Here is a 144,179-nt window from a genome sequence, read left to right on the forward strand (position 1 = left end):
CTTATAGTATTTTAACTGCTTTTAAAGTATGTACTTTTTGTATATGTATTTTAAACAACTTATACTTTGCCATTGCCTTTATATGATATTAAGTTATCGCAATAAAGTATTTTGACTGACTGACTAGTAAAAGATAGGGCTGCCCACTGGCCAGGTTCTTGTTCCTGAGCCAGTACTGCTCCGAGTCCCTCTGGACTGGAGTCAACAAGTACTTCGGTTTTCTTGGCTGGGTCGAAATACGCGAGCGTGTCTTCTTCCAGGAGTGCATCCTTTAACCCTCTGGAATGCGTCTTCCTCCTTTTGGCTCTACTGGTACTTGGTATCTGTCCGGGTAAGAGCTCTCAGCGGTTCAGCCAGGGTTGCCAGGCTTGGGATGAATCTCCTGCAATAGGTAGCCATCCCTAGAAAGCTTCTTACTTCTGTAGGGGTAGTTGGAGCGGGGGCATTTTTGATGGCGTGTGACTTCCCCGGGTCCACCTGGATATCTTCTTGGTTGAACACATACCCAAAGAATTCCAGGGATGGTTGAAAGAACTGACAATTTTCGCTGTGAAGCTTCACCCCATGTTCGCTCAGGCATTTCAGTGTGCTGCGTAGATGCTTGTGGTGATGAGCTGCGGTTGCTGAATGAATCAGGATATCGTCGCTGACGTTTAGTACTCCTGGTAGGCTAGACAGCATCTCACGTATCGTGTTCTGGGACACCTTTGCCGCAGAGGATATCCCGAAATTTAGTCGCTTGTACAGTCTCAGTCCTAGGTGGGAGCTGAAGGTGGTGATGTAGCGGCTTTCTTCGGATAATGGCAGTTGGTGGTATCCTGATTTAAGTTGACTTTTGAAAACCACTTCTACCCGTTGACATCAGCAATGATATCGTCCATCGTTGGTGTGATGTGACACTCTCTCTTAATGGCTTTGTTAGGCAGCCTCATGTTGATACAGAGTCGTATCGCTCCTGGTTGCTTAGGTTTCTCTGCGATGACCATTGGGGACACCCAGCGTGTCGGTCCTGAGACCTTTTCGATCACGCCTTCTTCTTCCAGGCTCTCCAGTAAAGCAACTGGGGTGACTGTCTTGTCAATGTGTAACTTGATGGAGGTCACACTTTATGCAACTGAGCCCCTGGAAGAAATTCGGGGAATTGGTCAAGTAGTTCTCCCACCTGATGGGTTTGTATGTCTCTGGCAAAGGATACTAGGCCCAGGTCCTCTGTGGTATGACTGCTCAATAGGGTGTCCGCTTCTCTGTCGATCACGTGTATAGTTGCCGTGACTTTTAGGTGATCCGCTTTGATCGGGACTGATATTTTTTCTTTTAGCGGAAGGGAGGTGTTGGCTCCATATGCATAAATTCTGGTTTGTGATGTCGATATTGTTGGAGGCCCATTACATTCACCGATGTTTCAGTGTCGATGACTGCTTTTATCTCTGTGCCGGCGACCTGGATCATGCAGGTAGGCTGTGGCCGTCGGCGGCGCTTGAGTTCTCTTGCAAAGCATATCAGGTATACGTCTTCCTCGTCTTCATTCGACTATGTATCAATTGGCCCCTGGTATCTTTGGCTGGTCCTGGAAGTCTCCTCTGGTGGCGCTGTCTCCGCCACAGATAGTTGTAATACTGCCCGTGACAGAGGTCTACCGCCCGTGACAGAGGTCTGAAACCTCTGCGGTATCGGCCCCGGTTCTTCCCTTGGCACACCGTGGCAAAATGATTAGGTATCCTGCAGTTGGTGCAGGTCTTCCCCTGCGCAGGACGTGGCTCATGGCCGCAGTATCCGCATCGCGGTTTCAAGGCTTCAGGCTTCGGTTTTCGGGAAGACTCCATTCTTGGCTTTGTCTTGAGTGTGTCTGCCTGTTCTGTTTTGATTGCAACAGTCCGCCTTTGAGGTTTAGTGAGAGCCTGGTCCATTGTGTTTGCTCTGGAGGCCGACAGGTCGTGAGACCTCGCCAGTATCAGAATATCATCCAGCGCGATCTTTGGTTGGCGCAGGATAAGGCCTCTTAAGATCTTGTTACGGCATCCTTGGATGAGCTGGGCCCTGATTTCTTTCAGTTGATCATCTTCTGTACACGTGTTGGCAAGTTCACCTAATCAGGCGTAAAACGTGTCCATCCATTCCCCTTACCCCTGGCGGGCATGCCAAAGTTAAAAATGTTCAAAATCGGGGTTAAGCTGGGGATCAAAATGTGCGTCTAGAGCGGTGACTGCTGCGGTGTAGTCCGTCGCTGCCCCTGTGTTTGGTAAATGTTTGAAGAGCTTGAAGATCTCATCCCCAGCATAGTGTAGGAGCAAAGAGCATTTGATGGCTTTGTCAGTCTCACGGGTCGCACGAAATTGTTATTGAGGCGTTCAATCCAGATCTTCCACCTGGGGGACGCAGTTACTGGGTCCGCCTGCTTGCTGAATGGTGGCAGCACTCCTGAGGTCGCATGCTGGAAAGGAAAGTGGGCCGGTGCTGTAGCTTGTTGAACCAGTGCAGAGGCTTGCTCTTCGTCCTCCATGTTGGGGTGGTAGGCAGGTGAAATGGGCACTATGCGTCAGGCACTTGTACCCAAATGAGAGGTGGCACCAGTGTGGGACACAAATCCTTAGGGATCACTAGGGCAGGGAGTTCCTTCCCAACGCTGCACCCCTTATCTTGCTTCAGGGGGCGTGGCTTCCGTGCACTGCACACGTGGGAAACAGAAGGCTGGAAGCGCGTGAGAGTGCTACAGTCCTTTATTCAAAGCCCCTATATTGCATCAGGAGGCATGGTTTCTGCGCACTGTACACGTGGGAAACAGGAGGCCTGTAGGCGTGAGTGAGCGCTGGTGCCCAGAGATTAAGGACTGAACAGAGACAGGCATGGCGTGCGTGGCAGCGCGAGTGTGGGAGCTGCCGGGTGGCTTGAAATGCATGTGACAGTGCGAGGGCCCTTCAGAGAATCTTGCCATTCAGCAGTGGAGCGCACCTACCCACAAGACGGAGCACGCGTACCAGCGCGGTATGCAGCAGCTCCCGGAGCAGCGGTCCCAGCCTTCGATGATGGTGCTCGGCCACGGCAGGTGGAGCCAGCAGCCAGGTGGAGGGAGGGTCACAGCCCCCCTCGTCGCCAGTGCGATGCTGGCTGCACAGCTAGGTGTCAGGCCTGAAGCACAATCATGAGACGCTTGGGGACCAGCTTGAAATGACGACTCGACACACATGTACTCGTGTCGGAAGTACCGCCTCGAGCGCACCCTCCTTTTATTAACCCCCGCAGGCCACACCTGGCCTGCGGATAACGTGTGAGTGTGTTCCGGTGTGGACTCGTGGAAGCAGGACCCCTGACCACTACATCTTCCAAGTGCAACCCTTTAATGCTTGGCTTGATTATAGTTATTGTGAAAACACTACTGAATATACAATTGCTTATTTTTAGAAGGAATTGTTCCCTAACTCACTGCAATATTTTCAGTGTGCTCGCAATATGTAGCATTTGATTTATAAGATGTAAGAAAGTGTGAGATAAGATTTTCTTAAAGGGGACCCAGCTAAATTGTTTTACTTAAGGTGAAGTCAGGGGGATTTATAAAAACAACTAAAGATCACTGCTTAAAACATCCAGATTTAGAAGTGAAATTTGAAAGATTACATTTGCAAACTGTTCCAGTCTTTTAATTTCCTAGGGCTTCATTTCTGTTCTAATATTCTGAGACATTAATTTTTCTGTTTGTAAGGCTCTTGAATCATGTGTCAATTCAAAGATATAATTTCTCCATATGTGGGGACTTCTATTTCTCTCTCAATACCCCAAACCACAGAGACCATCCAGTCATTGAGCTTACAAGGTCTCCCCACTGTATCAATCCTTGAATGATCCAGGACTAGAGGTGACAAGTTGTCTATCAGATCAGCCACAAACTTGCTAGCCCATATGCCAACCAAAATGGCAGATGATAAGATTTGGATCTCTGTCCGAGTTCATCCACAAAACCTGTGGTGCCTCATAGGTGATCAACATTACCTGAGTCCATTCAATCTTAGAGGTTGATAGCTCTTCTTTAGCTACCAGACTTATGGGCCATCTAAGGCTAGAGGTGATGAGCTGTGTATCCCAGTCTCAGCTCATCCACAAAATGGATGCCATTGAGGAGACGATGGATTCTACAAATCCTATAAACCATGAAATACTAGAGGAGGCAAACTGCGTAATCCAGTGCCAATTCCATGAGCTCGCCCCTAGATGTGCAAGGCAATATGGAGACCCATGTCAATTGATTGATCATACCCTGCCAACCAATGCAGTCAAGCAGAACCCACGTCTCCTAATACTCTGGATTGCAGGAATTCCCAGTATTACCACATCGGATGTATGACGTTACAACGCATACTTTTACTCCGCATACCATTACAACGCGGTATTCACAACGCATACCACTACAACGCATAGCGCTTTGGGGTGCTGGATAGTGGTAAGTATAATTTACTATTCTAACTCCAGTCCCCGTGGACCCTAGGGAAGGTGTTGGATAGTAAATTAAACTTACCTCTTATCCTAGAGCGCCCCCCAGTGCTATGCGTTGTAATGGTATGCGTTGTAATGCCTGCGTTGTAGTGGTAGTGCGTTGTAAAAAATGCGTTGTAACAGGTGAATACCTACCACATCATTATGTACTGGACTCTTTGGTATGGGGACTGGGTACAGGAGTCAATATTTGTGTGCTCATTCTTGCATGTTTTTCTGCTTTCCTAAAGGCTTTCCCTGAGCACATTTTGCCAAATTTTACCTTAGAAAGTGTGCATGGAAAACACCAAGAGCATGATGTTCAGCACAATTTGTAATCACTGTTCAGTACGGCATTCCAATTACTGGCCAAATCAAGATTACCCTGTTCATCCTACTTCTATAGAGCGTCTTAGAGGTGATAGACTCAGGACCTCATTCCATGTTAGAATAAAATCCCAATTGGACTGGCCAAGAGGGAGACTTGCTGAATAAGGTTTAAAAGGGTCTCAGAAAAACAGCACCTCTTGATTTTTTTCTCACAGACATTTAACCAGAAAATTGGTAGAAAAAGTACAGGTCAAATGGTATGAAATGAGGAGTGCAAACACTTAAGAGTTTATGGAACTAATGCTTGCACCTAAAGGGTCGGAAACTGGCTGTGAGTTGTTTGTGGTCCAGTGCAGAGAGAACCTGGCTTGTCCGTTGGGTATAATTGTTCCTTTTGTAGCAGGATCAAAATTTACATATGACTGTGACTAATCTGAGGTGGCATGGTAGGAAACAAAATAATTAATGGGTTGGAATGCTACTGGAGCAATTTCCATTGGTTAACCTCTTAAGTGCTTCGAACGTTCGGTGGCCGACGGCACCACTACCTCAGGAGTGCTGCAGTCGGCCATTGAACGTTCGAACCTCATAGCTGCAATTGAACGTCCAGCACCTGAGCTGGACGTTCCATAGCCGTTATGAGGTTAAACAATTTGTTATTATTGATCATATCAGCATTTGAGTGTTTGATGTAAAGCACTGAGTGGCCAACAGCATGCCCAGCTGATGATCCCATGCTCACTGTGCTACTAAAACCAAGCTGCACGAGATTAAAGAGGCCCAAATTGGGTGAAACTGGTCTTGAATTGCTTGTTTTCTGGTTCGTAGAAGGCCTGGCTTGGCAATTTGGGCTCGACTGGTCCTATAAGACAAGAATCAAGACTGAGTTGAATATATATCTGGATCTTTTATGAGGTGGACCAGTGGGAAAAAATAAGGGCTGCAATCCCACCCCAAGCAATTTTTAGTGGCTACTTTATTGGCAAGCATTCTTCCCTTCACTTTTTGTGATTTTGCCGAAATGAGTAATTACCATAAAAACCAAGGGTCAGATGTACGACCCTTACAATCTGCGACTCGCAAATTGTAATTTACAACAGTGTCTCAGACACTGTTTGCGATTCCTAATGGGGTCGAAAAAAATTGCATTAATATTTATGAGGCAGCTGCAATTTGGAACCCGATTGGGAACGGCTAGCATTCCCAGGGATGGTGGCCTGCTGGGGTCAGCAGACCACCATGTCTGTGACTGCTTTTTAAATAAAGCATTTTTTTTAATGCAGACCGTTTTCCTTAAAGGAAAACGGGATACATTTCGAAAAGAAAAATGAAATGTTTCTGTTTCATTTTTTAAGAGTAAGCAGTGGTCTGCATTGATTCATAAAGTGGAAGGGGACCCTGGGGACCCCTTACCGTTTATGAGTGGCCTATCAACTACCAGAAGTAGGTGGTAAACTGCAAGTGTTTTGCGACCGCAATTATGGTCGCAAAAACAATTGTACATTGAAGTGAGAGTCGCTATTAGGAAGGGATGCCCTTGGCACACCCCTTCCTAATAGCGAGTTGCAAGCCCTATTTTGCGAGTCGGTAGTAGGGTACTGACTCTCAAAATAAGGTTTGTTCATGGGGTAGATCAATATTGCTGTCGCAAACGGGCCGATTTCCTGTTAGCAAAAAATGGTCGTACATCTGGCCCCAAATGTACAAATGTAGAAACAGAACAGGGATTCCTATAGAAATTCCCCATTTCTCAGGGTACAATTTGAATTGCCACAGAATTCCCACACCTCAAACTAACTGATCCTCCTGGTATCAGTACTTTCAACAGCGGGAATACTCTATTGTTATTCCATAGTACACTGGAAAGAAGGCCCCAGCATCAATCTTAAGGTAAAGTACGAATTTGTGCCACTCTATTAATGTGTGTTTTATATTTTATCACATGTGGTGATGGCCACTTGTCTAGATCATTTGAGAAGGACATATCTACTTTTTATAAATACTCTTTTCTTTCTTAAGACTTCAAATGTAATTTATGCTGTCTTTGCCAGTAGAATGGAGTGGATTCAATTAGACACAACTTCAGCTCAGCATCCATGCATCATTCTCCTTTCAGTCACTTCATGTCACTTCCCGCATTCTTTTTCACCTAAGATGTTCTTTTCTACAATCTTTAAAATTCATGTTTAAAAGATTTTCCTTTTTTTCCGACTGCTGCATGCAAATTAACTCGTCGCGAAACCTCTTGCTTCCTCGAGCGATGCGACCAAGCCAGCACTAATAGGGCACTTGGGACCAGGAGGTGATAGTTCATTCTACTGAAAAATATTGGCTTCACACAGTCTCCCTCGGAATCTTTCAAAAGGAACCGAGAGATAAACATAAAGAGAGAGATCAGACACCCTAAGATGTCAATAGAGCTTATATTGTCCTACATTTCCAAATAGCACAACTTTACCCCTGGGTCCACACCAGTGGCTACCTGAATCCTCACTTTAAGAGCTAAAGTGGGAGTTGCTACTGGAACTGATTACCTGATAATCTGGGTCCCATCAAACATTTAGTAGGCTTTTGCGCTCTTCTTTTTGACATTAAAAAGCTCATAAAATACTGTACGGGAATACAATGGCAGGGTTTACAGTTAGAGGTCAGGGACTGCTAAGTAAAGGAAGTTCAATGAAGGAGACACATTCTCAATATAAGGAAAAAATGAAAGCGAGAGCAACAAAAATAAAGCACAAATTTGAAAGAGAAATGAATGGGGGAAAAGGCCAGAACAGAAAGAATGAAGGAAGGAAGGTAGGAACTGCAGGAGGAGGGGGAGGAGGAAGGTAGAAAGCATGGGTGAAAGAAAGAAAGCTCTAGTGAAAGGAATGAAGGAAACATAAAAGGAAGGGAGAAAAGTTGAAAGGAAGGGTAAAAAGAACAAAGGAAGAAAGGGTGCAAGGATGAATAGCTATAAAGGTTAAATGATGAATAAAAGGGGGAAAAGGTTGACCCTTGAGAAAGGATGAAAGGAAGAGTGCATGGATGAATGAATTGAAGGGTGGATAACTGGGTATAAAAATGCAAGCAAAGGTGAAAGGATGACTGGATGGAAGAGTGAAAGGATGGATGGGTGGGTGGATGGTTCAGTGTGTGAATGGTATAGTCATTGAATGGCATGTTGAAAAAATGGATGGATGGACTGAATGGTTAGTGGATGGAAGGAATGGCGAAAGAAAAGATGAAAGGGCAGAAAGGAGAAAGTGGGAGGTAGATGAGAGTATAAATGGATTGGCAGGGAGATGTACGGAAGCAATTCTAGAAAGACGGTGCACGTAATTCACTCACAATGTGCCATTAACGGTTTGGTTCAAATGGGGGTGGGGGGGGGGTGGGATTAATTTCAAACACTCCCAGCCAAATGCTGTACAATTGTGAAACACAATTTCAGTTATTCTTTTGCTTAAACCATCTATTTGTTGTACTCAGAAGTTTCGCTTTTGAAAGAGAAACACAACACAACACAAACACAACAAAACAAATTAAGGGATTAATTTCAAACACTCCCAGCCAAATGCTGTACAATTGTGAAACACAATTTCAGTTATTCTTTTGCTTAAACCATCTATTTGTTGTACTCAGAAGTTTCGCTTTTGAAAGAGAAACACTCCCAGGGCAAGACAAAAAGATTTGGGTTTGGAATATAACCTTTAGTTGTACAATCAGACAGTAGAAATTGAAGAAACAACACTTTATTTAGGGCTGTAAAATGAAGAGCGTTTTTCATAAATTGGGGCAGAATTGAGAAAGGGGGCAGGGGCGATAAAGAGGGATTCGTTTTCCTACTTGTGTGTATTGAGTCGACGTTTTCTAAAGTACGGAAGAGTTCTCAAGAGGGATAACCATTTTCTGGAAATATGGGGGCATATTACCAAGCATAAGCGAAAAATATCGCTAAGCTTGGTTTGCGGCCAAAATATTATCATCGCCTATTTTTATCGCTTAGGAGCCTTGATATTATCAAGGTTTATCTCCTAAGCGATAAAAATCGGCCGAAATGCATGAATATCGCTGAAAAGTCAGCGATATTCAAGCATCATTGAGCAAATGATCTTAGCCATGTTATCCACCAACCATTGGATAACATGGCTAAGAACTGCTCTGGGCAGGCGTTAGCTTTTGGAGATAATCGCGCTTAGCGCGATTATTTCCAAAAGTTGGTAATAGGGGATAGCGGTGTTAGCGACTGTTTCCAGTCGCTAACATCTTGGCACGCCCTCTTTGCATGTCATTAGCGATAATTATCGCTGACATGTAAATTGGGCCCCTAAATGCCCGCTATCTCCTACTAGCTGTCGCTAACTAGTGTTAGCAACAGCTAGGTAATAGGGCGATGAAATTATCGCCGCTTTAGCTGGAACAATTCCTGCTAAAGCGGCGATATGGCCCTTATTAATATGCCCCATGGTGTGATCTCAAAAAAGTATATAGTCAACATAGTTTAAGCTAACAATGCAGGAAGTGTCAAGGAGGAAAACAGTAAGCAAATCTTGCAAAGTTCCTCTACTTAAAACAAGGCCTAGGCGAAATTAAAATTACAATTTTCGCCAGGCAAATTTGTAAAATTCCTTAATTGTGCTTCATGTAAAATTTACAAAAGTTTTCAAAATTATATATTCTGCTATTTTGTGGATTTTGTTTCAGTCGAGTGTATTGTTGAGTGAGTTAAAATAGATACCAGCAAACCACATGCCATACTGGTAAGTAGCTTTTCATGTAATTTTCATAAAATTTTCAAAATTCCATGAGAAAAAAAATGCACCCCCGAATCATATGGAAGCTCCAAGCAGGCCAGCTGGAACGGGGTTTTGGTAAAGTCAGCCCTTTCATTCTGCAACTGCCATCCAGGCTTCATTGTCCCACACTGTTGTTTTCATTGACATTGTGGATATTAATCACACACTAGTGTTTTACTACTCTCAACTGGATTTCCCATACCTCAGTATGTTAGTCTGCTTGCAGTTCACCTCTTCCAACCAGCTGCCCTCACCAAACTCCTGTTTGAACTGTTGAAAGTATGAATCTATATTTTTCCACCTCGCTCCTTTTTTGGGAGTTCTTAGCTGCCCGTAGACATCCATTTTTCATTTCCACCACTCCATCCATCCTTATATCTTCATCATTGCTTCTTCGTGGTTAAAGGCAGCAATTGCAAGCACTGCTGACATTTCTAGATATACTGGGCCTTGGTATGATTGGTAACAAATTTACTAAACAGCGCTAAGAGAAGTCGGATTTTCGGGAAACATATACAGGAAGTGGAAAGAGGATAGAGCTCAGATGAGAGTAGATTTTCCTTCCTCAAGACACCCAGGGATGGCAAAAGAGAAGAGCTGAAATTTCCGACAGCTGGCTGATTTCGTTCCTTGTAAAAAAATACTGTGAAGGAAAGTTACTAGGGGGGATGATGTGGATCAGCATCTGAAGATCTGCTGAATATACTGTGCTCCTGCAAAAAAATTCTTAAGGAATGGAAACAACTGTTGAAGCAACACTTCAACCAATGGGGGATTCGTACCAGGAGGCAAGCTCTGCTGGCATGCTTCGCACCCACTGATTCACAACTGGACTGCAGTGCAGTGAAGTATTTGAGACTGTGCGAAAGCAAAATGCCTGAATGCTGACACAAGGAACCTAGCCAGTAATTTCATGAGCAAACTTCCGGAGGCGCATTGAAGAGTCTCTCCATACATAATAAGAACTTTGTATTTGAAGCATGTGGTGGTCGGATAGCACAGCGCCTGAGGGCACGTTACATGGAGCTGCTAGTATTTTATTAAGGGTTGATTTGCCAAGGCCAGAAGGGCTTGCCAATGCCTGGCGGAAAGTCTCTTTACCTACTGGAATGCTCCCCGTAGCACTTGGACAGAGTTTAGATACTTTGTTGGTGAAGCTGCTTAGTTATAGAAATTTCTTAGCAGGTTTTTAAACAAGAATCATGAAGGAATGAGTTGTATATGCATATATTTGTTTTTATAAAAAATTTGTCATTTTGTAACGGTTTTAATTAAATATGGAAAAAAAATTATACCTAGGTATGATACGGCAAATTTGATGAAATTATTTCCCACCAAACCTTTCCGATTGCCAACTCGTTCTTTGAACCAATGACCCTGACTCAGACTTTCTTAGCCAAAGCCTCTCCGATCCTCCTTCGAAGACCTCCCCTTCACACCCAACAATCGATGTGGAACAAGAGAGGCATCAAAAGTATGTTGGATTTTAACAGTTCACTTTTAGACTCGTATACAAACATACATCCAGATGGGTGAACACATGAATATCACTCATGTAAGCCACTACAGCCTAGCCAGCAGTAAAAGCAGTTAGTGTGATGTTTCCTACAAAGCAGGAAAAGCTGTCAGTGGATGGACTTAGTTTTGTTTGAATAGTCTTTCTCCATATTTCACAATATGGTGTTTTGCAGAGCAGGGACAGTAAAGTTTAGCTCCCTGATGACAAGCTTTCATGCTTTCACACACATTTCTTCTCACTTCTTTTTTCTACTCCTACTGGACCTCTTTGCTGCATTTGATACTCTTGACCATCGTTTCATGAGGAACCGGCTCGAGGATATTGGTGAAGGCAGGTTTGTAGCTAAAAGGTCTGTGTCCTTCCTACAGGACACTCACAATCTGTTAGCCTTCCACATTTAATATGCCAAATCTATGGTACAGTATGGTGTTCCTTATCTCTTTTCATTATTTCCCCTTCTATTAAAGATTGATGTTAAACAATTGTCATGGTCATCATTCTTTAGCTCGCTTTGCCACCCCAGTTCAGACACAGCTAATTGCAAATCAATCTTGACCCTGTGCCCCACATTGCCAGTGGATTCAAGCTAACCTGGCTGATGAGGGCTGTTAGCCCGAAACCGGCCCCAGGATGCTTGCTTCCGGTCCAGGGAAGACTTGGCAATTTGGGCTGGACTGTTCCAATGAGGCACGGGGTCAGACTTGATCATGTCTGCACTGGGGTGGCGGAGTGAGCTAAAGAATGATGATGGATTAAACCCAGATCAGTTGATTGGGGGTGAATGCTTGCAATGTTCAACACTCCATACATCATCCCCTTTGGTTTTGCTTTGCTCGCCCTAAGTTGGCAGGGTATGCCCAGACGCGGGTCCCTTGCTCACTTTGCCACTGGATTCAAGATAGCCTGGCTGATGAGGGCTGTGAGCCCGAAACTAGTCCCAGGATGCTTGTTTCCGGTCCCGCAAAGACGTGGCTTGGCAGTTCGGACTGGAATGTACCCATGAGGCACAGGGTCAGACTGATTTGCATATGGCCATGTCTGACCTGGGCTGGCGGAGTGAGCTAAAGAATGATGATTGATTAAACCCAGATCAGTTGGCTGGGGGTGAGTGCTTGCAATGTTCAACACTCCGTCCATCATCCCCTTTGGTTTTGCTTCCCACATCATGGGTACACCAGTGGATGACTCCTGGGGTCAGGGCGAGCCGCATGGCAAACTGCCCCAACAGCTGGTGACAGGTACTCTGCTGCTCTGGGGTCAGTGTAGGAGAGAGGTTCACACCTTCCACTGACCCATCATGCCCCTTGGTAGACAGGAGGTCAGGGAGAGGTTCACTCTCCTCTTTCACCCCATCATCTGTCACTAATAGCATGCTTTCTTCAGTCCTCTCAAAGTGAGGTTTGAGGCATTTCACATGTATGACCCTCAAAGGGTTCCTGGCAGTCTACAAGTACATCAGATAGGTGACAGTACTCTTAGCTCCACCTCCTCAAAAGGCCCAGTCCATTTGTAAAATAGAAAATGCAAATCTATACTGGGTCAATGATCTATACTTTCTGGCCAGGTTGATACCAGGGTTTCATCTCGTTCTGGCTGGCCACTAGGTTCACCTGAGTGAGACTCCTGTACACGTAGTCTTTTTTCTAAACAGCAGCATTTAGCTAAATACATCCTGGGGAGTTTTCCTGGGAGCTGTATCCCAGCCCATTTTCACCAAACTGAGATGTCCTCTCACAGGGTACCATACAGTGGCTCGAAGGGACTGAACCTTAAGGACTTCTGTGGTACCTCCCTGTAAGCAAAGCAAAGGCTTAGTAAGAGGATGTCCTACGTACGCCTCATGGGTTCTGTCAGACCCTTGATCATGCCCTCCAAAGTTTGGTTGAATCTCACCACCAAATCCTTGCCTTGGGGGTGGTAAGGAGTTGTGAGCTTGTAGGATACACAACATTCCTCCCACAGGGATGTCTATGCTTGGATATGAAATTGCCCCCCCCCCCCCAGTCAGACACCCTCTCTCTGTACTCCACTTGGAAAAGATCCCCATCAACGCTTGGCCCACCACGGGAGCCGTTGTTGTCCTGAGAGGGATAGCTTCTGGGTATTGGGCGGCATGGCCACCATGACCAGGATGTACCTGTTGCCCATGGCTGTCTTGGGGTGCAGGGGCCCCACAATATCCAACTCCACCGTCTCAAAACGGGTGCCCACAACTGTAAAAGGTCAGAGAGGAACCTTACACTTCTCCTCCCACTCTTACCACTTGCCTGGCATGTTTGTCAAGACCTGCAATGGGTATCAAACTGCCTTTGCATTTGGGGCCAAAGGAAGTAGGTGACAATCATGTCAAGGGCCTTGTCCTGCCCCAAATGTCCTGCCAAATGTAGGTCATGAGCCAGATACAACACATGGGCTGACCCAGGCTCAGTGACCTCAGGCTCGCTGTAAAGGAGACCATTCTCCCAGTACATCCAGTGTGATCCAGACTGATCAGCAGCTGCCTGGTTGGCAGCCTGCTGCCACAAACCCTCTAGATAAGGACGTTCTCCCAGCTCCCTGCAGAACTCTTCCCTGGTGGGGCCCCTTTCTCACTGCCAATGGGTCAGCGCAAATAAGACCCCCAGATCAGCCACTCGTTCCCCTGTAGGTTCCGGTGTGCGCCCCTTGAGATAAGCCTCCTCCTGGACCATGGAAACTTTATGGGTGGGTTTCCCAAACCCTTTACCCTTCCTCTTGGCAGGAACCTGGGCCACTGTTTCATGCTCCAGGTCCTTCTGATCACCCTTTCTGGCTGCCATGGACCGAGGGGTCATGCATGCCCACTCTGGCAATCCAAAAATCTCAAAATTAGACCTGAACTCCACATCCTTCCACAGGACTGTTCCAGGACGTTACCTAGCAGACAATCTACAGGCATTGTAGGGCTCAAAACCACCCTCAAGGGACCTGATACCCCACCCCCTCAAAAGTGAACCTACACCATCTTACATTGGCACTCTGAGTTGTCTACAGCAACTACTTGGTGGAATGCACCAAGGACTACTTTCTCCTCAGATAACAGGTGACTCTGGACAGAGGTCACACTTGCTCCAGTATCTTAGAGAGCTTCTACTCTTTGCCCATTGATGGTCACCCAGGTGTTGTACTTCTTAGTGTTTGCCGGCACCTGGCTTCCCTGGACCTTCTCACTGCCCCCTAGTGAGACAAGGGCCATCTCTGAGGGATCCCACCCTCTCTGGGAACCCCTCCTGCCCAAGTGCTAAACTAGCCATTACCTTGGACTGCCCACAGGTATGTGGCTGTGTCCCCTTGGGGCATTTTGGATTTCCCTTCAGGTGACCCACCTGGTCACATGTATAGCACTTACGGGTTCCCATCTCTGCAGGTTTTCCAGAAGAGACCCATGTTTTTTTATCTCCTGGGGGGGCGGGAATCCTTACCCTGGTACTAGTTTGGGGCCCTCTCCAGAAACTCCTTTGCTTTACCCTTATCCCTCCCACTCTTCTGCTGGGGACCCTACCCACTTTTGGTAGAGTCTCCTCCATACACTTTCTTGTGGACCCTGGCATTCACCCAGTGGTCTGCCTTCATAGCAAGCTTCCTGAGGTCAGTCAGCTTACTATCTGTCAAATGCTGGGGCAGCTCTGCAAAAAATGAATTAGACAAGTGATCCCACACAATCAAATTGTACATCCCCTGAAAATATGTCACATTTCTGCCCTTCACCCAACCATCCAGTGGCCTGGAAAAAGAAGCACATTTGAACCATGGCTGGGAATCAGTTTTCTTACTGATTCCAAATTGATCCCTGTACTTTTCAGGAGTGACACCACACCAAGTGATAAGGGCCTCCTTAATATCAGTGTAGTTGAGGTTGTACCCCTTACCCAAAGCCAAAAATATGTCCCTCCCCTCCTCTGAGAAAGGAAGCCACAATCCAGCTCTCCAATTCTTTTCAGGGACCCCAATCATGTGAATAGATGCCTCATAGCTCTGAAACCACCTTCGTATGTCATCACTCTTCTTGTAATCCTTATCTACATTTTTAGGAATGTGTACTATCCTCTCTGAGTGCACTGAGGAACAGCTGCATTTATCTAAGCTGGACTTACTCCTCTGATCCTGCTTCTTTACTCTCAGCTCATGGTCCAACATCCTTGTTTTCTCTTCCATTGCCAGCTTGAATCTTTCCAGCTCTATTGCATCTCTCTTGACTTCCCACCTGTCCTCCAGCTCTTCTGGGGACAAGCTACTGCTGCCTAGCCTGGAGGATCCCTCACCTTCTAAAAGCATATCAACCCTTGAAATAGCTCCTCAGCCTCCACACTTAGATTTCCATTCTGCTCACTGGCCTGTCTAGCTGCTACCCAGGCCCTCCACATGTTTGTAGCTCCTCTCTCCTGGTGAGGCTTCTAATTTCGACTTTTAGGTTGTTGCAAATAGCCTTCAACTAATATACATTGTAGGTTTTCAACCTTTAATCCTCAAAGGCCACTTCTAGGGGTGCAACTGATGATGCTATTGACTCAAGCATGATTCAGTAAAAGGTTAAACTCAAAAACTACTGGCAAGATCAAAAATAGAACAAAAAGAAACAGTATGTGGTATGCAGTGGTCTGTGATATGGTAGTAGTGTACACCAATCACTGTAGGTTAAGTGCATGTGCAAGTCCTATCCTCACAGCTGACTACCAATGTTAGAAATTGTGGTCCTAGTTGGCAATGGTTTTTACCTTGAACAAGCAGGGACCCTTCCTTCTAGTCAGGGTAAGGGGGATAGACTTCTGAAGTAACCCCTGCTCACCCCCTTGTTAGATTGGCATGAGCACCTAGGCTTATCTCAGATGCAATGTGTTAAGCATTTTCACATAACTCACATCAATACAGTGAAAACAACACAAAAGGACGCCACACCAGTTTTAGGAAAATAGCTAATATTTGTCTGTGCAAAACAAGACCAAAATGATAAGAGTCCAGTATACTTATATTCAAGAATATCAATACTCAAAAATTGACTTTAGAAACAGTTCCTTAAAGTGGATAGCTCCGCCCGGGGCTACCATGACAGTGAGGACCTACAAATCCCACGGTTCTGGCTGACTGTGGCGGTGTGGCCCGGTGGCAGTGTTGGAAGACCCTTAAACAGTACCTTTTGTTAAGGCCAATCATGGTGGTGGGGGCCAGCTGTGGCGGGCTTCGTAGCTGCATTGTGAAGCGGAGCATTGCAGCGTATGGCACTGTCAGGGGGCGGTTCAGGCAGCGGCTCTTGGAGGTTGTCCAGCAGCATTGGTGAGACCAGGGCTGCGGTGTGAAGCAGAGCAATGCTTGTCGCGATGCTGGTGGTCATGGTGCAAGCAACAGCGTCTGTCAAGGATCTCAGGTTGATGGGGCTGGCGGGCCGAGACTGCGGTGTGAGGCTGGGCAGGGCGTTGTGTAAGTCAAACCCCCCTTACATCCATCTAGCATGAATACACATCCCCTGCTCCAGTCACACTGAACTCAGACGGGGACTACTAAAATATCAGAGGCACCCAGTATGGTTAAGCAAGAAAATGCCTCTTTTTAAAAGTGGCATTTTCAAACACACAATATAAAAAAATCATCTTTACTAAAAGATGTATCTTTAAATTCTGAGTTCAGAAAGACTAACCTCAATTCCTCTATCCTGGTCAGGACATGTAAGACACACCAATGCATGTCCTACCTTTCCGATATACTGCACCTTGTCCATGGGGGTACCTTGGGCCTACCTGAGGGGTGCCAGACATGTACGAAAAGTGAAGGTCGGCCTTGGCAAGTGGGTGCACTTTCCAGGTCAACAAGGCAGTAAAACTGCGTGCAGACACTGCAGTAGCAGGTGTGAGACAAATTTGAAAGTCTACTCGTTTGTGTGCCACAACCAGTGTTGCAAGCCCACTAGTAGCATTGGATTTACAGGCCCTGGGCACACAGAGTGCACTGTGCTACAGACTTACTAGTAAACCTAATGTCCCAATCATGGAAAGCCAATCATAACACAATTTACAGTAGGAGCACTTTAACTTTATGCTGAATAGCAGTGAAAACGTGCTCAGATACACTAAACCAGCAAAAACAAAGTCCAGCACACCATCAAAACCAAGGCAGAAAGCAAAAAGACAGTGGAAATATGCCAAATGATGTCAGGTCTAACAGGCTTCCAAAAATCTATTCAAGTATAGAACACTCAACACATTTCCAATTTACCTATGAGATAAAAATAAAACTATTAACCCTAGCACAGGTGCCAGTTAAAGAAGTAGCAAACTACTATAACCTCCTGATAGAATCTCCCAGTAATAAACAAATGATGACAAATTAAGTTCTGTAATGGACTATTGTGAAGATACTTGGTTTGGCAGACTGCACAGGGCCAAGCTACAGACTCGTATCATATACTATGGTGACATGTATTTGAGAGCACCATGGCTCAACAAGCCAACAAATTTAAAGAATTGTACAACACCTTCCAAGCCTCCTCAGGGCAAATCCACCCTACTCTCTATCAATTCCTAGAAATTTTACAAATAGGGCAAAGCTACCAGCAACTTAGAGTTGAACAATCTATTACTCAAATGAAATAAAAAGTTTTGAAACAGACAAAATAAATGTATGAAATCCTACAAAGCAAAGTACAAATATTTATTATGAACCAAGGCCTATTTTATCTAGAATCCATAGCAAGCACCTTCTCTAATAAAAGCAGTTTACCAACTAAAATAGAACTTTACCTACCAAAAACATCACAAATAAATGTATTTCTCAATATTATTTTAATTATGTTCACCATTGAGTCACAATGTTATATCTGATTATAATCTAAACATGGTCAAACTGAAAAGCAGAAATAATGAAAATATATAGTATTAAATAATTGAAACACATACATAATACCTACTTCCAACTAGCAATAATTAAATAAATAAAAAACATAACACTTATTAAGACATTACAATAACATAAACATCTTGTAAACAAATAAATGTTTCTCATCCATTAAAAATGAAACAAAATATAACTTAAATATTTGTCGCTGATGTCCTTGAACTGGAATGAATCCTCAATAGTTAAATTCACAGAACTAGTTAAAAAGACCCCCCAAAATGGATAAAAGAAAGACGAAAACAAATATATCCACATGGAAATGTCATACTTCTAAAAACCATTAAAACCTCCCAAAATTGAAATACAAATCCGCTCCTGCACAACCCTAAAATACAAGAAATAAAAAGTAATGTTGGGTAATATGTAACCAAGAACAACAACAAAGCTCTATTCGGCTTTTATAAAAAAAAACTATAAAAGACGAGTTTACAAATTATCCAAAAAACACCATAATTGTGGAACATCTGCCATGGATTACTCTCAATAAAATACACATGATTAAAAGTGCAAATAAATGCAGAGTAAAAGGGGATACTAAAATTACCTCGCGTCCAAACATGATCCACCCTCTACAATTAATCACAGCTGGATCTAAGCCTAACTGCTGACTTTTAAAAACTAAGAACATGAAATACAGCACTCCCTGAGTGCATTAACAAGAAAATGAAACCAGGACGCACTTGTCTAAAATTTACCTTTTTTTAAAAAGGGATAATGTAGGTATTCCTCAGTACCGCATAGTAACTACAAAACATTAAAAAGTGGAACATATCCTGTGGAGACTTGCTGTCGCAGCCAAAGGACAACAAAGTCTGACCTTTATTCCTCCCACGTGTGTTGTCAAGAAGAAGATGGAATAGATCAATTCGGAACCTGTTTAATGAAAAACGATCATAAGAGCTGGGAAGCCCTAGGAGATATGGTTCCGTAAATTAAACTGTTTTCAGAACGATAAATCAATATACATTGGGCTTCCTTAGTTCACGATCCTCCCTATGTGCCACCCGCTGTCTAAAAAAGGCCTCCTTAACTCAGGAAACAGTGGTTTCAATGCGGGTAATACCACGTGGGTAGGTTACAAGGCGGATGTTACATCGTCCGCGTTGGTACCATGCATGGCATTACATCGCAAGTCATTTGAACAACTTGCGTTAGATGGCGCGCAACACCAGGGAATGTGTTGGATTTTAAATCCAACACATTCCCTGCTGTTGCAGTAACTGGAGTAGGAATATTAATTTATACTATTGCTAAGTCCAGCGCGCCATCTAGTGCATGTCGTAGAAACGACTTGCGATGTAAAGCCATGCGTTGTTACCTACTGCGTGGTACCACTATGCGTTGTAAAGAGACATATTCCTTAACTCAGACCTGGTCCTTCCTTCTTATTGAATCCGAGTTGCTAAAGAGATCAGCTCTTCCTAAACTCCTGATGCCTTCCTGTACGTAATTAAGCCAGGGAATATAATAAGCATGGTCGAGGGCCATACAGTCCTTTAGACTCTCTGGGCCTCATTTATGAGGCTGTGCGTGACTTTTACGCCGCCGGTGCGTCATTTTTTGTGACGCACCAGTGGCGTAAAAAATGCGCCTTGTTGCGCCATATTTACAAAGTGACACATCTAGGTAGATGCGTCACTTTGTAAACCCCGGCGCCACATTACACCTGCGCCAGGTATAATCTATGCAAGGGGGGCGTATTGACACAAGGAAGGGTCGTAGAAGTGACGCAGTGAAATCTGTGGGATTTCACTGCGTCACTTTTAGGACACCGCTGCGTCAAAATATTGCGCCTGCCTCACAGCAGGCGTAAGACTGACGCAGGCCCTTTCACATGGGGCTTGCCCCATGTGAAAGGACTCACTGCTGGAGTTGCGTCCCTTTTGTGACATACTCCAGCAATGCGTCACTTTTGCGCCATACAGATACGTCAGAAATACTGACGTATCTGTAACTCCTTGTGACATGATGCGTCATATATTAAATATGACGCATCAGGAATGTCGCAAGGAGTGCGCACTGAGAAGTGACGCATCGCTGCTTTCACGCAGCAATGCATCCTTTCTCATAAATGAGGCCCTCTTTATTTAGAGCGGTCATATTGCCTAACCAAATTTTGATCCAGAAGGACAAGGGGCGGAAAGACAATCAGAAAGATAGACCATACCCAGCTCTTTGTGTACTGTGAAAGTGGTGGTGCCCTGTGGTTCATCTAAGAGCCATCTCAAGAAGTTATTTTCAGCTATTTGTAACTCGTCGTGAGCGATATAACCCCAGATTTCGCTACAGCGTGCAACCAGTGCAATGTACTTGGCTCTATAAAGCTGCAAGAGTGTTCCTATCGGTTTTCTGCCCAAACGGGCGGCAAAGTTAAAAATAGCAGCATTTGCCACCAAAACATTCCCCTTGCTTTCTACTTTTTAAGAGCCCCGAGTTTAAATTGGCATCCAGCGTCACCCCCAAGTAGGAGAAAGCACTAGTCTTTGGGACTGAAATCTAACCAACCATACTTCCTTTTGACATTTTTTTTAACATATAGAAACTCCTTCAATTCGACCAAAAACCTGTCAGAAAACACAAAATATCCACTAACACAAAACAAATACCCGATATGCATTTCAATTAAAATAACATTACTTATAATGTCACAATCATATACAACAGTGAAATAAAATATTATACTAAACAACACATAATATTGTAAGGCCTTCTGCACCACTTTTCTAAAATAATACAATCTAACATTAAGCCACTAAAAATAACAAAACACAAGGGAATACTAACTTTACTAACCCTAAAAGAATCCCACCTGCACCCAAATTCCCAAGAAGTAAATTTAAATTAGTTTACCTGATCCATAGATCAGCAACAGGGAGCGGCTACTGCCAGGAACCAGGATCAATGCAAAATAACCAGATTAGATTAAAAAACTAAAAATGTCCACTAAATGAAAAAGTCTACCTATCCATATACATGAATGGTTATCAATAAATAGACTTTCATATTTATTTATATTATGTTTAAATAAATTGTTAGAAAAGGCTGAAAATGTAAAATACAATCGTACCAAATATACCAACATGCTAAGATATAAATATATTGAAAAATACAAATAAAATTATTTTGTTAAATTATAGTTTTATTAACATATTAGCTATACATATGTTTACAAAAATGTTATAAAAATGTTAAGTTAAAAAAATGAAATGTATTTCTGAATTGTTTTACAAAATGTTTCCTTTTATAAGTAAAATGATAAACATGTAACTGAAATATAAATTCAAATGTATCAATATGTACTATGTTCACTGTGCTTAAGAATTGTTATAAAACAAATGTCTAATAAGAAATTAATAAAAATGCAATACCATTTGTAAACAAGTCTAATTACGTAAAAATAAATGTAATGTTAAAAAACAATGTGTAACAATTATTTCTAATAACACATCAAAGGGAGAGGTTACATTTACAATTTACACTCAACTCTAAGCTACAATGAGGAGGGTGTTGGATTTTAAAGGAGTTATATGTAATATTCATACTCCATGTTAAGCTACAATGGGGAATGTGTAGGTCTGTGAAGAGTTTACATTTTCTAATCCCACTCCAATTCAGCCTACATTGCGGAAGGTGTAAAACTAAAGATGTGATGGTAAAGGTGGTGAGTAGGCAGTGGCAGTGTCTACAGCCACTGTGCTCGGTGCTGGGGCAGTTTTTAAAATGGTTTTTTTCGGATGCATTTTCATTTTTAAACTTGCTGCTGGAATACTAGTGCACAGAGGCGCTCACGGGATAGCGTTTAAGGCTTCCCTGTTAAACGCGCTCTGACGGATTTGACTTGCAGGCTTACCTGAAAGACTCCGACGCCGAGGGCTGATCTCTTCCCTCCTTCATTCCCTGGTACGACGCGGTGGCTAGCACTGTTGCGCGGAGGGCGAGGAAGGTCGAGACTGCCACTTCCGGTGCGCGGGGGGCGGTTAGCGGTCTAGTGCTCCAGAGGCACTCACGCTGTGGGGATAAAAGGCACCGAAGGAGCCTGTCGCGTTGTGGTGAGTAGGCAGTGGCAGTGTCTACAGCCACTGTGCTCGGCGCTGGGGCAGTTTTTAAAATTGTTTTATTCGGATGCATTTTCATTTTTAAACTTGCTGCTGGAATATTAGTGCACAGAGGCGCTCATGGGATAGCGATTAAGGCTTTCCTGTTAAACACGCTCTGACAGGTTTGACTTGCTGGCTTACCTGAAAGACTCCGACGCCGAGGGCTGATCTCTTCCCTCCTTCCCGCCCTGGTCCGACGCGGTGGCTAGCACCGTTGCGCGGAGGGCGAGGAAGGTCGAGACTGCCACTTCCGGTGCGCGGGGGGCAGGTTAACGGTCTAGTGCTCCAGAGGCACTCACGCTGTGGGGACAAAAGGCGGAGGCAACCTCAGACGCACAGCGGATGAGCGCAGCAGGCGCGACGAAGGCGCGCCAAAGTCGAGCTTAAGTCAAGCCCGTCTGCACCCGTCCGCGGCCGGTTGCAGTCCAGGGCCATGCCCCCTGCTCCAAAGAAAGGTCATTTATGTTGGAGCAGAGACGACTTGCTCTCCCTCCGCAACTTATGCACTAGCAGATCTTGTCTGCATAGCGTATTAGTTGACGAGAGTACGGGTTGTAAACATTGCCAGTTTTCTTTTGACCGGTCTAAGCCGGCTAAGAAAGAACATCATAAGCTGGTTTGTGGTCTGCTAAATGTCCGGTCGCTGCGTTGGCATAGACTGGATATCCACAATCTCCTTAGTGATAAACGGTGGGATCTAGTCTTCCTTACGGAGACATGGTTGGACTGTGATTCTTCCCCAGAGGCCCTCGAAGCCATTCCAGAGGGCTATACCCTGATACGGCAAGACAGACCGAAAGGGAGAGGTGGTGGGATAGCCATTGTTGCCCGGCAAGGCTTACGCTGCCATTTTGAGCCGACGGCATAAATAATAGTGAGGCGGGTGAGTTTTCCATTCAGGTCAATGGGGGGTATAGTGTGAAGGGCCTCCTGATATACAGGCCTCCTGGCCCAGCTGCAGGATTCGTTGATAGCCTGGTCGAAGGCGTCACAGAGGTTGCCTTGCGCACGGATAAGCTCCTGGTGTTGGGTGATCTTAACCTACACCTGGACAACCCTGCGGATAAGATGGCCGGGGACCTTTGCAAAGCAATGAGTGCGCTTCAACTTGAGTTGATAGGCAAACTTCCCACCCACTCACGGGGCCATTTATTGGACCCAATCTTTGCCAATTGGGAACAAGTGGAGGCTGCTACTCCTCTGCCCATCCCCTGGTCAGATCACCACTTGGTACCCTTCTCGATCTACATCCCGGGAACTAGAATACCGGAACAGGTAGTATTACATCATCCAAGGCAGGGATGGGTCAACTTCTCCCAGAACAGATTTAATGAGGCACTTACGAGGGGGGGTGGCCCGGGGGGTGAGGATGTGGAGACAGCTAATAAGAACCTGAATAAGCGCATCATGGCTGCTCTAGACCAGGTTGCCCGCTCGCCCCGGTTAGATCAGAGGGACGTGCCTTGAAATCGGCATCTTGGTACACAGATGAGGTGCGAATGGCCAAGAGTGCATGTAAACGCGCAGAAAGACAGTGGAGATTAGACTATGCTGCTCAAACCAGGATGGACTATCTTGTAAGCAGGCGCAACTATCATAGACTAATCAGAAAGGCTAAAAAGCTGTATTTTGATACAAGGATCAAGGAGGCAGGAAATTCCTCAAAGGAACTGTTTCTAATTTATAAATCTCTCTCGGTCGGAAAGCCTGCAGCAGTCCCAGAGGAATTCTGTACGGTGGATAGCTGTAACCGAGTAGCAGAGTTTTTTGCTAATAAAGTGGCAACTATTTACTCAGCCTTTCCTAGTCAAGCCACCATAGCCTCCGAGATTGTAGAGGATTGTGGGGTAAGGGAGGGGCACCAGGTGTTAACTGTATTTGTCACCCCGCCTACTAAAAATCTCATTCAGATTTGTGGTTCGATAAAATCAGGCTCCCCTAAAGACCCTACCACCCCTAGGCGCCTGGTGGGCAGTTTGCCTACTTTGGAGCCGTACATTCGACATCTTCTGAATATCTCCTTTGGGACTCAATCTGTCCCTGAGGCATGGAATCGGGCAGTTGTCCTTCCGCTTCAAAAGAAGCCTAATATTAGTTATGATAGGCTGGACAATCTTCGCCCTATTTCTCTTTTGCCGTATATGGCAAAGGTTGCTGAAAAAAATGCGAACCTCCAGCTTATGAGCTTTGTAGCGGAAGCCTCCTTGCTCCATGACTCACAGTTTGGTTTCCGTCCGCGGCATTCGACTGAGTCAGCATTACTTATGGCAGTAGAATCCTTACGGCAGGGAGTGGATGAGGGCCAGACTATGGCTCTTATCCTCTTGGACCTAAGCGCAGCATTCGACACTGTAGCTCATTCCATCTTGCTACAGTGTCTGAATGATGGAGGAGTTTCAGGGGCTGCGCTTGGGTGGATTCGATCTTTCCTGACAGGCAGATGTTTCCAGGTCCGCCAGGGAGAATGTTATTCTAGGGAGATTGAGTTGGGCCAGGGCGTGCCGCAAGGCTCGTCCCTGACCCCGACCCTGTTCAATCTGTATGTCTCCCCGCTGGCGGCCATAGTTGAAAGCTATGGACTTCGTTTGGTGTCCTACGCCGACGACACGCAGCTGGTCATCTCCCTCTCGCGGGCACCCGGTCTGATGGCGGACAATTTCAGAGTGTGCATGCAAGAACTGGCAACCTCGATGTCCGCCAACTGCCTGAAACTTAATGGCACACGAAGGGAGATAGGTCCTTGGTGGGGCTGAGGGAGGGCTGGACCCTATATATTACAACACAACAAACTCTGCCCCCTCTCTTAATGACTTTACACTGGGGACCAAAAACACATTGACTTTGAATCTAGTCCTGTATGTTTATTTATACCTTTTCTTTAGCAATTATTTGAAATTTTTTGGCTGAAAAAGAATACAACATACAAAGTTATTGACAATTTGACTCAAACCAAAATTAACAAGATGACACTTACAAACTGTACGTAAAGAAAAATTCAAGTGTTACATCCAACAAACAATATACATAACAGTGCTAAACCATAAACATTACAATGCGACAATTTATATAAATACAGAACAGTTATCAAAAACAAATCAATCTATAAAGAGAGCCAGTTCAGTACAAGAGCAACAAAAGCGTGAGGCAATTATATTTTTGATAAACACTCAATGTTATAATTAGCTCTTGATGGGTTTGCCGACGTGTTTCAAGTTTGGGCCAAAGGTGTCCAAACTATCATCAGGGCTCTTGTTATTCTTCTGTTAGGATGTAGAAAAAACACGTTTTAATACAACCAAATGGCCTCTTCTAAAATGGTAGCACCGTTTGGATAGAATTAAAAGTACCTGAGTATTGTTATGAGGTTGGCCTGTGAAGGTTTCTATAGATGGACCAAATCCTTTATTCAGAACACAACCAGGAATACTTCAATGACAGCAGCAATCTGGGAAAAAAAGGTGTTGTCTGTATTTACAATGCGTGGTCTAGGGTGTAATATGCCACCCTGTCGATTTTTTTTTTTTAAACGAGGGATTTATTGAGAAATTTATACCTTAGGTTGAGCGGTCTTGTAACATAAGGAGGGGGCGGAGGGATATCTTTTCTTTAAATCCTGTGTGGAAAATACTCACCCATTTGTCATATCAAGGGATACTTAAATAAATAAACAGGTATTTATATAATCGACAAAGTTGTCGTACCGGTCACGTTCTTCAATGTGGTGTAGCTTTGTGGCCGTGGATGAATCTCCCCTGTGCCTGTGAGAGCAATGCACTAGTAAGTGTATGGTTGTTTAAAAATGCAGTTTTCACACATGAAAGTTTTGGTACGTGGAAGGCAATCTCGCACGTACCTTCGCTCTTGCTGAATGCAGCACCACCTCTCGCTCCCAGTCCACGGCCCCAGCCGGGGCTGTAGAAAGTCAAAGTCACTTTGTTTTATTTACTCGGCGCTTTGCAGTCACGGATCCGTCGTGATCTGAAAAAACGCGTAAGCGATTACTAACCGGGAGGCGCACAGGATGTAATAATCGAAACCGGCCGAAGCGGCCGTGTGTCTTGCTCACCTCCGTAAATCTTTAACTTGTGCTGCGTGAACACGATGCTTCTCGGTCGCTCGCTGATAGTCTAAGAGAGCGGCGGCCATTTCTACCATACTTAAGGGGACGACAAGGGTGGTGCAGTCGTCATCTGGCCCCGCGACAAATATGTCGCTGAAGGACTCAAACAAGTCAACAATACCACATGGTACCGATCTCTAAATGAGGACCCCACAAAACAGATCCAGGGTTTGATTACCGATGTCCTAACACAAGGGAAAGATGAAGGTTTTTTGGGCAGCAAAGAGTTTGAGTTTTTGAATAAAAAATTCCCTTGTATACCTGTACTGTACTTGCTCCCCAAAAGTCACAAAAACCTAGCCGAACCACCAGGGCGCCCGATTGTGTCGGGCGTTGACTCCTGCTTAGAGCCACTATCTAAGTATGTTGATTTCTTTTTAAAGCCCTTTTTGACGGAGGTCAAATCGTATCTCAGAGACACTACTGATTTCCTAACGAAGGTGGAGGGAACCGAGTTTGATTCATCCAAACACATCATGGCAACTATGGACGTCATGTCCCTTTATACACAAATTCCTCAGGAAGAGGCGTTAGAGGTCATCGAACTGTTCTTGAACAAAAGGGAAAGGCCACATAGGGTGCCCACTGCATTCATTCTCAAACTTGCAGCCATTGCCTTACAGAAGAATTATTTCACATTTAATGGCCAGTTTTATATGCAAATTAAGGGCACTGCCATGGGGTGTCCTTATGCCCCAGAAATGGCAGTGCTGTACATGGCGCAGTATGAGACTCTGTTTGTAGACAATAACAACCCATATAAGGATAACATCCTTCAATGGTGGAGATACATTGATGACGTCTGGCTCCTGTGGCAGGGGAGCCAGACCGAACTCTTAGCGTTCCATGATTGGATCAATAATAGACACTTTGATATCAAATTCTCTATTGAAACAAGCACCACAAAAATGACGTTTTTGGACGTCGAGGTTACTTGTGAGGAGGGCAAACTCAAAACATCTTTGTTCAAGAAACCTACCGACAAGAATACCATCCTCCACCACAAAAGCTATCACCCAAGAAGTCTTAAGGCTAATTTGCCATATGGACAAATGTTACGCATTCGAAGAAATTGCTCTGAATTAGGCGACTACGACCAACATGCACAGACATTTTGCGACGAAATGATCCATAGAGGATACCCATGTAAACTCTTGAAGAATTCATACAAGAGGGCGCGGTTCACTCCTCGTGAAACCTTATTGCAAACAAAGGAGAAAAAAGAATTGGACAGACTGGTATGCGTTACCACCTTTGGGCCTGATACCCATAAGCTTAGACAGGCAGTCCTCAAAAACTGGCATCTGTTAGAAGACCTAGAATGTTCCTTCCCACGCCCCATTTTCGCATATAAAAAGAACCGTAGTTTGGGCCAACAAATTGTGCGAGCAGACCTCCCGAAGTCCTCACCCAAACATGATCTTCGAGCACTATGGGACATGAAACCGGTAGAGGGACACCATAGGTGCGGGAATTGTGTTTCGTGTGGCAGTACTGTTGAAGGCACTGAGTTTCAACACCAAGGAATCAAATGGAAACACCTTGGGTTTTCAAATTGTAAAACCAAGAATGTCATTTACGCCCTCATCTGCCCTTGTTCTAGGATCTACATAGGTAAAACAAACCATCAGGTCAATCTCCGAATAGGACAGCATAGATCAAGGATCAAAAAGAAAATAGTAACAGCTCCGGTGGTAGAACATTTCATTGAGATGTCCCATAATGAGAATGACTTCAAGTGGACTGTTCTACACACAATGAGCCACGTACAGCGCCCTGCGGACATTGAAAAAATGCTACTAGAAAAAGAAGCTTATCTTATATTGAAATTCAATTGCACCATGACTGGCCTGAATAACATGTCCGAATTGTCAAGAATTTGAGACTTTGTGCCATACTGCTGTTTTGTCACTGTTAAGACGCCCCACTGGCCTTAGGAAGGACTTCACACGTCTGGTCCTGCTCTAAGACGAGATATTTATTTAGACGAGCACCTATGAGGCACTCTGTGCACTCACTATAATTCCATTTATTTGCAGTGTTAGATTCACCCAATGCAGATTGCCAAATATTTCACTTCTTCCCGTTTTGTCATTACTATTTTTGATTGTGCACCACAAATCCCAGAATGCATTTTCCCCCAAGCAGCGTCCCCTTAAGTATGGTAGAAATGGCCGCCGCTCTCTTAGACTATCAGCGAGCGACCGAGAAGCATCGTGTTCACGCAGCGCAAGTTAAAGATTTACGGAGGTGAGCAAGACACACGGCCGCTCCGGACGGTTTCGATTATTACATCCTGTGCGCCTCCCGGTTAGTAATCGCTTACGCGTTTTTTCAGATCACGACGGATCCGTGACTGCAAAGCGCCGAGTAAATAAAACAAAGTGACTTTGACTTTCTACAGCCATGGCTGGGGCCGTGGACTGGGGGTGAGAGGTGGTGCTGCATTCAGCAAGAGCGAAGGTACGTGCGAGATTGCGTTCCACGTACCAAAACTTTCATGTGTGAAAACTGCATTTTTAAACAACCATACACTTACTAGTGCATTGCTCTCACAGGCACAGGGGAGATTCATCCACGGCCACAAAGCTACACCACATTGAAGAACGTGACAGGTACGACAACTTTGTCGATTATATAAATACCTGTTTATTTATTTAAGTATCCCTTGATATGACAAATGGGTGCTTATTTTCCACACAGGATTTAAAGAAAAGATATCCCTCCGCCCCCTCCTTATGTTACAAGACCGCTCAACCTAAGGTATGAATTTCTCAATAAATCCCTCGTTTTTTTAAAAACAAATCGACAGGGTGGCATATTACACCCTAGACCACGCATTGTAAATACAGACAACACATTTTTTTCCCAGATTGGTGCTGTCATTGAAGTATTCCTGGTTGTGTCCTGAATAAAGGATTTGGTCCATCTATAGAAACCTTCACAGGCCAACCTCATAACAATACTCAGGTACTTTTAATTCTATCCAAACGGTGCTACCATTTTAGAAGAGGCCATTTGGTTGTATTAAAACGTGTTTTTTCTACATCCTAACAGAAGAATAACAAGAGCCCTGATGATAGTTTGGACACCTTTGGCCCAAACTTGAAACGCGTCGGCAAACCCATCAAGAGCTAATTATAACATTGAGTGTTTATCAAAAATATAATTGCCTCACGCTTTTGTTGCTCTTGTACTGAACTGGCTCTCTTTATAGATTGATTTGTTTTTGATAACTGTTCTGTATTTATATAAATTGTCGCATTGTAATGTTTATGGTTTAGCACTGTTATGTATATTGTTTGTTGGATGTAACACTTGAATTTTTCTTTACGTACAGTTTGTAAGTGTCATCTTGTTAATTTTGGTTTGAGTCAAATTGTCAATAACTTTGTATGTTGTATTCTTTTTCTGCCAAAAAATTTCAAATAATTGCTAAAGAAAAGGTATAAATAAACATACCGGACTAGATTCAAAGTCAATGTGTTTTTGGTCCCCAGTGTAAAGTCATTGAGAGAGGGGGCAGAGTTTGTTGTGTTGAAACTTAATGGCAGCAAGACCGAGGTGCTCGTGGTGGGGGGATGCCCATCTGTGTGGACGTCGGCGTGGTGGCCGCCCTGCCTAGGAGAGACGCCTGTTCCCTGCCAGGAAGTTAGGAATCTTGGGGTGTGGTTGGATGTTGACCTTGCCTTGGGCCCCCAGATTGGCCGTGTGGTGGGGACATGTTTCGGAGTTCTAAGAACTCTGAGAAAGGTCTTGGATTTCCTGCCCATTTCTGCTCGTCGGACCCTGGTGCATGCCTTAGTCACCTCACGCCTGGACTATGGCAATTTGTTGTATCTGGGGGCCACGGGAAAGGCTATCAATCGCCTACAGGTGCTACAAAATGCTGCTGCTCGCCTTATTTTGAGGCTTCCTAGGAGATCTTCCTCTAAGGCAGGACTCCAGGCCCTGCACTGGCTTCCTGTTAGGAGCAGGGTAGAATTCAGAGCCCTGGCCACGTGTCACCGCATCCTGGGTGGCAAAGCCCATGCCCCGCTACGGAGCCTGATGACCAGGTATGAGCCTACAAGGTCTCTGCGCTCCTCCTGCACAGGTCTTCGGAAAATTCCTAAAATTAGGAAAGCGCGTATGGGGGAAGGTCGTTCAGATATCTGGTAGCGAAACAATGGAATGACCTTCCGTCAGAGCTACGCTTGGAGTCATCTGAACTCTTGTTTAGAACAAAACTGAAAACTCACTTATTCAGACGGTAGACGGTTGTGCTGGCTGCTTACTGCTTACCCCACTTTTATAGCGCGGGGGACACGCCTGTAGGCGTACACCAGGCGCTTTACAAATCCCCCTAATAATAATAACAATAACAATAATAATAATAATAATGTCATATTTACTATTCCCACTTCAGTGTAAGATACATTGGGGAAGATGTTGGACTTTAACAAGGGTAGATTGACTATTTTCACTATAATCTAAGCTGCATTAGGGAAGGTGCTGGATTTTGATGGAGATACATTTACTATACCCACTTCAACCTAACCTACATTGGAAAAGGTGTTGGACTTTTAAGTGGTTACATGTATTTTTCTGTTTCCAATCTAACCTACATTGGGAAGCTGATGGACTTTAATAGGGCAAAATTGAGTATCTCATTTCAATATAAGCTGAATCAGGAAAATAGTCAAGCATAAATGGGTGTCAATTATTTAATCCCAATTTAATAAAACAATAAATTAAATGAAATATAATTGAGAAAAACGTAACACAATTACTGTTTAATTTAATAGAAAATTAAAGTTAGCAAAAATAAAATAAAATAAAATGTTAAAATATGTCATAAAATATACAAATAAAATAATAGGAACAGACCAAAACGTCACTACGTGAAAATCTCATGGACAACATATTGACTTTACACTGTCCAAGTTTTAACTGGGTCCTGATGTGGATGATGGGCCCACACACACAAGTGGGGCACTTGTTTTATCGGGAGACAGTACTTAATTTGAAGTAGTGAATTCAAGTGCTCAGCACCAGCACTCAATTCTTAGCACCTGCGCTTGTGACAGTCTACCACATGGTGGGTATGAGCACAACAATAGCTGTTTATTAATATAACATATATTAACAGTCACTAATATGTGCCACCCGAGCCATTCTTATAGCTTTGGGGGCTTAGAAAAGTCTTAATTGTCATACTTGTAGGAGTGTGATGTTTAGTAGTTATGTTAGTACTAAAATTGGCAGGGGTAATGGATGGTTCAAATTGCTGTGCTCTCCACACGAGGGCCCTGGCACTTTTTGTTTTACATATTAACCACTGTCAGGAGAAGAGTAGGAATGCGGGTGGTAGGAATTTTTTTGATACCCATGGATTCCAGACCTTTCCCTTGGATAAACGTGAGGCATCTGTGATTATTGCTACAGTTTGAACTATGCATGGCATTCTTGTTAAGAAAATAAAGTGGGATCTATGCAGGTCACACTACCCTGGACACTCCTCAGTGTCTAGTTTTCAGAAATGTCTGAGGCTTCCCTGGGTGGCAGCTGAGCATGGGCCAAAATACCTCAGTTTCCCAGATAGCCAGACTCATTGAATGTGAAGGGAAACATCTTGATGTTGCCATGTTGCCTATTGGGGCCTTTCCTGTTGTGGACGAAAGGCCCAGCCAAATAAGTGAGCTAATGTTTATATTGCGAGAATGTAGGAATACAGAATAGTAGAATATTTGTTATTAACCATTGAATTTCTCTCCAATTTTGGCTTCTAAATGTAAGCCTATGTGGAAGGAAACATTTTTTTTTAAATGTGCTTTGAATCACTTGATATTATGGATAACCCCAAATTCAGAGTTGTACCAATTATCACTATTCCTTAACTTAATATTTTGGGTGCATTTTAAAAATGCCCAGCTTTCCCTCATGCAAATTTTCATTTGTTACATTTCACCATACAACTTGATGCATTGTTGGTACACAATGAAAAATCATAATAAGCCAAGTTCTTGATTCTGGTTATTGTGTGTTTTTGGATAAACACCAAACTGTATATGTCCCGGTGACCAAAAAAGTCTGATGGACATAATGGTATATAACATTAGTAGATTGGCCATTGTAGGGAAAAATGCAGATGAAAACATTGTCAGCTATTTCCATTTTTACACAATGACCCTTGAGGCAAATTACACAAATCACCCTGGATACCAATGAACCTTTGCTGAATTTTAAAATGTGTCCTATTTGCAGAAATGTATACCTTTCAGGCTTCACCCATGGGTTTCACCTACTTCTGTCATGAATTGCATCAGGTAGAAACCACACAAACAGCAAAACAGCACAGTATATTTTTTCGAATTTTCAACAAAAAAACACTTTTCCTTTTGGCTATTTTCTTGATTCGCTCTAGGTTTTGCCTGTGTATCTTTAGACTCTCCAAAAAGTGGGAAAAAGAATGCAAATTTTTCAAGGATACATTTTTTAGGAAAGAAGTTATAAAGCCTTAAGCACCTGAACCCCCCAAACATAAAAAAGAAAGTGCTGGGACAAGCCTCTACACTTAAGGGAATAATATAAAACTGACAAGCAATTATGTAACCAGTGATTTCAGTGATAATGTCATAAGAGATGTCATCAATTATGTCACATATGTCATCAATGATGTTGTACATGAAGTCATATGCGATGTACAAGGTGGCGTGAGTTATGGTTTACATTGGTTCTACAAGTTTGAACCTGTGCCACAACTTAGGGCCTGATTATGAATTTGGCGATGATGGTCCCGCTGTCGTGCCGGTTCCAGATTCCCCATTCGCCTAGCTGGCAGTCTGCCCGGCAAATTACGATGTTGGCAGGGTACTGTCGGGAAGACTGCTGGAGTACTGTCGACGCCGCCAGACTTTCGCAGACCGGCGCGATGGCAGCATAGGGAAATCATTTGTCAGAGGGTGGTACAGACAAGGTTACCACTGTCCAGATTACGAGTTGCTTTTCCATCGAGCCGGCTGCAAACTCACCCATTTTCTTTTCTTCCCTTCAGTCTTGCATATGGATGCCTTCCTCTAGGAACGCCCTATACAGCAGCAACTTGACCCCAAAGAAAACTATCCTGTCGGCGCCAAAATCCAGGTAAGTCATTTTCGTACTTGTCACCCATTGGCTGCACTGGGCACATATGGTCCGGACCTCAGCAACGACAATGTACTTGTACTAGATATTTTAACACATCATGCATAGGTGTACATTTAACACTTGTGCAATCAAAATGTACACAGCTGCATCAACACATATGGAAAAATATTCCCTGCCATCAGAAACACCACCGCTGGACTAGCAGAAACATCATAATACGGCAGGTGAGAGACCGCTGACTCAGCGGTGAACTTGGGACCACCGCTGCAGCAGTATGGCGGTAGGACCAGCAAACTTGTAATCAGGCCCTTAGTTTCTAACTGTGCTTTTCAGTGAGTATACATGTGTGTGTTTGTGTGTGTGAGTGTGTGCACATGTGCATGTGTGTGTGTTAATACTCAGAAACACACAGTAAAAAACTTCAAAATATTCAAGAATACATTTTCATGATGTATGCAACATCTGCACTGCAACTGTGTCTGGTAAGGAAAAGTTTACCCAAAGTCAATGAGAGAAGAATCTTCAAATGTATGAATCGAAATATATTTGTATCTTAATACTAGGGACCCCATGGCTTAGATATGGATGAAGAGCTAGCAATACATCTTGGCTAAACGGAACGGCCTGTACAATTGGTTATCATGCCCTTTAATTTCGATGGATACCTCACTTAAGATTAAGGGTTTGATTTTCAGTGTGGAGTACCCGTACTACGGATTTAGAGGTGACCACTGGCCTAGAGGATTTCTGTGGTCTTCGACAGGAGCCGCCGACTTCGTGTTTAGGGAGATTAAGTGATTTGCCCGGAATCACAGGATGTTGAGCGTCGTTGCAGAGACTCGAACCCGGTTCCCCTGCTTCGAGGTCGACCACTCAAGCCGTAAGGCTACATCCTCTCCCCAAATGATTGATTGATGGTACCGATGAAATGATGCTAGCGTCCATCAAACTTTTAAATTGATTTTGTTTCTGACACCAAATTTCCAAAGCAGGATCTTGTTTTTTAATACGCTAAAACTAATGACCCCCACACCATAGGAGGTTTCTCCCTTTCACAGCTGTAAGAGACAGTAAAAACTGGGCATTCAACTGCCTACTCTAAATGGGGTGGGCGGCTGAATGGCCAAACCTCTGATGGCCTTTACTCTGTAGGGCCATCAGAGGAGTATGTCATTGAAGTAGACGGAGTAGTCACCATTGCTCACATATTTAAGGTCCACCCGACTATAAATCAGGCAGATATATGCTCAGTTTGGTGAGGAGGGTACTCTGTCACCGTTGCAATTTCCCTCATTTCCAAAGTCAACATCGGCCCTTAAGTGAACTATAGCTGTATTAAGTTATGGTTGGTCTCTTGAATTAGCCAGTATCGATTTTAAGTAATATGTAAATTTAACAATGACTACTATATGTTAATTTGCCCACTGGAGACTGATTTTTAGAGGGCTATTGATTTATGACTGTGAAACAATGTATACCACAAATCATTCAGAAACTTAAAACGGTGAGCCTTTACTCGAGGCACATTCAAAACTGACAGTGCCAGAATGTTACCACTCTCAATATAGTGAGGTGTCCTTCAGAGCCCATGTGACCACTCCATATCTCAGCCCTTAGTCGAAATGCGTTGATTCTCCCATCCAATTCACCTGCAAGAATAATTTTAAAGGACAAACTTATATACCTCTTACGAGTCAATTTCATAAGAAACTACAGAAAGGTACTCTGCACATAATTTGCCCCTTCCACCCAGAGATGTTTTAGGGCGTAGGCAAAGTGGGCTCTGGCGAAGAGCCCCATCTTCACAGGGTCCCCTAGTTAAACTTTCAAGGCATCTTCCACACTGTATATAGTTAAATAATAACCAGTATATGTACTTACTTTTTTGTGTGTTTTGAGCGAGCTGGCTGTCTGGTCAATCCGACCCCTGCCTCAAAGAGAGACTTAAAGAAAATACCTATTTTGTTCTGGGTTAATTCAGCAGCATGCTTTTTTTAATTTCAGTAATGGATTTTATTACGAATTTAAACAAAACTAACAAAACATTTGCAATCTGAGTCCTAAATTAAAAATATTGCATGTATGAAAAAAACATATGCAACAAGAGAATTTTTTGCCATTGTATTTAAAAAAAGAAAGAGAGGAAGAAAGAGTAGGAAAAAGGAATAAGAAAGTAAATAATAGGAAAGATAGAGAAGAGGAAAAGAAGGAAAGAAGAAATTAAGGCATTAAGGAGTGCAATGAGTTAAAAGAAGTAACGCGTAACCAATATAAATCAAACATAATCTTCTGATGTAAACTTATTGAAGATACAACTTTCAAAGTGGATAGGCGCAGCCTTGCTACACTGGCCCTTATCTATTTCCAGCATGTGGACAATGGGCCTGGGCTGAGCTTTGGGAGTTTTGCTCATCGGAATTCCATGGAATTGCTCATTCGCCCTAAATGATGTCCCCTTGGCTGATGTGGGTCGTTGAGTGCCAAGAACCCTTGCTGTGACAATTAAGTCACCTGCTGCCGGATTGCTGAGACCTGATAAAAAGGCCCTGCCCCCTTTTTCAACTTCAAGTTCAAAATAGCATTATTCGAGATATACTCATAAAAGCAAAAGACGAACATCTTTGATACATACAAGATTTAAGAATAAGCTAATTGAAATATACATATTGAAAAGAATTAGATCTAAAAATATACAATCTAAAGAAATGGAAGAAATATCAATTCATTTCAGCTAGTAACAGTTGGCTAAAACTCATTTTCAATAACAATAAGCTCAGATAAAAACAAATTCTAGTTGGTCAATCACACTTCATGGTCAGACTAAATAAATTAAAATTAATATTCACAGGAGAATACCCCAAATTTGAATTTTGCCTTAACACCCACACCCACCCTAGTTATTTGGCTAACGCTTTTGAAATAAATGGCAGAGTGCTGGTGCGTATAAACCTTTCTGCTTCAGCACTTCTATTTGTGCCCAGTAATTTGCACATTGGGGTAAGCCAAACTCGCCTAGGGGTAGCATATACAAGGCAGACGAAGAGCAGATGGGAAACTGTTTCCTTGTGTCTCCCACAAGCAGGGCAGTTAATATTGCTTATATCAGTCCACCTGGAGGTCAGTGACTTCAGGGGCATCCTGCCCTACGATCCTGCCCTAAGCTGAAAATAGAGCTTCCAATCCCAATCAATCTGCACAGGGGGCTTCTGGCCCACTACTGGTTGGGGAATGAAGTCCCCTTGGCTGCTGATGGTTGTTGGGAGCCAAGAACCCTTATTGTTGCAACAAGAAAGACCCTCGCAGCCAGATTATCAAGATGTGGTCAAACGCCCTGCCCCTTTTTTCAACACTCTGCACAGGGGCCTCCTGGCCCACTACTGGTTGGTTGGATGAAGTCCCCTTGGCTGCAGAGGATCATTGGGGGACAGGAACCACCAACGGGGGACTCGCGGTGCAGAAGATTCTGCCTTGAGTACGAGTGGGCTTGGCAGCTTATTAAGGTCTGCCAAGTCATCCAAAGAAAGACCTCGTCTCTTCGATTCTTTTTAAGAACCCCAGATTTATTCAACTTTTTGTTTATTTGGACTGCGACTGAGCCATAATCTGCTTGATTGGTCTGGACCAGTTAACTACTGCTGGTTTAATATCCTGTTGACTCTGCGCTGACGAAGCTCCCAAGGTGGGGAGCGAAACGCTTTGGCTGTCCTGTGCACTCCTAAAACCAAAAAGCTCAATAAAAAGAAAAACCTGTTTTCAGAATACTTGGCCTTTGTGAATTACTTTATTTCTGGTGCTGTCTCTACGTCTTTCTTTCACCAGAGGAGCAATCAATGAGGCTGATTAAAGACAGCCAAAAAATAGAAGGAAAAGGAAAAGGGGAATAACAAAGCATCAGGTAAACACAGAAACATTAAAAAAAAGCAAGCACAACGAGGGAACAGGGGTGGCAGAAAAGCAAGCACAACAAGGGAACAGGGAGGCAGAAAAGCAAGCACAACGAGGGAACGGGGGGCAGAAAGGAAGCACAACAAGGGAACGGGGGGCAGAAAAGCAAGCACAACGAGGGAACAGGGGGGCAAAAAAGCAAGCACAGCGAGGGAACTGGGGGGGCCAAATAGCAAGCACAACGAGGGAACAGGGGGGCAGAAAAGCAAGCACAACAGTGGAACGGGGGGCAGAAAAGCAAGCACAACGAGGGAACGGGGGCAGAAAAGCAAGAACACCAAGGGAACAGGGGGGCAGAAAAGCAAGCACAACTAGGGAACAGGGGGGGGGGGCAGAAAAGCAAGCACAACGAGGGAACAGGGGGGCAGAAAGGCAAGCATAACGAGGGAACAGGGGGAGCAGAAAAGCAAGCACAATGAGGGAACAGGGGGGGCAGAAAAGCAAGTACAACGAGGGAACGGGGGGGCAAAAAAGCAAGCACAACGAGGGAACAGGGGGTCAGAAAAGCAAGCACAACGAGGGAACAGGGGGGGCAGAAAAGCAAGCACAACGAGGGAACGGGGGCAGAAAAGGGCCTCTCATCTGCATTGTAGAAGCGGTCCAGCACGCCGGTCTCCCCGAAGTCCAGCTTGCTGAAGGGCAGTATCTCAAGGCGGACGCCGGCCCCCTCACACGCCTCCAGAAGGCTCTCCAGCACGGCGCCCTCGCAGGCCTGCACCCCGGGGCTGGCCTCCTTCACCACGTACTCCACAGAGGTTCTCATGCACCCGGGCGAGCGCAGGCAGGGAACAAAGGCAAGAACAGGGGGGGCAGAAAAGCAAGCACAACGAGAGAACGGGGCGCAGAAAAGCAAGCACAAGAAGGGAACGGGGGCAGAAAAGCAAGCACAATGAGGGAAGGGGGGCAGAAAAGCAAGCACAACGAGGGAACGGGGGCAGAAAAGCAAGCACAATGAGGGAACAGGGGGGGCAGAAATGCAAGCACAATGAGGGAACGGGGGGCAGAAAAGCAAGCACAACGAGGGAACGGGGGGCAGAAAAGGGCCTCTCACCTGCATTGTAGGAGCGGTCCAGCACGTCGGTCTCCCGTCAGTCCTCTGTCGCCTCTCCCAAGTGCAGCCTGCAGAGCATACACCGCCTGACCCAACACATTCAACACCACAAGCCGCAGCACACGGCCCTGCGTCACCGCACTGAGCATCGCTACATTCTCCTAGCGCGAGAATATGAAAACAACCTCCGTTTCAACATAACGCCATTCCATTTTGAATTGGTGCTGGATCTGACTTAGTGGCGAGTCCAAAACTAAAAACAAACGTTGATACAACTGGTATAACATGTAAACGCATATCGAACTGATTTTAATCATGTCTGCTATAATACATTGAAACAACACTACAATGTACATGTTGATGCTAGTTTTATGTTTTGAATGCTTGCCATATAATACGAACTACATGTGTGTTTTCAATGTCACTAAATGTAATTCTATGAATATCTGCGGAATGCTTGTGGCGATAACACGGCTCTCATATTCATAACAGTGGGCGATGTTTAGGTGCGTGAACGTGGCCGCCATCTTTAAACTACCCACACAGGGATATTTTTCACAAGCAGACCTGCAGCGATCGAACCATTATTTTCGAGGAAATAAAATATCAGTTTTCTGGCATTAGATTTATTTTTCTTGAAAAATATTTCTTCAACATGCAAACCAATCTATTAATGCCAATTATATATGTGAACCAATATATTATTATCTTAGTTCACTGCTGTTGCTGCGATGGATATAGTTTTTTACTGCCATCTCTCGCAGAGAGGTAACAGGTGGTATGGCGGTTCTCATTTAACTAACCTTGGAAGAATGAAAACCTGTGTTGCTTTGAGCAAGACTGCGAAGTTGGGTATAAGACTGGCCACTCTATCAATATAGCCCACTGAACTAGCTTAGCCAGTAAGATAGGCCAATTGAGCGAAGCTTCCTAAGCAGAATATCAATTTCTATCCAAGTCCCAGATTCAATATGACCAGGAAGTTTATTTATTTATTTATTTATTTATTTATTTTTGATACTTGTAAAGCGCATGCAATGGCCCGTGGGCGTCTCGGCGCTGAGTATCTAAATATTTACCCTGAGGAAACTATAGATGATTTATTGATTAAAGAGCCAGGTCTTAAGTTGTTTACGAAAAGACCATAAAGATGGACTGGCTTTAATCATTGGTGGCAGAGTGTTCCACAACTTAGGGGCTGATACCAGGAATCTTCTATCGCCCCATGAGACCGTTTTTGTATGGGGTATCACAAGATCTCCTGAACAAGATGAACGTAGTGTTCTGAGCTGACGATACGGAGTCAGATTGCGGATGAGATGTGCTGGTCCTTGGTTATGCAACGCTTTATACACAATGCACAGGGTCTTGAACTTTATCCTGTTTTTAATGGATAACCAATGCAACTCTTTGATGGTTTTAGAGGCAGAGTGATGTTTAGGGATATTTCCCAAAAGCCTCGCCGCAGAGTTTTGTATTATTTGTAATTTATTCAAGACTCCTTCCTGTGCATTGAGGAACAGGGCATTGCAATAATCCAACGTGGACAGCACAAGGGAGGTGACAAGAGTTTTACCAGCTTTTTCAGGTAGAAAAGGGAGGATTTTTTTAATAAGCTTCAGTTTGTAAAAGGCTGAAGAGGTAATCTGGTTGGCATGTGGGTGGAACGTGAGGCGGTCATCAAAGATGACTCCCAGATTCCTCACTTTGCTGACAGGCTCGGGGGGAGAGCCTAAGGAGGATGGCCACCAATTGGATGACCACTCAGGTGTTAATGGCCCAAAGATGACTACCTCCGTTTTATCGGAGTTTAACTTTAAACAATTGGAAGCCATCCAACTCCCTATTGCCATCATGCCAGTTTTGAGGTCATCTGCCACTTTATAGCCATTGTTCTTGATGGCTAGAGCCAGCTGGGTGTCATCCGCGTAGGACGTAAGGCTCATCCCATAGGCTCGAATGACATTGGCTAAGCCCGACACGTAGATGTTAAAAAGTGTCGGGCTTAGGGATGAGCCTTGAGGTACTCCACATGGCAGTGACATGGTGGACGAATGAAATGGTCCCGTTGTAACTACCTGAGTTCTATCAGCCAAAAAGGAGGCCAGAAGTTTGCTGGCAGTCCCTTGTACACCCAGGCCCTCGACACGGTCAATCAGGGTGGTATGATCGACCGTGTCGAAGGCTGCAGATAGATCAAGTAGTATCAGGACCGCTGTACCCCCAGTGTCACGGATGAGTCTGATGTCGTCAGCTGCTTTAATCAGAGCTGTCTCTGTCCCGTGACACTGGCGGAACCCAAACTGAGTTTCATCAAGTAGCTGATGTTGTTCCAAAAAAGCAGAAAGTTGTTTATTCATAGCCTTTTCGGCTATTTTGGCCAGGACTGGTAAGTTGGCTATAGGTCGGTAGCTTTTAGGTTCGTCCTTATCCAGATGTGGTTTCTTTAAAAGAGGTTTTATAATGGGTTTTTTTAAACTTTCAGGGTAGATACCTGTTTTAAACATGGCATTACATATGGAGGATATGGCCGGAGTAATCTCAGCTAGGACTGGCAATAGGACTTTAAAAGGACAAGGATCAAGTGCTGAGCCTGATCTGATGGTAGTAATTATGTCCATAGCCTGAGCTTCCGAAATTTCAGCAAATTGAGTAAGCGTGGGACCAGTGAGTGTATTGAATGTGATTTCGGAAGAATTTTTAATTTTGGTAGCAAATGCAGAATATATATCATTAACTTTGCTGAAGAAGAAATTAGCCAATGTGTCACAGAGAAGTTGAGATGGGGGTGGGGTCAGGTTGGGGGAGTGACCGGCTAGCTGTTTTGTGGTCTCATACAACATTTTATGTGAGTTTTTTGCAGTTTCTATTTTATGACTAAAAAATGTTTTCTTTGCTTCATCAATCATTTGTTTGTATTTGGCTACCGTTTCCTTATATTTGGTTTTAGCCTCTTCGGCATAATCTTTCCGCCAAAGCCTTTCTTTCTGCCTGCATTGTTGTTTCTGCTGTCTTAAGGCAGCTGAGTACCAGGGGGCTGAGGGAGTAGATCTATTACGGGATAGTTGCTTAGTGGGAACCAGCGAGGATGCAGCTGCATCAACCCAGTCATAGAATTGAGAGGTGGCCATATTTGGGTCTTGTGAAAAGGAAGGCATGGAGGCTACTAAAGAGGTTTTAAAGCTGGAGCTGTCTATGTCGTTCCATGCCTTGAAAGTTTGATTTGTATTAGTGGGTTTCGGGGGGACAGCTGATTGGTGAGGGTTGAGTGAGGCCATGATAACATAATGGTCTGACCAAGTGACCGGAAAGGTTTGGGTTACATGGAGGTCATTAGAGTTGGAAAAGATGCCATCAAGAGTGTGGCCCCTATCATGCGTAGGAGATTTGACCATAAGAGATAGACCAAAAGTAGTCATATCCCCAAGGAACATAGCAGTGTCCTTATCTTCAAGTTTATCAAAATGGAAATTAAAATCTCCAAGGACAGTAAAGGAGCTGTCAAGAGCGAATGATTCCAAAATAGATCTTAGCTCAGTTATAAATCCTGTTCTTGATCCCGGGGGACGGTATAGAAGGATCCCTTTGAAATTGTCAGCGGGGGTCAATTTGACCGAGAATTGCAAAGCTTCACATGATGGCAGAGGGATAGCACTGGTTCTAACCATGAAGGAATCAAGCACAACAAAAGCAATCCCCCCACCTCTCCCGCGTGGTCTATCCAATCTGTGGATAGAGAATCCCTCAGGAACCGCAATGACAATATCTGGGTCGGATGAATTGTCCATCCACGTTTCTGTCATGAACAGCATGTCTAGGTTATTATCTTCCATTAGGTCGGATATGTCCTGGCGATGTTTTCCAAGCGAGCGGATGTTTATAAGTGCAAATTGAAAAGGTTTGGAAGGACGAGTCTTGGGTTTGTTTGGATAAGATTTGTGAGGGAGGGGTATCTGCAGTTGGCAGCAAGGGCAGATTTGGGGAGAGCCCACTTCAAGGTGTATCGGGTCTAATAGAATACAAGAGGAGAACATGGAGGAGAACGTTAAAAGGAGTTGAATGTACGACTGACTGGAATATTAGAATATTAACAAAATTCAACTCCTTTATACGTTTCCAAAACGTCCAAACCCTCTTACCATCTGACGGATTCAGCCTATCTGCCTATACGAGTCCCGACTGAATTTGCCTCTGCCTCTTTGCCTGCACGCCTCCCGCAGACTCTCCAGCGCAGCGCCCTTGCGGGCCTGCACCCCTGGGCTGGCCTCCTTCACCACGTACACCACGGAGGTGCTCATGCACCCGGGCGAGCGCAGGCAGGGACAGAGGCAAGAAAAGACGAGCGCAGGCAGGGAATAGAGGCAAAAAAAGACGAGCGCAGGCAGGGAACAGGGGCAAGAAAAGACAAGCGCAGGCAGGGAACAGAGGCAAGAAAAGACGAGCGCAGGCAGAGAACAGAGTCAAGAAAACTTACCACCTCGGGGGGGGAAGTCTCTGTCTGTTGCGCGGCTGGTCAGACAACGCCATGCCCACCACCATGTTTCTCCGAGGCAAAGCAGAAATGCCTCGGAGAAACGCAGCGTCATTTTTGGATTCGGGGGGCGTGCTTTCTTTCTCTCCTCTTCCCATTGGCTGGAATGTAAAATTCCAGCCAATGGGAAGAGGAGAGAAAGAAAATGAAAAAACACGCCCGATTCCAAAAATGACGGGGCTTAAACTGACAGACGCCCCTCTTTTCCAATGGCTGGCCTCCGTTTAGGAAGTCAGCCAATACAGAAGAGGGGTCGGTTCAAGCCCTACACTAAGAGACATAAGATCTCGCCGGCGAGACTGCGCAAGAGCAGCCTATGCAGGCCGAGACCTAAAAAAGTAAATGATATTAAACCTGGTTTATTATCATTTTATTTTTCATGAATAAGACAGCTGGCAATGCTCCGCCACCACAGCGGAGGAACTGCCACTGGAGAGGTAGAACAATGCCGCTGGCCAGCCCAGTCATCTGCCGCCACCGCACTTCTTCACCATGTTCTCTGATCCACTCCTCTCTCCACGCCACAGAAGACTTCCCAAAACCCTAACTGCAGTCGCCACAATCCCCTCGAAAAATAAATCAAACAAAAAATGAGTTGAGTAACTTTCAGATAAGGGTGTATGAATAGTATGTCAAACCGATTTACCTAGCATACTTACAGTATCTCTATAGTAAATATTATTTGTATGCATATTGGAATCAGTTGCATTAGGACAGTATTATAACTAGGAAGATATTAAAATATAAAATTATAGTAGTATCGGACATAGGAACATGTGGGCAACCTCTGTCTCTCTTATTTTGACACATTATTTTGTCCAGCCCTTGATTTGTTTGATTACTTTATGTCTGTTTGTATAGTGGCCTTTAGAATCAGCGTACACCTTGACAGATGAGACTTCTCTCCAGTTCTCATTAATAACTGAAATCTCATTGAAAATGCTTAAAGTGACTTCAAGTCCACTTTCAAATTAACAAAAAATGCCCGCTATCCACCTGCTGTGAAAGCCAATTATGAGAACTAAGACAGTTCATCTGGAGAGCATATGTTATGTTATTAATTACAAACCTCTTCTTTTGCTTCATCTTAAAATCAGTTTCCCAGTTTGTTGTCTATGTGATTCAGTTTTGCTGGAACCGTGAAGTGGCTCACTTATTTTATGCGTCAGCTTTTAAAGTTATTTCTTTTGCCTGTCTAAGGGCAGTGTGGGTTTGTTATGCCTGTGTTTACCTGGACCTGCTTCCGGACGGTCGCTCCACCACGCTCCTCCTGTGCTTCAGCTGCTAACTCCCTGGTATCGTTTTCAGCGCGCTGATCACTGAACTGCTGCTACCTTAATATTCTAGCGCCTCACTTGCATAGCGCTTCTATTAATTTCCTGCCTCTCTCAGCGCGACCTCGCTCAGGCTATTGGGTTCACTATTGGCTTGTCTGCGCATGTGCTATCCAGACTACTGCTCAATTTATTATCAGTAATTGTGTTTATTTCATCAGCGCTTGTGCTCAGATTGCGCTTATTGTTAACTCGCTGCATTTTTATTGTTTGTGATACCCCTGCCTGCCTTCCCTCGGACCCTCCATTTTGTTGTTGTTGTTCTCCCCTGACCCGCCCCTCAGCCACACTACCGCCTCCCTGCTGCCCCTCCCACCCACGGTCATCGAGCCTTCCTCTCTCCCAGCCTAACTGTGACCACCTGGACCTGCTTCCGGACGGTCGCTCCACCACGCTCCTCCTGTGCTTCAGCTGCTAACTCCCTGGTATCGTTTTCAGCGCGCTGATCACTGAACTGCTGCTACCTTAATATTCTAGCGCCTCACTCGCATAGCGCTTCTATTAATTTCCTGCCTCTCTCAGCGCGACCTCGCTCAGGCTATTGGGTTCACTATTGGCTTGTCTGCACATGTGTTATCCAGACTACTGCTCAATTTATTATCAGTAATTGTGTTTATTTCATCAGCGCTTGTGCTCAGATTGCGCTTATTGTTAAATCGCTGCATTTTTATTGTTTGTGATACCCCTGCCTGCCTTCCCTCGGACCCTCCATTTTGTTGTTGTTGTTCTCCCCTGACCCGCCCCTCAGCCACACTACCGCCTCCCTGCTGCCCCTCCCACGCACCGCCCCCTCCACTGTCCATTAATGTCAGATGGTCCCACGCTCAGCGTCCACGCGCTACGGCCGCGCCGAAGGTGCGCCAAAGGTAAGCCCGTCTACGCCCGTCCGCGCCTGGACCGCGCCCAGCGCCAAACCCCCTGGTCCTCGTAATGCCCTCCCCACCCGCATTACTTACACTGCCACCACCCTCCTAGCCCTTAACCCCGGCCGTTCCCCCAACTGCGTCCAAACCGCTCCTGGACACACCCATGGACCCTTCTCTTGCAACTCCTGCAAGTTTGACGGCTCAAAGAACAACTCCTCATCTACGATCACACAACAGATATCCAACCCCAACCACCTAAATTGCATCCTGCTCAACACCCGATCGGTCCACAGGCACGCCATTGACCTCTGGAACCTACTAGACACCATCTCTCCGGACGTCGCCTTCCTAACAGAAACATGGATGAATGCCTCTTCAGCCCCAGACATCACCATTGCCATCCCGGAAGGCTATAAGATCATTCGCAAGGACCGTACCGGCCACACAGGAGGAGGTATCGCTATCGTCCACAAGAAATCCATCCGCATCTCTACCAGCTCGGACGTCAATCTCGCCAACTCTGAACACCTTCACTTCCAGATCCACATTGACCCCAAAACCACACTCAGAGGCACCCTCCTTTACAGACCACCAGGACCCCGCGCACAGTTCAGTGAAGACATCACGGACTTCATCACTCCACACGCGCTCCCCTCTGAGGATTACATCCTTTTGGGAGATCTCAACTTTCACCTTGAAAAGAACAACGAACGCAACACCACCACCCTTTTGGACAACCTCGCCAACCTCGGACTTAAACAACTTGTCACCACCTCCACCCACATCGCAGGTCACACACTTGACCCTATCTTCACCTCCAGCAAACATGTCTCCTTCTGCCACACCACAGATCTCCTCTGGACTGACCACAGCTGCGTTCACTTCACCTACAACAAGCCCACTTCCAACAACCACCCCCAACCCACTCTGCGAAGAAACTGGAACAAAGTCACCATCGACCAGATCTCCTCATCGCTTCTTCAATACCCCCTCGCCCACTCCTCAAACCCCGACCAAGCAGCCACTAACCTCACCCAATGGTTATCCAACACCGCCGACATCTTAGCACCACTGAAAAAACGACAAATCAAACTAGGCAGCAAGAAGGCCTCCTGGTTCAACAATGATCTTATGAAATCCAAGAAACTTTGCCACTCCCTTGAGAAGGCCTGGAAAAAAGACCCAACCACCAGCACCAAGGACGCCTTCAAAAACGCCACCCGCATACACCACCAACTGATCCGGACTGCCAAGAGAGCCGCTTTCAAGGACCGTCTAGATAACTACGCCCACAACAGCAAGGAATTATTCAACATCGTCAAGGAATTTACAAACCCCTCGGCCAACTCCAACGACATCACCCCCTCTCAAGCCCTCTGCGACTCCCTAGCCTCATTCTTCCACAACAAAATAGCAGACATCCACAACAGCTTTGACAACCGACCAGAAAACCAACCCACCCAACCCCCTGCAGGACCCCCACCCCCCCTGAACATCCTCAATGACTGGAAGCCAATCTCCACTGAGGACACCATCCGTCTGATGAACTCTATCCACTCAGGATCCCCCACAGACCCATGCCCTCACCACATCTTTAACAAAGCAGACTCCATCATAGCACCGCACCTCCGAGACGTCATCAACTGCTCCCTCAACTCCGCAACCTTCCCGGAAAGCTGGAAACATGCCGAACTCAGCGCCCTCCTGAAGAAACCCACAGCTGACCCCACCAAACTCAAAAACTACCGCCCTATCTCACTCCTTCCATTCCCTGCAAAAGTCATCGAGAAAGCGGTCAACAACCAGCTCGCCGCCTTCCTCGAAACCAACAAATCCTTCGACTCCTCACAATCCGGCTTCTGAGCCAAGCACAGCACGGAAACCGCCCTCATCGCAGCAACAGATGACATTCGAACTCTACTGGATAATGGAGACACAGTCGCCCTCATCCTCCTCGACCTCTCCGCAGCCTTCGACACAGTCTGTCACAGCACCCTTTTACAACGCCTCAGAAACGTCGGAATCCATGGAAAAGCACTGGAATGGATCACCTCGTTCCTCACCGGAAGAACCCAGAGAGTCCGCCTCCCACCATTCAAGTCAGAGGCCACTGAAGTCATCTGCGGCATACCCCAAGGGTCCTCACTCAGCCCCACCCTGTTCAACGTATACATGAGCCCCCTCGCGGCCATCGCACGCCAACACAACCTCAACATCATCTCCTACGCCGACGACACTCAACTGATCCTATCACTCACCAAAGACCCGAACACGGCCAAAACCAACCTGCATGAAGGAATGAAAGAAGTAGCCGAATGGATGAAGCACAGCCGTCTAAAACTGAACTCAGACAAAACAGAAGTCCTCATCCTAGGCACCTCCCCCTCCGCCTGGGATGACTCTTGGTGGCCAGAGGCCCTTGGAAAAGCACCTATCCCGACGGACCACGCACGCAACCTGGGCGTCATCCTGGACTCCTCACTCTCGATGAACAGACAAGTCAACGCCGTTTCTTCATCTTGCTTCAACATTCTTCGCATGCTCAAGAAAACATTTCGCTGGATCCCCACCGAAACTAGAAAAACAGTCACTAACGCTCTGGTCACGAGCCGACTGGACTACGGAAACACCCTCTACGCCGGTACCACCGCAAAAATCCAGAAAAAACTCCAACGCATCCAGAACGCTTCAGCCAGGCTCATATTAGACATACCGCGTACAGAACACATCTCTGGCCACCTGAAAAACCTCCACTGGCTCCCCGTCAATAAGAGGATTACTTTCCGGCTCCTAACCCACGCACACAAAGCACTCTATGAAATCGGACCCGAATGCCTCAACACACGACTGTCCTTCTACACCCCCTCCCGCCAGCTACGATCCTCCAACCAAGCCCTTGCCACTGTACCTCGCATCAACAAAACCACCATGGGAGGTAGATCCTTCTCCTACCTGGCAGCTAAAACCTGGAACTCACTTCCCACTCATCTTCGCCTTACTCAGAACCACCTAGCATTCAGAAAGCAACTTAAAACGTGGATATTTGACATATAATTCCCCTCCCTTTTTCGAAGCGCCCTGAGACCCTCTGGGTATGTAGCGCGCTATACAAATTTCTGACTTGACTTGACTTGACTTGATGTGGAGAAAGTAGGTTTTTATTGGCTATCCCAAGAGCGGTGCAGTCATTGATAACCAATAAAGCTGCCTGTAATTTGTTCCAGAGCACAGAAGCCTGAGCAGAAATACTCTTGCCCCTGAGGTGCATTGATGCCTGCACAGTGAGTTTCCTTTTCATTTTACATATCATGCCTGAACAAGTCAATATTTTTCAGAATTGACAGAGCCTCGTTGACAATGATTTTGGAGTAATTACTTACTTTTGCAGTACTAGTAGGTTAATTTACAGCTGAACTCCAGGAGAAGGCCAGGAGTAAGTCAGATGTAGTACCAGAGTAAGTCACAACAAAATCGACTTTGTAAAATGCACAAATAATTGTATTGTATTGTAATTGCATTTATATAGCGCTAACTACCCCTGATGAGGCGTCAAAGCACTTTTTCGGCGAGTAGCACACTACTCCGGAACCCGAAAGGATTACTGGTGAATTGATATAGTGAAATATGAAATTATTTTGAGCAGTGGATACTTACTTTGTTATTTCGACTGAGAAGGATAGTAGAGGGATAGAAGAGAGAAAGGTTTGCGTTTATATATCACTTGCTAACCCTGATGAGGTGTTGAAGCACTTTTCAATGAGTAGAACGCTACTCCGGACCACAAGAAGGATTAGTGGTGCATTATAGTAGGGAAATATGAAATTAATGTGAGTGGTGGACATGTTAGTCTGTTATTTGGATTGTAAAAGGATAGTAGCAGGATAAAAGAGGGAAGGGTTTGCATTTATATAGCACTTGCTACCCCTGATGAGGTGTGAAGTGCTTTTTGGCGGGATTAGTGGGGAATTAGTATAGGGAAAAATGAACTATCACATATGGATGTGCCTCTCATAAAAATAAAAAAGAACACTTTGTTCAGGATGGCCTGCACGCATTCATCAAAGAGCCCCTTCACTACAATCACAAAGGCTCTTCAGCTTGATGTTGTCTTTCATGATTTTGATCTCTGCATTTCTATCCTGGAGCAGATTGCCATCTGCACAGAGCATAATTTTCCTTTCTAGCTTGCTCTGAGTTTTTGATCATGCTCTCAATGCCTTTCACTGTTTAGATTTGCCAAGCACCTCCAGTGCTTCCAATGTGCTTTGTTGGTAATTTTCTCTTCAAATGTCCTTTAGAATAGTGTGCATATGCTCGGTCTGTTGTTCAGCCTCTCTGCAAGCACGCAGGCCCATAAAAGGCAAAGCTCACACCAGGATATGTTTACAAATTAAATATAATTCCATCCCTGAAAAAAATGAATTTATGTTAGTGTGGTGGGCAAACTTCACAGCTTCGAAACTTTTTTGCCCGATGTAAAGTTGGACCAGTTGGACTGGCCAGAGGTAATTACTCTGGTTGGAATTAATTAAACTCTCTTGACAATTCTCTGTAAATAAAACTATCTAACATTTGATTTAGGTACATAAGGCCCCTACTTCGTCTGTACTGCTCAGATGTCATAAGGTGAGATATCAGTCAGGCCCTATGCCTGCAGGAATATGAATGCCCAAGTAGATTTCACAGTATTCAAATAAAAAGAAATCTCAAAGTAGCCACCTGTTAAACTCCCTTCCTCTCCTATCATGGCAGACCTGGGTGAGGAAAATCACTGAAAGATGCTCTGTCCTAAATAAAGTGGGCCTATCACCACTGTGACCGAGCAGTCTGCCAGGAGAAGGGTTTGCAATGGTGGAGCCAGTTGAGACTCTGTTGGTGGCAATCTGTGGTTTATCCAACTATAAATTAGATGGGGTGCCACAAGTTGGCAGGCCAACAGCACTTTTGAAGGTGCTCCTGTGTCGCTGCCCTGTAAATAAAGCCCTTAACCTAATTCATGTTACCTACATTTTTATGGAATGCCGGAGCTTACCCATGATACTGTAACCACAGTGTAGCCCCGCCTTCCACTGTACAGCCAATGTGGGGCAACGCTCATCTCCAACTCAAAGTAAGGGGACAGGGTGAATTCTGACCGAGCAGTGGGAGCAGGACCACAGAGCTAGACTGCCGACTTTGGAGCTGGGAAACCAAGGTTCGAGCCTCGGGGTCGACTCCACATCCTGTGATTCTGGGCAAATAACTTAATCTCCCCGTGCTACCAAGATCGAAAAATGTTGTCTTGTGTAAGGTAACTGGTACTCATGAAAAGCGCTCCAATACTTTCGGGTCGAGTTCCCGTTACATAAATCTGCAAAACAAAAAATCTATCGCTAGCAAATGCGTTTCATTTTCAGTGATCAGAAAAATAGGATCAAAATTCTACACAGCCCCACTGCTCCCTTCAATTCTAGGCCAAGCCTATTTGTTCCACCTACATTATTGAGACTTCATCATAAAATTATTTTCAGTTATTTCACCTAAATAGGTCATTATTAGACTTCTACATCAGACAACGCAGCAGCTCTCATCAATGGACGGGCCTGGCTTGCACAACCGCCAGGACAAATCAGCTCTACAAAGCTGCACTTTGGGAACACCCGGATGGACATTCTAGGAACCAACCTCTTACTGTAGGGTATCTAAGAATACAGCTAAATGACCAGCAGCAAATAACAAGGGTGGTACATCATTTCACCATAGGTTACTGTAAATAAAAGAAAATTACACCATTAATTTCTCAGTATACCGTCCTTCAGGTTTGACATGACCATACGGTATATTACGTATGTTGAATGTATCTAGATTCCAGATATTGACTTGTGTAGAGTAGCAAAGCGGATTCAGTCCATTGTAACGTGTGGTTAGTGTTCATGTGAGGTAAAGGCTAATAAAGGGACAAAGGCCTTTATAGGGTAGGGTGTAGGTACCTATAGCTGTAGTGAAAAAAAGGGGTTGAGCAACCTGTATTTGTTAGTAGCCAAGACCTCTACTGTAATAAGAAAACAAGCCCCCCTCAGTTTTCTGTCTATATTATTGATTGTCTTTATTTTGAAATGTTATATTTTGCATAATTATGTTATTTATTGGCTTATCAAAAAAAATAGAAAACAAGGCACCCAATAATCAAATATCTGAGGCAGAATTCAATGCCACTCTTATTGACAGCGAACTGTACATAGTCAAAGATTGCAAGGATGTGTAAAATTGCTTTCCCTCAGGAGTGCATGAGTATGTTTTATGAGAAAAGTTATCAGGAGTGTGAAAGAGAGTGAATGAGAGTTTGTGGTACCCTGTAGTCTCCTTACAGATCCAGGTGTCAGTGCCTGACCATGCCATAGTCAGTGGGTGACAAAAGGTAGTCTGGAAGGAAAAGGGGATCTCCAAACTTTTTTTGGGCATTGCCTGAGTCTGAACATGTGATTGGCCAGATGATTTTGTTACAGAGGTGCTGAGGCTAGCTCCACCCCCCTCTCCAACTATTTCTCCATGTCTCGTCTGTTGGGAGTAATGCATCCTAGTATTGTAGCAAGCACTAGACGGTTGGTCAAAGGTTGGAGAGACAGTCAATAGGCCTTGCTTGAGTCTTTGTTAGGTGTTCCCTATAGTTGGCGCTATCTTCCATACTCCAGAACTCAGGTATTGTCCCCTCCTGTGTAGGCACTCTCAACCTCAACCCCTTCCAGGTGTGAGAGTTCCCCCTGTGCGTCTTGGCCATAACCTGCATCATCCCCTTCCCGCCAAGCATTCAAGGGGACAACCGCAGTTTTATTACAAAAACATGTATCATACATCTTGCAACTTACTGGTTGGTCATTCGCGACTCATGTTTTGCTTGTTACATATAACTCTGAATATTGTCCACTGTTTTTCCTTCTATTTCTTTCTGACAGCACTGCCCCGTGCGATGGCCCCTTTTGCAGGTGTCTCAGGTTCTGCAGGTTCTAGGCTTCCCTTGCTACTGACCTCATGGGCAGCCGTCAGACCCAGCCCCGGCTGCAAGTGCCGTTCCGCTTCCCTGGACCCTTGCTGGCCACTCGCCTGCTCCCAGTGCCCCTGCCATATGGCATCCCAAGGACACTGCCTGAGCAGCTCTTATACCTCGTTTACTCTTCTCTGGGTCCTCTTTTTGTGATGCCTCCGCCACGCTGCCAGCAGTTTACCAATCGGCGGTAGCTCCCCCTTCTGCCCATTTGAAAGAACCCGACTGTTCCGATACCCCCACTATCTTAAGTGGGAGCGTGTCAATGCCCACCCTGGTAGAGCGGACCCGATCCTCCGAGTGATAACCAGGTGTCCTGAGGTTGATCCCCCCCATGACGCATGACACCCCCAGCCATAGCCCTATGTATCTTTGCCATGGTGATATTTGAATCATGCTTTGGTTTGTCTGCCACCCCATGGTTGCAAAAATGACCGTTGCACCGAACGACTGAATCACATAACGTGTATTTGCAATGCGCACGTTCACCCAAGGGTATCCTGGCACTGAATAACAGTGTTTATTGTTACCCTATACCAATGGTACTGCTGGGGCTCGAGATTCGATCAATATCTTATCACTCTTGATCTAACCCCGATTCTGGTCGACTGAATCTTTATTGCCTGTCATTGAGGAAAGAAGGTGCATCTAATACCAGGTCAGTTCAATCAATAACGGCTGGACTCGGAAGAACCACAGACTACTTCTAGCTTTCAAAGGTTTATTATAAAGTCAATATAAGTTGCAAGTACAGGCACCTCAAAATGAGATTCACGAGGTATACAGGCCCAACTACATACATGTGCTCTCTGAAAGCCCTCAGACGAGCAATGAAAACTACAAGTACCAATTCTAAAAATAATAGGGCTACTAGCATGGACACGTATTGAGATCTCTCAGTCATTTACAGCAGGAGGGAAAATACAGGTTAGGCTGTCCCTACCCTGATCTGGATGGTATCCCTACTTAACAAGTTCTCATCCTACCAAAAGGTGTCAGTTGTGAATGACTTCCTAAGAAGATCACCCACTCTTAATCTCTAAGTGGAAACCTATATTCGCCAGTCATGACCCCTCTCTGCCTACCCATCCGCTCTCTGAAGGGTCCTCAGGCATCTGCTCTGCCTCCACCCAGGGGTGCTGTCCCTAATACAAAACAATAACATTCTGAGACGCCCCTCGAGAGACGCCCCTTCACGTGATGTTTTCTTCTGGCTTTTTCCATGATCTTCCCCGTTTGAGCCTCGTGCGTTAGAGTTGACCTTGCTTCTCAGACTCGTCTCCGGCCCGCTGATACACCCCAACATTCTCGAACCCTCCTACGTGTCTGCGTCGAACTCCTAAACAGTTCTCTATTCATCTCATTATTAATTTGGACCCCCTCACATTTGCAGACAGACATCCGTAGCTGGATCCCCATTCCCATAGACTGCTAACAGAAGTTTGCAACAATTTCTAGACACAAGTCGGCCCGTGCCTTTACGTGCAGATTAGAACCTTTAGGCCTACAACCCTTCTTGCAGCAGTTAACTAAAATAACATGTTAGCATCATTTCTGAATTACTAAAAAGAACTCACATCTATGGAATATAAATCTAACGAACAAACAACATTAATTATAACATTTGTGCCGTCCATGTAAATGAAAGGTATACCATTCTAACTCTTTCAGGCATGGCCATGTGGCCTGTTCCCTTCTGTGCTTTGCAGCACGACCTTTTCCCATTAGCAGCTACATTTATCATGGACCTTGATTAATCACGTCTAATAAGGTTATACATTTCATACTCGTTTCTTCCTTAATTCCACTTCTATATATATATTCTCTACGTTGGCTACACAGTTTAGATATAGGTGAATATAATATTCGCACTCATGGCATTTCTCCTCATGACTTGTGCGTACTACATGTAATTCGGATGTACTCATACATTTTACTCAGTTTACGCTCTCTCAGTTCCCCCCTTTGATGACCTCTCGGGGTCATCACCAACACTTAAACTGAAGTAATTGCTAGTGCTCCTCGTTTCTGCGTTTCTAGAGCCCTCAAGCTCCTATACTGATTGTCTTGTATAGCAGCCAATCTCTGCAGCTGCTCTCTTCTGGATCTTTCCAACTCGTTTGATCTATACCATTGATACAGCCTCACCAATCCCCACAACATGATCACACAGATCACTATTATGATGATAGGTTTTAGGATGTACCAAACAAAGCTCCTTCCTATGTTGGCGAACCAACCTCCAACTTCACCCATTCCATGACCCACTTTTTCCCAAACATTTTCTTTTGATAGGTCTTCGATCTCCTTGTGAATATTAGTTATATTCATAATGACCTTTTCCAGAGGCTTTGAATTGTCTGGAATGTAAGTGCAACATTCCTGGACCTTCAAAGCCTTACAGACTCCGCCCTCTTTTGCTAACAGGACGTCTAATGCAAGACGGGTTTGAAGCACCATGGCCCTTATCGATTGCATCTCTCCTTCCACCAACATTAAGGACCTAGCAGTGCTAGCAGACAACCTGTCCACGACTGTAGCCAGTCGTCTAATTTTGACATCATTGAGAATCAGTCCTAAAAGAGGAAAAACAGCTCCAAATACATCTCCGACCATTTCTGCTTCTCTCAGGTCTCTTCTCCCCCTCACTGAGGCTTTGCCCTCAATGATCTCTAAATCTTGGGCATGGTATATTTTGGGGAAGATGATTGCCAGATAACATGATCCGTACCAGTTGTCAGGCAATCTCACGTAGGCATTTCTCCCACACACAAAGTATACATTTGGAATCACTTGCATTCCTTTCAGGAAGTCCTTTGTATAGTATTCTATATTGAAAGCATGTTCACAACTGACTTCTCCTACGTACACATTTTCGTAATACGTTTTGGCTCTGTGAAGACATAATTTCCCTCTTTGCGTTTTATCTAAAGCTATTGGACCGCTACTACCTTTTCTCTTGTGTGACTTCTCTTCTTCGGTCCAATCTGTTTTCCCCTGTCCTGATTTCTTCAGGATCTTTTGCCTTCTATATCGATCATCCACCTGCCCTATAAACTTCTTCTCGACTTCTGACACTTTGCATGTCAGATTATTTCTACGGGCATGTGAAGTATCTAAAGTAATCCAAGGAATGAAGAACTTGGCCAATCTGTCTTCACTCTTCCAGTAGTCCCATTTGTTGCAAAAATGACCGTTGCACCGAACGACTGAATCACATAACGTGTATTTGCAATGCGCACGTTCACCCAAGGGTATCCTGGCACTGAATAACAGTGTTTATTGTTACCCTATACCAATGGTACTGCTGGGGCTCGAGATTCGATCAATATCTTATCACTCTTGATCTAACCCCGATTCTGGTCGACTGAATCTTTATTGCCTGTCATTGAGGAAAGAAGGTGCATCTAATACCAGGTCAGTTCAATCAATAACGGCTGGACTCGGAAGAACCACAGACTACTTCTAGCTTTCAAAGGTTTATTATAAAGTCAATATAAGTTGCAAGTACAGGCACCTCAAAATGAGATTCACGAGGTATACAGGCCCAACTACATACATGTGCTCTCTGAAAGCCCTCAGACGAGCAATGAAAACTACAAGTACCAATTCTAAAAATAATAGGGCTACTAGCATGGACACGTATTGAGATCTCTCAGTCATTTACAGCAGGAGGGAAAATACAGGTTAGGCTGTCCCTACCCTGATCTGGATGGTATCCCTACTTAACAAGTTCTCATCCTACCAAAAGGTGTCAGTTGTGAATGAATTCCTAAGAAGATCACCCACTCTTAATCTCTAAGTGGAAACCTATATTCGCCAGTCATGACCCCTCTCTGCCTACCCATCCGCTCTCTGAAGGGTCCTCAGGCATCTGCTCTGCCTCCACCCAGGGGTGCTGTCCCTAATACAAAACAATAACATTCTGAGACGCCCCTCGAGAGACGCCCCTTCACATGATGTTTTCTTCTGGCTTTTTCCATGATCTTCCCCGTTTGAGCCTCGTGCGTTAGAGTTGACCTTGCTTCTCAGACTCGTCTCCGGCCCGCTGATACACCCCAACATTCTCGAACCCTCCTACGTGTCTGCGTCGAACTCCTAAACAGTTCTCTATTCATCTCATTATTAATTTGGACCCCCTCACATTTGCAGACAGACATCCGTAGCTGGATCCCCATTCCCATAGACTTCTAACAGAAGTTTGCAACAATTTCTAGACACAAGTCGGCCCGTGCCTTTACGTGCAGATTAGAACCTTTAGGCCTACAACCCTTCTTGCAGCAGTTAACTAAAATAACATGTTAGCATCATTTCTGAATTACTAAAAAGAACTCACATCTATGGAATATAAATCTAACGAACAAACAACATTAATTATAACATTTGTGCCGTCCATGTAAATGAAAGGTATACCATTCTAACTCTTTCAGGCATGGCCATGTGGCCTGTTCCCTTCTGTGCTTTGCAGCACGACCTTTTCCCATTAGCAGCTACATTTATCATGGACCTTGATTAATCACGTCTAATAAGGTTATACATTTCATACTTGTTTCTTCCTTAATTCCACTTCTATACATATATTCTCTACGTTGGCTACACAGTTTAGATATAGGTGAATATAATATTCGCACTCATGGCATTTCTCCTCATGACTTGTGCGTACTACATGTAATTCGGATGTACTCATACATTTTACTCAGTTTACGCTCTCTCAGTTCCCCCCTTTGATGACCTCTCGGGGTCATCACCAACACTTAAACTGAAGTAATTGCTAGTGCTCCTCGTTTCTGCGTTTCTAGAGCCCTCAAGCTCCTATACTGATTGTCTTGTATAGCAGCCAATCTCTACAGCTGCTCTCTTCTGGATCTTTCCAACTCGTTTGATCTATACCATTGATACAGCCTCACCAATCCCCACAACATGATCACACAGATCACTATTATGATGATAGGTTTTAGGATGTACCAAACAAAGCTCCTTCCTATGTTGGCGAACCAACCTCCAACTTCACCCATTCCATGACCCACTTTTTCCCAAACATTTTCTTTTGATAGGTCTTCGATCTCCTTGTGAATATTAGTTATATTCATAATGACCTTTTCCAGAGGCTTTGAATTGTCTGGAATGTAAGTGCAACATTCCTGGACCTTCAAAGCCTTACAGACTCCGCCCTCTTTTGCTAACAGGACGTCTAATGCAAGACGGTTTTGAAGCACCATGGCCCTTATCGATTGCATCTCTCCTTCCACCAACATTAAGGACCTAGCAGTGCTAGCAGACAACCTGTCCACGACTGTAGCCAGTCGTCTAATTTTGACATCATTGAGAATCAGTCCTAAAAGAGGAAAAACAGCTCCAAATACATCTCCGACCATTTCTGCTTCTCTCAGGTCTCTTCTCCCCCTCACTGAGGCTTTGCCCTCAATGATCTCTAAATCTTGGGCATGGTATATTTTGGGGAAGATGATTGCCAGATAACATGATCCGTACCAGTTGTCAGGCAATCTCACGTAGGCATTTCTCCCACACACAAAGTATACATTTGGAATCACTTGCATTCCTTTCAGGAAGTCCTTTGTATAGTATTCTATATTGAAAGCATGTTCACAACTGACTTCTCCTACGTACACATTTTCGTAATACGTTTTGGCTCTGTGAAGACATAATTTCCCTCTTTGCGTTTTATCTAAAGCTATTGGACCGCTACTACCTTTTCTCTTGTGTGACTTCTCTTCTTCGGTCCAATCTGTTTTCCCCTGTCCTGATTTCTTCAGGATCTTTTGCCTTCTATATCGATCATCCACCTGCCCTATAAACTTCTTCTCGACTTCTGACACTTTGCATGTCAGATTATTTCTACGGGCATGTGAAGTATCTAAAGTAATCCAAGGAATGAAGAACTTGGCCAATCTGTCTTCACTCTTCCAGTAGTCCCATTTGTTCATCTGTTTATAATTTGGGACTTCTGGTAACACAGAATCGTAATTGGAGAAATAGTATTCAAAACTATCTCTCCCATAAAATATACTAAGCAATAGGCTACATGTAATGCCATATGTCAGCGGGAGGTGATGATATCTAATGCCTTCATCTACAGACGCCGGCAACTGCATGCAGACATAACAGTCCTTAACCTCCATGGCATCCACGTATTCATACAGAAGTTTAGCATAAGCGTTTGACCTATAGTCGCCTTGAGACTCATCTATGTGTAACCTACGGGCTTCTGCTGCTAATAACGCTTTCTCCTGTACATTTTCTCCCTTCTTACTAGCAACAGTGGGTTTCGATGTCACTACAGCCTTGTCATCCGTTACCTTTGCTTCACTCTCATGTCCCATAACATAAGATACAGTTACAACTAAAGCTATAAGGAAAATCACTCCTACTATTAATGTGCCTATTACACATTTGGCCTTTCTGTTTGGGGTGTCGGTCTCCATTTCTTCAGATGGTACTATTCTTTTCTTTTCTGTAACACAAAGTTCTTTTCTTTCTGCTCCTTTACAGTCTCTTTTGATCTTCCAGTCTTTAGAACCACCTGTGGAACTGGCACTCCTCTTTTGCAATGTCTTTCAAGCTTTTTACACAGACATCCCTAGCCCTTCTCCGTCAACTTATAGGGAAGTCCCTACAATTCTCTGCTTCCTGGGCGCTAGGTAATCTTCTTTCTCTTCTCGCTTATTTACAAAGTCTTTTAAGCATCTACTATAAGGCCTGGGCCTGCGGCTTGAATAGCATAGTTCAATATTTCCAAGCGAAGGATATTCTCCTCATGGCCTGTTACCTTGTTTCCAAAATCGGGGAATTGCAGTTCAGTGAAAAACATGTGCTTTAACTTGCTTAAGCGGGGAGGGCTGGGGAGTGTGAAAGTTAGTGTCCCTTCTGCTTCGACTCCGGGCACTAACAGCTTTACTTCCACCTTGATGATAGGTTCAGAGCAGGACACCAGCACCGCCCTGATCCTCCCTGTCGCTCGTTCCCAAGACATCTGTCTCCAGATATGTCCACTCAGGGGTGGTATCTTCTGTTTGGCACACGTATTCTCCTTGATCTTCTTGGATCTGGTGCTGCAGCGCCCTGAGCACCTTCCTCCTGATCTGAGTCTTCCGATATTGGAGCAAGGGTTCTCTCTGGCGTTGACCTCAGGCTTGTACTCCTTCTTGGCGGCCAACTGGCTTCTCCACGCCTTACCCTTCTGCTCCTTCTCCTTCGGCTTGACTCGCGTTCTCTGTCGGCTGGGTCGGAGTCCGACTCGTCCTCCCAGCTACTTCCTCCTTCTGTAGCGTCGTCCGTTTCACTGTTGTACTGACCGTCCTCAGCCTGGTCAGACACACTTCCAGCTTCTTCTTGCACCTCTACAGCTTGGCTAGCCCCCTCTGTGGCTTCTCTGTCCGTTTCCAGACTTTCATCCGAGAGAGGAGCTGTTTCTTCCAGAGGTGCTGGAACCCTACGCGTATGCGACGCGTGGATCCAGTTGGGCAGACTTCCCACTTTTACTGCGGTGTTCGTGATCAGGATGACCTGATAGGGTCCTCTCCAACGAACATCTAGGCAGCTTCTTCTCACGTGTTTTTTCACCAGGACCCAGTCCCCAGGATACAGGTCATGACACGGGCCCTGGCACGATGGAACCTCGGCAGCCTGCACCTGAAGGGACACAGAATGAATGGCGTCAGACAGCCCCTTACAATAGTCCAGGATCATATCATCTGTGATGTTTAACAGTGCAGCCGTCGGCACAGACGGCAATCGCATTGCTCTCCCCATTAACACCTCATGCGGTGACAATCCTGTTCTCCTGTCTGGGGTACTACGAATGCTCATAAGGACTAATGGCAGAGCGTCAGGCCAACTCAGGGACGTTGATGAGCACATCTTGGCAATCCTGGATTTTATAGTACAGTTCATTTGTTCCACAATTCCTGAAGCCTCTGGTCGATAGCTGCAGTGCAACTTCTGGTCAATGTTTAAAGCCGCACAAATCATCTTTACAAGCTCGCTGTTAAAATGTGTTCCCCTATCTGATTCCAAAGAGGCCGGCACCCCGAACCTCGGAATGAGCTCTCTAAGCAATAGTTTGGCTACTGTGAGGGTGTCGCACCTGCGTGTAGGGTATGCCTCGACCCATCGGGAAAATATGCAAACAACCACCAGGACATAACGAAGGCGGTTGCATCTTGGCATTTCTATGAAATCTATTTGCATCCTATTGAATGGCCCTCCTGACCTCCCTATGTGGCTTAGAGCAACTGGTGTTCTCTTCCCTATGTTCAGCTGCTGACAGGTCACACAGCGCTGGCACACTGATTCTGCTGCTACTCTAAATTTCGGGTTATACCAGGTCTGCCTGAATACTCTCAGCATAGCATCCCTTCCTAGGTGTGCTGAACCATGAATCAGCCTGGCCATTGGGCTCACCATCTCATTGGGTAATACTGCTCTTCCATCTGCTGACACCCAGAAATGGGCCTCGCCTAGCACACATCCTGCAGTTTTCCATGTTTGCTTTTCAAAGTCTGGTGCATTTTCTTGCATACCCCTTAAGTCGTCCCAGGAGTCAACAGTTTCCAAAACCATAGCTAATTCAGTTCTGACATGTATTCCACCCACTTCCATCTCCGTGAAAGAGTACCCTTGTTCTGCGCAATACCTTGCGACTTCGTCGGCATATCTATTGCCTTGTGACACGAAGTCCATATTTTTGGTATGCGCGGTACATTTCACAACAGCGATAGATGCTGGACATTGCAAAGCTTCCAACAGCAATCGAACAAACTCTCCATTACGAATAGGAGAGCCTGAAGAAGTCATGTAACCTCTTTGAGACCACAACTGCCCGTAATCATGAACTACCCCGTAACCGTATTGGCTATCGGTGTATATGGTGACTCGAATTTGTTTGCTTGCCAGGCAGGCACGCGTTAATGCAACAATTTCAGCTACCTGAGCGGAGTGTACTCCTTCCAGGCATCCGGCTTCCACAACTCCCATTATTGTACATACAGCGTAAGCTGCTCTCAACTGCCCAACTTCGTCTCTTACACATGAGCCATCGACAAAGAAAACTTCGTCTGGGTCAGTCAGTGGCTCATCAACGATGTCGGGTCTCGGTTTGGTGCATAGTTCAGTCACATCAAGGCAGTCATGGTCTGTACATTCATCCTCATCATCGATATCTCTTGGAAGTGGCATCAAGGTAGCAGGGTTCAAAACAGAGCATCTCTTGAGGGTCACGTTCTCTGCAGCAAGAATGACTTGCTCATAGCGCGTGAGCCTGCTATTGGTCAGATGCTGTGTTTTGGTCCTGGTCATCAACAGTTCAACAGAATGGGGCACGTATACCTCTAACGGGTGCCCCATGACAATATTCTCACATCTTTCAATACTGACACCTGTTGCGGCAACGGATTTGAGACATCCGGGCAACGCTGCGGCTACTGGATCTAAAGTAGCTGAGAAGTAGGCAACTGGTCTACGGGCATTCCCATGGATTTGGACTAACACAGCCAAAGCACAACCCTCTCTCTCACAACAGTAGAGCAAGAATGTTTTATTGTAATCAGGCATTCCCAGAGCAGGAGCACGACACAGGTCCTCTCTCAGCTGCAGGAACGCCATCAAACAGTCCTTGTCCCATGGTACCGGATCACTCACCTCCTTGTGCGTCAGTTTTTGCAGTGGTTTTGCTTTCAGTGAAAAGTTGGCTATCCACTGTCGGCAATACCCCACCATCCCTAGGAACATTCTGACCTCTCTCTGTGTTTTAGGCGCATTCATTTTCATGATCGCCTCGATCCTGTCTGGTGACACTTTTCGTTTGCCTTTCTCAATTCTGTGTCCCAAGTACTGCACTTCTGTCAGGCAATACTGCAATTTCCCCGGTGACACTTTATGGCCGTTTGTAGCTAAGTGATTTAACAAAGCAATGGAGTCTTCCCTGCAAGCTTCCTCTGTCTCTGACGCCACAAGCAGGTCGTCTATGTACTGGACCAGAACTGACTTCTGGGGCAGCACTAGACTTTCAAGATTTTTCTTCAACAGCTGGTTAAAGATCGATGGGCTTTCGGTATACCCCTGGGGGATACGACACCATGTTAATACGCGATCTTCCAGCTTAAATGCGAAAAGAAAATGGCTCTCCTTGTCCAAGGGGATCGAGAAGAAAGCCTGGCACAGGTCTATCACCGTAAACCACTCAGCTTGGAACGGTATCTGAAACAGTATCACTGATGGATTCGGTACCACTGGACAACATGAAACGACTATGTTATTAATCTTTCGAAGGTCCTGCACTATTCTGAACTTTCCATTCGGTTTCTGCAAACCCATAATCGGGGAGTTACATGGACTACCCACGATTTCTTTCAATATTCCCTGCTTGATCATGGACTCGATCACGGGCTTTATACCGGCAATCGTTTCTGGAGTCAATTTATACTGGGGTGTTCTTGGAAACTCAGCATGCGGTTTTACTACTATCTTAACTGGTTCTACTCCCTTGACTAGCCCAATTTCTTCCCCAGTGAAATCCCACACTTCCGGGGCCACGGTTTCCCTTAGGTCCCATGGAAGCTCATCCACTGTCAAGGTGGGATACAGTTCCACACATATTCTCGAGTTTGCGACTTTGAAATCTGCGTCATCATCATTGGTCAATACCTCCACTCCCTGAGGTGTGCAGTATATTGTACAATTCAACTTACACAGAAGGTCTCTTCCCAGCAGACATACAGGACTAGAATCGCAAACCACAAACTGATGCTCATCACTGTATTTCCCTATTTTCACCTGTACTGGTTCTGTCAATTGGCTGTTTATTCTCCTGTTTGCGACCCCCACCACTTGTATCATCTCTCCAGACATGGGCAAGCCTGGGACTGCAGCTGATCTGATCGTGGATCTAGTGGCTCCTGTGTCCACCAGGAATGTTGTGGGGCACCCCTCCACTTCTGCCTCTACATAGGGTCCCCTTTGATCCACTTCTAGGGCTGCCCCAAGGGTACAGTCCTCCCTTTCCACTCGTTGTCCAGTCAGTGGATCAACGTAGTAACATTCCTCTCCTCCTACAAACAGGGGCATCTGTCTATATGTCTTTCCCATAGTCCCTACTCTGGGTGGCTGAGGGAACTGGGCTCGTGGAGGTGGAGTCCCCCCTTTGAGCACCTTTCCCTGGTATGGCGTTACTCCTCTCGCAGGCGTACTCTGGACCTCTTCCTCCTCTACCTCCTGTTCTCCAATTTCTACGTTGTAGGGACACTCGCGTTTCCAATGCCCCACCTCGTTACACTGGTGGCACCTAGTCGTTTTCTTCAAGGCAGCTATGTCTATTCTGGGTTTAAAGGTGGAGTTCTCCTCATTGCCCTTGTTCTGGCTATACTGTTTCTTACCCCCAGTTCCTGTTCCTTGTTGCTGTTGCCCCCCTTTTGCTGACTGCATCTGTACCACCATCAATTTTTCCTTTAGCTTCTTTGCTTTAGAATCTATCTCATCACAACAGTACCTAGCATATCTCAGGATTTCATCCAAAGGTTTGTTTTGCCAACAAATCAAGTGTTGCTGAATCATTAGACTAATGTCTGGTCTTAGACCCAAAACAAATTTAGACACAAACTGCCCTATGTCTTTAGGATCCATTACGTCCAACCCGCTGTACTGCTTGAATGCTTTCAACAATCTCTCATAATATTCATGAACTGTCTCTTTGGGCTCCTGTCTAGTTCGATCTATTTTGACCCAATCTATGTCCTGCATTGGCACCTTATCTTTCAGCCAAGTCATCACTCTCTCATATTTGGCCATTACTGTCTCGGACGGTCCATTAGTCCGTGTATCTCTCTCTGGTTCCGATGTGGGCCACTCGGCACTAACTTTGCATGCTGTCCACAAGTCTCCTGGTACCACTATATCGAACAGAGTGTTCAGATCTATCCATAGGACTTTAGAGATTTTTACAAACCTCTCTACTTGCTTGTACCACTCGACCGGGTTCTCCCTCAATTTTGGGAAGGAGTTGGTAAAAGCAGCTAAATCTCCCCTACTCCATGGCACATGCACGTAGTTCCCATTTGCAACTTCACGCAAAGGGTATGCCTCTATTCCCTGCAATCCTCCAGGTGTCGTACCAAGCATGCTTCTCCTGACGGTCCCTTTCTTGGACCACCTCTCTTCCCATTTATCCAATGCCCTCCACGTCCTTATTCCTGCGATCAGCTCCCTTATGTGTGTTTTTAAGCCTATTGTTCTTCTCTCATCTAAATCTCGATCCGTATAATGTAGCCTATGGTTACCCTGTAATGCTTTGGTCCTCGACAGGTCTACCGTGTATTTTTCTGCTAATTCGACTAACTTCTCATGTGCTGCCCTTGCTTTCCGTGTGACATCTTTCGACATGAACAGTATCTCATCCTGTTCATACATGTCCATTCTTTCTAAGGGCAAGGTACCGTCCACCATATCATCTAGATCAGACTTTAAGGTAGCAACGTCGAGTCTTTTGGCTTTCATCTCTGCTCTCAGTATGTCCTTATTAGGTGGCCCATTGGTTTCTCTTCCGTCCCAGCTCCGGGCTCTACGCTTAGGCTCAGGGGAATTAAGGGGAGTCCTCCCTTGTTCCCATCTCTCTAGGTCCCATGCTCGCCCATCTTGCCTCGGGGGATGATGGAACACGAGCCTGTTTCCCTCATTCCCACTTTGTCCATTCTCTCTGGGCTCTCTTATTTCGCGACAGGATTCTTTGCTGTCCTCCACCCTATCGCTATTCTCCCTCTGCCTGGTGTCACTCAGTATCTTGTAGGACCCTTCTCGACTCCCTATTTCCCCCGGACCACGTTCTTGTCCGCGATCCCAGTGGTTATGGCAAGGTCTCTCGCGACTCCCATTCTGTCCGTCCTGTCCAGACGCATGGTGAGTGCACTTAAAGCTGTTTCTATACTCCTGTGTTCTCCTATCCTCTTCGCTGTGAGTCCGGCGAGACACCCCCTCACACTCAGGGCTTCTGGTAGGGCAAGGGTCTCTGCTACTATCTTGTCCCTTCTCGCCCCACTCTGGGCGAATTTCATCCGCTCCGCAATGAGTCCGGGTTCTGCTATCCTGGCTTTCCCTTTCTGCTTCTGCAGCTATGATGCTCTTGTGAGCCTCTACTGCCTCATCCCATTTTTTCATGTACTCGTTTAGCTCCTGGAAGGATTTGCGTCCTGACCCCCTTAGATCCGTCGGCCATATAGGTCCCTCCGGATCTCCTGTTGGACCCACTGTTGTGTGTACTGGGGTGCTCCGATCCCTCGGCCTGGGCATCTGTCTTGAGGAGGTGATAGTATCGTTCCTCCTTACCATCTCTGCTCTCTCTGGGTCGTAAATCGATACAATAGGGCCTATAGTGACAGGTACTTGCAGAGCATCTGGCAGTGCGTAGGAAGTGGCACACTCTGTTTCTGGGGCCCTCTGTACCACAAACCTTCCGACTACCTGCTGCACCGGATTAGGCTGGGACAGTTCTTTCTTAGCAGGGGGATCCCAATCTGTTATGGAAAGCGGTCCATTTTCCCCTACGCTAGCCCCCCCTTCCCGGCTTTGCTCCTCTTTACCTGTCTCTTTGTTGTACGGGGTGGCCTATCTGTTAGTAACCTATTTATCAGGCTGTCCTCTGTCTCGCTCTCATCATCTTCCTCACATGGATTCTTGTTTGGGGTCACTTCTAATACTGGGTACAGTTTGTTTACTTCAATGTTATGCACTCTCCATCTTTTAGCATCCGCATCCCACTTAGCATCTTGCACTGCTCTTACCGATCGTTTCACCCTCTCTTGGCATCTATTCAGGTTTCTCTCGTGCGCCGCCCTAATCCAGGCATTGAGAGCTTCGAACTGGGTCGGTCTAGGCATAGGTCTCATTGAGGTCATAACTGCTTTTAATCGGTGTAGCACCTCCAATCTGAACGTCCCGTACTTAGGAAACGTCAGTTCCTCATTTCCTTCTGTAATCTTACTCCACTCCGAGATCCACTTTATTGTATGTAGCCCCACATTCACCGCCATATAATAAGCCGGCGTACCCTCCGGCGGGGCTTCTTCCCCTTCATAAGATCTCCGCCTTTCTCTCTTAAATGCCGCTCTTAACCATTTAAAACATTTCATGATTAAACATACAATTTTCAACCTCGCTATTCTGTTTACTTCCTGATGACAATCCACCAATCCTAGCGCGGCTTTTCTAGCTGGCCTATCACAGCGCGGTCTTGCTCCGACCGGCCAATCCCAGCGCGGCACTCTCTGACGTCACTAGTCTCCGCTTCGCAGCAGCACCCCTCCTTTCTCAGCTCGTCTCCCGGTCATGCATGCATCCCATTCATACACTGAAAAATGACTACTTCCGACCAAGCCGTCACTTCTCTTGACTGTACGTCCACAGTCTGTCTGTAATTGTCACCACAACTGACGAAGCGTCTTCCGTCTCTCCGATAGGTTCCTTACACACAGTAACTTCCGACCAGCGTCCGTTACTCACGCACTCACTCTTACGTTCCCCCTATCTCGGTCCTGCGGGCGATCAATGGTACCTCATGACCCCCTTCACTCTGGTTGACAATTACTCTGGATGTCCGATACACCCGAACCACTTAAGCTCTCCTTGAACTTAAGATTTGCACCGGTTGCGCGCGCTCACAACCTGTCTCACAGTCACTCTACAGGCATTCAACTCCGCTAGACATTACAACATAAATACAATATAGAAACACCGCAATCTAACACGCATGACCCTTTATACTCACTCTCGACCGATACTGCTGCTTTTCTGTTCTCACGTCATCCGGATCCTCTTCGGCAGGCGTTTCTTCCGATCATCGATCTCTAGGGGCCTTGGGGTAAGCTAACCTGGCCTAGGTCACCGTCCTCTAGAAGGCAACCATCCTCTATAGCTACCAACTGCTGGGGCTCGAGATTCGATCAATATCTTATCACTCTTGATCTAACCCCGATTCTGGTCGACTGAATCTTTATTGCCTGTCATTGAGGAAAGAAGGTGCATCTAATACCAGGTCAGTTCAATCAATAACGGCTGGACTCGGAAGAACCACAGACTACTTCTAGCTTTCAAAGGTTTATTATAAAGTCAATATAAGTTGCAAGTACAGGCACCTCAAAATGAGATTCACGAGGTATACAGGCCCAACTACATACATGTGCTCTCTGAAAGCCCTCAGACGAGCAATGAAAACTACAAGTACCAATTCTAAAAATAATAGGGCTACTAGCATGGACACGTATTGAGATCTCTCAGTCATTTACAGCAGGAGGGAAAATACAGGTTAGGCTGTCCCTACCCTGATCTGGATGGTATCCCTACTTAACAAGTTCTCATCCTACCAAAAGGTGTCAGTTGTGAATGACTTCCTAAGAAGATCACCCACTCTTAATCTCTAAGTGGAAACCTATATTCGCCAGTCATGACCCCTCTCTGCCTACCCATCCGCTCTCTGAAGGGTCCTCAGGCATCTGCTCTGCCTCCACCCAGGGGTGCTGTCCCTAATACAAAACAATAACATTCTGAGACGCCCCTCGAGAGACGCCCCTTCACGTGATGTTTTCTTCTGGCTTTTTCCATGATCTTCCCCGTTTGAGCCTCGTGCGTTAGAGTTGACCTTGCTTCTCAGACTCGTCTCCGGCCCGCTGATACACCCCAACATTCTCGAACCCTCCTACGTGTCTGCGTCGAACTCCTAAACAGTTCTCTATTCATCTCATTATTAATTTGGACCCCCTCACATTTGCAGACAGACATCCGTAGCTGGATCCCCATTCCCATAGACTTCTAACAGAAGTTTGCAACAATTTCTAGACACAAGTCGGCCCGTGCCTTTACGTGCAGATTAGAACCTTTAGGCCTACAACCCTTCTTGCAGCAGTTAACTAAAATAACATGTTAGCATCATTTCTGAATTACTAAAAAGAACTCACATCTATGGAATATAAATCTAACGAACAAACAACATTAATTGTAACATTTGTGCCGTCCATGTAAATGAAAGGTATACCATTCTAACTCTTTCAGGCATGGCCATGTGGCCTGTTCCCTTCTGTGCTTTGCAGCACGACCTTTTCCCATTAGCAGCTACATTTATCATGGACCTTGATTAATCACGTCTAATAAGGTTATACATTTCATACTCGTTTCTTCCTTAATTCCACTTCTATATATATATTCTCTACTTTGGCTACACAGTTTAGATATAGGTGAATATAATATTCGGTCTAAGGGAAATCCCTGGGTATGCACTATAGCACTGTAGCAGCTGTTTACTATATTGCTATATAGATTCTAACCATTCATACGGCCTTTCATTCTAGCATTCTAACACGGGCAGAATTCTCCCACGGAGGGGAACAATAGGTAAAGAGTTCCACACTGAAAAGTGAACGTTCACAGTCTGTTTATTTTTTGTAAAAATAAAAATAAAAAAGCTGTAGATTTTTTTTAATGTACCTGTGGGGTGAGAATTAAATTTGATTGATTTCTCATGACTACTTTATTGCGGTTCATAGGGTCATTCCTCCTTGTCTCTATTTACCTAAGGGGTGGTGCCACTTCTCCCAATAAGTGAGTCTTTGTTCTGCGTGATGATCAGGTTGGTTTGGATCCCCTCTTTGAATCGGATTCCTTTTAAAATTTGGCAGATATCTGCATAGGTAAACGAATCTTAATTAGCCATTGTCCCTGTGTATAATATAATATTCGCACTCATGGCATTTCTCCTCATGACTTGTGCGTACTACATGTAATTCGGATGTACTCATACATTTTACTCAGTTTACGCTCTCTCAGTACTCATCCATTGTATTTATTGCATTTCAAATCTGAGGCCAGAAGATAACACAAAAATCTCAGCAGCACCCGTGTTAACCACTGGAGTTATCTTAAAATGAAATATGCAATCAACAAAGTAAGCCAGAACAGCTTTAATACTTCAATGGTACTTGCTGTAATGTTCTTTGGGGGCAGAGTTTGTAAAAAAAATGGATATGGTTAGCCGGACCATAGGTTGACTGCCACAGAGACGACCTCTCACCTTGATTAAGACGTATTTCGTACATGCATTTCAGGATTACCAGCGGGGCGGGACTAGGAACCGAAATCAACAATGGCAAAGAGCAGCTCACATACTGCATGTAGCAAGCCAGACCACTGCAAGGTGTAGGGGGGATTCTCTCCCCAGGAAATATTTGGGAAAAAATGTAAACATGGTGAATTTTACTACACATTTTTGATTATAGAACCTTATCTAATCATTGAATGTATGGCTGGATTTGAAGACGTGGGTGCATGGGAAAAAGAATGAATGAATAGCTGGATGGGTGAGGGATGGGTGGGTGGCACTAATTTAAGAATTGATGACAATAAAGACTTTTCGTTATGTGGAGCAAATAGTCTCAATGAACTGATCAAGTGGTGGCGCACGGTTTTCATTTTGGATTCTATGTCCCCTAACACTAACACCACAATTCCTTGTGAAACATGGAGGTATTTAACACTGTGTGCTTATTTAGCATCCCAAACAATTATTTAACTGCTGGCACTACCCTTTCTACCCATGGTTTCAAAATTCATGAAGGCATAATCAGGAACAGAAAGTAGACAGGGCTTAATAACCAAGTTTATTTTGGATCGTTTTCACTTCCATGTCCCTCCTCTAGCTCCCGAGTTACAAATAGAAGTTTTTTTAAAGCCAGGGCAATGGAAACTATGCATATCTACGGCCGTGCCTTTTTTGCATTATTATGGCTTTGCCTCATTTGCCACATAATCCATCATCTGCACCATAGTTTGTGGATTAAGAAAAAAATAGTTTCTAGTTGAAATTGATCAAAACTTACTAAAACGCTGCAACATGTGTTCAAGTGCAGTGGAATAACCTTATGCAAAAGTTAATTGGTCATCTTTCAGTTGCTTATTTCTGTATTGGCTTGTTAAACTGGCACAAATTCAGTGAAATCTTTGCCCAGACAGAATTACCAAGTGTAAAAATGACAAAATAATGAACCAATGGTATAAAAAATGTGTCACATTGTGCCGTATAATTTGTTTTTTTTGACACATAATTTGGTGCTCCTGCCACATAATTTGGTGCTCCCATGCCGCATAATTCTAGTGGCCCTATTTATAATCTACGGGTGGAACAAGGGCACCTTTATGACGTAATCTGGTGCCAAACTATATGTAATATCAGTTCTCCTGCCATAGGCATGTTTGTGAATTAGTGCCTAAGGGCCTGATTACACGTCTGGTGGATTTCTGACTTCCAGACTCACGGTGGCGCAGCGGTGGTGGTCCACAATCTGCGTATTATGACTTCTAAAGTTGTTGCAGCTGTGGACGGTCGGCTGCACCAGGGAACAGTTGTTCCTTGGTGGTGGTGCAGGAGCAAAGTTTGGGGCTTCGTAGGTCTCCAAATCCAGGATGCGCTGCAAAAGTAAAAGTTCACCAACAAATCAAATTCATCCATTTTTTGTAAACCTTATTTATTTCGATTCCAATTCAATCCATAATCAATGGTTATCCATTAGTATTCCATAAAGAATTCCAACAACTGTTTCAAAATCTGCCTATCTAGGCTTTTTCCTCAAACATATGGGGATTCACTGTGCCTCGTAGAGCGACGTGATTCACATAACCCAATGCATTTCGGGCATTAAACTGCCCTTCTTCATGGGTAACTATAATAAAACAAATTGTATTTAACAATCTGAACAGACAATATCCAGCCCTTAGACATTTATAAATTGATTACACAATGTACAACTTTGCTGCTGTCTTTCGGCATCCACTGTTATGTTCAATGAATGTAATATCCATAATCATTAATCAAGTCTGTGTCAATTTAAAAGAAAAAAAGAACGTGCTGAACTCCTAGAACACCTAGAAGAACAAACTTATGACCTCTTCTTAATATCATGCAATTATTAGGCATGCATTGTAACAATGAGATACAAAATTGTCCTCACCCGAGAGTGAAAAAGTAAAAGTTGAAAAAACGCGCCCAAACACAGCAACCATGACGTGCAGGAGTGCCACAACGTGATATGCTGTCCCGGTCAGCATATTATGAAGTGCTAGCCCGCCAACCTTATCATGGCGGAGCCCAGCCATGAAAAGGCTGGTGGGTGCAGAAATTGTTTTGCTGTTCCCATTGCGGTGACTGTTTTCCCGGTATGCCATGGGAATAGCCACAAACCGCCGGATGTATTACGAGTTGCACATTTGCAATTCGTAATACGGTCTGCGGTGCTTGCGCCGCTTTGGCGCAGCGGAGGCGTCATTGCGCCATCACGCTGCGCCAAAGTCGTAATCAGGCCATCTGATTTTAATGTTTCAAGCTTTAAACAGCAACTACCTCCCGAATTATGCAGATTTTACGGACGCCTGCTTGAGACAGCATTGCTATCCCTTGGGTTGGACAGATTACTCATCCCTCAGACAGCAGAGATATCCGTCATGCTGCAAAGAGGGTGCAGAAAGCAGCCTCGGACAGCTACATTTCCCTCTTGATGACGTAAGGATGGATTGGGCCACGGACAGCAAGAGAGCGCCTCAGCTTCGCAGATTGAGGCGAGCTATCCCCGTGCAAGCGCCGAGGCCAGAGGTTGACGCAGAAAGAGGATTGGTTCTATTCCGGGAAGCGGTCTCCTCACATCTCCGGAAGGCCTCTTTGGGGTATTCCGCCTGCAAGTATCGACCAATCACGCGTTGTGGTCTGTCAGAAACGGCCAAAGGCTCCAAGGAGAACTGAAGTGATTTTCTACATCAAACCTGAACGCAGCTATTTTTAGAGAGTGTGAGCGCGCCTGCGGCATTACATTACTTGTGTAGCTCCAGTAATTCCTCACATCTCTGCCATGAGCCCTATTTCCATCTCTCTTCTCATCTTCTTCCTCTTTGCTTCTCTTTACCCTCAGTATGTTTGTACTTTTCTCTCTTCCCTACTTCGCCTCATTTCCCCTACCCCAATCTAACTCTATAACTTTACTTCCCCATCTTTTCTTCTGTTTCTTTTTGTCTCTCTTTCCCGCTATTCTCCCTCCACTTACCCTCCTCCCGTTCCAGCATCTTTTCTCTTTCTCCTTCTATTTTTCTTTGCTTTTCTCTCTTCCCTCTGCTTTTTAATTTCCGTTTTCCCTTTCCTCAATCGCCTGTTTTCTACTCTTTCCCTCAACTTTATTTGCCACAATTTTTTTTGCATCCCCGATTCTCCTTCATTTTCCTGTTTGTCTAATTCGTTTTTTCCCTCTGATTCTCCCGCCTTCTCTCACAGCCCTTTTCTTTTCATGTCACTCCTTTTAAAACCATCCCCAATACGCTTATTGCTCTTTGTCTCCCAATTTAGCTCACTCCCATATATCAATATTTTCTTTCACCTCACCCTATGTTCCCATCATTCTTTTTTTCACACACCGTCTCTTTCCAGTCTTTCTTCCTCAACTCTCTTCTTTTTATCTTTCACTTAGAACTTTTCTCTTTCTCTAACAGGGGAACACTATTGTTTTACTGTGACAATAGTTCAAATGTATAAAACACGTCTTGGGTACATTACGGTATCCCACTCTGTCTCCTTACACCTTCAACTGGAGATCATTAATATACATTAAATAATGCTTGCATGGTTCTTTGGGAGATGCTAAAAAGTCACTCACCTAGCACTGACTGTCAGGTGGGTTCTTCTGCATCCTAGACGAAACAGGGAAAGGGGGGACTCTATCAGCCATTGATTGTTATTGATCTCCTTTCCACATATTTATTAATGTATTTATATGTACTGCAGTGTGTAGCCACACTCGGGACCAGAATACCAGAATAACTGCCTGAACTTCCACCAGCCTACCAGACCCAAATGGTCTGCCTCTCTGGCCCTCGCCACTGTCCCCCGCATCCATCGTACTCGAGCTAGAGGACGCTCCTTCTCTCATCTCACTGCCAAGGCCTGGAACGACCTCCCCATCCACCTAGGAACCTCTACCTCCCTCGCCAAATTCAGGAGTGGCCTAAAGACCTGGCTGTTCGAGTAGCTCCACCTCACGCAGTTCCTGGATACCCACGCATGACCTAGGGGCATTTGTGGACAACATGACACTTTGAAAAAAGGCATTTTTCAAAATTCGCACATGATTGCCATCAACTTAAAGTTGATGGTAATTAGCATTTCCTAAAAGCACAGTTTGCATTTAGGAAAGGCTTCTTACCAACCTCAGCCAGTGCAGGTAGGAGAGGTGGGGAGGTGGGGCCGGGTGAGGGGATATTTCGACAGACAATTAAATAAATAAATAATTTTCCCTCGTCATCCTCTATCGAAAACCCCCTCACCCGACCCCATCGCCCAACCGCCCGTACCTGCATGGGCCACGGCTGCTTCTGACATGTGCATTAGGGATTCACAAATTGAGATTCCCTATTTGCATTTGCAATTTAGGTAATCGCAAAAAATTGTGATTGCCTAAATTGAGAATGCAAAGCCTTTCATACATAATGAATGGCCTTTTTGCATTCGCAAATGACTGAATTTGCGATTTGCACCGTTTGCAAACGCAAAATACTTTCATACATCTGACATTAATTCTTTAGGAACAAACTGTTAAAAGGGAAATAACAGATCATGTCTGACAAAATAATGATGTCTGGTCATACTAGCTTGCCTGTTACAATTGATTCTATACGTATTGGAGCCAGCATAGGAGAAGTCAACAGGGTGTGTGCTGGGAATTCAGAATGATGGTGTAAAGACATATTGTATCTAACATAGGCGTCAAAGTAAGTTTGGGCCCACCTTTCATCATGGTTCAGTGGTTTTCTTGTCTGTCTCAAAATCTGGCTCTTGATTCAAAGGCTTTCTTCCCTATTTCTGTATTTGTACCACCCAATGATAATTTCAGTTTCACAATGTTATGATGAGTTGTTTTACTGTTAACATCAGGACCTTGAATTACTGTGCACAAGGTACTATTTTATCTCCCCCCTCTCTCCTTGGTCTACATGGTTTCCCACCTCTTTTCTCACCCGCTGTCTTTATTATACAATAGCTCTGCCCAGCAGCTGCTTTTTGCCTTCCAGCCCTGCTCCATTTGCCAGCAGCTGCCATATTGACAGGGAGCCATCTGGGAAAAAGCATTGGCAAATTCAATAGGTCGATAGGTCTGCTCCCCAGTGCTACAGGCAAGACTTATTGACTTTGCCAATCCATTTTGGCTTTGACAATTCTTACATTTTTTACAGTGGTTTTAAGAGGTTCATAACCACTAGGGATTTAACAAGCTAAATATTTGTGAATGCTGCCATCCCTTTGAGGAGTATTCAGAGAGGGGGCTCATTTTGGTCTCCCATCCTTTGTCTTAATGGAATACTTCCAAGTAGACATATCAGTCGAAGTCCTACCTTACAAAAACACCTAAAAACAAAAAACACTGACATTCACCAGTATACTTTACAGAGCTAACTATAACTCGAGCCCGCCATGCACTCCTTATGATCTCATGTATATTACGCTACTCATGCCATGATAAATGACATAATTGATGACATCACTGTTGACATCTCAATTGTCATAATTGATATAAACATTGTGTTATTTAAACAGCAAACTATACCTTCACTTTTACGTTTGTAGTTTTCATTGAAATTCTAGTTTTTTTAAAAATGTAAGCTAAGATCGTATTACTATACCTAGCTATAATGTTAATTTACCTTTTTTGTTTTTTTCAGTGAATTTCTTAGGTTTTGTTAACATAAGGTAAGACCTTAATACCAAATCTAAGTGTAACAGCACTTTAACCTTTGTTTTTTCAGTGACTATCTATCTATCTATCTATCTATCTATCTATCTATCTATCTATCTATCTATCTATCTATCTATCTATCTATCTATCTATCTATCTATCTATCTATCTATCCATCTATCTATCTGTCGCCAGTAGGCAGTTATTGTTAGGACCTAGTTTCCATAGGAAAAATGTTTTTTGTTTTGCTATTTATTTTGGCGTTGCTTGACAAATCCTTCTGAAATTTTCAAAACTAGTTTGCGACTCACTTCAGCTGCTGTCTTGAAAATGTTGTGGGTGATTCATCAAACAGGACATAGAAAAAGGGGGGTCCCAGAATGCATTTTCCTCATGAAATTTCCCATAGAGATTTTGAACATGAGTACAGCCCGAACCGCTGGACAGAATTACACTAAATGTGTCAGAACACTAGCTCTTGGTCCAGAAAGAGCCCATTTTGTGTTTTGGTATAAATTTGTTCAGTAAGGATGCAAATCCTTTGTGGATCCGCCAAGGGGTATCCACGGATCCACATGCCAACGCAAAGCCCTGATTAGTTGGCCGCAACCTGAGAGAAAAGTTGCAAACACCTTTATTTATCGACTAGGTGTGAGGTGGGAATGTAAAAGAAAAAAGTGAGATAAGGGGTCAGGATAGAGTTATCCTGACTCCATTGGACAGATGGAGAGGTCCCAGAGGGATCCCTCATGGGCAAAAAATACCCACAATTTTCTGATCCAATCCGCGGATCTAACACAAGAGTCAGCACGATCCTCAGTGTAAATCCAAGATGGATCCACGGATTGAGAGGCGAATAAAAAAAAACACACACTCTGTCAACCAACCCCACATGGAGTTGGCAGACTGCAGGGGGTTAGCAGCACATGGGAAGTTGGGTGCCAAACCCCACTGCTTTAAAAAAAACATAAAAATTCACAGGAAAAAACAAAGGTTATAGGGACTTTATAGATAGGTTCTAAATTTACATGCACAAAACCATAGAAATTCAGCTGTTATAGTTAGAATTATTTCAAGTAACTATAACTTGTGCCCTAAGGTAACTATACCTTGCGCCCTTGCCATGGACATCTAATGACCCCACATACTACATTGTGAATGACATCGTCTATGGCATCGTTGATATTATCACTGCAACATTTAAAATAAAATTATTGCTATTGGTTTTGCAAGTTGAATGAGGAGTGTTACCTAAAATTGACAAATGCACCCCCTTCTTCATCCTGCTCAATCTTTCTTTAATAATTGACAAATGCACCCCCTTCTTCATCCTGCTCAATCTTTCTTTTATCTGGTCTGAAGCGATACACAAGATTCCTCTAGAGTAACTCATGGACGGTTCACTTGCAGTACCTTCAAAGAGACAGAACCTCTCGGTATCCCTGACACCTCTCTAAGGAGGAAAACTTGAGCATAGCCTGATTGGCTTGTTTTTTGAAGTTGTGAGAAGCACTGGACATGGATTGGGCTTCTGCTAACTGGTCACATTTGCAAATATATGAAGGACCAACTTGCATCTAAATGATCATTTTTTGGACATGCTTGGACCTCTTGTTGTTTTCTACATATAGACGGTGAAGATGGTCTTCTGGTAACTTCCTCCTGGGTAGGATTATGCCATGGTTCAGCTAAAGCTCTGCTTGCCTGCCTGTGTTGCTCTTGACACCGCTCAACATGGAGGCTAAAATCCAGCTCATGCTTACCTGCTGAACAAAATCTGAGACTCCTGTACTACCAGCACAGAACAAAGGCAGTCTTTTGAAGATTCAGCCTCATCTTGAGATTGCTGCACCTCCATTGTACCCCCAGAATATGGGCACAAGGTCTGAGCCACTGCTCGCTTGCTTTGCAGCTACTGTTGACACAGTTGTATTTTTATATTTAACTGCTCACAAACATCTAGAATATCTCTTTATGGTGGGACAGTCTATGATGTTCTAATATCAGTAGCAATGTTTGTAGTTATAAAGCTTTAAAAACTTTAGCTATTTGTGAAGTTTGCGAACCTTGCCATAAAGTATCTGTACTACTTGTTTAAGTTCAGTGTCTTTTCCCTTCCATGTATGCTGCTGGCTACGCGATCAAAAGAGATTAGTGAGCATTATGTAGAATTTTGACTGTGTTCCTGGTTTCAAGTACCCCTCATGATATAACCATACTCTAAGAGAGATTGCTTCTTAAATGTTACATTACTGTATGTCTGTTGCAAAGTCATCCTGTGCCCTGGGCACCCGCCCCAACTTTTTGCTAAATGGTACTTGTGTTAACTGACTCTGACTGAACCTGGGCTCTGCCTAACCAGGCCCAGGACCAGTGCAAATGCTGAAAGACACACATATAGAATACAGTGAAAACACGTACATACACTAGGGTACACTATGGAATGGGGTACCCATGTGATTGGCGGGACCTACCTCCTAGTGCCCAAGTGCATATTAGGGCAGGGGGATTGAAACTACAAATCAGCCCCTAGTATAAATAGGGCATGGCAGTTTAGACGCCAGCAGCTCTTTTGTACTTGCATGTGTGCACTGCTGAAGCCTAAGGTCAGTTTTAAAAGTAGCCCTGGGTGGCAGGACTGCTTTTAACCCCTTGGGCGTGGCCGGAATTTCCCCACAGTGCAGTGAAATTCCACACGTGCGCAGATCGGATGGCACCTGGCATGCCCACCGCGGCGGCCGTCCAATGTATGCAAGGGGTTAACAAGTAGGGGTGGGTGGAATTTGCGTAATCGCGTTACGCAAATCTCCCCAAAACGGTAAAAAATCGAAGCGAACAAGCAGAAATTCCGCGAACACGCGGAATTGCTTGTTCGCGATGCTTTTTTACTGTTTGCAATCGCTGTTTGCGAGCTCGAAGGGAAATATCTCGCAAACATGCATTTTGAGAATGCGAACAAGCAAAAATTTTGCGAAGTTGCGGAACGCAGAATTTTGGGCAATTTTGCGTTCTCCGCGGAACGCGAAATCGCACAAATTCCGCAAATCCCGCAAATTCTGCAAATATCGGGAACGGAACGGAATTTACCGCCCATGCCTATTAATAAGGAAATTGTGCCAAACTCGACTTTGGGATTTGGGGCACTTAAAAATGGATAACCTCCAATGTTTCGGCATATTAGGAACACCCAAGGTCTCCCCTAGGTCTCCCAGGGATGGGGGGTCTGATATCTATAAGGTAGACCCTTATCAAATTAGTTTAATATGTCCTGGGTTAAGTGAAATTTCACATTTCAGTCCCCACATTGTGGTAAAGTGCTGCCCAAAATCGACTTTGATGCTAGGAGCACTGTGGAGGGAGGCTCTGCAAAATTTCTACAGATTCAGAACCCCCAAAGCCTCCACTATTTGTTCCAGGGTGTGGGAGTCGTGTAGATATAAGCAAAGTACTTATAAAATATGTTTTTGTAAGTCCTGGTGCTGGAAAATTGGCCCAATTTATTTTTCCCATTGCAAAGCCCCTGCCACATAGGTTAATATAGCAGGAAGTTATACATTAATAACTCTTGAAAGGAGAAGGATAGAAGTCCCATTCAAAGACTTCCCAGAATGGTATTAGTAAACTCAAGAATATGATATTGTTGAATTTCTCCTAAAGTGTACATACAAGAAGTTATAAGACTTTCTTGTTTGTAAGTACAAATTCAGCCTTCCAGTGGTCTGCCCTGATTGGTCAGAGTTAAGTGGAGTACCCAGGCTGCCTTGAAGAGGTGATAAAGAGCCCCTGGGGTTCACCAGCTCTGCTGAGTGGGCAGTGTGCTGCTACACCAGAATGCCAGAGCAGGGGAGGAATTGTAAACCATGGTCCTTCAGAGCGAAGAGGAGGCCTTAGAGTCATTTACAACTCTAATCTCTTCACCTCAGCTAGAGCCAGGCTTATGGAAGGAATGCACAGATGCAAGGGGGAGTGTATATGGAAAGTAAACCATCCTAGGGGTGTGTTTTGTCAGCTCTTAACCCCCTGCTGGAAAATCAGCCATTATGAATTTTGAGGATTTGGTGTACTCTGGGACAAAATAATGCCACACTCTATAGGATGTGGTCATATTTTTGGGGCGTTGGCCTTCTCCCATTGGTCAGCAGTGACCTTCTGCTTGGCCTAGAGAACTGGGAATAAGTATCTGAGAGGGGCAGAGCCTCTCAGATCTGCTGTTTGAAACTTACTGAAGCAAGACATTGCCAAGCTGAGAAGTATTGCTGTGCAAAGAGTTCTAAGGCCTGAACTCTGAAAACTGCACCATCTGAAACAACAGCCCCGTGGATTATTTTGCTGAAAAAGAACTAAAGAGTGGACTCCCTGAAAGCTACAGGTTACAAAAGCTCATCTGGAACATCACCCACTAAATCCGCACCTTGGAGAACCACCAGTGGATTTGTAGGAGTTTTGTACCAGTTGATTTTGGGAACTAAAGTTCTCAACTTTCAAGGACCATCTTGGAGCTTCCAGACCCTTGGAGTGAGTGTGAGCCACTTTGGGACCCCTTGAGGAACTTCAGAAAGAAGTTCAAGAAGTTTGGACATCTTTGGAGCAACTTTGAAAAAAAGCTCCATAGAGGGACCGACTCAATCTGGCCAGCCAGGCCGCCTGCCTTCAACCGCAGGCCGGCCAAGCCAACCAGGTTTGTCTCGCTAAAAGCTCCACCACTCCAACTTCCAGAGATTGACCGGGACTAGAAGAAAACTGAAGCCGGCGAACCCTCACCAGATCTGGCTACATGAGGAGCATCGAGAGACCCCACTAGAAATAGTTCCAGAAAAGTGTCTAAGTCCGCTCATAGAAAAGGTGACCGAAAGCAACCGCGAAAGCCAAGCCGCCTGCCTTCCATCACGTGCCAGCCTGGATTCCTGGTTTGCCCCGCTGAAGTGATCTTGAGAAATTTTCTAAGTCCACTCCAGAGAAGTTGACCGGGACCTGCCACAAGTCAAGCCAGCGAACCCTCACTGAATCTGGACTGGCTGGGAGCTTCAAGGGGCCTCGAGAAGAAAAGCTCCAGAAAAGTTTCTAAGTGTGAAGGTAGAAACTGAGACCTGGACCTGCCGGCGGCTGTAGCTGCTCAGGGCTCCATTGCGCCCGGCCTGAAACTTTGACTTTGGCCTGTCTAACGGGAGCAGGTATCACAATATGATGCTATAATCTTCTAAGTGCTATATTATATTAAATCATATCTCCGGTTCCCTATATTGAATTTTTGTCATTTTGGTATCATTTATTTTAAAGATAAAAATATTTCCTATTTTTATAAAGTGGTGTTGGATTTTTTATTATGTGTTGTGTCCTAATTATTTACTGAAATTGTGTTTTGAAATGATTTACATACCTGTCTTTGAAGTTAAGCCTGTCTGCCCGCAGTCACGTTACCAAGGGTTGAGCATAGGAATAATTTTCCAAGACCTATGCTGAGTCCTACCATGTGTTAGTGGCCTTATTGCCAGTGGCAGACCTACATTTGCCCCTACCAATAAACCACTTTCCAACAATATCACTGAGTATTTCACTTGATATTGAGTACTATGGTGTTTTGTGTAGTCATTTAATTGTATTTGGATTCTGTTTATAATGTAGATATATGTACAATATATGAATTATTACTAACAGGGATGAGTACACACACCGATTGCCTGGACATCCATATTTAATGTTTAATGCAGTAACTGTGTAGCACTGTACCTAACCCCAAGCACCCTCTTTTGAGTAAAGCCTTGGATTGCTTGATTATCCCCACCCAGAGAGTTAGGGACACTTAAATAATACCCTGTTTTGGCTGTGGACTGAGCATCAAAAAGGCTCCTTGCAAGGAAACCTGCTTTTTTTCCAGATCAGGATGTCTGATGGAATTTCGATGCTAAAAATATTGTGTGGGTAGAATTTCGTGGCAAAAATATTTAGGGCCAAAATACAGAGAAAGTAGGTGCAAATAGGTAAGTATAGATTTAGCATCCTTAACTCCAAATCAACGTACCTTGAAAATATATATAGTGTCACGGTGCACATATGTGGAGTTAAGTATAGTACAACTTGGTTTACCCATAGAAAGGTACCTTCATGATGCTTTTGTCCTCGATATTCTTGACATGATGTTTTGCCCATATGATATATTTTCCTAGATATGTTGCCCAAACAGATACAGAGAGCTTAGTGGTCCAAATGATCGCGGTTTGCATGGAACCGGGCCTCACAAGTGGTTCAGAAGGTAAACTACGTTCCATGCCCCGCCTCCAGAAACAAGCAGATGAGTGAAAGGAAGGTCAAGGATTCAGCAGCTTCTGCAGAAAGCTCTCCTACGTGGCCAGAGTTGGCGTCCTTCATCCAGTGCACAATTAAGACAGATGATAGAGAGCGTTCACCGCACACAGCGCAGCAAGTGACTGATAGGTTGTCAGATGTGAGTTATGAGGACAGGCTAGACTCAGGGAGAAGGGTTGGCCTAGAACAAAGGAGATTAACGAAGTGATATCATCGGTGAGTCTGTGCCCAGGATTTCAAAAGCGCAGACAGATGCAGTAAACAACTTTGATTTATGTAAGCTGTTGAGATATTTTGAAGGACCAAGAGACTCTGGGTTGAGAGATGACAGAATTTGAAATATAATAAACATAATTTCACAGAGGGGGAACAACTCCATTAAGGGGCTCTTAAAAATACAGCATGCAAAACAAATATATATTCATTTCAATTTCTATTCTAGGGCAGAATTTATATAGAAGGTTATTTCAGGGAGCATGAGGAATGAGAGCACCCTACATGCATGTCGATTCACCCAAAATCCCAGGGAACTAATTTCCCACACCCAGAATTTTTTTTAAAGTTCGGCATGCTTAGGGCATTCGCCATATAGAAGCAGATGTCTTGTCTGCCCTACAAGATTGTATAGACATTAATACAACCTAAATAGGACAAATGGGACATCCATCACTTTAAGCACAAGTCCACCATCCTTCAATCAATAAATCAGGCTTGAGACCCCCATGACAACTTAGTATTACCTATTTTTGTCGCACTCTTTCCGGCTCTAAAGACTCCTGTTTGCTACTGAAGGATTAGTGAAAGAGCAAGGAATTGTATCTACAGGGCATAACCAGGTCTCTTAAACCCCTGTTCACTTTGTGTTTTTGCCTGTGACCTTATGACTCATCAGATTTGGGGTAGCTGCTGCTGCTCTAGTTATCCTAATTGATGTCCTTTTTTGCATGATTCCTACTCAAAGCTTTTGTGGATCAAAGGAAGGTTTTCATTGAAGAAGTAGAACAAACTGGATGTTCAATAAATGCACAGGAGGGCTGATTTAATTGAAGGAGTTCCTTTTTAATTAACTGTGCACATTTGCCCTGACTCTCTGCCATATATAGCACTCCTGGACATACTTTGCACACTTTGAGGCTTACATCATACATGTTTTCAGAGGATTTTCCCAAAACCTTAGCATTTAAATTAAATTAAAAACTACGGGGCATATTATCAAGAGCAAAATCGCCGCTTTTCCGGCGTTATGTGCCGGAAAAGCGGCGATTTTTACGACAAACAATTTACAAGGACTCGCGATCACACTTTAGCGCGAGTTTCCTTGAGTCAGGTGCCTTTTTAAACCTACTTTGCTTGTCAGCGATATACATTGCTAATGACATGCAAAGTAGGTGTTCCCAACCTAATCTGCATGGATTCAGTCAAAAACACAGCATCGCCCTATTATCGAGGCGGGTCAGGCGATCACAAAAGCTATGCTAACTGCGTTTTGCTCCAGATTTTAACCCTTGAAGAAAACCTGACTTAGCCATCCTGCCAATGGAAGGTGGATTGTCAGTCTGAGTCCACCAGGGCGAATCAATAAGGATTTCGCCATTGGTTAGTTTATATTCAAGCATTTTGCCGCCATCGCTGGATTTTAAATCGCAAATGCGCAAAGCGTTATTAATACAGCGCTGTCATGGTGATAAAATCCAGTGATAGCCATGGATAGCAAAAACCGTGCTAAGCGCGTTTAGCGATAATTATCGCTTCGTGTTGATAATATGCCCCTATAAGGGTTGGCACAACTTTCCTAGATGTTCTCCTTAAATAATTGATTCAGATTCTGCAATTAAAAGCTGAGTGTTGCGGACTAGATTTGGCCTTTAATATGCTTTTGTGAATCATAGTGGCCATGGAGTGACTCCTAGTGCATTGCAAAAAGCATTTTCCTTTCACCTCTCTCAGGGTGTCAATAATGCGAAGTTCCAAGAATGTCCAATGTCTGGGTGAAAGGAAATTTCAGCAGATCTCACAATTCCAATGGGAATGGTAACTATTATTACCACTACTATGTAAGAGTCTAGCCTGCACACCTATTTTTCCCCAAATTTTGGCTATGTTTTATAAGGTTTTTGGTATGTATTGGGAGCTACCCAGTGGTCAGTTGAGCCCACAACTGTATATGAAACTGCTATGTAGAGGCCTAGTATAGACTAGGTCTGACCGGGAGCTCATCCCACAAGAAGATTGGACAAAGATACTTGAAGATATCAACACTAGACTGGATTTTCATGCTAAAGAGGTCCACGACCGCAAGATTCGTAAATTTCGTAGAGATACAATAGATTATAAATTAGATGAGGTCTATACATGGGCGGAAGCCTATGCACATAGAAGATTCACCAGCAAAACTCCAAGGAATACCTCATCAGAGGAAAGTGTGGTACAAGACGAAGATCTCTCATTACAAAGACCACCAGCACCGACCTCAGCGAGCACAGTACCACATGAAGCAACAACATCTGGCACCTCGCAGAGCCTACAACCTTCTTTTTTAGCGGAGGGTCAATCAGCAGTCCACCCACCAGACCAGTCCAGAGAGACAAGAACAGACGCACCCGCAGGGGACAAGGTCACAAAGAAAACCACAGAGACAGGACGACCACAGAGACAAGTCACAAAAAAAGTGACTTAATAGTGAACATTTCCAGTAGGAAACTAACCTCAGAAGAAGAGAGAGTTCTAAATAAAGGGACATCTTTTGTACCTACTTATGTGTCAAATGGTTTAGAAACGGAGGTTGCTCTCTTTAAATTTTTACGGAAACTACGACTGAAATGGTTCTTTTCCACCACAATGACGGATGGGACTACAAGAATTCAAGAAAAATTCAAACCTAAAAGCAAGTTTATGTCCCCTATTTCACACAAAATATTGTATAACTTCGAAACCCTTGTGAAGAAAGATCTAGAGGCAATCAAATATGAAACACCTAAGAAACAGAACTTATCCAAAAAACAAAAGAGAATTCTAAATGACCACAAACAAGACACGTCTATCACATTTCAACCGGCGGACAAGGGCGGCGCATTAGTGATGATGGACACTTCTTTCTATGACCGGAAGGTAGATGAGCACGTTTTGTACACTGAAACATATATACAACTGGACCAGGATCCCACAGATGAATTCAGTAAAACATTGGATGAAATCATCAATCAAGTGGAGAACTCGGGTATCATCAATACTAATACGGGCAAATATCTCAGAACCAACACGCCACAAGTGCCACATATATATATGTTGCCCAAAATACATAAGAGTATCAACGATCCACCATTTAGACCCATCGTGGCAGGATGCGGTTCTATCCATGAACCTGTAGGTCGTTTCATTGATCACCACTTCCAACCACTGGTTCAAACTTGGGACACATACTTGAAAGACACAACGGACTGTTTAATGAAATTAAGAGAAGTCAACAACCTCATTGGAGAAACCACACTACTGTGCACCATTGATGTGGTTGCACTTTACACATCTATAGCACACACAGAGGGTCTGGAAGCTATTGAATGGAGACTGTTACAATCGGATCTTGACCATCAACTAGGGATTTTTCTATTAGAACTCTCGCATTTTTCTTTGTACCATAGTTACTTTTCCTGGAAATCAAAGTTCTTTCTTCAGAGAACCGGAACATCCATGGGATTCTCAGGTGCACCGGCATACGCTAATACCTTCATGGCGCATTTTGAGCAACAATTCATTTTATCCAACACTAGGTGGACGGAAAATCTAGTCCTATTCTTACGATTCATTGACGACATCCTGATAATTTGGCGAGGCACCAAGGTGGTGTTGGAAGAACGCATCAAAGAACTCAATGATTGTAACCCGAGGATAAAATTTACTCACAACATTCAGGAACAAAAAATACAATTTTTGGACATCGAAATAAGTAATTCACCAGAAGGCATTGCAACCACTGTCTTTCGCAAACCCACGGATGTAAATAACGCGCTTCATTACACGAGCGCCCACCCCAAAAACTTGAAAGATCATCTACCCACCTCCCAACTGATAAGGATTAAACGGATTTCCTCAGATCCAATTAATTGCAACCTTTTGATCGAAGAACAGGTAGAAAAATATATCGCCAGAGGTTACCCAACAGAAATGTTAGAAACCTCAGTGCAAAAGGGTTCCACGATGGACAGAAATACTCTATTGAGAAAAACAGAAAAATCTTCCAATGACCGGATAGTGTTTGTAATGAAACATTCTACACAGTCACAAAGAATAAAACAGATTCTCAGGAAACGTTGGGAAATAATAGCCAACGAGCCAGATTTTTTCAACCTATTCAAGAACTTTCCAATCATTGCACACACCAGATCGAAGAACATCAGAGAAATACTAAGAATCCTCATCATCACCCAAAGACTAATTACAAAGGCATGAGGAAATGCCACAATTGCGGACAATGCAATAATGCAATGGTGAGCAAAGAGTTCACACACCCCCACACTGGCAAAGAAATTCAACTGAAACACAGTGGAGACTGTAACACAACCGGGGTAATTTATGCTATACTTTGCCCATGTGGACTCACTTACGTGGGAAGAACCTCCCGAAAAATCAAGACTCGAATTATCGAGCACAAAAGCACCATACGTAACAGGTCTACAACATCTTGCCTAGCGACACTTTGGATTAAGTCAAGTCACACCATATCACAACTTAGATTCACTATTTTAGAAGTGGTAGAGAAACATAAGGGCATAGATCATAATGTAGCTCTGGCTCGGAGAGAGACATTCTGGATAAAAAAACTGGGCACACTGACACCGGGTGGGCTCAATGACCAGTATGAGATGGTATGTTTCTTATGAAAATCATACAACTATTGCACACTATATAATGTATCTGGTTTGTTTCATAGAGTAAACACCTAAAAGTTTTTTACATCAATGATATTGGTACTTTAGGAATAATAGACCAGACTCGTTTGGCAAGTAGTACTCTTTATTTGTTATTGTACAGGATTGACACTAAATCCCTCTATTTTTCTTACTATTTTCCCCACTGTTCTTATTGCGTCATAGTAGTTTCATTCTACAACACATACGAGTTCGTTTCATGATTTCCACATTACTCGTAGTTAACTTGCACCCTTATCTAGAGGCACTCGTGTGGGATCGGTGTCACGTAGAGACAGGCTTTTTTTCGGAACGTCCCATTATTTAAGGATAATGTCCCGAACCGGATGTTTACACCGGAAGCTATCGGGAGGTCAGAGGTCGTGGTACGCGTTAGCAGCAAGGTAGGCGCTCGCGCCTCTATGGCGTTCGGCTCACAAATTCTTACACTTAAAACCCAGATGGGGAGTTTACATATTTCGTGATTCTCTTTTTTCACCAGAAACTGTTCGTTCGAATACCTTGACTCAGAACTTCGGGACACATCGTCTCACGCAACCACGAGCATCGTTGTGGTAAGATAGCTAACCCGTTCCTTTAACAGGACGTTTAGACTACGAACACCAGAATTGTTATTTACGATTTTTTATTATTTTTAATATTCACAGACCTGATCACCTTAGATGACCTGTTTAGATCCGTACACACGAATTCAAGCACCAGTCAGGTACATAGAGCACATGTTAAAAATACCGAGCTCTAACACTGGGCACGCACCGAGGCACCTAGACTTTGGATTTTGCAATCAGGACTTTTTCTCACAAGGGCGTTGGTACCTTTTTTTCACTATTTTTCACATACTTCTACGTCTTGCAAAACTTATATATATCCTTATCTTGCATGTTCTTCCTGGGAATTAGTGTTAATTCTAAATTTCAATGTACATGTCACCCTGTTTAGTAGAAATACATTACTTTTCATTAACTTTGCAGTGCCCGATAACGGAACTGATGTGAATGACACAGATAAACAAAGTTTGGATTTGCTTCTAGGTTTAAAACGCCCCTGAAGAAGGGTCGGACATGACCCGAAATGCATTGGGAAATGTTACATCTTTTTGTTTATTGAATTGATTTACTTTTGAACGCTATAACAAAAAACAATTTGATTGCTAAGTTGATATCACGTGTCTACGATTTCATGCATTTAAATATGTTGCTGATATGTGTATAAATAATGGTTAACTAAAAAAAGTTTTAACTCTTCACAAAACAATGTGACGTTATTATTTTTTGAAAAACATTCGAGCAATTTCGACTAATCACAAAAGTGTTTTGAAACCCTAGGGACATTAGGGGTGAGCACCCGGTCAGACCTAGTCTATACTAGGCCTCTACATAGCAACTATTATTACCAGCCACAATGCATATTTTTCTGTGGGTCATAGTCTTGTCAGAATATGTTTCCAATGGCTAATACAGAGGAATATGCTACAACGCACAAGAGTAACCCAAAAATTAGAATGTGAGTGTTGTTAAATTTAACTTGTAATTAAGCAGGTTCTGACATGCGAAAGCACCCAGTTTTGATTGTGCTTATGAACTTCTGGTTTTTAAACCTCTGCTGTTGAGAGGCACCCCATAATGCCCACTTTAAGCTCTATTTTAAAAGTGAATGGAGGAGTATCGTCTAATACCCATCTTTTCATATAAAGTATGCAGCTGGGCTAAGTGGCACTGTGCAGGTAATACGTCAACACATGTGCACACCATGTACTCTCCTGAGCAGAATGAGCAAGAAAGATTGTTTTCTGTCTCTGCCTGCCATCTGTGCAGAGAGAGCATAGGTGCTGACATGACCCAGAGTAAATTGTTGGTGGCATTTCAATGACTTAGAATTAAATTGAGATTTAACACCTTAGCTGCTATGGAACGTCCAGCTCCAGTGCTGAACGTTCCATTGCGCAGGTGCAGTTCGAACGTTCAATGGCCGACGGCAGCACTACGGAGGTAGTGGTGCCGTCGGCCGCTGAACGGGCGCAGCACTTATGAGGTTAAGAAAAAAAATCACCTTTATTTTTGGCAGAACTGTAAAGCTGTAGCGTTTAAACTGGTACTTTTGGTAGAGGGTACATAAAATGTAGAGTTTGATAGTGACACGGTACAAAGGTCATTGATGTGTACCTTCTATCAATGCCTAGGTCCCAAACTCAAATTAAGAATTCATTTTACTGTCATAGAATTTTTTCATGTCCTTATATATTTTGCATTATGTATATATGTATGTGTGTGTGTTCTTATATAGCACTCGACTTACCCTGGGGTATCTCGGCGCTTGCCTTGGGAACCCGTCCTGGCTTTTTCCCTGTGAGATAACCCGTACTGGGCATCCCCAAGGTGAAAGCCAGGCATCCCGCTGCAGAGGGGCCGTTGTGGAGATTAAGCAAGCTAATGCCCGGAGAAGAGATGCAGAGTGTGAACCCGTGATTAGAGTGGGCACCGAAGCGAGAATTATCAAGTCCGTGGACAATTGGGCTCAAGACACTGCCGCGTCGGGAATTGAACCCTGGTCCCGGGTCTGACCTCTGCTTCAGGGTATGCCTCCTCTAACCAGTGAGCCACACTTCTCCACATTATTGAGATTTGTGTTTTGAGCTGCCCTGATGGGAATTCTACTGCAGAATAAAGTCCTCTTATTAGAAAGATTAGATTTTTCCTAGCATGGGAAGAGGCAGAAATTAGGTTTTCGTAGGCTGATAAACAGCTCATCCTTGTAAAGTAGTTCCCACGCTGGACAATGTCCAAGAACAGGCATGCCTCTTCCTCCATTCACCATGGGGGATATATTTGAAGTCTTTGAAGGAAACTAGGTCTGAGTTTCACTGTGCAAGGGTTTAGGCAGCCAGGAAGCTAATGCCAGCGGTGCCAGTTAGGGTGGAAGGCTGCAAAGATTACTCCCATATCCTAGAAATCTCCACCTTCCTTTTTAAACCTCTGAGCAAGGAAGAACAGAAAGGAAGATGAACCACTGTGCGGGGTATGGATGAACCCACTCTGGACCAGGACTCAGACTCTAGTGGGCTCTGTCTCTAAGGCACTAGTTCTATAATTCTTTCCCAGGACCAGTAAAGGGTGGACTTGCTGGGTTCCCTGGAGGAAGGGGACTACCTTCGACTTTTGTGCATTGGTCCTATTTGTGGGGACTCCAGGAGTGCTCCTTCTGGCTCCATGGGCACACTGCAAGTCATTAAAGGACTGAGTGCATAGGAAGTGCAGGCAGGGAAAGTGGCCAGACATGCGAATCGTTTGGAGCTGCAGCCAGGAAAACCTCACTTCAGCATGCCAGCATGACTGGTCAGTAGAGCAGGTCCTGGCCTATAAAGTGAAATGCTCCCAAGGAGGAGAAATTAGCCATGATAAGGACTGTCGAAATGGCCCCAACAATTCTCAAGCGTAATTTTAGTGGGTCAGGATGCCCCACATGCAATGCAATTGTGATTAGAGGACGCCACATTCCCACAGAGCAGAAAACAACATCGAAATCAGCACATTGGAGCCAGAGATATAGAAAAAAGAAGAAGCCACACATATGGCAGTTTCGTGGATGCAGTGACTGCCCTGGAGGTGCAAGGCCTGCATGGGGAGTCTGTGGTGAGTTGGGTCCTCTCAGAAGATCAGGGATGCGTCCACTCCATCTTTAAAAAAATTCCTCCGCTTTAAATGGTAGAGACAGCCAACTCCATTTTGCTGCCTGGGAAGGCCATATGCCTGACCTATGCGGTCACATGAGGAGGAATAGGTGCCCAGGTATAACGAGGGCTGACATGTACTCCGGTCCCCACTCCCAAAGCTGGTAACCGACTGCACAAGGAGAATAGGACTAGGCATAGTGCTAGGTGCTAAAGTGCTGTGTGGACGGAAGATCTAGCAGACCCTGCATCCTGCGGATACTCCATTGTCCTGGAGACAATGAGGCTTACTTACAAGCCCCTTGCACCGCTGGTACGTCACTTTTCCACATGTTAAAAGTGACGCACCAGCGGTGCAAGGAGCTTGTAGGCAAATGTGTTTGGGTACTTCAGAGGGTCTGGTGCACCAACGTGGGGCTGCAATGCTGGGAGGTTAATTTAAAAAAGTCCCAAAGATAAGAAAGTGTTCAAGCCATGGTTACCAAAGAGAATGCCTGAAACAAGCTCCTCAAGGGACGGAGCACCCCATTAGCCACTGGTGCTTTTACAGATGTACGTAGTACTTAGGGGAGAAGCTTTGGAAAAACCAGTGGCTCTGCAAAGTGTTTTACTCTTGCCTGGGGCCTGTTTGGAGCCGTGGCAGGTCCCAACGATCGCCCCATTGCAGGTAGATAAACACCACCCTAAATCTCTCATGGAGAAGAATTACTGACTCTAGAAGAAGCTTCCTTACTTCAAGGATTGAGTGTGCGTCTTGCTGTAGAAGTGCTGGACCCATTGGGCCTCATTTACAAACGTTTCTGTTGTGCTGCCGTGCTTCAAAAGAAAAGGGCAGGAATGCGCCGTATCTACAAGATATGGCGTATTCCTGCCGTTCTCCCTTGTGCATAAACAGCAGCCGTGCGCCAACGCACACTACCTTGCATCATGATGCAAGGGTTCCTGTGGTGTGGAGATGATTCAGAAAAGGGGGTGGTGATGAACAGAGTGTCTGAATTGAGGGTTCTGCTCAATTCAGACACTCTGTTCATCACCACCCCCTTTCTGAATCGTTTTTGGCCACTATAGGTGTGGCAGGGTATACTCAGACATGAGTCCCTTTCTCACTGCTCCATCAGGATTCAAGCAAGCCGGGCCGAAGACGGCTGAAATGCCAGAAACCGGTCCCCGGTAGCTTGTCTCCTTTCTGGTGAAGAATTGGCTTGGTAGTTTAGTCTGCCCTGTTCCCATGATGCACTGGGCCAGGGACAGACTGATTTGCATATAGCCAGGTTCTGAGCTGGGATGGGGCAGTGAGATAAATAACGGTGATGGATCAAGCCCTGATCTTTGGACTGGGTAAGAGTGGTCTGCTCAATTCAGACACTCTGTTCATCACCACCCCCTTTTCTGAATCGTTTTTGGCCACTCTAGGTGTGGCAGGGTATACTCAGACATGAGTCCCTTTCTCACTGCTCCATCAGGATTCAAGCAAGCCGGGCCGAAGACGGCTGAAATGCCAGAAACCGGTCCCCGGTAGCTTGTCTCCTTTCTGGTGAAGAATTGGCTTGGTAGTTTAGTCTGCCCTGTTCCCATGATGCACTGGGCCAGGGACAGACTGATTTGCATATAGCCAGGTTCTGAGCTGGGATGGGGCAGTGAGATAAATAACGGTGATGGATCAAGCCCTGATCTTTGGACTGGGTAAGAGTGGTCTGCTCAATTCAGACACTCTGTTCATCACCACCCCCTTTTCTGAATCGTTTTTGGCCACTATAGGTGTGGCAGGGTATACTCAGACATGAGTCCCTTTCTCACTGCTCCATCAGGATTCAAGCAAGCCGGGCCGAAGACGGCTGAAATGCCAGAAACCGGTCCCCGGTAGCTTGTCTCCTTTCTGGTGAAGAATTGGCTTGGTAGTTTAGTCAGCCCTGTTCCCATGATGCACTGGGCCAGGGACAGACTTATTTGCATATAGCCAGGTTCTGAGCTGGGATGGGGCAGTGAGATAAATAACGGTGATGGATCAAGCCCTGATCTTTGGACTGGGTAAGAGTGGTCTGCTCAATTCAGACACTCTGTTCATCACCACCCCCTTTTCTGAATCGTTTTTGGCCACTATAGGTGTGGCAGGGTATACTCAGACATGAGTCCCTTTCTCACTGCTCCATCAGGATTCAAGCAAGCCGGGCCGAAGACGGCTGAAATGCCAGAAACCGGTCCCCGGTAGCTTGTCTCCTTTCTGGTGAAGAATTGGCTTGGTAGTTTAGTATGCCCTGTTCCCATGATACACTGGGCCAGGGACGGACTGATTTGCATATAGCCAGGTTCTGAGCTGGGATGGGGCAGTGAGATAAATAACGGTGATGGATCAAGCCCTGATCTTTGGACTGGGTAAGAGTGGTCTGCTCAATTCAGACACTCTGTTCATCACCACCCCCTTTTCTGAATCGTTTTTGGCCACTATAGGTGTGGCAGGGTATACTCAGACATGAGTCCCTTTCTCACTGCTCCATCAGGATTCAAGCAAGCCGGGCCGAAGACGGCTGAAATGCCAGAAACCGGTTCCCGTTAGCTTGTCTCCTTTCTGGTGAAGAATTGGCTTGGTAGTTTAGTCTGCCCTGTTCCCATGATACACTGGGCCAGGGACAGACTGATTTGCATATAGCCAGGTTCTGAGCTGGGATGGGGCAGTGAGATAAATAACGGTGATGGATCAAGCCCTGATCTTTGGACTGGGTAAGAGTGGTCTGCTCAATTCAGACACTCTGTTCATCACCACCCCCTTTTCTGAATCGTTTTTGGCCACTATAGGTGTGGCAGGGTATACTCAGACATGAGTCCCTTTCTCACTGCCCCATCAGGATTCAAGCAAGCCGGGCCGAACACGGCTGAAATGCCAGAAACCGGTCCCCGGTAGCTTGTCTCCTTTCTGGTGAAGAATTGGCTTGGTAGTTTAGTCTGCCCTGTTCCCATGATGCACTGGGCCAGGGACAGACTGATTTGCATATAGCCAGGTTCTGAGCTGGGATGGGGCAGTGAGATAAATAACGGTGATGGATCAATCCCTGATCTTTGGACTGGGTAAGAGTGGGCTGCTCCATTCAGACACTCTGTTCATCACCACCCCCTTTTCTGAATCGTTTTTGGCCACTATAGGTGTGGCAGGGTATACTCAGACATGAGTCCCTTTCTCACTGCTCCATCAGGATTCAAGCAAGCCGGGCCGAAGACGGCTGAAATGCCAGAAACCGGTCCCCGGTAGCTTGTCTCCTTTCTGGTGAAGAATTGGCTTGGTAGTTTAGTCTGCCCTGTTCCCATGATGCACTGGGCCGGGGACAGACTGATTTGCATATAGCCAGGTTCTGAGCTGGGATGGGGCAGTGAGATAAATAACGGTGATGGATCAAGCCCTGATCTTTGGACTGGGTAAGAGTGGTCTGCTCAATTCAGACACTCTGTTCATCACCACCCCCTTTTTCTGAATCGTTTTTGGCCACTATAGGTGTGGCAGGGTATACTCAGACATGAGTCCCTTTCTCACTGCTCCATCAGGATTCAAGCAAGCCGGGCCGAAGCGGCTGAAATGCCAGAAACCGGTCCCCGGTAGCTTGTCTCCTTTCTGGTGAAGAATTGGCTTGGTAGTTTAGTCTGCCCTGTTCCCATGATGCACTGGGCCAGGGACAGACTGATTTGCATATAGCCAGGTTCTGAGCTGGGATGGGGCAGTGAGATAAATAACGGTGATGGATCAAGCCCTGATCTTTGGACTGGGTAAGAGTGGTCTGCTCAATTCAGACACTCTGTTCATCACCACCCCCTTTTCTGAATCATTTTGTCCACCATAAGCGTGGAAGGGTATACTCAGATGTGAGTCCCTTGCTCATTGCACCATCAGGATTCAAGCAAGCTGGGCCGAAGACGGCTGAAATGCCAGAAACCGGTCCCCGGTAGCTTGTTTCCTTCCCAGTATAAGAATTGGCTTGGTAGTTTGATTTGCCCTGTTCCCATCATGCACTGGGACAGGAACATACTAATTTGCATGTAGCCAGGTTCTGAGCTGGGATGGTGTAGTGAGCTAAAAAACGGTGATGGATCAAGCCCTGATCTTTGGACTGGGTAAGAGTGGTCTGCTTAATTCAGACACTCTGTTCATCACCACCCCCTTTTCTGAATCATTGTGGTGTGGAGATGATTGTTTTTGTGCAGGAAGGGACACCTTCCTGCACAAAAACAATCATTGATGGCATTTTCCTCGTTCTGTGAGGAAAAAAACGATGAGAAATAAAAGTTTTTCTCCTTGTTGTGCCACTCCTACACCTCCCCTGGGGTGGCATTGGATTCTGACACATTCCCAGGTTTGCGATTCCTCGTGAATCTGGGAATGTTTCAGATTCCATTGGTGTTGCGTGGGAACATCCACAGCAACACACATGGAACGCCCCTTTCATGCAGTTTGCTGCATCAAAGGGGCGCATATTTACTAGTCCATGAAAAGTGGTTTTGCATGGTCTTGTAAATATGCTGCGGCACATTGTGCCACTGGAGCATAAAAAAAAAAAGAGATGCTCAGGCGGCGCAAAAGTGATGCTAAGGCTTCGTAAGTTAGGCACATTGTGTTTAGAATGCTGCTAGGTATATTGGCAACATGGTGCCAAAGCAAAAATATCGATGTTCATGCCCATTGTGAAATGCTGGCAAAACGAAAGGTCTGGCTTTGTGAAGTGTGAAATCAACCTCGTAAAGACAAGCACACTTGAACGTTCAACAAAGCTGAAATTTCAATTTTTCGTTGCTGATACATATGTGTCAAAGCCCATAGGTCTGTCTTTTTGATAGCAAATGGCTAATGTTGATTGTGTTTAGGGAAAGCAGATGCTGGTGGCTTTATCAATACAACATTTCATCTCAAGGCTTTAAGCCACAATTGACTATTGGGAACACCATTATCAAAGCCAGTAGTTTCGATTTTTTTCATCATTGCGCGCTTTTGAATGATTTGCTTTAAGTAATGTTAGGGTTTTTTGTGGTGTTAGGCATTAAGGTTTCTTGGTGCACAATCCGAAAAAAGTGTGTCAGAACTACAGGTTTCAGTCTGGGTTTAAAGAGATACTCGCTCACTGCAACCCTTTTATGGTTTCTCATTTTGCACCCCCTGAAGTTCGTAGGAGCACTTTAGGCAGGCTTCCATTTGGATTTTCCATCTGTCATTTGGCAAATGTGTATAATTGTGTGCCTAGTAGATAGTTGTGCGTCTATTAAAGTATGTTTCCTTTTTAAAGGCAAAAGCAGTGACTGGACAATTATTTCCGGAGTACAAATGCCCTAAGGAAACAAGAGGAGAAAGTTCCCAGTTGGCATTATTAGGGCCCAGTAATCTCTGACTGCCTTGGGATCCTCTGAACTGAATTTCTCATTGTACTTTTGATTGTTATTTTTGGGCAAAATGCTTGTATTGATTGTGTTGGTGCCATTACGGTATAAATCCAGATAGGTAACTATTTAAGATTGTGTTGACCAGTAAAGGAGGGAGAAGAGTTTTTCCAGTTGTGGTACTGTGACCGGATAAGCTGGAGGAGTATTTTTCTATGGTTGTTGTGGTGGTCCTTCAAGAGGTTGGTCAGGCGGTATATTCATAATGTTTAGAAATACTGCTCATCTAAATTCTCTTTGCACTGGTGGAGAATTTGGGCCTCATTTATGCGGTTTTGGCATAGGGCAGTCCAGCAAGTCACCTTGCTGTGCTGACCTATGTCAAAGTGAAACGACAGGAATGCATCGTATTTATCCAACACAGTGCATTCCTGTAATTTTCCCCTGCGCTGGTGCAGTTTCAGCAGCCTAGCGACAACGCAGGCACCCTTACATGCTGGTGCAAAGGTGCCTCTGTTGTCAGCAGGATTGTTTTTGTGCAGGAGGGGGCACCTTCTGCACAAAAACGCTCCTGGGAGTTTTTTTCCTCTTTCTATGTGTGCTGCATGGAAAGAGGAAAAACCAAGTGAAATATAGGTATTTCTCATCCTTGCGCCTCCCCTGGGGAGGCGTAAGGTTTTGGCGCATCCCCAGGTTTACATGGTTTTGTAAATCTGGAGAAGCATCAAAATCGATGGGTGTTGCATGGGAACACCCACAGCAATGCCTACGGAATGCCTCCCTAGTGCAGAATAAGGCAACACAGTGATTTGCTCTGCCTTGCCTTCCTCCATATCTATATGGCCATTCAAGCAAAGTTGCTTTGTGTGGGCTCATAGATGTGATTTTGTAGTTTGCACTGCCGGAGTGTCATAAAAAATGACCCTCCGGCGGCTCAAGGGTCTCATAAAGATGCCCCTTACTTTTTGGCTGGGTAATCTGGTTCAAAGCTTCTTGGTGCTTTGTCGGTGATGCAGCTGATTTTGAAAATGTGATGAGCTTGGGAAGGCAACCACTGCAGGTAATTTATTTGTTAAGTACACAAACTTCATGCTTCACAAAGTTGAAAATTTGTGTATGTTGCATTTTTGCATCACAAAAAGGCCCTACGCTTAAAACATTATTGCAGGAGATCCACTGGAAGAATTTTCCTGCAGAACATTTCGTGTGAAAACAATCTCCTCCTGGCAGTAGACTTTGCTATTTTTTTCTTCTACAAAACCCAGCATCAGTGAATTTTCACACCCACTTTCTAAAACATAATGAAGTTGAATGAGCAACAGTTTCACTACTACTGAGAATGACAAAGATAAAGGACCTCTGGTAAATCGCATTAAAATATATCTGGAAAAGGTGGTTTCATCCCTGGTAGCCAAAACCAAAATGTTGCACGTTTTGCTAAGGCTTTCAATTTGTCCTGTCAAAGTGGAGACATGTTTAATCAATCATCTGTTGAAAGAAAATGGCAAAGTCAATCAAATATTAATATTTACTCTTTATTGCATTTATAAACCGTTATGGTGATACTGGAGCCCCAGTACACTTGGGCAGATGGAGCTGGAGAAAAAGAGTTTGCCAGAGAACATCAGAAAACAGAACAAATTGAGGCACCACCTCTGCTGTGATTGGACACTTTTTTTATCTGGGGAGACTCCTCTAACCATGGATTGCACGGATCATTGGTCAAATTGCATGTAAAATAATGAATCTTGATCAGGCTATTGACACTCAAAGATTGAAGGTCAATTTAAATGTTTGGTCAGTGCTTTTTTTGTCTATCATATAGTCCACCAGAATGGTGTCAGTTTCTCCATCGCATTTGTTGCTACTGTCATAAAGGGGGACAATAGATGGGGAAACACTTAGGCAGAAGATCGAATACGTACATCGCTGCTGCCAGAATTTACACCTACAAATATGGCCACTAGAAATATCCCAACAAGTTGACGTACATTTAAGCAGGGGCGGAAAATCCGTTTCGCTCGCGGATTGTGCGGATTTTCGGTAAATTCGCAATCCGCGAGATTTGCGAATCTCCCGCAAAATCCGCAAATCCGCGAGCAGCGGATTTTGCTCGCACTGTTCGCACTGTTCGCGTGAGTTCGCGCCCCGCGAATAAGTGCAAAATTGCAGAAATACGATCTTAGCAAAACTGAAAGTAACTACTTACCAGGTTCAAAAGTTCAGGCTCATCATTAGTAGCCATTTCCTGTAGTGCTTCCTGAGGGGCCCCTCCAGAGTTCAGTTGCCAGTTGCAACTATTATGTGACCCTGCTCTGAACCTCAGAATAGTTACACATATGCCACAAAGGTCCTGAATTACAGCTAAGGGAGACAAGCAGGAGCCAGGCTGGAAGTTCAAATCCATTAATCAGCCCCTAATTCATTATTGTCAGTTGGGGCAGGGCAGGTGTTGTAACTAATTTTGCAACAATGAAAGCACTTAGCAAGTGCAAAAGATCACTAATCAGGAAGCACTAAGGAAGCAGGTGCCAGCTAAAAAAATATTCTGTGACACATTAATCAGCCCCAAATTAATTCAGGTCACTTGAGGCAGGGAAGGTGTGCTTGCGTTGCCATAATAATGTACACTGACTGGGCAACCAGAGGGTGCTGTGATGAAACAGAGGGTGGCATTGGTGGGCCAGAGGGTGGCATGAGTAGTCAGAGAGTGGCAGTGGTGACAGAGAGTGGCAGTGATGAAGAAGAGTGTCCCAAACAGGCTGGACACGTAGAAACAACAAGTTCGTGAAACTTGCGACCCGACAGGTAAGTTCGCAATTTGCGACATTGTACAAAACCCTCGCGAACTGGCAGAAACCCGCGCAAACACAAAAAAAAAAAAATCCGCAAATTCGCGAGAATTCGCGGATTTTGCGGATTGCGAGTTCGCAAATCCGCAAAATTCGCGAACGCGAGATTCGCAAAATTCGCCCATGCTTACGTACATTGTACCCACATATTTGCACCACCTAACATTTGGAAGGAGGTTCCCAACTGTTGGAAACTCTACACTTTTCTTTTCCTGACAGTGAGTGGCCATTTCCATACCAGTTTTTTTATGAAGTCAACACCACTACAGTGCCAGACCAGTCACTCTAGATTGGGCAACTAATCTGCAACTGAGTCTGGTGGGGAGGGGGGGGGATAACTCTGGATCTCTTGAAGAAGCCAGATGAGTCACCAGGGGGAATATTTCCATCTTGAGTGCACTAACGGGCCGATTCCAATGTCATTCGGAAACTATTCTGAACTAATCGGTCTCAGAATCGTTTCAAACTAAGCAGGTCCTGGGAGTTTGAATGACTGATTATGATGCTTCCCAGCATTGTTAGGTCAGACTTGCATTGACATCAATGGAAGCCTGTGTTCCAAACGAGAACACAGGCTCCCATTAAAAAAGGGGTAGTTGGGGAAAACCTTGCACCCTGTGGAGGACACCCATGGTGCCTGCCCCAATTTGCATGGTTGGGAAGAGGGGACCCTTGGGTACCCCTACAGGCCCCAATCAGATGGATCCGGGTGAAGGGGGGCCTGCATTGGGCCCCTAAAGACTGATTCCAACAGACATTTCATGTCGGGCAGACCGAATCGTAACGAATGTCTGAATCAATCATCTAAATTGCTCGTTCAGAAACCGTGTCCACAGCGCTGTACGATTCGGCTCTGAAAGACTAGGACAGTCCAAATGCCTTTTGGAACCGATTCAGACTGCCTGAACCGTTTCTGGGCATCATAATCGGTCATTGAGAAATGTGTACTATTCGTTCGGACACAAGGATTCGGAGCCTTTCCAACCGACATCGGAGTCCGCCCCTGAATTGGGTGCCTACAACAATGGAGTTTCAGATAGGAAATCCACATTCTCTTGGAAGAATATGGCATTTTTTCTTTTCAAGTAGCCCATAAGTCTGGTGAGCATTATGATGGACTCAATCCTTTGTTCATTGAAGCATAATTTCTATTTAGGATGATGGGACATTTCCATAATAATAACAAGAAATACTTAAATAAAATAAATTGCACAAGTCTGAGATGTCCATCCTCTTCATGGGGATCACAAGTAGGATCTACGGCAGGAGAGATGTATATCACAATATCTAACAAAAATGTTTTCTGATGTAAATATTTTGGCCTAAATATTGTTTACAAAACTATCTCGCACTTCAGTGTAGATTTTTTTTATTATTAACTCGAATGGGGAGATATTTTTGTAAACAATACGAAGGACGCAATATTTTTGTCAGATGATATCTAACTACAATTTTCACAAACTATACTCAAAAGTAGATATACGTTGCAAGTACATCTTTTATTTAAATACCCATAAAGTATCTGTGTATTTCTGAAATTCAGCTTACAAAATGCATAAATCTAACCAAAAGGACGGTCATATACATGATCTGTAGAAAGTGCTTATCCTTCCCTTGCATAGAATGCATCAACAAAATCACTGTAGTTTGTGGAAAACAAACACTGTGAAATAATGTTGAACTTATAGCGAAGGTGACATAGAAGCTCAAAGTTAAACCATCATTTGTTATTCTGAGGAAGTACAAGAATGAGCCTTACAGACGACAGTCGCTCGCTTTAGTAAGCATATTGGTATTATTCTTGATACTGGTGAATATCCTAGTCCTTGAAAGGGATGAAGTCCTATTAGAACTGATTTCTTCTTTAGACTGTATGCCTCACAGATATCTTTCGATTCATTAATTACAGGTCTTGAGTCGGTGCTCTGAATCTAATTTGACCTTCTTTTCATCCCTGAAGTTATTATATCAGAAAACATTTTGCACATCATTATGCCATTCGGTCCCTGAAGACAATTATCTAAACTGTTCTGTGTGTGAAATGACCTCTCTTTGTACTATTGGTACTTAGTTAAGACATATGCAGCTGAATGATCCCCGGTGTTTCCCTCAAAGGTAAACATACATTCTATTTCAAATGAATGATAATTGGAGAGTAAATGACTCATCTTTTGTAGAAAAGGAAGAAGCTATCCTGTGTCCCTCATCAGCAATGCAGCTCACGTTAACATTGCTCATTGCTGTGTCACTTTGAAAATCCCTTGGCCTACACATTTAATGTGTCTGAAATTGATCAAAACAACTTGAAAACATGAGCATACCATGGCTTTTTTTAAAGATGGCGGGAGAGCGTTAAAAACTGGGGAGCATGCCTCCATCATTTCATGAGCACCCACTTGCATCAAGAGAACCCTGTGCATCTTAGACTTTATCCTCCGAGGAGGACACATTCTTTAGCCCAGGGTGCTCTATAAAAGTCATAAATAAATATATAGCTAAATAAATAAATACATTTATTCATCCCAACCTCCACCTGTACTTCTTAACCTCAAGTATTCAATTCTCAACAATTGATGGGCTCATTGTGTCAATAATAAGACTGTGAAGAGTGCATCACAATGTGTCATTGTGGCTGTCAACAGCGCTTTCTCAACAACGGTGAGTAAATTGGGTGGAAGTACCCCAAGCAGAGATCTATTTATAGGAGAGTCTCGTGCGTTTTGTTTTGAAAATCTGGGCTTGGGTTGATTAATACAGATTGCAGGGTTGCAGAAGAGTTCTTCAGTTGAGATTGTAGGAAATTGACAAGAGTGTAAATTGACTGGGCACAGAGACAAGGGGCACTTTTGTATTTCAGAAGTCCCCTTCTGTAATACCAATGGTGCTGGCGCTCATAAAGAGCTAGCGCCATCTTCAAGGGGGTGTTCCCTCATTTGCATGTGCGCCATGTAAATGAGAGAATCCCTTTGTCTCTGCACCGGAGCCGTATTACCAACATGGGAGAGAGGCAAAGAAGCCCTCAGGAGGCGTACCGAGAGTGCGCCATCTAAAAGGTGGCGCATTATCAGTGCGCACCCTGATAGCAGCCCTCTGTAGGAGAGAAAGGGGGTCCCATGCACCCCCAGACATCCCCTTGCAGATGGATGCAGTCACTGACTGCACTGACCTGCAAGGGGATCTCTAATCCCCTTCAAAAGTGCAGGCAGGTTGCCGCATGCACTGCGAAAACATGGAGCGCCACTCCGTTTTTCACAAAAAAGCGCTGCCCCCAGGGCAGCAAGAGTTCACTGATGCCCAGCAAGAGTTCACTGATGCCCTGGGGGCAGCGCATTCTTGTTAATAGGGCGTATTTTCACTGTCTGCGCCCCTCACACCTTTTCTAAAGGTACGCCTGGTGCAAACAATGAAAATGTGCAATTACCATAATACATCCCAAGGTCTCTTAATCCGCTAGTCAAGTAGAAGGCACTTTCTGGAAAAGGTGGCACTGACTCCTTAAACTACTTTTCTGTGGCCATTTGGAAAAGGGGGATTGGGTGTTCCTTCCCATGGGAATCTATGAAATAGTCGGTGCCTTTTCAGAAAGCTGTCCACTGAAGTAATTGCCACCAGCATGGATGTTTTAGTATGCCTGGCACTATACCTGGGATGTCCTATTGCCTACTGGCCCCTATGATCAATGAGGGCCAAAAAAGAATTGAGGCCTACTTTTGTATTCTAGGAGCACTGAGTAAGGTACGTGCGCACTGACAAGACAAAGTGCCCCTGTACTAAAATTGTGTGCCAATTTTTTGACAATTTTTAAGTTGAAAAACAACTTTGGTAATGTTCCCTGACATAGAAAAACTTTAATTAGCAGAGTGTACGGTGCTTTGTAATTACAGTCACTTTGTCCTTAAACGATGTATCAACACTATTGCCTCTTAGCGCACAGAACCTAGTTTTAATGAATGTGTTTTTGTTTACCATTGATATATTCACATACTTTTTCTTAAAATGAAGTTCATGCTCCGTATGCATGAATTCGGTTTTTTTTCAAGTGTCTGGCTTTTAAAATGTCAGCCATGAATCGCTAGAACTTATTCTAGCAGCCATTGCGTCACTATTATTATGGTTAATTTCAGTTCTTGGTGTGCAGTGCTTAATTTCTACTGAAGGATGCAAGTGACGGTCACGGGCACTAATTTATAGGGATCACGACTCATGTTTTGTCATTAGAATTTGACCTGCAGCTAAAGGTAGAAATGGAAGAAACAGAAATATATGAAAACAGTAAGAAAGCATAAATGAAACAGAACAAGTAAAGGTGAAATGAAGAGATAGGAAGTGAAGTGTGATGGAAGAAAAAAAAAAAAAATTGTTTGGGGGGGGGGGGGAGGGTTTGGGGGGTCTATCCTGGTCTCATGGGGCTCCCATAGAACTCCCACCAAAATCCTATGGATTAGTCATATAATTTTTATTTTTTTTGGCCCCAGAAGAGGCCCTCTGGGACTACTCCAAAATGGCTAGGATATCTCTACCCTGCTCCCTTATGTCCTTTTGTTAATTTGTAGGGCTCCCAGACTGAGTCTCCAGTCCTGTAATGGCAGCTGCAACATTTATTTTCATGAGGTGACCGCAAATCAGATCTTCCAGTCCTGTGAGGTTCCTGTGGCACCAGCCAAATCAGCATTCTTGTTTGTTGTTTTTTCCTACAGGAGCACCGCAGACTAAAATATCTACACATTTTTTACCTTAATTTCTCAAAACTACTGAGTTGATTTACACCAGATCACAAAAAGCACGCTTCCTAGGTAAAGATCTAGCTTTATGCGAAATGTATTGTAATTCCGTTCAGCAGTTTTGGCTTTAGCGTTATTCAAAATTCCTATAGGAAATTGCATGGGAAAAATGTGTTTTGGGACAACCCGCTTCTTGGCCCCCACTTGATGGATCATCCCCAGAACTGAACAAACCTTCTTTTGGAAAGTTTTGAGAAGATCTGTCAAACGGTACTAAAGTTATTATCAAACCAAATAAATATCTGTTTCCTATGTAAACCCACCCAGTCCTGCCACTGTTTGATTGATACATATACATACTATATAATTTGATATTTAATACTTAATTTTATTGTGTTCTTTCTTGCAGGGGTCCCCCAATCTCTCCTTCTATTTAATGTACTCATAACCTCCCTTTAGAACTCCTACAGTTACCCATACCTCCCTTTACCACTACCTGACCCTAAACCCTAAAATTAACTTGACCTCCTTTTATCACTACCTACCCATAAACACTACAATTCTCCCTATCTCCCTTCACCACTGCCCAACAGTAAACCCTAAAAAGTATCCTTACCTCCAATTACCACTACCTAACTCAAAACTCTAAAATGGTCCTTAGCTTCCTTTACCACTGCCCAACACTATACCCTGAAATTACAATTACCTCCCTTTACCACTGCCCATCCCAAAACCTAAAATTACACTTCCCTTCCTTTACCACTACCTAACCCTAAACTTAAAAATTATATTTACCGTCCTCAACATCTACTTTCACCTAAACACTTTTCTTTAAAAAACAAATAATAACATAATAATGCATTAAGAGAAACTTGTGTGATAAAGGCTTGCATGGTAAGGACACAAATACTTACCTATGTGGTACCAACCTGTGTGATAAAGGCCGCATGATGAGGATACAAATACTTACCTAGGTGGTAACAATCTGCATGGTAAAGTCATTGTGTGGTAAAGACTTTGCTGTAAAGAGTGTTTCCCTCCAATAAGATCTTCCTTTTACGATGTGTGTCAAGAACTTTATTTATGTGTTGCGGGACTTCACGTGTATTAAGCCTTGACCCAATTTCCACTCCTACCCTTTCAGTCCATTTCTTACAGTGGGGTTTTACTGCTAGCATTAAGTGCCCCAAAAAACAAGCATTTGCAATGCTATAGGTCTCACATTTTTTAGAGTTAGAGCTATTGGCGTTGTAAAGACAATGTCATTTATCTATGTGTTTTGGTTTGGAGTGTAATGGATGTATGAACATAAACACAGGGGCAGCACTGCCTAGAGGACTTAGAATGAGGAATTGTTACTGGGACCAGAGAAGCAGCTGCAGCACTGTTTAGAGGACTTAGAAAGAGGAATTACCAACGGGACCAGAGAATCAGCTAGCAGCACTGTCTAAAGGACTTAAAATGAGGAATTAGCGACAGGATCAACGATGCAGCTGCATCACTGCTTAGAAGACTTTGAATTTGAATAATGTATAAACTGCAACTAATGTTCTTGGGCGTCTTGGCGCTATAGGTAAGGAGAAATAGCTGCAGAAGATGTCAGAACCGAGCCTAACCGATGGCAGGTGTCTTCTACTACCTTGGGAACGGGCAGGTCTTTAAGGCTTTTCTTAAAGTAAGTAGGGAGGGAGCGGCTTTAAGTGTCAGTTGGAGGCTGTTCCAGAGCACTGCACTGGCCCTAAAAAAGCTCTTCCCAACCCAATTGGTTCTCCTAAATGGGGGGAAAATCAGGTTCAGGGTGGAGCCTGAGCGAAGCGCCCTTGCTGGGACATTCCAAGTGAGCTTGTCTCTAAAGTGGACAGGTCCCAATCCATGCAATGATTTATAGGCCAGGCAGAGCGCCTTAAATATACATTGTTGTTTAACTGGTAACCTGTGTAGTTTCCTGATGGCTCCTGTGGACGATTCATGTCTAGGGATTTTAAGAAGGAAGCGGGCAGCAGTGTTTTGCAAAGTTTGGAGCCTCTTTTCAAGCCCCACTGCTAGAGTTAGATAGAGACTGTTGCAGTGGTCGATCTTTGTTATAACTAATGTACTGAGACCATTCTCAGAAGTTCAGGAGGCAAGACTTTTTCAATCTTTTTTATAAGCCTTAACAAGAAAAATGTGCCTGATGTAATTTTATTTACTTGGTCCTTGAACTTTAGTTCTTTATCTACCATGACATCTAGAGTTTTTATTTTGTTTGAGGGTTTAAGAAGTGAGTCAAGTTCTTGTGGCCACCAATCTGGCGTCCAGAGTGAGGGTTTGTTCCCAAAGAGGATAACCTCAGTTTTAGTGGCATTCAATTTAAGGTCGTTTTTGTCCATTCACTTGCTCACATTGCTCATGCATGTTCTGAGTGCCAAGCCAAAATTATTTTCAGGCTTTGCCAGTGACACCACAATTTGGGTGTCATCGGCACAAGACACCAGACGAAAACTCACACTTTCGATGATTGACACGAGAGGTGTGTCATAAAGATTGAATAGTGTTGGGCTTAGTGCCGATCCCTGGGGGACTCCTCAGGGCGGGGAGAAGGGCCTAGATGTATATTTGCCCATCGCCACAGTGTGTTGTCTGTTTACCAGGAAGGATTGGAGGAGATCTAATGATGTGTCCTCTATCCCCATGCTGCAGAGACGGTCAACCAGGATCTCGTGGCTGGCCGTATCAAACGCTGTGGACAGTTCCATCAGGCTAAGGGTCGCTGTCCCTCCCCTGTCCAACACTCCGCAAATGTCTTCCGTAGCTACTACCTGGGCAGACTCAGTACTGCGATTGTTTCTGTACTCGTGTTGTGTATTGTCCACAAGCCGGTTTTCCTCTAGGTACTGTGAGAGTTGCTGGTTCATTACTTTCTCTGTCAATTTGGCTTCAAAGGCAAGTCTTGAAGACTTAGAATGTGGATTTACATATGATACCAGAGAAGCAGCTAGAAGCACAGTCTAGAGGACTTAGATGGAGGAATTACCACTGGGAAGAGAAACAAACACTGCAGCACTGCCTAGAGGACTTAGAATGAGGAATTACTGACTGGACCAGAGTAGCAGCTAGCAGCACTACCAAGAGGGATTAGATTGAGGAATTACCGACGGGAACAGAGAAGCAGCTAGCAGCACTGTCTACAGGACTTAGAGTGGAGAATTTCCACTGGGAACAGAGATACAGCTGCAGCTCTGCCTAGAGGACTTAAAACGAGGAATTACCAACGGGATCAGAGAAGCAACCAGTGGCACTGTCTAGAGGAGTTAGAATGAGGAATTACCACTAGGACCAGAGAGGCACAAAAAAGTGCAAGAGAATGATGATGGTAAGGGATGTAGCAACGGTCTATATATGAGTGAGGGATACCTGGTCAGAGTAAGAAAACCAGTTCAGGCATGCTGTGAAGGGTACATCAAAATATTTCCCCTCTCTGCGTGTTTAACACGTGATGTTCCATGCTATACCACCAGTGATGGAGGTATTTGGAATAAAGAAACAGGCCCAGATAAACAAAGAGGAACAGCTAAGGGTCAGCACGCCCGAGTGATTGCAGACAGGCTATTTGTATCACTGACGGGATTTGATGAAACAATACGATTATTCCATTACATCGGCAAACACAACAGATAATGTCACAACATAAACTAACTGGTGAACCTATTCCAGGAATTTGAGTGCAAAAAATAATCAGAATACCGCGTGTCTGCTTTTGTCAGTGTGGACAGTTTATGACTATTGTGGGTGCTGGGGAGTGCGAGAGCGAGTGAGGGAGAGAGGGAGAGAGAGAGAGAGAGAGAGAGACAGAGAGACAGAGAGAGAGACAGAGAGGGAGAGTTTTGCCTAAATATATCGTAGATAGAGAGGAGTTCAAGGTCCACCTATTCACCAAGGCATAAAGAGATAAAAACAACATGCTTATCTGTAATCACTTCTCGGCCATGTTCCATCATATTCCTCAATTGGCAAAACTCAAAGTGTGACAATTTCAGACAGCCTTCCATATAAAACGGGCCAAAGTATAAAATGTCTGCACTGCATGCTTAAACATTTTTAAGAACACTTTTCGCCTTTTAGAGAAAGAAGATAGTCAGGTCCAAAAAATGTTGTCTCTTTGGTTTGCTACAGAATGTATGAACAAAACAAAAGGTAGCCTTTGTAAAAACTATAACATCTTCCAAAACGCCAATGCATCTGACAAAAGGAACACTTGCTGTCTTTGATAGAGGTATTGGAACCCCTTCTGTTTTATATAGGACAAACTCTTCACTGGCTTATAATTTCCTTAAAATGCAAACCGTAAGATCACCCACCTGGGCTTCAGAGACCAGAACTGGTGTCCCACACCATGGTGACAACAGCTGCAGGCAGCTTCTTAAAATTAATACACTTTCAAATTAATACATTTACTCTAATACTACTGACGCTCACAGACCTAGCACAGTGTGCACACCGCTCCACATGCTGCTTCTGTGGTTGAATGATGCAACCACAAATTCCCCAACCTTGCATGCCAAAAACAATGCGTCTGCATAACAACTGCGTCCTAACCATGCGTTCCTCTACCGCGCATGCCTTTACCATGAATTTTTGTGGTAAAGGCAGGTATGGTAAAGGGGCACGTGCAGCTAAGGTCACCACCTCCTCCCCACCTCCCTAATTTACAAACACCCCCGCCCCCTCCCACCTTAAGGTACAAATACCCACATCCCCTCCCAACCCCCAAGCAGTGCCCTCCCCTTCCCTGATGCCTAAAACCCTGTATCTTAACCCTGACCCTTAACCCTGTCCCTTAACCAGACCCTGCCCAGCCCTGACCCAGCCCTAAAAACTGCCCACCCTCCTCTAAGCCCTAAAAACTACCCTGATTACCCATTCCCCTCCCCATGCCCTAAGACCTAATACCGTAACCCCTAATTAAAAACTACCCCAACACTCCCCCAGCCCTAAATCTACTGCGATCCCCCAGCCCTGAAAACTACCCTTGACACCCCCAGCCCTGACAACTAGCCCCAAACCCACCAAGCCCTGAAATCTACCCCGACCCCTCAGCCCTGACGACTAGCCCCAAACCCCCAGCTCATAAAACTACCCTGATCCACCCACTCTGCCCAGAAAACTTCCCTCAACCCACCCTCTACCCCAGAAAACTACCCTGACCCTCCCAGCCTACAAAACTACCCCTAGCCCACCCCGACCCACAAAACTACGCCAACCACCCCCAGCCCACAAAACAACCCTGACCCACCCTCAGCCCACAAAACATTCATGGCTCAACCCCCAGCCCACAAAACTACCCCGAACCCCTATTCCCAAAAAACTACAGAGACCCCCCAGCCCACTTACCTCACCGCAGTTCTCTCCGTGCTTTCTGCTTCCATTCAATGCAGCCCGAAGCCCACAAAAGATTCATGACCCACCCTTCTGTCAACAAAACATCCCCAACCCTCCCCCAGCCCCCAAACCAGCCCGACCCGCCAGCCCACAAAAGTACCCCAACCTACCCCCAGCCAACAAAACAACCCTGACCCACCCCTCAGCTCACAAAACAACCCGACGCACCCCCAGCCCACAATATATTCCTCACCCACCCCCAGCCAACAAAAAGACCCACCCCACCCCAGCCCACAAAGGTAACCCTAACCAGCCCCACTTACCTCACCTCTCCCTGCTTCCTGCTTCCATCTGTCCATTCTGCAGCTAGACCCCGCATATGCCTCAACCTCGCACATGCGTGGTTAAGGCATATGCGTGGTTAAGGCATGCCTTGGTAAGGCATGCGTGCTAGGGCTTGCAGAGTTGGAACACTTGTGGTTTAGACCTCAGTGTTCTGACTGATTCTCTCCTTCTGTTAATGCGTGCATGCAGCGATGCTACTCTCTCTTGATGTGGATGTGGCAATAGGGGGTGGGTCCACAGCTCCAGATCTGAGGTGCGCAGCCAGAGAAGAATGGATTGTGGGGGTGCATATTGGTTGAAGAAAGGGGTTTTCAGGAGCAGAATAGCTCATCTAAGTGATAATCTGGATCCCCTGGTCAGACAGTTGGAGGAGTGAGAGGCTAAGATTTTAAGTACCGGCCAGCCAGTAGAAAGATGTATGTGTTGCCCATACAAACACCCACCCCTCTCCTTGGAGGTTGGTAATGGATGAATCAGGCCCCCGAATGCCAGTGCACAGCTGCCCATCACCCACTGCTATTCCAGGCCGAGGCAAGAAGCTGAGCAACACACCGTATCTCTATAAACTCCCCGACACAACAGTATGTCAATGTCCTCACAGTTCAGGAGAAAACAAACTGTGCGCAGATATGGACACTGTTTATAGACCAGTAGAAGAAATACAACTTACGATTCTGGGGCTTAAAGGATTTCATGGCAGCAGAGTGTGAGGTGTTTACTGAAGTATTGATATAACACCATCCAGGCCCAACATCTTAGCGAATCTTATAAGGTTTCACAGGTTGTCACTTGATTATTACTGTTGATTACTACTGACAGAAATACCCACCCATTTCCTAGTGATGCATATATTATTTGGCCAGGAACATTTGGTAACATAAGCTACAGCCTGTCTAAGTGCTGTGGTATAGCACATGCAGCCCGTCCTGCAGAATCAGAGTAATGTGTGGGACACTGAAGAGACCAAAGCAGAGCTCATCAACACTGCTCACATATCATAATGCATATGTAGATTTTTAAAGCTGAGCATTGATAAAAGCCATCCTCTTTGCCTATCCACAATATTTGAAAACTCTGGCCCATGTGCTTGGCACCTTGCTGTAGCTTCTTTCTGTTATTTTTTATAAAATCCACTTATCCCTTGGGTTTCATTTCCACTACAAAAAGTGAATAAATACATTCAGTGATCAATAATTGTGTTCATAACGGGGGTCACTGGGGATATCAAATCATTACAGAACTCTGGTGAATATTATGTGATGTGGTCAATTTGAGAGTGTTACAATATTTGGCGGACATTGATGTGCACATTGAAGCAAACATATGCATAGCTTAAGGAGGTGTTTGTGGCCACAAAGCACACCAGTAGTTTGGTCTGTGCACATTGTCATGGTCTATGGGTCACTACAAGCAGTATTTGGATCAGTGACTGTGGTCAGTACTAGTGGGTGGATGGATACCCGTGCAACACTAAATGTTAGGTTGAGGTCAGTCATCCCACTCCACTGCTGCTGCCCATGCCCAGTGTGCGGTGATAGGTCAGTGTTGATACAGCCAATAAGCAATGTTGCTGCCCGCGTCCCTGCTCTTGTGGTATCCCGCAAGTCCTCCACTCACCGCTATCCCTCTGGCCATTTTCTGGCTCTCGTAGATGTGGACATAAGAAGACCTGCACCAGGCGAATGTCCTGAAAGTGGCAAATCTCCAACAGGGAGCAGGACATTGCACCATCTCGCCAAGCCAGGACACCACAGCCCTCAACTCCATGCAGCTTGATCACTCTGAGGTCCTGTTGTGTTATAGGTTGGTACCTCCCTGGTAGCTTGCCACTGCCCTGGTACCAGCAAAATGAAACCGGAAGCTGTCACATCCCCCATCATCAGCTGCTCTGTGGTGCGCATGGCCAAGCAGCCGCGTCTTCTTTAAAACATGGTTGGGTTGAGTCGTGAGGTTCCGCATCCTGATGGCAAGCTTATTGCCTATCACAATATGTTGGTTTTCTGTGTGTATGTTGCGAACCATGCTTGCAATTGATGATGAAGAGAAGGGTGAACTAACAATTTGTCAAACTTGAAGTGGCATTATTATATTTAAGAATGTATGTATAAAAATCATTATTGTGGAGAGGTTAATATATTTTATGATGACAGCTGATACACAGCATATGCATGGCAATGCATATCAGTGCGGTAATTCAGAGGACCGCATTAAAAAGCGTTAGTCTGACATCGGAGCTGACCATACACCCACCCAGTGTAACAGGAGCAGAAAACAAATAACACAAAACTTCAACAAGCCCAATACCACTTAAAAAGAAGCCCAACCCCAAATGAATATCCTATCCAATAAAAACCCTGGTGATGGTGGTGATCAAAAAGTGCCAAAAGGCTAAAAAAGATACGATCAACAGGAGATAGAGCACGGGAGGCAGCACTAACACAACTGTGGCATTAAGAGCAGGTGAGAGGGAAGACTGCTATATTTACATGTAAGCAGCTATGGTGCTGAAGCTGATTGCAGGCAAATGGTAGCAGAGCAGGAAACCAAGAAAAATAGTCCCCTAAAGAACAGATAAAGAACCATAGTGGAATGAGACAGCACTTAGTCCCTGCTCACTGGGAGAAACGGCTAGAGAAAAGGAGGGACAATGAGGCAGGACTGACCACGAGCAAGCAACATTTTTAAAGAACACTGAAACAAACAAATCAAAAGCAGGGAGATGGCTTTAATACCACAAGAGAAGTATACTAAAGTATAGAAGAGGCCATACTCTTATGCTTGACCTAAAAACATAATGTAGCTCCGTATGTTGATCTCCATTATCTTTGCGTCACTTAACACTAGGTACTGCCACTTTGCATTGCATGATTGCATTTAAAAACAAACACGGCCTAGTACCAGACCTCTGTTCTAAACAACCTTTGCAAAGCCAACATGTTTCGACTTACAGACTTATTTGTGCTGCCAATGTTTTTCTTGGTACTTTACAGCATCAAAGCAGATGCTGTATAGCAAAAAAGAAAGATTTGTTTTAAAAAGGAATTAAACAAAGAAGTACAACGCAGTTGCAGGTCATATAATTTTGTAGGCATGTGAATACGCTAAATATGCATGCACAGCTACAAAAATGATGCAGCCCTGTGGCAACATAAGCGCATTTTCTTTTTATTGTTAATAGGGTGCAGTAATAGGTTCAGTCTGGGAAGGCACACCATGATCTGGGTGCAGATGGAAAGGGTAGCAACACGGAGGAGAGCAGGGGACAGACAAGAGCAACATGTGGAGTGGGAAGGGCACAGAAGCAGTTGCCTAAGAGGCAAAAATTAGCACAGGTGGGGGACCACAAGAACAATGGTGATAGAGTGCTACAGCAGGCATTAAAGCTCAAAGCCGAGGAGGGGAGGACACAGTGAAGAGTGAGTGACACTGAGAGGGGCAAGAAACACAGAAAAAGGAAAAGTAACCCAGAAAACACAAGCAGTGGATGGACACAGGTATTCGGGCCATGCTCCAGGGAAGGGCCAAACACAAGAAGAGGAAGTGAAGCTGGCACGCGCGGACCAAAGAGGATAAACAAAATAAGAGCGATCAATGGGAGGCAATGGGCGGGCTCTAAGCCCATTGTAAGCTAGCAAAATGTCTTTGAGAGACCGGACATCTGGCATCTCTCAAAGTAAAGAAACAAAAAAGTATTTCTGTCAGCAGTAATACTGCACAACAGGTTTATTTAATGCATACTAGCAAACCATATTTTTATGACACCATCAAATTACTGACCTTGCAATGGTAAACACCTTCCCTACTGTTGCACAGACTGGAGTTGGAATAGTAAATTATACTATTCCAACATTCAGCGTCCCCCCCCAGAGCAAGTCGTTGTTATTACTTGCAGGGTAATGGTATGCGTTGTTACAACGCGGTCATTGTAACAACTGCTTTGTTATAGCCTGCGGGGAAAAGGCATGCGTTGAAAGGAGGCATATTCCTTTGCAACCAGTCATTAACACTACAGTAACACAATGCCACTCTAGAAAGTTTTTTTTATATGAATTGCGCTGTGTAAGTATTCTGTCATCTGGACATTGTTTGGCAATATTCAATTGATCTATAGAAATCACATTTCCTCAATGAATTGTTGATTGTTCACTGAGATTAAATATTTACACAATAATAAAATATGTAATATTCATTCTTATACTTTGTTACAGGTTCCTATTAGAATACATAGGGAAGAAACCTGCATGCCACAAATTAAACTTATAACAGAAACACAGCACAAAACGTTTCTCTGGTCCAGCCCAGGACTTCAATAACCCTCACTAAAGAGACGCTACACTATTCAGAATAATTTTTTCTAAGTAAATGATGCTAGTGGACTCTCTAAAAGATGCTTAGAATGGAATCAAGACATTGCTAGACCACACACAACATAATAGTATATAACGTCTTTCACATTCTTGTAAATTTGTAATGTGTATTTTTGAACTAAAAATGAAAGGCATCTAAGCTAAAAAAAGGTCTTTCTGTGCATCACCAACTTGACTTGTCCTTCAGCCATAATACCAACTCTGCATAAAACCTTATATGGCATCCCACACAATGTATAATGTGTAGTGAGTGTAAGATGCTGAAGGCTTTCGTGACTACACTAGAAATGAATACCTGACTTATAAGAGGGACATAGATGTGGACATGCCCCCATATCATGACTGTGATCTTCTGCCAGTCATAGCTTTCCGTCAACAACACTAAGCATATTGGTACTTGCAGTTTCAATCGCTCCATCACATAGCTGTGATTTAGTTTGAGTTTCTGAAAAATCAGGACTGCTTGAAAGACACACATGACATTGAGGCCAGTTGACGACAGATGTGTATGTGTTTAATAAGGTAACAAAACTGATGGATGTGGAATCAAATTAACAATTTCAGAGAAATCACATCCCATTTATTGTCAATTGTGGAGCTGTTGTGGGTTTCTTGAGCACAGGCCATTCCAATAACATACAAACACACAAATAACAAATGTTGCCACATTGCTTTACCTACAAACTATTCTTTATGTTTACTCTAGAATCCTTTAATCAATATATATTTGATTAATATGTGCTTAACTGTAGGTGATTCAAATTAGATTCTCGCTATTTCTAACGACACCACTATCCCCCCATTCACATCATAATAATTAACTGGATGCATAGCCTTAAATGGTCAAGTCTGCTGCACACCACTAAAGATCGCTGTCCCTAGTCTGCTCGTCTCTGAGACTCTGAAATGGTGCCAATAAACTTTGCAGCTGAAGTGGTGCTGAGGTGGTTCTGCACTGAAGGCAAGGCGGTGTTGTGCTGTAGTTGAGGTGGTTCTGCGCTGGCATTGAGGTGGTGTTGTGCTGTTGTGCTGCTCTGTTGCTGAGCAGGTTCTGTGTCGATGCGAAGGTGGTGCTGGACTGGTATCGAGGTAGTGATGTTTGTGCTGTGCAGTGGCATAGAGTGCTGTTGTGCAAAGTAGTGTCAGAGTGCAGGGTCCTAAATTGCAGGGTCGTACAGTGATGCAGGGTCATAGAGTGGTGCAGAGTAGAGTGGTGCACAGTAAAGTGGTACAGAGTACAGTTGTGCAGAGAAAATTGACATAGTAGAGAGGCGTACAGTGCTGTGATGTAGAGTACAGTGCGGCAGAGTAGAATAGAGTGACGTAGAGTGGCACAGAGTAGAGTGGCATAGAGGGCATTGGTGTAAAGTACAGTGGCGTAGAGTGGTGCATGGTAAAGTGAGAGATATAGAGTGGCGTAGACTATAGTGATGTACATGGCAGTGTTTCAGAGTAGATTGGCATAAAGTGCAGTGTGTGAAGTGTACTGGCTCTGAGTAAAGTAGTATAGAGAGCACTGGTGTAGAGTGCAGTGGCACACTGTAGTGATGTAAAATAGAGTGGCGTAGTGTGGAGTGGTGCAGAGTAGAATTGAGTAGCATACACGGCAGTGTCATAGATTAGATTGTTTCAGAGTAGTGATGTGGTGTAGAATGCAAGGGTACAGAGTAGCGTGTTGTGGAGTGCAGTGGTGCAGAGTAGATTAGAGTGGCTTAGAGTGTAGTAGTGTAGAGTGCAATGACACAGAGTGGAGCAATGCAGAGTTTAGTGGCATAGAGTAGCATAAAGTAGAGAGGCATAACTTAGAGAGGCATAAAGTAGAGTGGCATAAAGTAGAGTGGTAGAGAATGCAATGTTGCAGCGTATAGTGTTGTAGAGTGCAGTGGTGTATAGTAGAGTGGCATGAAGTGCATTGGCATAGAATGCAGTGGTGTAGAGTGGTGTAGTGCGCAGTGGTACAGAGTAGAGAGGCATAGAGTAAAGGTGCATAGTAGAACAGAGAGGCATAGAGTGCAGTGACGCAGAGTTAAAAAGAGTGCCGTACAGTGCAGTGACAGAGAGTAGAATAGAGAGGGTTAGAGTGCAGTGGTGAGGAGTAGATTGATGAGGAGTGCATTGGTTATGAGTAAAGTGGTTTAGAGGTCATTGGCATAGAGTGCAGTGGTGTAGAGCGGAGTAGAGTGGAGTGGTGCTGAGTTTAGTGGTTCCGGGTACAGTGGCGTAGAGTAGACTGTTGCAAAGTAGAGTGCAGTGGAGCAGAGTGGATTAGAGTGACGTAGAGGAGATTTGCATAAAGTGCACTGGCGTACAGTGGAGTGAATACAGAGTAGAGTCCATTGGCATAGAGTGCAGTGTTGTAGAGTAGGGTGTCCTGGAGTGGCACAGAGTGGTATAGAGTGCAGTGGAGAAGAGTGCAATGGTGCATAGTAGAGTAGTGTGGGTTAGAGGGCACTGGCATAGAATAGAGTGGCGTAGAGTAGATAGGCATATAGTGGATTGGTGCAGAGAAGAGTGCAGTGATGCAGGTGGTGCGGAGTGGCGTAGAGTAGAGTGGTGCAGAGTAAAGTGCAGTGGTATCGAATAGTGCAGACTACAGTAGAGTGGGGTAATGCAGAATATTAATGGTAAGGTAGCACACTGCCATTACAGAGAACACATCTTCAATTGAAATGACCATTACATTTGCACTCACATAGTTTTGCTGACAAAAGTATAACGCACACAAAGAATAATGTGTTGAAATGTCATCACCCAATGTACTGATTTGATCAGCACAGTTCATTTACAGACATTTAAATTTGTTGAGTGCTAGAAAAAAAAGAACATCCTACAGCTTTCCTCAAGCAGATCCCCAGTAGCCAGCATGATTGTCACATAAATCCTCTCACTTTGATTCAAAGAAAGAAAAATACACTCCAAGCTTCCTGGAAGACAGAGCCTGACATTTGACCTCTGTTTATAAACACACAGCAAATGTGGCAAATTAAGATCAAGATTTAAAGGCCACTTTACAGAAAGTGAGTTATTGGAAGAATACAGTAAACAAAGTTTGGGCAAAGGGAGGGACGAACTCGAGCTGGACAGGGCAAAGCAAATAAAGCCAGCAAGTAGACATCCGGAAAATGTGAGTTACAAAGCCAAAGGTAAGTAATGGCCGGAATTCCTTCCTAGGTCAACTTTCCTAATGTCCTCAAGATTACTTTAGCAAAACTGACAGCTGTGCTGTCTGGTAGGCTGCGACCTAAAAATGGACCATCCATTTTGTTAAGTGCCCTTTTTTCTTGAGTACACATATTATCTTCCATTTTGTTGAGGCACTTTCTCCATTTTAGTGCGTACCTCTTCCTGCGTTGCAGTGAGTGAGTGCAGTTTCTTCCCTTGAATGTAGCATCTCTTTTTCCATTACTTCACAACAGTCTCTGCCCAAAGCACTCAGTACGTGCACCATTCATCTTGGTGAATGCACCTTCCTCTAGTACACCAGGTAAACACATGCAACTATGGACTCTGTCTCCCATCTAAAATGGCGTTCTAAGTCATTGCGAAGAGCAAGTTCGACTTTTAGAAATGTCCCTTTTACTCGATTTCAAACGTTGGCATATGTGCTCCAGTATTATACTCGGGCCCTTTATGCAGTGACCTATAACGCTAGCGGTCCTTTGCTTGCCCATCTCTATGCTTTGTAGTGCCCATCAAGCGGCGCCTGTCAAAGATGAAAAACTGCAGGATTTGCGTCTAATAAGTGCAGCCAGTAGCACAGACTTTTTGTGCCGCAGCTCCGTTTACACGCCTTGGACTTGGCTACGAGAACGAGCCCGCATCGCCACCTGGGGAGTCTTAACGAGCCATCACTCTTCATTTCACAGCCATAAATCTTTATAGCTCCTGGCGGGGAGGCTGCACGAGGGCAGGCTCGCGCCGAGGCGGCAAGGGATGCAACTGGAGGTGTACCTGCCCTCGGAGTGAACCGGAAAGCTGCGCGTCGCGAGACGGGCCTCGCGCAGAAAGACAGCACACGCCAGTGGTAAAGATGGCGGCGGCCTGCCCTCGTCGTTAGTATGCAAGTCCTTTACAAGTATGGTCTGCTCTCCCACCAAGGTGGCAAACTAAAAATAAAGTATGCGTGTGTTTGATATTAATAAAATACGAACTCCCCTATGAGCCAGCCGAGCACCCACGTCTGAGATGCTGCTGCAGTGCGCTTTTAATTAGGAAGCCGACCTCAATAAATTCGTTTTCCTTCTGGTCATACTTGATGAAGCCAAAGGTTTCAAATAAAAGCTATCACTGACTCCAAAGTGGTTATGTGAGTCGAGGTTACCATAGTGATTATGCTCTTCAGCAGGCAGAGATTGGAAAATACAGCTACGAACACAGCATTGTAAAAGCATCTACAATAACAACTGAGGCAGTTTAACAAACAAAAGAAAACCAACACAGTTAATGTCAAAAAGAATAACTTAGATGTCTAAGTAAAGGCAACTTACTCCTCAAACATTCACATGTTGAAGGGAGCCATATCACTCTGAAGGGATACCCTTTTCAGTTCTTTCGTATAGGAAACATATGCCTTAGAAAAGTCAAATAATATTTCATTTTACTATAGGTAAACGTGTATTTATGAAGCACACATTCAACCAGAAGAGTATCTTGGTAGTGGAGTTACAAGAGTTTATTTTACCCAACTCAATGGTACTCATTTTAGCTACCTCAGAAAGACGAAAGGCTAATCAGACCCACTGCTGTGCAAACCTGTGACAATGAGGTAAAACATAGATCCTTACACCAGATGCATTAGTCTATCCAGCCACCAGACACAGCTGTTACCGATGGATACTTCTATAGCTGTGTGTTATCCATTTCTGGTTCCTCCATGAGCTGGCACACTTTGTACAGCCATGCACCCATGCAGGTACCCTTGCACCATACTGCAAGGATGTCTGTGATGTATCCTTGAATGCACCACACATGCAAAGAGGGAAAAAAATTAGGAGAAATAAAGATATTCCTCCTTGTTATACCAATATCAGGTAGGCACAGGATTTTGGCATAAATCCATGTTTCCAAGTCTTTATAGATGGGGACTTGCATCAGAATTCAAGGGTGGATGCAAAGGAACACCCATGCACCACTCACGCAACACCTCCATGATGCAAAATAATGCAAGGCAGTGCACTGCACTGCGTTACTTTTTGTTACAAACCGGTGCCAAACGCTATTTGCATTGGTTTGCACATCCTAAACTGGAATTTACTTCGGGCCAAAGTTAAAAAATAACACAAATCTGATCCAAAATGTTTGTAAATCTGGGCCTGAATATTCATGTGCCACTTTCACTGTATGTACCCAGATGTCTGCACATTCCACAAGTATAAAGGCAGGGGAATTCACAAAGGCTGTCCTAAGTATGATTCCACCACAAAATAGCTGCTATATCCAGAATTGCAATGGTACCCACTCAATGCCAGTATTGGCACACTTTTGCTGGCAACAATTTCATAGGCAAAATAAACAGGGTGAGATGATGTGTGGCAAGTAATGAAAAGCTTGAATTGTGCTTGAATGTCTTTAGCAGTTCATAGAAGCTCCTCTACACCACAAAGACCATCAGCAAATTACACTAAAAGATTTCACACCATTTAAATGGAAATTGAACCAAATGCAACAATGTCAGTGTTGGAAAAACCAGCTGAAAGACCAGATAGCAACCAACAACCAGACAACACCACCACCAGCCAACAAATCAGGCAAAACACATAGTGGCAGCCAATAAATAAGTCAATCCCCAAAAGAACAAGCAATTGCAATGCAACAGGTCTCGCATTAGTTAGAGTTAGAGAATTTGGCATTGTTCTTATTTAGCTGGATATGCTTGCTGTTTTGCGTACTGTATGTGTTAGGGACTGGCAGGTTTGTATGTATCGGTGGAGTAAGTATGTGTATTATACTTTATATTATGTATTGTGTATTATATATTATACAAACCTTGACCCACCCCAGAGAACAACTTTGTTCCATGCTCTGACCAGTAAATTATGACTGTGGACAATCCACCATGCTGGCTTATTTTGTGCCATTGTAAAATTAACTAAATCCAGTTTCATGAATTACAATATGAAATTTAGCTCAACTATGGTGCACAAAACAGTTTGTGAACCAGACTCTGTAAAAAACCCATTATGCAATTGCATTACAAAATATGTATAACAAAATCAGACTTTCAATTTAATATTTCCTGAAATGAGTCATTCTCACCATAACAATGAATATGTTAGGAGGAAGAACAGCGTAAGTGAAACACTCTCGAGGTTTTCAAGGACCCACGGACCTGTTCACACTATTGGGCATATTAAACCTCATGCTGTGCGTTAGCATTCTCCGCGTTTCTTTGGTTAGTAACCTCATGCTGTGCATTTTCCCGTCTGTGCGATAGTTTTCATCTATTCTATATAACAAAAAAAAATGTGCAGTTCTGTCTTTGAAAGTCTATATCCGTGAATGTGCACCCCATTTCTGAATGTCTAACATGTGAACTGCGTTTGTGAAAGACTAACAATAACAAGTTGCACAGCATCCACCACGCGTGACTAAAGTTAAACAAAACTAGCAACTGTTGTTTGCAGCACTTGTGTTTTTTTATGTGTGAAGTGCATCCACACCTCATTTACTGATGCGAGGACGCATTTGGTGCAAACATACAGTGTGGCTCAATGGCTAGAGTGGCAGACCCTGATGCAGTGGTCTGGCACGCACCAGGGTTCAATTCCTGCCTCAGTGGGTCTTGGGCTCAATTTCCCCGGACCTGATATTCTTGCCTCAGTGCCTATTCTAATCATGGATCCCACTCTGCAACTCTGGGCAATAGCTTGCTTAATCTCCACAACGGCCCCAAAAGTGGTAGGATGCCTGGCTTCACCTTGGGGGTACCCAGGAGTGGGCACTACACAGGGAAAGGCCAGGAAGGGTTCCACAGCGGTATGTGCACAGCGCCTTGAGACCCCTTCGGGGGTGATACGTGCGCTATGTAAAAGCACTACATTTACATTTAAATGACGGATTTGCATTTTGTGTAATTATGTATAAATGTGCTTAATTGTGCAGAAATTTTGCATAATTGCACAAAGGCAAGTTATGCAAATTTCTCACACCCCATATTCAAACCTGATGCTGACTTCAGTTTTTCCTCAAATAATAAATCGTGCACATGGAAGTGAGGAGTCGAGTAACGGAATTAGTGATAACCAAAATATACTGGAAAATAGAACAAACTCAGGCTATCATATTTGGTGTTCCCATTCACCACACAAAGGGATACTAAGGGGTCGATTAGGATCGTGGACGGACTTGCGTCCGTCCGCGACCCCAGAGCAGGAAGGAACCTCCGCATGGCATGCGGAGTTCCCTCCTGTGCAATTAGGATGTGACCGCCACCCTGGCGGTCACATCCTCTATTTTTAACATTGCGGCGGGTGCAGCTTCAAGTTGCACCTGCGGCAATGTTAAAAATGCACGCATTGCATTTGCATGCAGAAAGAGGCAGGCACCGCGCGGTGCCTGCCGCTTTCTGCATGCAAATGCTGGGGGGTACCATAGGTACCCCCCATGTGCACCCCCCACCCCCCCTTCACCTAGGGGGCCCGCAACGGGCCCCCGCAGTGAAGTTCCGTATGATTTTCCACAGTGGAAAACCCGCCGCGGAAAAGCATAATTCACTGGCCATCCTAATATGGTGGACGGTGTCTGGAAGACACCGTCACCATATTAGAGCTTTTCCGCCGCGGTTGTAATCCGACCGCGGCGGAAAAGCTGCAGACGGAAACCAGGACTCACCAGCCATCCTAATGTGGCAGTGGGTCTTTGGTCAGTCCGCTGCGGTTTTTCCGCATCCTCGGGGCCGGCGGTGGCTTCCGCCGGCCCCGAGGATGCGGAAAAACCGCAATCATAATGACCCCCAAAGTCACCAACACCAACATTTTCTGTAGGTCTGAGAAAACCCATATTTCTGCAGTAATAAACCTGGCAGAAATGACTGATCCCGGTTTATAAAGTAAGCTGGCAACATCAAGATATGTTATGTTACTTTATGTCAGGTTATATGATGTGGAGTGGCCTGGTATGGTATAGTACAATACAGTACAGAAGGGTGTGATATGGTATGGTATAGTGTATTGTAGTGCAGTATGGTATGGTATGATATGGTATAGTATGGTATGGTACGGTATGGTGTAGTATGGTATGGCATGATATGGTATGGTGTAATGTAGTATGGTACGGCATGGTGTTGTGTGGTGTGGTATGGTATGTATTTTATGGTAGTATTGTATGTTATGTGTGATATGGTATGGAGTGGTGTGGTGTGATATGGTGTAGTGTAGTGTGCCATGGTGTGGTGTAGTTTGGTATTGTATGGTACTGTAATTATGGTGTAATGTAGTATAGTATGGTGCAGTGTAGTGTGGTATGGTGTAGAATTAGTCACCTGTCAGAGGACTCTAGGGCCAAGCGTCCTTAAGACTTAACTCAGGCAGGAGCGAGCCTGCAAGCTTCCCGCATCCACTTCAGCCACCACCACTCCCTGTCCAGTCTCCTCATGTCCCTCCACCTCGCTGACTCACCTTTGTACACAAATCTAAGGCTCAGATTATGACCTGAGGAGCACTGGTCCGTAGTGCGAAGTGATAGTGCACCACTGCTTGCCTCACCCCTACCACCGGTACTCCTTTCAACCAACTGATGCCTTTCATCTCACCACCCTCGTACAGTTGGGAGCTGCCAGGCCTTCTTCCACCCCACAGACAGTGGACACACGCCACACTCGCCGTCTAGTGTGCAGATGTGTCCGTGGCCTCACCCCCCTGCCCTCTGGGGTCTAGCGGCTGGGTCTTTGCAGCACGTGAGGCTGTAGTCCGCCCTGGACCGAGTGGTGTTTGGGGGGGGGGGACACTTTATCTGCTTTTACATACTGCGCACAATGGCCCATCTTTACCTTCATTAGCCGCTAGGCTCTCACGAAGCAAACCGTCCAAACAGCTGATGTGCACTGCAAGACTGGTATGCCATGTGCAGTGCCAGACCTGTGTTGTGGTATGCAAAGGGGGTGCAGTGGGGCAGGAAAGTGCAAACACCCTTCGAATTCCACACAAGGGCAGATTGTCTAATGTCCCCAAATCTGGCACTGAGCGACACGCTAGTAAAAGCAGACACACAGTAGGCAGGCACAAACTATGGCTAATGTAGGCAATTTCCTCAAAATTCCACATGTGATGTGATGTACCCCGGGGCCTTTGGGTGTAGCCAGAAGATTTCACTAAAGCGAGGCCCCTCGTGTGACACAACACTGCTCTGGACTTTGCGCGGTGTCATAGTGCTAACTAAGCCTTGCACAGAAATGGCGTAATGGAATGTGTTTGGCATTGCACATTTTTTGCCCTTTGCTAATGTAGCACTGCCGATTTTCATGCAGCTCTGGGCGCACGTTAGTGACCATGGAACGAGGTTGCTGGAATCGTTCGACATTACGGGCTGTTTAGACCTCAAGTGGGCAAAGAATGCCCGAGCTCTCTGGGCACTGACACGAAAATGGCATCCCACAGCGCCACCCCACTGAGCTTTACACATCCGGCTGTGAGCTGTATATGAGTTTAACCATTGAGGCTACCCTTTTACACCCCTGCAGTGCAACCCAAGCGTGCACAATACAGATGCAAGGCAGTGCATGATCCCCTAATACAGTGACATTTCCTGCCCAAGGCACTGTTGCAGAATCTCCCAAACCCATATAAGGCTCTGTAGGTAACCACACCCTCTTTAGATGAGGCGCAATTGTAGAAATATTTACATGAAAAAGCAAGCAGGCTGTGGCTTGCTTAACCGACTGCTAGATTGGAGCCCCCACCCCCTTGAAGATGAATGGTTATTTCTATTGTTTGGTAACTTCCATGAGGGAAAGGCGCAGAGGGCACTCGAGATAGAAAGTTCTGTGCAGGGCAGAGTCCGTGGCGAGAGTGCGGAGCTGTGTAATAGACACCACTTAATATGTATTCACCAAGTCCAGGTGGGAGGGAGGCCGAAGGCCAGAGCAGTACAAGTCTCGCTGTGATGATGCATTTGTACTTTTTTGGGACACCAAAAAACAAGTTCCATCAGCAGAACAAAACTAGATTAAGTGGGCAGATAAAACAAAATATGGTCCCTGTAATGCAATGCCTCTCAACGCTACCGCCGACTCAGTTTCATGTAATACTAAGCATTAGCAAGAGACAGATGTGTTTGCCTGACCCTGATATGACCGCTAATTACAACTCTCAACTTCTTAGTGCCTGTGCTAGCTGCTCCTTTAAACATAGAAGTTTACAGTCCAATATAGTAGGGATGGAGGAAGGACTACGCTCGCCTTATTCTGTTCTTTAGACAGAAACACGTGACCTGCCAGCCGAGCTGAGCTTGGGTTATGAGATTGCGGCTCAACGCACACCATTCAAACAAGATATCAGCTGTTGTTTTATTTAGTTCCTTCGCCGTGAAATGGATCTCCCCAAAAAAAAAGAAGCTTGCGAGTGGCGTGACTGCATGCCACTGCGAGCATATGTCTTCAATTATCGCACCCGTGTCTGGGCGTGATAATTGAGGACAAATGGGCTTTGGTGCGCATAACAGACACCAATAGGCCATAGGCGGAGCTACGCGACCGCCTATGGCCTATTGCGTGTTCTGTTAATTAACAGCACGCACCCAAAGCCCAATCAAAATGGACCTAGGAAATGAACACGCACAAGCTGTGTGGAATTTCCAGGTCCATTTTTAAACCCCTACAAAAGGGCTCTTCGCTTCGCGAGCCCTAAAAAGCACAGCAAAGACACTACGTGATAGCAACTAATCATAAATCATATTTCAGAAAACAACTAAAAAACAACGATTAAGAAATGGCTTGATGAAATAATTGGGAAACCAATTAACGCCCACAAATACAAATGAGTGCCAAGAAAGCAATGGACTGCCAAGAAACCAACCAATAGCCAAGAAATAGTTCAACAACCAAGACCTGAAAAGTCAGTCAGGAATCCAAAAGACAAACATGAAATAAACCAATGCCAAAGTAACCAAATATACTGTAGGGGACATAACAGTGGTGAATGAATGGACCCCAAGTTAAAAAGCCGAGCACAAATCAAGAAATTATCTGACAGACAAAGATTCAACAGAGATGACACCGGACAGTAACAAACGTTAACAAGCACTGGCGTTGCCAATAGGTCTCGCAGTAGGAAAGTTGGAGCTATTACAATTGCAAATAACAATGCCTTTTTTTTTGTTTCCATTTTAAAAACATAAAGGGCTTTGTCATTTACAAAACCAATAGCTCCAACTTCCCTACTGCGAGACCTATTGGCAACGGCAGTACTTGTTAGAAAGAGTATGCTGAAAACGGTGGGAGGTATCATTTTATGTTTTTCAAAGCAGGGTTAGCCGCTTTTTTATTAATAGGCATGTAATTGGCTTTAAAAATTTCTTTCATGTATGTTCTTACTGCCTCTTCTGTAATTCTCGGCTAAGGAGCACTGTGCGCTGGTTTGAAGTAAAATTGTAGTCCTTCTTTTATTTTTGAGAAATGTCCCTTTTTTTTACTTTAACATTCTGGTCACCCTAAACATGTACCATGTTACACATCATGTTTGAAAACTATTCATTCCCTCAATAACGCTTCTTCATTGTATCACAAATCCTTGCCTGTGTGACCTATGTAGCCCAGTATTCCAAGTGCCAGTGCTTCCATGAGCTACCCAAGGCCACATCCACGCATGGCGAGTGCGCAGATAGGGGCATCAGCGACTGTGCTGCATATCCTAGGGAGAACACAAAAACATGCAATGGATTATGACATTGCAAAGCTTCCACCCCTGAGCTGAAAACCTTCTTAGTCCATGGGTTTCCAGCTCAGCAGCTTTACCAGGGTGTGAACTGTACACCAGGTTCCCATTGGAAGCATGCTTATACTGTGGGACGCTTGCACACTCTCTTCCTGTGCTCTTGCAGTGGGCCTTTGTGCCCCATTTACTCTTATAAGGCCAGCTGGCATATTTGGGTACTTTTCTGCAATTTCGAGTCACAAAAGTAACACAAAATTACCGAAACTACTCTGCTTTATTAACATGTTGCCCAGGTCTAGTTATCAAAATGGGTCAATTTATTAACATATCCGTATTATAGAAGCTTCATTGTTTTTTTTATTTCGTGTGAGTCACACAAAGAGCTGCAGAAAAAGCACTAAAAAGTTGTCCCTTTTAAGTGCACTTAAAATGCTGTAAAGTTACACATGGAACAGAAAAGATGGATATATGATGGGGTGACAGCACTGTGCGGCGGCGCTGTTGGGTGCCCAAAATGCCAAGCACCAAAAGGTGGTCTCCTTGCTATCTGTGAAACAGCAGGTCTGGTGTGCAACACTCGGTCAATGAGACATCTCGACCTCCGTGAGCAGGTCGGGTGTTTGCTTTGAAGTAGAAATGAGCCGCGATCCTGGGGATAAAAACAAAGCCCGTTAGTTAGTTATGCATGATGGTGCTCAGTGTAGAAAGTACGGTCCTCTCTACCATTTTAAGCAGGGTCGGTGGCGGGGATTTCGGTGATGGCGCCCTTTGTAATTCAGAATAAATGTGGCGCCTCCAAGTAGGCGCGAAAAAGGCGGGTTTGACGGTATTCAGACATTGGCAGTTTCTGAAAAAGTTTCGTAAGCAGTCGTTTTGGCGCCCACTTTAACCTTCTGCATATCTACCCTGTCCCACTGACGGCCATTATCACACTGTCCCACAATGTTCATGTCCCTGCAGATATGGGTGGGGCGGGGTGACGGAGAGGGGGCTTGTACATACTCAACTAGGATTTGCGCGCTTAAAACTGGGCAGATGATCGGAAATAGTACATGGCGCCAAAAAAAGGGAACGAGAAAAAAAAGCTTTTTAGTGTGTATTTCCTGCAGTCTTGGCTCTAAACTCTCCGACTCAGTAGAGCCAGGGCGTGGACCCTGGCAACCCTACACCTACCCGCTTACATCTCATGCAAATATGCTGTCACTTTATTTTTTTATTTTTTATTTAATGGGATTTTATATAGCGCGAACTTTATCCGAAGGTGTCAAAGCGCTTTACATGAGAACCAGTTCAAAACATAAGGATTTAGGATTACATGCGTTACATAAGACACACACACAAAGAAATAGTCACCACTGCATCTGTTACCGAGAGAGGACGGGAGAAGGGAAAGTGAGTTGATCAATGGGAAATTCATCCTATTGTACCCGCAGCTGCAACCCTAGAAATGCTGCCACTCGGACACAGATGTTCCGGCGAGATGGCTCGGAGTAATGTGTCTGGCTTCTCGATGGCGCAGCACTTTTAAACTCTGTCATAACAAGTAAACAAGTCTTCCGTGCTGAAAGTGAAACCAGCCCTCGGCATTGCTGTGGTGGGGGAGGGGGGTGCGGGGGAGAGGCAAGCAGGGAACAAGTTAAACGAGGTCTGACAGGGAACAGATGGCCTGGGCGTGAAGCAGGGGGCGGGGCAGCGCTGGGGAAGCCTGTGGGAGGGTGATTGATGACTTTGATGTGGGGAGGGAGGAGAGCCTTTTGCGAGCCTGCAGGAGAAATGCTGCCGATGCGCGTGCATGTTTAATCACGTGGTTCACGTGAACTGCATGAAAACCGAGGGGCTGAAAGCCCATGGTTTGAAGAAAATTTTCGCCACTTGAATTCTCGCTCCGCTCGATGCGCTTGCGCACATCGATAGGTCGCGAGACCTAAAAACCACTCACATTCACAAACACAACCGATAGTAAAAAAAAAATTGTATAATCAAGAAATGAATGACTCATTAGCCAAGGAAGTTAAAAAGCGAGCAGGCAATCATCTTACTTCCAAAAATGGTTTTGAGGGACAAGAAGAGGAAAATAGCGACAGAGATACTGGTAGGTGTCATTCTTCTCTTCTTTTACAACGTAATTCCCAAAATGTTTCTTTTTCAGAGCTGAGTGAGGCTTCTTAAGAAACAAGGATTTATATTTTCTCTGCCTTTTCCCTTCACTCTCCAAAGCATGTTTAAACGACCTTGACATTTGAATCTATCAATCACGTCTTATTAGCCTGCTAAGCTTTTTGCCCAGACTGTGAGGTTTACAGGAAACGCACATAAAAATCAGCAATAAGACTGCATGTCTTCTCGAAATGCCCAGGGTGCTTGGCCGAAGAGACTGACTCAAGCTTCCTTACAGGGACAGATGTATGAACACATTTTCCCGTAGACACAGAATGGGTAAAACTGTTTGATACATCTGGCCCGTATTTTCCTAGCTCTGCACTAGTTGCTGAAGTTAAGCAGTCAGGACTGACTTATAGGTAAGGGTGGGCGGAACTGGCTGAGTTTCATTTCCGTGTAATCACTGGGAATTATGTAAAAATTCTGCACGATTCTGTGGAATTCCGCTGCGTGGTAAAGTGGGCATTTGGTGCTATTTTTATAGCGATATACACCCTCGCCGTAAAAAATAAATGCAAGGGTGCATTTTGCGCTATGAAAATAGCACAGCCAAACATACCGAGTGGTATGCTGTCAGCACATGCCTCTTACATACTCTGCAGTGAATAAAACATTTAATCACTGCACAGTATGAAGGGTGCCAGAAAGTAGGATATGAAGTGGTTTCTAAAGTTTAGAAATGAATGCATATATCATTCAGCACCCTTACAATACTCTGCAGTGCTTAGTTAATTGCTGCAGAGTATTTAAGGGTGCAGAGAAGTATGCAGTGATTTCTACTCTTTAGAAACCACTGCATACTTTCATTCTGCAGGTAGTAACTCACATTCTGCTGAATCCGCTGGCAGGATTAAAACCTCCTCCAGGGCCTAATTTATAGGAGGTGGTGGGAAAGTTGGTTCAAAATACAGTATATTGAGTTCTATCAATCAGTGAAGGGTGGTCAATATCCAGCCTGAGATAATGCTTCTAAAACCAAGTATATCTTCTACTAGCAGCCCGTCCCGACGTTGTCAGGGTATGAATTGCTGCCGGCCAGTAGTATATTGTTTTGTAGGATTTCGTTTTGATAGCATTTCTTATCTGTGACAGGCCTGTGAAACGCTCCGATTCACAGTGCACTGCTGATGCACTTAAGAGTGCGCGTTCAGTAGTGTGTGAACTCGAGTTTCCCTACTTTATTTTTCCTTGCAATATTATATAGCGCGAACTCGACAACATGGCATGGGCCCAATTTACATTACAGACGAACACATTCATTTGTGGTAGGCACGGGGAAACAAAGTGATTTGCCTGGATGTTAAGCTGATGCCGAGATTCGAACATAGCTCCCCAGCTCCAAAGTTCGCAATTCTAGAACTTGTGGCGGGAGGTGTGTCTAAAAGTGTATGTCGGTGCTGGCCATCAATGAGAGAGACCTGTGCATTTTTCAAATAGGTGGTGAAAAATATAAGTATGTTGCTGGAGATGTGGGCCGCCGTGCCACCAATGTACTTACCGGGGGAGGGTAAACACCCATTATTCCGCAACTTTCTTTCTGCATACCATCACTCCGCATAATTTTATTACGGAACTACCATGACTCCGCAATGCCATTATAACGTATGGCATTACATTTTATATGCTTTTACCACGCATACATTTACAACTAAATTCGTTGTAAATGCATGAATGGTAAAAGCATGTTTTTTTTAAATGTTTGGATAAGGTAAGTATGGGTATAGGGGTATATGTTTTGGGGTACTGAGGTATATGTTTTGGGGTGTTTGGGTATTTTAAGGGTTCAGATATAGTTTTGGGTTATGGGGTACAGGGGTAGTTTTAGTGTTTAGGGATGGGTATGGGTTTTGCGGTACAGGGGTATTTTTAGGGTTCAGGGCTAGGTTTGGGTTTTGGGGTATAGGGGTATTTTTAGGGTTCAGGGATAGGTTTGGGGTTTGGGGTACAGGGGTATTTTAAGGGTTCAGGGCTAGGTTTGGGTTTTGGGGTACAGGGGTATTTTAGGGTTCAGGGGTAGGTTTGGGTTTTGGGGTACAGGTTTATTTATAGGGTTAAGATGGATTAGTGTTTAAGCGTGTTGGGGTATTTTAAGGAGTATGGGTGGGTTATGATTATGGGGTGCAGGGGTATTTAAAGGGAGAAGGGTGGGATTAGCACACAATATGAGACATGGCATGAAGGGCGAAACGTACCACACACCCCCAGCGTTTGTCACGCCCCAGCACACGCCCACAGCACAACGCAGACACGCCCACAAGGGACTACTTTGCTGGCATGGTTCTTTTACCTTTTAAATGTATATGGTGGGCGTCTGCATAGCCTATGTCCTTCTGCTGCAAATGCCCTTTCCAACGCCGTATTGGGTGTTGTGATTGCTGCTGTGGTTCCTGAGATTACCCGCCTCAAAGGTTTGGGCTCTCTCTTTATTATATTAGTATGGATATAGACTTATAACAGTAAAAGATATATTATGGTGATTATTAATGAGCATTCGGAGCACCTAGCTCTTACTGTTTTCGAGGTACGACCCAAAATAGGGGGTACACAGCATAGCAGAACTAAGATGGCTGCTAACACCCATTAAATGAATGGGGTTATGTTAACTTGATGGACAGTAAGGTCTTGGAAGAATTCTGTCACAATTTTATTCTTGAAAAGCCTACAGGTTTTGGATCACCAGCTAAGTCACTACTAGTATTGAATACAAGCTCCTGTAGATGGTTGCAAGGCAAGGTGTCTCCAGAATGTTTCCCTAGGTTCTGAATGCAACAATATCGATCTGAATTAAGGAACTAAGCAGCATGATTTACCCACACATGATTTGCATCAAGTGAAGATACTGTCGTGCCAGGGCTCCAATCTTAATTAGCTGTCCGGGTAGTGTGATTTTTTGGATAATTACGATCTATGCATCTTTCAATAGACTTGGTGCCTTAAACAGGTGTTTCTAACTGTTTTTCTGAACTACATATAAAGGTGCACTAACCAAGGGAGATGATTGCCCTTTTGGGGGCTTGACTATATGAGCCAAGATTTGAATGGCGGGAACTATTAAACTCATTGAAATTGTTTCACATGTTATACTGGGCATTAGTATTAAAGCTCCTAACAACGAGTAGGTCAAGTTTATAATGTATACAGTTGATCCATTAGGAATTCCAGTGATTATGAAACTGGTAAGCAGTTGGGAAAGCATATTGACTACCTTAAAACCAGGCCAGTTTTTATAATATCTGGGACTATAATACTATGTACGGATCATTGGACATCTCTGATTTTGCCACTTCTGTGGAGGAGGATGATGTTTGGTCTGTTCCCGAACTTCCAATTCCCCTATTAAATGATGGTCTCCAACTGCTATTCGACTAAATGCCTTAAGATTATCATTGGGGCTTAGGTCCTGTAATGGACGAACCCACTCCAGTCTTTCTTGGCGACACACTTACAATAGACCAGCCACACCAGCAGGGTAGGTTATCTTTTTATGGTTGTAAGGTTGTGGAAGGATGTGATTGGTATGGCCATAATTGATTGTTTTGATAGTGATCCTGGTGCCCCGAACTTGACAATGAAAAGTACACTATTGCTCAATAAAGCCTTCAAAACCATTCAATCAGAAAAGGATCTTTTTGTTTCAAATAACAGATGAGCTTTTAAGTAGGGGGGTTTATAAAGCCACCAGATAGTGTATCCAGGGAGTACAAGTAGAAGTCAGATGGTCTAGAAAAACCATCACAAGAACTTGGCAAACACTGTAGCCATGACTCAGTTGTTAAGGACCACAAAGACATTTTTACTTCCTTACGTACCTTCTTTTGTAGAATAATGAGGTCAAATTCTGTAATTCCCAAAATATATTCGTGGTATAATAAGAAGTGTAGAGTTCCAAAGGGCGACCTGATGGCGGCACAGTAATCTCCTTAAAAGCACTAGACAATTATATAACAATATCCTAATGAAAGCACAAAGGAAATGGGATGATATTAAGTGGCATGGTCTGCTGAAGGTGGCCATGGGAAAAGACAGCACATTGTTTGGCTCATAGAGGCCCATGGTGGCAGAAACAATCAAACAACAATTAATAACCATTTCAGCCTGCACGAATGGGTTGACCATTTTAGATGTTCCTCGGATGAGCAACTAAACAGGGAAAATAAGCTGCCACAGCTTGATCCATTCTCATTGAATAAAAAGGTACTGGAAATTACCATGACAGGCACTTAACATGCTATAAAGTCCTTATATTCATTAAGGGACCAGGCCCTGATCAAATCCCTGTAGATGGAAGTTTGGGACCCCTATGTGGATACAAATACTATTGCAATTTTAAAGGGCACCAAAACACGAACCACATGGGCAAGGGCTAAGATCGCCCTGATATTTAAAAAGGGCGAAACAGGGTAAGTAAGTAACTACAGACCTATCAGCCTCATCGACAGTCTACACAAAGTCTTTTATAGACAGATTCTGGATAACTTGCAGACTTGATGCCTGTGCACGACATCCTGAAAGGCTTGCAAATCAGCTTTTGGGGAAACATTTGTACAGTAGATCAAATGTTCACGTATATGTTACAATACCGGAAAAATCGCTGTTCTTGATAAGGGTCATTAATACGTTTTTTTGTGGACCTTAACCCTGCGTTTGATTTAATCTCACAGGGAACGCTCTTGTTGGTTTTATGGGAGATTGGTATCCCCAAAAACATTCTTTTCATTTAATAAGGTTGCACGACCAAACGTATGCATGCCTAAGATGGGGCCTGTGGAGAAATGACAGAGCGCATCCCTATTCAGAAGTGGGTCCAGCAGGGGTGCATTCAGGCTTCAATAATAGTCTCATTATCTATAAATAGTGTTATGGACTTTCTAAGCACATATGCAAGAATGATTTCCCAAAGGTACGTGGAATTCCACCCCTGTTGTTTGCAGATGACACACTATTGATTTCAAAGGGCCCAATAGGCCTTCAGGTGTTATGACATTGTTTCTCAGACTTCTGCAGGCAGCGAGGCCTGGTAGTGAACACAGCTAAAACCAAGACCATGGTCATTACCCAGCCCAGATAGAGCTTGATAGAGTTACAGCCTTTGAATACCTGGGTGTGAAACTGACCCACACTATGCCTTGGGATATGAGGCTAACCGAGAGCATACTCAAACTGCAGCAATTTAGTGTGGGGATATTAAGAATACAAAAAGTGAACTTCACAACATCTTCCTATCCTGCACTACAGAGATATAAAGTAGAAGCACTGGTAGCGTCTCAATGTGGCATAGAGGAGTAGGGGCATTCTAAGGTGCCGAAGGTGTGATTTATCTCATTATGTGTCCTTCCGGTTATGCTAGGTAGGCATGGCCATGACAAAGGTGAAACCAGGATAAGATGCGCAGAGTCTAGCGTGCATTCCAGACATAACGTAGACATGTTTTAAGTATGCTAACAAGTGTTAACTCCAGAAGCAGAACACTAGCCTGCTCACTGGTGTAGGGAAAACACGGAGGCACGAAATGGGTTGCACCTGTCCCTTGGAGTAGTAGGTAGAGCATTTTATCTCATACTACGTAAGCCAGGAGTAGTTTTTCTGTTTCAACCAGGACCTGGACAACAGGCCGATCCTACATAATTGTGGAGGGGTCGCATGGGGCTGGCTTTGTTTGCTTCTAAAGAGACCTGAGTATTTAATACATAACAGAGTTTAGGAGTCCGTGTACAACGCGGTTTCACTGTTTCCGAAGCGGGGTACACCTATGTATACTCACCTCAGTTCTGGCATATTACCTAATTTTATTTGTAACTTGTAAAGTCGATCCCTACTTGGCACCCACAATATACTTTTTGTGGTTATCTTTACTGGTGAATTTATATTGCGCAGATTACGGTGTACAATATTGCATTGGACTATTTGCTATTTCCTTACTGCTATTTCCACCCTCCGGCCAGCTCAGCGAACCCCAGCCAGGCCGCCGACAACCTCACGAAGTGGATTAGCAACTGCGCAGACGAACTCGCCCCACTGAGGACCCCGCCCAGCAGACCCGGCAGTAAGAGAGCCCCATGGTTCACCGACGAACTCATGAGCTCCAAGAAGAACTGCCGAGCCCTTGGGAAAGCCTGGAGAAGGGAACCCATGCCGGACAACAGGACCACCCTCAAGCTCGCCACCCGGAAACACCACCAACTGATCCGCATCGCCAAGAAAACGGCCTTCAAAAACCGACTAGACAACAACGCACACAACTGCAAGGAACTCTTCAACATCGTGAAAGAGCTCTCCAACCCCAACGCCGGAAACAACAACATCACCCCTTCGCAAGACCTCTGCAACTCCCTCGCTTCCTACTTCCACAACAAGATCGTGGACATACACGACAGCTTCAGCACTCAACCGACGCACGCCACGACCGCAGGACCTCCACCCACCACCACCCTCCGCGCCTGGACCCCGGTCAACACCGAAGACACCCTCCACACGATGAACTCCGTCCACTCCGGATCTCCTACCGACCCCTGCCCGCACCACGTCTTCAACAAAGCCGACGTTGTCATCGCACCCCACCTGCGGGACATCATCAACACCTCATTCGACACCGCCACCTTCCCTGAGAGCTGGAAGCACGCCGAACTCAGCGCTCTACTGAAGAAACCTACAGCAGATCCCACCGAACTCAAGAATTACCGCCCGATCTCGCTCCTCCCGTTTCCAGCCAAAGTCATTGAGAAAACCGTCAACAAACAGCTGGCCGCCTTCCTCGAGACGAATGGATCCCTCGACCCATCGCAGTCCGGTTTCCGTACCAACCACAGCACCGAGACCGCCCTCATCGCCGCCACCGACGACATCCGAGCCCTGATGGACAGCGGGAAACAGCGGCCCTCATCCTCCTAGACCTCTCCGCGGCTTTCGACACGGTCTGCCACCGCACCCTAGTGCAGCGCCTCAGCAACGTCGGAATCCAGGAGAAGGCACTGGAATGGATTGTCTCCTTTCTCGACGGAAGAACACAAAGAGTCCGCCTACCACCGTACAAGTCAGAGGCCACCAAAGTCATCTGCGGCGTCCCTCAAGGATCCTCACTGAGCCCGACTCTCTTCAACGTCTACATGAGCCCCCTCGCGGCCATCGCACGCCAACACAACCTCAACATAATCTCCCACGCCGACGACACCCAGCTGATCCTCTCCCTGACCAACGACCCCGCCACCGCCAGAGCCAACCTGCACGAAGGGATGAGAGAGGTAGCCGAGTGGATGACGACGAGCCGCCTGAAGCTGAACACAGATAAGACGGAGGTCCTCATCCTGGGCTCCTCGCCCTCCGCCTGGGACGACTCCTGGTGGCCCCCGCCCTGGGCACCGCACCCAAACCGACGGACCACGCACGCAACCTGGGTTTCATCTTGGACTCCTCCCTCTCCATGACCAGGCAAGTCAACGCCGTCTCCTCGTCATGCTTCAACATCCTGCGCATGCTGCGGAAGATCTTCCGGTGGATCCCCACAGAGACCAGGAAGACCGTCACCCAGGCCCTCGTCACCAGCCGACTGGACTACGGCAACGCACTCTATGCCGGAACCACCGCCAAGATCCAGAAGAGGCTCCAGCGCATCCAGAACGCCTCAGCCAGACTCATCCTCGACATCCCACGACACAGCCACATCTCCGGACACCTAAGAGACCTGCACTGGCTCCCGGTCAACAAGAGAATCACCTTCCGCCTCCTTACCCACGCACACAAAGCTCTCCACGACCAAGGCCCGAGCTACCTCAACAACCGAATCAACTTCTACGCTCCCAAACGCCACCTCCGATCCGCCAGCCACGCCCTCGCCACCGTCCCACGCATCCGCAGAGCCACTACAGGAGGAAGGTCCTTCTCCTACCTGGCCGCCAAGACCTGGAACTCCCTCCCGGCCGACCTGCGCCTGACCCAAGACCACCTCTCCTTCAGGAAGCAGCTCAAGACCTGGCTGTTCGAGCAGTAGCGGCACCCCCCCCCCCCCCCAAAGCGCCTCGAGACCCTACGGGTAGGTAGCGCGCTCTATAAATGTCTTTGATTGATTGATTGATTAGAGTTTGACAATAGGGAGACACTTCCTTGGGTTTCCAGGGTTGAGAAGAGTCTCTTCAACACCAGGGTAAGGTATTACATAGTGCAAGACAGGCATGATCACCTTGCATGAATCACATTAGATGTCACGTTTGATTTAGTGCCTTGTTTTGCCATGTTGAAATGTTCATGATCATTCCACTACAGTGCAGGTATTACCATGCACAAATGTTTCCAGGTGCGATTTCCCATTGTAGCTTCAAAACAACAAGATCAAAACCTGCGTTCATTTTTACTAATTTTGGTTCTTATTTTAACTTTCTGTTTATTCACTCTTCAAAGAGCAATGGTCTCCAAAGGACATATTTGCAAGACATAATTAGACACCCGAAATAGAAGGTTTCTTACACAGATTAGTGGGTGTGGGGTCCTTTATTAATCGATTTAATTATTGGTCACCCAACGCCTAACGCATTACGGCACCATTAGGTGCTATTTTCATTGACAACATAGACATAGTGACATTTGACATTTAGGAGACAGAGACTTTGGGCCTTATTCACAAAGGTAAACTTACACTTTTGTGTAAGTTTACAATTGTTTGCTATCCGCAAAGGGATTTACATGTAGCATCTTTACGAATTCGGAGTCTCTGCGCATAAAAAAAAATTACTTTTATGTGCGGAGACTCCGCATTCTTAAAGATACTACTTGTATATCCCTTTCAGAAGAGCAAAGAATCGAAAACTTACATGAAAGTGTATGCTTACCTTTGTGAATCAGGCCCTTTGACCAGTAGTGGCTGCCACATACACAAAGTGGAGGGGCGGAGGGAGGGGGGAGAGTGTTGGACAAAAGAGGGGAGGGCCTGCAGGGAGTGTGGGCATAACATAATATGAATAATAAAACATAAAAAGATATTACCTGCTGCCGGCCGCCTCCTGGACTTCCTTGTCCCAGCAGACACTGCAGGCTAGTCAGATCCCCGCGCTGCAGTGCAGTGAGGGATTAGCCAGAGCAGGCTAGAAAGACACCCTGCTCAGACCAGGGAGTCTGTGGGGTTTCTCTAACTCAGCTGTTCAATACAGCCGGGTTAGAGAACTCTAAGAGTGCATGTGAGTTTTGTTCGGCCTGAGACGGCTGGACAATCACACATGAGCACTTGGGGAGTGCATTAGCACTCCTCCTCCCTCCTCCAATGCCTCAGCCCCACCCTGCCCTTCACACACTGCCTGAGCCAGAGGCTTAAAAATAAAACGATACTGAAATATCATAAAATTTTTTGCTGTTGGCTCTGAGCCAGTGGGCAGATGCTCCTCTGTTATTGAGTAGGAGCCAACCCTGCCTTTGATGTCCTGACGAAGGCCGCTGACCCTTAGGGATGACTGCCGAAACATGTTGACGTGAGTTAGGATGACAGGGTGAATGATAACCCCTTGATGACATTCCTCTCTTTTATTAGCCCTATCAGAACTTCCGCTAATAAAACATTTTTCATCTGGTCCTAAATAGCTTTAACAGTTTTTTTATCCTAGCTCTTTCAGCATAGGATAGAATTTGCATATAAAAACCCATGCTCCCACACACAGTGATAGAGCCTACTTTGGATTTCCATTGGGCACAAGGTTTGGGAAGCCCAATAAAAAACATGACACATTTTATGTGGTTGAATGCCTTACATTTCTGAAAGAATTGAATAGAAATTACATAAAGCCTATCCTTTCAGTTGTGTGTGTAGTATGTGGTTGGGAGACCAAAGGTCAAGGTCTCTTTCCTCTCTCTCTCTACCCTTTGGATGCGTCGGACGGCTCCCGGCCGTCCGACGCTACGGGTGGCATGTGCGTCGGACGGACGGGATCCGTTCAAATTTCACACGCATCCAAATGGTTAATCATGAATTAGTCATTCTAAGGAGAAGAAGTTGTCCAGAGTAGAAAAACGTTTCCTTAGGTCTATGGTTAATTTGCCCCAAAGTACTTCACCTTTAACACTTCTAATGGATATAGTGGTTAGAAGTTTTGAACAGAGACCTAAAGTAAGACCTTTACTCTATTGGAGGTGTCTTTGACAAACACATGAATTAATTGAGGAGGTTATTGCGATGGACTTCTCTTGCAAAATTCCTTGGCTGAAGTTTGTCAAATTTTATCTTACTATCATAAGCCTGGAAGTATTACATAAAACCCCAAAGAAAGCTGCAAATACAACAAAAGGCCTCTTAAAAGAGAAGTATTGTTCTTATGTTTTTGGGAGTAAATATAGCGGATCAAACCAAGAAACCTTAACATCCACATTGTAAGATAATAAATCAACAATAGTATTTTACCTTTACCGGGATTCTGTTGAAACTCCCTTGGCCAAACAATTATATATCAAATTTAAGTATGGGGTGCTAGCTCTAAATGGCTTTAGCAGGAAATGGTCAATGGTCAGGCCAATCTGTGACAAATGCCCAGCATGTGGGAATGAAATTGAGACGGTAGAGAATGTGCTTTTTTGTATGGATAATGTAACACAGCATAGAAAATGGTAAGTTCCAATATGCCATCATATTGGGGTTCGTCACTTTGCAATGACTCTAAAAATCCTGAGATCCTACACTAGCCAAACTATTGTTTAGAGCATATCTAGATTTTTATTATCTATGTGACATTTGAGGAGGGACTTATGTAATAGTATCAGCAATTAAGCTATCTAGGGAATCTTGATTGAAGGATGTTTTTATTGTACAGACCAAGTAGTATTTTTACTCTGTAATTATTCTCATTAATAGTGCACAGACTTTGGAATTTTTTTGTGAATTTTATACTGACTTGTGTTATCATGCTTTATATGCACAATGACATGCTGTGCTTTATATTTTTGTTTAACCCTAATAAACCCTATTTGAGATGAGCTGAGTTGAGTTGAATATGTTGTAGTTGAAAATTGGCTAGTGTGACTGCAGAGAGGTTCACAGAAGCAGAGGAGAAAGACAGTCTCCTTCAACACAACGAATGTCTGACAAATTATCGAAATTCACAATATCGACATACAAAAATATCGGCACAAAAATATCGACATCAAAAATATCGGCTTCCTATACTTAACTAGATATATACACAAATATCGATTTTTTATTATCGATATACAAAAACATCGTTAACTTTTATATCGACTACATTAACATCGGTGAACAAAAATATCGCTTTCTACAAAATATATTGACATCAACTATAATATCGACTTCAAAAATATCGTGCACATCAATATCGGATTATCAGCTATATCGACTTTTTATATGCATCTGTTTGCATAATTATTTAACGTTTTATATGTTTTCACATCTAAATAAACACACAGTACTTAAATTAACACTATAGACACACTATTAATTCTTCTAAAATATCCTATTTGTATAATTATATCACCTACACATATAAATATATTCTATGCTAGTTTGTAGAATGTTATAATTTTTTGGGGTTTTTCACTTCTATTACAAAGTAATGACAACTGAAATTCAAATGTACTAACTAACCAATCACAAACCTAATTATTTAAATGAACCAATAGCAAAGTAATTACTACTGACACTCCCCTATATAAACAATTAAAATCTAAGCACAAACTACTTGCTAAAAGTCACTGAAGGAGATTCATCTCTATCCGAATTGCTGCACAACAACTAGAAGAACCAGACTATCAACCTACTATTACATATTCTAAGTAAGTAAATAAAATAGAAACTGCATTATTTGCTACTACTACTTACTTACCTGCTAAATACCCAGTGCCCCTTTGCTATTCATACTACTTAACATGCTAAATAATTATATAAAACCATTTTTTTGGATACTACACTTCTGAATATTCTACACGAAATAACTGTGAACAAAAGCATAGGAATACAGATTATAATAACTATGTAAGTAAATTCACAGTGTTTAATTATGTGCACATAAATCTAAACACACAGAAATAATGATTTTTTCCCCACATATTTTTTTATTTCTGTAGATTCTACTACTGAAAACTGCACTACTAATGAACTAAGGACAGCAGTACTATTTCTACATTACATTTTACTAAGTAAGTATTATTCAACTGAAATAAATGTGGAGAAACCATACAAACATTTAGAACTGTTCTAATTATTTTCTATTATATATTGTTTATTTACAGAGCAAACACTACTAATAGATATACAGACATAATACAGAACTCCACATTGGGAATAATACAGATACTAATCACAAAGTAAGTATATTAAAGAACATAATTACCAGATAATCTGCAAAAAACCCTACCAACATGGTGATTATTCTAACACATATGTTCCTTATTTTTTTAAGATAACACTAGAAACTACTCTCCAGAAGCTGAAGAAACAACTATACTGGCAAAGACCAACCTAAAAAAATATGTAAGTATCTTCACAATGTGAATCATGAAGATACACTTTTGTAGTAGAAATGAGCTCTAACATTGTAAATGTACCGAAACATTTATTAATAATATACTACTTTCATTTTTTTCATAACAGCTACAACAACATCACAAACAAGTATCCCCAACTAAAGAAGCAAGCAACTCCTAATTTTGCTGTAAATTTTTAAACACGTAAGTATATACATTCCTACTTATCACTAACATAGATTATGTTTCACATTTAATTTGACATTAACTATTATATATATATATTTTATAGATATACAAAGTACAAAATGACCGAAGGAGCCGAATTTGTGACCAGCCAGAAAGGAAAACTATTACTATGCTACATGGGTTACACTTATACACAAGAAAAGCAATATGGCATGAAAGTTGATTGGAAATGTTGTAAATATTATTCTAACAAGTGCTATGGAAGAGCAACAACTAGAGAAGCTACAGTACTGTATACTAGGGAACACAATCATCCTCCTAATGTTACTGAAATAGAAGTTAGAACAGCTTTGGAAAATATAAAAGAAGCTAGTACAGGTTCCCAAAAGCAAACAAATGTCATTTTAAAAGAAGCCATTCCTAAAATCCCAAAAACTGCCACAACCCAAATGCCAAATATTCTCTCCTTAAAAAGAACTATAGCACGAACTAAAAAAGCTACTACTGCTACAACACCATCTCCCAGAACATATCAGGATATAAATTTAACTGCAAACCAAATAATTACTTTAAATAAACAACCATTTAAAGTGTACGACAACGAAAACAATGACAAAAGGCTTATAATTTTTGGTACCAATATGAATTTAGTTAAACTGCAGCAAAGCCAATATTGGATGATGGATGGAACATTTAACATCTGTCCCAAACGATTTTTCCAATTATACACAATACATGGCCTCTACCACAACTGCAACATACCTTTGCTATATGCACTATTACCAAAGAAAAATAATTCCACATATATGGAATTATTAAATATTATTAAACAAAAAACTAATGATTTTTCTCCAGAAAAAATAATTCTTGATTTTGAGCAAGCAATGCTCTCAACTATCCTAAAAATCCACCCCCATACCTGCATTCAAGGCTGCTATTATCATTTAAACCAGTGTTTATGGAGACACCTTCAAAAAACTACCCTAAGTGTCGAATATGCTACAAACTCATCTTTTGCTTTCCAAATTAAAAAACTAATTGCACTTGCTTATGTCCCTGAAACAGACGTAGCTGAGCACTACAACATTCTTATAGACAGCCCCTTCTACAAACAAAATGAAGCTAAATTAAGTCCATTTCTCGACTACTTTGAAGACACCTGGGTAGGCAGACTCCACAGATCTGGCCACAGACGAAATCCCAAATTCCTCATACCCTGGTGGAACGTGTACAGAAGTACCCTTAATGGAGAATCAAAAACTAACAATGCAGTGGAAGGTTGGCACAATGCATTTGTACAATCAACTGGCAGAACCAAACCTACTCTAGAACATTTCATTAAATGCCTACAGAAAGAACAGAGCTACCAGGAATTTAGAATGGACCAATCTGTAACAGAACTTGTCCCTAAAACATCAAAGCAAAATAAACAAATGCACAAGTACCTATAAGAACAAGTAAAACTGTACCCTAGTACAAAAGGCATAGAATACTTAAACATCATTGCCAAAACACTACTCTGATTAATTCCCAAAATGTTATAAAACACTAAAATTATCACCTAAGTATGCAAAAATATCTAACGTGAGCTTCTAAAGTATTTAATGTATGCAATATATAGAGATATTATTCTAATATATGCACACATTAAAACTAAATCACAAGTAAAAAACAATTCCATAATAAAAATAACATTACCCACCCACACAAAATAAGAAAGCAAGGACTTACCAATCATGTTGTAAATCCAATAACGTCCTTCTCCACCAAAGTAATCCAGGTAGTGCAAAATTAACCCCAAAAAAATGTAAAAATACAATTGTTCCCAAAATAAGAAATCCACGTTGTGCAGAGCCATCGAATAACCATAAAAAACCCGAAAAAGTAGAAAAATAGAAAGAATCGCTCCAGGAAAACCGAAAAATGTAAAGAAGTGTTTGTAAAGCAGTGTTGAATTAAACAAACAAACACTTCCTTAAAAAAAAACGGAACTTCCGATGTAGCGTACACCTATGAAAGAAACATAGAAAACAGACATTCCCACCCACATAAATTAGCTATGAATTAGGTACAAACATATTAAAATTGATGATTTCACTTGTAGATATACCATAAAAGACTCAAATTCACTCTATAAATAATGAGTTAACTAACTAACACTACGTGTATATGCCATAAGTAATTATCTGTTTTCGATATCTAAAACATAACTCCCTCACATTCAACAACACTAAATATAAGTTCACTAGTCTCAAAACATCATTAAAATACACATAAAACATATAAAATAAACCTTACCTGAAGCAAAGTGAAGTGTCTCCCAACCGCGATCAGCCCTTCTTCCAAATAACCCAAAACGACCTAACCCGGTTACAAAATAAAGAACCCAAATGCAATAAAATAGTCCCAAGTATAAAATATAATCTTTGTACTTAACTAAATAAGCTAAAATAAACATTAAGTTGCTATTATTGTAAAAAAAATATTTACTTTAATCCTACAATTATTTGATTAACAAATATGTAAATGAATGTCATAAATAAATATTATGAAACCATAATATTTATTTTAACAATGTCTAGAAATATAACTACATTGTCACAAATTATAATAATGTAAAAAATGTGTTCAAAATGTGTGACTTATATTATAAATGTTTGATGTTTAGAAATGAAGCAGAAAAAAAACATATTAGGAAAGTACTTTTGTGATTTCTACATTTATTTTTGAAAGTACAATATGTAAAAGAGATAATAAATAATTTTCATGTTATTTACAATAATTAAAAAAAAATAATGCTTCTGTATAGATGCTTCTCATTGTGTTTATAAAATATGTTTGTTAAAACCAAATGTCATAAAAATATTTTTGGTATGAAATAACAATTTATTTGTGAAAAATAAATAAAAATAATGTTTCTACAATCATGTTGAACTATTTGTATCATGATCTTACTATAATGTAACAATCTTATTATATAGAAATTTTGCAATGTATATTAAATGTGAGTATATGTTTGACTCTAATAATTTAATTATTAATATACCAAATACAGTCTACATTAAATTAGAGTAGGTGCTGGACACTAATTATGTAATAATTAATATTCCAACTCCAGTCTACATTAAATTGTAGTAGGTGCTGGACACCAATTATGTAATAATTAATAATCCAACTCCAGTCTACATTAAATTGGAGTAGGTGCAGGACACTAATTAATTAATAATTAATATTCCAAATCCAGTCTACATTAAATTGGAGTTGGTGCTGGACACTAATTAATTATTAAATAATAGTCCAACTCCATTCTACATTAAATTAGAGTAGGTGCTGGACACTAATTAATTATGGAATAATATTCCAAATCCAGTCTACATTAAATTGGAGTTGGTGCTGGACACTAATTAATTATTAAATGATATTCCTACTCCAGTCTAAATTAATTTAGAGTAGGTGCTGGACACTAATTAATTATTAATTAATATTCCAACTCCATTCTACATTAAATTAGAGTAGGTGCTGGACAGTAATTAATTATTAATTATTATTCCAACTCCAGCCTACATTAAATTGGAGTTGGTGCTGGAAACTAATTAATTATTAAATAATATTCCAACTCCAGTCTACATAAAATTAGAGTAGGTGCTGGACACTAATTAATTAGTAATTATTATTCCAACTCCAGTCTACATTAAATTGGAGTAGGTGCTGGAGACTAATTAATTATTAATTAATATTCCAACTCCAGTCTACATTCAATTGGAGTAGGTGCTGGACACTAATTAATTATTAATTATTATTCCAACTCCAGTCGACATTAAATTAGAGTAGGTGCTGGACACAAATTAATTATTCATTATTATTCCAACTCCAGTCTACATTAAATTAGAGTAGGTGCTGGGCACTAATTAATTATTAATTAATATTCAAACTCCAATCTACATTAAATAGCAGTAGGTGCCGGACACTAATTAATTATTAATTAATATTCCAACTCCAGTCTACATGAAATTGGAGTAGGTGCTGGACACTAAATAATTATGATTTATTATTCCAACTCCAGTCGACATTAAATTGGAGTAGGTGCTGGACACTAAATATGCAATAATTAATATTCCTACTCCAGTCTACATTAAATTGGAGTAGGTGCTGGACACTAATTAATTATTATTTAATATTCCAACTCCAATCTACATTAAATTGAAGTAGGTGCTGGACACTAAATAATTATTAATTAATATTCCAACTCCTGTCTACATTAAATTGGAGTAGGTGCTGGACACTAATTCATTATTAATTAATATTCCATCTCCAGTCTACATTAAATTACAGTAGGTGCTGGACACTAATTAATTATTAAATAATATTCCAACTCCAGTCTACATAAAATTTGAGTAGGTGCTGGACACTAATTAATTAGTAATTATTATTCCAACTCCAGTCTACATTAAATTAGAGTAGGTCCTGGACACTAATTAATTATTAATTATTATTCCAACTCCAGTCGACATTAAACTAGAGTAGGTGCTGGACACAAATTAATTATTAATTATTATTCCAACTCCAGTCTACATTAAATTAGAGTAGGTGCTGGACACTAATTAATTATTAATTAATATTCAAACTCCAATCTACATTAAATAGCAGTAGGTGCCGGACACTAATTAATTATTAATTAATATTCCAACTCCAGTCTACATGAAATTGGAGTAGGTGCTGGACACAAAATAATTATGATTTATTATTCCAACACTTTGCTAAACGGTTTGCATACCCAAC

The 144,179-nt window shown here is 44.0% G+C and overlaps 1 pseudogene; it reads left to right on the forward strand.

Moving 5' to 3' along the window:
* The first annotated feature begins 139,519 nt into the window (after positions 1-139,519).
* On the forward strand, positions 139,520-140,923 carry LOC147692422 (uncharacterized; annotated as a pseudogene).
* Positions 140,924-144,179: the final 3,256 nt, after the last annotated feature.

This window comes from Lissotriton vulgaris, chromosome 9, assembly GCF_964263255.1.
Source record: "Lissotriton vulgaris chromosome 9, aLisVul1.2, whole genome shotgun sequence".
NCBI classification, from domain to species: Eukaryota; Metazoa; Chordata; class Amphibia; order Caudata; family Salamandridae; genus Lissotriton; species Lissotriton vulgaris.